This window comes from Dryobates pubescens, chromosome Z, assembly GCF_014839835.1.
Source record: "Dryobates pubescens isolate bDryPub1 chromosome Z, bDryPub1.pri, whole genome shotgun sequence".
In the NCBI taxonomy this organism is placed as follows: domain Eukaryota; kingdom Metazoa; phylum Chordata; class Aves; order Piciformes; family Picidae; genus Dryobates; species Dryobates pubescens.
Window position 1 is genome coordinate 130,855,682 of NC_071657.1, and position 142,757 is coordinate 130,998,438.

Consider the following 142,757-nt stretch of genomic DNA (forward strand, 5'->3'; position numbering starts at 1 on the left):
CATCATACAGCAGAGCCTTAGCAGTCCTCCTGGATTCCTGTGAAAGTGCTTGCACAAAAGCATAGCTAACAATCTGAAGAATCATCCAGTATAAAGCTACAGGTACAGCCAAATCGACTTTTTTATTGTATTTGGAAAGCCTGATTTCCAAAATAAAGCACTTTTAGAGTAATTAGAAAACATATTTTTTTTCCAAACCTGCAGCCTAGAACTAAGTAGTGAAAGAGACATATTAGAATGAGGTAAACATACTGCATAGGCTATATATTTAAATCCAAATTTCAAGTGTTTTGGCTCAGTTGAGAACTTATTTAAAACTGAAAAGAAAAAAATGCTTACAAATATCTAAAGACAAATCCGGGCTGACCCCAACAGCAAATCAGAAAATAACTCATTTGCAAAAGGCATTTCTTACAGCTTTTTTGTTTGGTTGGTTGGTTGGTTTTTAAAGTTAGCCAGACAAAAGTACAATGTGAAAAGAGCTTTCCTGCTTTTTCCCTGGAACTATTCCTTTTAGAATACCTGATCAACCTCAGCTTATCTCCTTCAGTTAATCTGAGCCACGACTGCTACTGGATGCACAATGTCATGATGCTCCAGTGAACAGTGGCCTTCCAGCCCGTGCTGCAGCTTTTCCTGCCCATCCTGCATTCTGGAGCAATGACAAAGCTTTATGACACTGAATGTTCAGAATAGATTCGTGCTTAACAGTGTCAGAGACCTCAATTATCATTTTAGATCATTTGAAAACTAAGTTGCACTCAGCAACAGTGCCTACTGTGATTCTTGCCTCCTTATTTAAAATGTGTCCCTGCAGGTTGAGTTTAATATTCCCTTGTATCAATGTTTAGTTCCCAGAAAATCATTCCTGTCAGAGAACAGTTTCCTGAAGAGATAGCATCTTCCATCCTCACCACATTTTCAATAAACTCTGTAGAAGATAGTGCACAATTAGATAAAGTGCTCATATTCCTTTCTGATACAGGCAACAAAGTTGTGGACTGAAAAATAAATCATAATGGAAATAGAAAACCACACCAAAAATCCTACTGTGGCCATTGATACTCCATAACTCAGTTACCTCAGTAAGTGCTGCCCCAAAATATTTTCCTTCAAGTGTTAGATTTTTAAAAAAAGGAAAAAAGGGGAAAAAAAGAGAACTTAGGACATTAAAAAGAATGGTTCCTTTTTATTTAGACTCTAAGAACCATGAATTTATCATTATGTAATCCTTGAAAGCTATAGATCCCCCAAGGCTGTGATACTGCCTTGACAACCAGTAGTTTGTGTTTTACCCTTTGGATCCAGGCTTCAAGCTTGCAAAAGCTTTGGAGTTCTTAAGGGAATGTGAAATTTCATTGAGAAAAGAAATAAAATGGTAGTCCCTTTCCGACTTCTTGGACTCAAAAATAACTACAATGGTAAAGTGAGGTTCAGGGCGAGTCAAAAAGTACGTGCTTTGGACTTTGTCATCATAGAAGTGAACAACCTTCTCCAGACTGTTGAGGTCAGAGGTTCTATCAGTCATAATCATAATTACATTGGGCCAGTGCATAACGGGCCTGTCACTGGGCAGAGACACCACGGCAGGGTACTGATCCACTCCTTTGGGGGCTTCCCTGTAAGAATGGGGGTGGTGATAGCCATGTCCCTGAAAACTTTCTGATCCACGATTGTCAAAAATTAAGGAAACGTTGACGGCGTCGTACTTCCGGATGAAGCTGGAAATCTTCCCAAAGTAATCAGGATTTGTTTTAGCAGTCAAAGTTTTCATTTCAGATGCTGTTGTTTGTCGACTCAGGGCCTCGTGAAAGTAAAAGCTAAACTTGGCAAGGAGAATGTTTTTGAGCTTCATCAGCCAGAGGAAGAGATGTGGAGGTTGCACAGCTTTCTGAGACTGCCCTCCAAACAGATGTTTCTTGGTCTCTCGCTGTTTCTCAAAAATCTGGCCCCAAGTCTGTAGTTTTGTGTGAGCACTGTGCAGGTTGACCAGGGATGGAAGGAACTTCCACTCTGAGATCTGAGCCTGAGCCTTTAAGAGATGCGCAAGCACATCTACTTCCAGCTGGAAACTGCTTTCAAGAGGACTGAGGATTGGATGATGAAATCTAGAAAACATAATGTTATTTGGGACATGAGAAGTGCTGTAGACCACAGTGAAATAATCAGACAGTATTTGTCAGTTCACAGACAGAAGTTCAAACATTCAAATAGAGTAAGGGGTAAAGCAAAAAATAAATATTGTTAATTTAAAACCCAGTTATTTTAACATAATCAGGGCAAATACTTCAATGAATGTATAGCACCCTGCATTTGACAAATACACCTGTCAGACATTTCTCTATCAAAGCAAGGGAACTGTATTGGGTCAGTTCAAGAACAATTACTGTTTATCTGGATCCATGAACAAATGTAACACCATTTACCTTTAAATTAATGTAATTTATGTTCCACTTTAAAATAATCTCTTTTGGTAGTGAAATATGTTGTGATAGTTGTGAGTTGTAAGAAGGACATTGAGACTATTAAACGTGTCCAGAGAAGGGCAACAAGGCTGGTGAGAGGCCTTGAGCACAAGCCCTAGGAGAAGAGGCTGAGGGAGCTGGGGTTGTTTAGCATGGAGGAGGCTCAGGGGAGACCTTATTGCTGTCTACAACTACTTGAAGGGAGGCTGTAGCCAGGAGGGAGTTGGTCTCTTCTCCCAGGCAACCAGCACCAGAACAAGAGGACATAGTCTCAAGCTGCACCAGGGGAAGTTTAGCCTCGAGGTGAGGAGAAAGTTCTTCACAGAGAGAGTTGTTAGCCATTGGAAAGTGCTGCCCAGGGAGGTGGTGGAGTCACTGTCCCTGGAGGTGTTACAGAACCAATGAACCACATCTCAAACTTCAAACCTTGGTGTACTAGAAGCAGTGAAGGGGAAAAACATTTGATTGTATCCCCAAGAAGACAAATTTGCAACACATCATCTACCAGGTATAAGTGCCACTGCTCATCTTACAAAAGGGATTCTACTATCAGAACAAATCTCAATCAAATGGAATCTTACAGATCCCTTCTTCAGCTTTCCTCGCTTTGTTTCTGAACATCAGGAATAACAGACTGATCCAGCCTAAGTCCCTTCCCCTGATACTCATGGCCTGTAAATTTGTAACATTGTTGATAAAGAATACTTAACTTCATAAAGAATTATTCTTCAGCAAAACCAGGAGTGGCCTTTTTTAGTATGTATGTTCTCTAATAGACATTTAGGCCTTTTTAAGAAGTCTCCAACAAAGAACAACCAATACTTCAAAGACAAGACTTGGTGACTCAACTAAAGATAGATTTATCCTGCTATTTCAGAAAAACATCCTGGATCTTGGTTTTGCTTTATAACAAAAAAAGTTTACTGTATTCTTCCAATTTTTAACACTCCATCTTCAAAGTGAAAGCAACTCCATTATTCCTCCTCAGGTTCCAGGACACAGTATATAGAATCCATTTTGGAAATACTTGGTTCAAAATCAAAACACTTAAGTTTGTTGCAGACCAGAAGACAGTATGAGAACGTTAGGCTTTTCATCCCCTCTCCCTTCACTACTTTTCCTTTGATTTTTCCATAAAGCTCTTGCCAAAACATCAATTCTTAAGCTTGTAAAAGCTGTCTTGACAATTTTATCACTATTAAGCATTTCTTTTTCTGCCAGCCACAATACACATCTTGAAAGGATTTGCTACGAAGATGCAAATCCAAGTTTATTTGAAGGAAATGAAATTATGACTATCATAAACCAGCTGATGCACCACATTCTGCAAACAGGCTAGGTTGGGTGACCAGACACTTTCTGCACACAGTGTGTATCAGCAGTCACCACATCAACCTGTTATAGAAGAGACACAGCAATTTCTGGCTACTTTGGTGGGCTGAGAAGTCCAGAATATATTTACATCCTTTCCTTGAACAAACAAGAGTCAATTAAAAACAATATTCTGCTAACAGTCAGCATTCTGTTTTTCCAATGGTTTTGATATTCAGCAAAAAAGAAAATTCTGTTGCAGTGTATTAGAAGGGAGGGGAAAGCATTATAGAATATTAACTGTTCCAGGTAGTTCCATCAAGTGTGCACTTAGCACAGTGGTATCAACACACTTGTGGTCCGACTAAGAAGGTTATTCTTCATTCTTAAAAGCAATTAAAATATTGACACTAATGCAGTACTACCAAGTCTCCTAGCTCAGCATTATGATATACAGCTTCCCAATTCTACTTTGCTTCATCAGTCACAGCTACTTGCACATTTCACTCTACAGCAGGATTTGCTAAACTGTTTTAATCCAAAAATACACACCTCAGCCATAGCTGAGAAACTTGATATGGTGGCAGAATAAACTAACAGGATACGTGATCACTGTGTTTTATGTATGTATATTAGGGGGTTGGTCTCCTCTCCCAGGCAACCAGCACCAGAACAAGAGGACATAGTCTCAAGCTGCACCAGGGGAAGTTTAGGCTGGAGGTGAGGAGAAAGTTCTTCACAGAGAGAGTTGTTAGCCATTGGAATGGGCTGCCCAGGGAGGTGGTGGAGTCACCATCCCTGGAGGTGTTCAAGAGGGAAATGGACATGGTACTTGGTGCCATGGTTTAGTAGTCATGAGATCTTGGGTGACAGGTTGGACTTGATGATCTTTGAGGTCTCTTCCAACCTTATTGATTCTATGATTCTATTTGCTGTAATTAAGTTTCATAACACAAAAGTATCTGACTGAGCTCACTATCACGTAGAACAGGCAGGTTTTAAAGATACTTCAATAAGCCAGTGTTAAGAACTTAAAAACACACTGGAAAATTGATTTTCCTTCCCTGAGTCATACTCCAAAGCAGAAGGATGCTAGAGTTTTATTTTGCAGACTGAAGAAGCCTCATTTTTCTAGAACTGTTCATTTCCTTTCACAGCTCACACATGTGTGCATATATTTACAAAATGCTGACTAGATGAAAAACATTTAACACTCAAAAATAATAATCAAAACAGGTTTAGCAGTTACTGATTCATTTTCCACTGAGCTTTTAAAGGATCCTGCTTCTGATGATGTTTTAATTATGGCAGTTAAGATCCTCCACAAACCAACAGTTAAATTCAGGAAACATTACTTTATCTCTATCCTTACAAAAACAGCAAGGAAAATGTCTACCATTGTCTGTGTACAAGCCAGCAATAAGCAGTAACAAAATAGCTTTAAACTGCTCATGAGCTAATGAGCTTTCAGATATAGACAATATGACTTGATTGTTGACAGTCAATTAATTTTGTCATTCTTTTACCAGCAAGCAATTACTTGTTCTGCATTATCTGAACAGCTACTTTTAGATGTAAAGGAAAAAAACAAAGCCAGAACCTACCTACAGAACAGATGCCCTGTCTGGCCCTAGCACAGTTGGCTAAAATAATGGCACACATTCTTGACAAGTGAGGACAGAGACTGGGTAAGGAAAAGTTTATTTGACCATTCATCTGACAAGGTCAAAATACTGTAAACCACCTGCTCAGCCGCTTGGATCCCCACAAGTCCATGGGACCAGATGGGATCCATCCTAGGGTGCTGAGAGAGCTGGCAGATGAGCTGGCCAAGCTGCTCTCCCTCATTTTTCAGCAGTCCTGGCTCACTGGAGAGGTCCCAGAAGACTGGAAGCTGGCCAGTGTAATGCCCACTGACAAGAAGGGCCGGAAGGAGGAACTGGGGAATTCCAGACCTGTCAGCCTGATCTCAGTGCCAAGCAAGATTATGGAACAGGTCATCTTAAGTGCAATCATACAGCACTTAAAGGATGGCCAAGGGATCAGGCCCAGCCAGCATGGATTTAGGAAGGGCAGGTCCTGCCTCACCAACCTGATCTCCTTCTATGATCAGGTGACCCGACTGGTGGATGTGGGGAAGACTGTTGATGTAATCTACCTGGACTTCAGCAAGGCCTTTGACACTGTCCCCCACAGCAAACTCCTGGACAGGCTGTCAGCCCATGGCTTGGACAGCAGCACTCTCTGCTGGGTTAGGAACTGGCTGGAGGCCTGAACCCAGAGAGTGGTGGTGAATGGTACCACATCCAGCTGGCAGCCAGTCACTAGTGGTGTCCCCCAGGGATCAGTGCTGGGACCCATCCTGTTCAATATCTTTATTGATGATCTGGAAGAGGGGATTGAGCCCATCATCAGTAAATTTGCTGGGGGCAGGTGTTAATCTGTTAGAGGGTAGGAAGGCTCTGCAGAGGGACCTTGACAGGCTGGACAGACAGGGAGAATCCAAGGGCACGAGATTTAACGCATCCAAGTGCCGGGTTCTACACATTGGCCACAACGACCCCATGCAGCGCTACAGGCTGGGGTCAGTGTGGCTGGAGAGCAGCAGGCAGAAAGGGAACTGGGGATACTGGTTGACAGTAGGCTGACCATGAACCAGCAGTATGCCCAGGTGGCCAAGAAGGCAAATGGCATCCTAGCCTGTATCAGGAATAGTGTGGCCAGCAGGAGCAGGGAAGTCATTGTGCCCCTGTAATCAGCACTGATTAGGCCACACCTTGAGGACTGTGTCCAGTTCTGGGCCACTCAGTTTAGGAAAGATGCTGACTTGCTGGAACGTGTCCAGAGAAGGGCAACAAAGCTGGGGAGGGATTTGGAGCACTGCCCTATGAGGAGAGACTGAGGGTGCTGGGGTTACTTAGCCTGGAGAAGAGGAGGCTCAGGGGAGACCTCCTTGCTGTCTACAACTACCTGAAGGGAGGCTGTAGCCAGGTGGGGGTTGATCTCTTCTTCCAGGCAACCAGCACCAGAACAAGAGGACACAGTCTCAAGCTGTGCTAGGGGAGGTTGAGGCTGGATGTTAGGAAGAAGTTCTTCATAGAAAGAGTGATTGGCCATTGGAATGTGCTGCCCAGGGAGGTGGTAGAGTTACCATCACTGGAAGTGTTTAAGAAGAGACTGGATGGGGCACTTAGTGCCATGGCTTAGTTGATTAGATAGTGTTAGGTGAGAGGTTGGACTCAATGATCTTGAAGGTCTTTTCCAACCTGATTAATTCTATTCTATTCCATTCCATTCTATTCTAAATACCTTCCAGCCACCACACATCAAGATAACAACCCCCAGAAACTGATCTGAGATATGAAGAAACTAAGGGAAAGACTACAGGAAGAGATCATTATCCTTGGGTTTTTTTCAGAAATATTCTGTACATGATTTGAAGAGGATCACACAGCAGCTGTTCAATTAATTCTAACAGCATCTTGAAATGCCTCCATCTCAGAGATTGCTCATTAACCCACAGCAAGATTATCAGTAATTTTACCAGGGAAACACTGCTTATTTTTAAAAACAGATTACAACAATGTCCTAGAAGTACAGATGTGCTACTGAAATTTATTTAAGCAGTGTAGTAAAACATTTCACATATTCAAAATCTTCAGCCACTCTGTCAAAGCATCAGTTTTGTACTTTTGATTTTTAATGGTGCTGTTGACTCAGCAAATGCTCAGAACAGATGGCAATGGTGAGTATACCACAGCAGACAACTTCAAAAAAATTCCACAACCAAACAAATTTTAAAATTACCTCACTTTACTTTTTAACATTTAATCACACCAAGCAAAACAAAAAAGGCAGCTTTCATTTTTCATAGACTAACAGCTCTGATACTGAGAGGCTTCACAAGGCAAAAACTACAAAACTATCACTAGTAAGAACTTACAGACTGGTTCTGATTTTCAAATAGCAAAATCAGGCAGTGATTTGCCTAAGTTATTCCTAATGGGGAAAAAAAATATCAGAAAGAAAGGAGGAGTCAGTTGCAGTGCTCAGACTGGATGTGAGGAGGAAGTTCTTCCCCATGAGAGTGGTGAAGCCCTGGAATGGGTTGTCCAGGGAGATGGTTGGGGCCCTGTCCCTGGAGGCGTTTAAGACCAGGCTGGATGAGGCTCTGACCAGCCTGATCTAGTGTGGGGTGTCCCTGGCCATGGCAGTGGGGTTGGAACTAGATGATCCTTGTGGTCCCTTCCCACCCTGACTGATAATATGATACAGAACGTCAGAAAGCAGCACTGAATTATTCTTCTTTCTCCTAGGTGTACACTTTAAAACCTGTAACTTCAAAAATGTATGACCTCAAAATATTCTGCCCAAGTGTCTTCTTAGACACTATTTTTCTAACAAAGTTGGTTTTTTTTTTTTTTTTTTTTTAAATCAACTGCATTTGAAAGTTACCTTCCTACAATGGCTACCTTGTTTTGCTTTAAGAGCTGGAGTCTGTTGAGTCTGCCATCACTGTCAAGGCTCACATGTGTTAGACCTGAAATACCCACCCTAGAGTAATTTAGAAACAACCAAAGATTCTTGTAACAGGAACTATTAGATCTTAACTTCAAGAAACCATAATGGAAGAGACCAAAGACTCAGAAGTGCTCTTTCTACTGGCTGCAATATCTCCTAAGTGACAACAGAGCACTGTAAAACCCTACTAGGCAGCCCAAATGGTGTGGTGTAGCTTTTAGAATTGAGCAGACATACATTCTAGTCTAAATGTAAAACTGTCACACGAATGTGTTTCATTTACATGCCCATTTTGCTGAAGTCCATATTGAGTTGTCTTGTTTCCCCTCCACTCCTTGTGAAAAGGTGCAAGAAGTCTTAGACATTTTATGAAGAAAATTACTCTTCCCCTGCTAAATATGAAAATGCTCAGTATTTACTATAGAACAGGAAATATGGCTCCTAGAACAAGAGCAGAAACATTCTCCCTTCTTATTTTTCTTTTTCGGCAGTCCTATTTTGAGACTTCACTCATCTGATGCTGCTATTCAACATTCACTTCATGCATGAGTTCATGGAAGGGGCTGTGCTGCTGCTGACAGCAAAGCAGGCTTGCGTTGAACCTTAACATCCTTTATTACAGATCACACATCTAAGGACCTACTGTGAGCAAACAAGCACTGACCTTGAGCTGTATTTCTTTAAGATGGATTCCAAAATGTTTACCAGTTCCTCAGAGTTAATGAACTTTTGGGTGCTGAGCGTGTACATTTTTTCATAGAAGTCAGCAATTTCCATACGAGCCTGAACAAAAAAACAGAGCTGTTCAGACAGGTGAGAAAGCAGCTCTTCCAAGTGAGGAGCTGTTCCTCCTAGTGCATTGCGACCCGTCGCCACCACCTTCTTCAGCTCATTATGCAGAGATGTGTAGATGGTTCGGATGGAGTCCTTTCGGCTGAAGAATGACTGACCACCTGTTCAGATAAATATGGAGGTATTACCAAAATCCAGGGACAGTAAAGATAGACAGCAATACTGCAGGGGGTGGGGGGAAGCATATAACCATGTTACTTTTCCCCTAGGTGTTCCTATGTTGACTGATCACAGGGTTGGGTTTTTTTTTTAAATCAAGAAACAAATTTCAGTGCATTACTTTGCAAAGAAATGACTTACACATAGTGCCTACTCAGAAGCACTTTATGTAATTTCATGCAAGTTATGATTGTCCCAATTCATACTTCAGCAGCCAATGGCTACTGGAAAACCTCAGCTCCCTCACATCTGCCTCTTTTCAGAAAACAAGGGTTCAGTTAAATTTGCTATGATATATGATCTGGAAATACTGTTAACTGTGGAAGTCAGAAGAATCAAGTCATAGTGAACTTTTAATAGTCTCCACTCCTATTAGTAACTCGAGATCTCTTCAAGACAATTTGCTTAACAATACCTCTTCAATCATGAAGCACTCAGATTTGCAAAGCAACCTATAAATGGGAACCACGTGATAATTGTGTGTACAAACGGAACGTTTCCAGTCACTACACAATATAAACCAGAATCCAAAGGCAAAATGACCACAGTTTATTTCTGTGAGACCACAGGGCAAGTTAATTCATAACTAGAACTGAGAGGGGGAAAAAAATAGTCTGTGCCTCCCTCTACCTGCTTAACACTATGCAGAACTTAAGAAAACCCTATAGGGTCAAAGTAAAAGACAGTTAACTCTGACACTACCAAACGACTGTGCAAAGGTACTAACCTTATTTCATAATTTCTATATACAGACAGCCTTATGTGCCATCCTGGCTTTCAACAGCTGCTGCAGAGCAAGGATCACAGGGACTGAATCTGCAGAACTTTTAAAGAGATTCCAAATTTAGGTTTCACTTTGAAACTACTTATGAATTTCATAATAGTGGACAGTCCTTTTCTCATCCATTTGACGTGTATAATGTTCAAAGGTGACCTTAGCAATTTGAGGTAGCAAGCCAGGGAATTGGTCATCACAGTAGAATTGCTACCTTCCTAAGCCAAGAATCGCCCTCAGGTCATGGGCAGGATGCATGACTTATTGGTGTTGTTCATGAAGTAAACAAATAAAACTTTGCCAATTCTGTTGTCAATTTTATCCATTCAACAAGCACCAAATTCACTTTTTAAAGTCAGTCTTATAGATAGTTTTATTTGTAAAAATATTATGACAAAAATAGTTCCAAGCCACCACTTCAACACCAAAGCAGAATTTTCTTGATGCTTTACAACATTACACATCAGACTCACATCCCGTGATCCATTTCCCATACCAGTCTGCAGTTCAAAGAGAAAATAAGCAGCTTTGCTCAGAGGGCAATAGGATGACACCTCATCCAGTGCCAGTTTGGGATTTTTCCGTTCACATGTTGAGAGAGCAAGGAGCTGCCAAGATTGTGGCCAAAGCTTCCTGACATCCTGCAGCCTACATGAGTAACAATTTTTAGGAGGCACATGTACTTATGCATATGTGGCTCTAATATCGGGCCCTAGAAAATCTAACATCGTGCTCCATCGGACACGTGGAAAAGTATTAACCCTTTGGTCACTCTGCTGATATCTCCTTTGCCAGAAGCTCAGCTAGAGCTTCTTGAAAACAGCAAATAGGTGGCCCGCCAGCGAATAAAGACACGTACAGCCCTGTGCCACCTGAGCGGCACCTGCACTCTCATCTATTCTTCAGGAGCAGCCCAAATAGCATAGCCAATTTCTCACTGGGCTCAGGGACGCTTGCTGACCTAGCACTTTTGTTTCAGGGGTACGGACACGCACCTCGCCGAGGACAGCGTCCTCAGGCGCTGCGGAGCTACCGGTTGAGGGATTACCGCACAGGGCTACGGCAGCCGCACGTTGCCTACCGCGCTGCTAAATCCGGGACAGGCCGTGAACAGCGCTCGCGCACTGCACCCCCCCAGAAGCTACCTCACCCGTAAGCGAGGCGCGGCCCGGAGGGAAGCAGGGGATAGGGGGCCCGAGGGACGCGGGGAACGGAACGGGATCCCTCCCCCAGGGCGCGAGAGGAGGCGGCCGGGTGGCCCGGCGATACCTAGCTTCTGGCCCAGGAAGGTCATGCTGTGGTAGGCCTTCTCGGCGGCGGCCAGGTGGGCCAGCCCGGCCAGCAGGGCCAGCCAGCTGGCCCCAGCGCTCTTATTGGCCTCCCGCTCCTTCTCCACATTGTCCTTGGCCTTGTCGTAGGAGAAGATGCCCAGGTGAGAGAAAAAGGTCTCCAGCACAGCCTGCTCCACCGGCACCGGCGCGCCCAGCGGGATCGACTCCCCCATCCCACCCGGCGGTGCCGCCTCCGCCCCCTCCACAGCGGCCACGACTTCCGCGTCCGGCGCCACGGCCGCGAGAGAGCAAGCTCGCCCTGCCCCTCTCCACGCGCCGGCCCTTGTCACGTGACAGACGCACACCCACCCACCCACGCGGCTGTCGGGGTCACGTGACAGGCGCGCTCTGGCCCTGTGCGTTTCAACGGCTGAGCGGCTGTGGCGCGCGGCGCCGGTGGGACTGAGCAGGGAGCAACGCCGTAAGCTGTGGGGGCTTCCAGCGGCACCGTCCCGCGGGGAATCTGGAAACCCGGGCCCTAGACAGCTCCCTCGCGCAGGCTGTTGCTCAGGTTGGCCACGCCGGTACAGATTCCTGCAATGAGCTCTCCTCGACCCTGCCACAGTGCTTGTTGAGAATCTTAAATCTGAAGCCCATTTCCGCGCTACATTTTTCTTTCAATTGAAAGGCTCCCAAGTAAAAAGGTCCGAGTTGACCTTATCCCACCCATTGGCAGGACTCCTACAGGGCCCTCCAGCTTGTCCAAAACATCTTTATAGCCTCCCCTTTGTGACTGGGAGATCATGGATTGCTCAAATCCCCCGTTTTCCACTGTTTTGGACCGATGAGCTCCCTGAACTGAGTCCCCATGGAGGCGGTGAAGAGGGCAAAGGTAAGTCACAGGACCAAAAAGTAGTGGAAGTGGGACAGCTGTGACAGGACTAACTGGTCCAGCTCTTGCCAGACCAGCCACCTGTCCTACAGAGCAATGCTCACTTGAAATCAACAGGTAGTTCCTCCCTGGGCTGAATTCTAGCTCTCCCACTAGTCCAAACAAAAATTCCTGGTTTCCTCTTTGGACTGCATTTACCTGCTCCCTACTTGCACCTGCATGTTTTTAAGCTGACATTAGATAAAACTCAGCATCAGTTCTCTTAACTCTGGGCAAGACCTGCACACTAATTACACAGGCTATCTCTTGTCCAGGAAACACTCAAAACACTGCAATTTAAAATAAGCACCACACGCAAAAGATGGTTCAAAGTGTGAGGCAGCCTTTTTAATTAACCTTCAATGGATGTCATGTGCAACAGAAGGGTTTTTTTTTTTTTGCAGTGGCATCATACTGGAAATAGGGTAGCCTAAGGATTAGGTTTGGGTGTAAAAACTGAATTTCCTCAGAACGGGGCACTATCAGAGACAATGCCAAGCCCTTAATTACTTCTAATTTCTGCGTGTTGGCATCTCTGTACGCATGCACGAGTTGATTCAGAATTGTGGGGAACATCCTTGGAAACATTCAGAACAGAAGTTTTGATTTTAAATGCCTAAAATTTGCAAGTGGCTTCACTGAACTTATACAATTTTTACTTTTATGGCTGATCAGTTTGAGTTGTGCATACAGAGAAAGCTACCTTCTTCCTGAATTCAACTATTTAGCATGCCTAAGGTCTCCCTTAAGCATAAAGACTTTATAGCTGCTTGATAAAAGACTTATCTTGATCTGGAAAGCTGGTTATTACACTTTACTGATGGGATGTTTTGGTAATATAAGCTAGCAGCTGAACATTCACCTGCTTCAAGGCACTCATACCTGTAAATTTTAAGCTGCCAAGAGTTTAGAGAAAATAAAAGAGTAGGAAAGAATACTCCTGGGTATTCAGGATGCTGTTTCCAAAAGACAACTGAGAGTTGAAGGTTCAGATAAGACCTTTAATACAACACAGAGTTGACAGCATGTTTTCATATTTAAAAGAAGGTATTTGGTCTCTTGGTGGTGAAACGTGGTTTGTGCTGGCGACGCAGAACTCTGTGTGGCAGAGGGAACTTGATTTTAGAGTCCTGCAAGAAAAGCATTTCAATGTTTGAGATCCCAGATGAACAACAGAAAATAGTTTGCAATAAACAGATGAGCTACATTCACGTGCAAGTTGTAGCGAATTAATGCATCCAGATTAGGCATACTTCGTAGAAAGCAAGAGATGCCTTAGTTCTGCAATACTTTTTGCAAGAAATGCCTGGTTAAAGGCAAGTTTTTTGCAACATATTTCTATTAGTTTCACTTTCAGCTTCTAGCCTTAAAAGCCTTGAACATAATGTAACTTAACTGTAAGCCTATGGTTCCCTGTTTTTTTCTGCAAACCAAACCTGTACCAGACAAATCCCCACTTCCAGTCCAGGTCAGATTGGCACTCACCAGCCACTGCAACATTACTTCACTTACATGAAACTGCTTGACTGCTGGTCTACGGCACTTGCTCGCAGCTATTTCCTCAACTTTCATGATCTGAATGGAGTGAGCACGGGCACGATGACGGGCTCCCATATCACGATCTGTAACAAGAGAACTCCTTAAAAAGGAAACTTAAAAGACAGTTCAAATATCTTACTACCATATTTTCAGGAAACATTTTAGTACCATCTACAACTTAAAATTTCTGAGCACCCCTACTTAAACCATACTGGTTTTAGTATCTGAAGGGATGGCAGAAATATCATAGAACCAACATGAAGGAAACTCCTCCTGTAGCTCATCATCAAATTCTTCCAACAAAGTGCCATCTTATTCTTCTTGCCTAATTTCAAGAAGATGCATATCTACCGAAGTAATCTATGTGGGACTATGTTTTTTTTTTTTGCATAATAAACCTGTGATTCAGAATCAACACTGAAATAGATATTGAAAAGACCTTCCAAAAAAATTCCCTTCAAAGGGAAGATGCAAGTAAAGGCAAGATCTGAAGTTATCTTTACTTAAAGTTGACAAATGACAGAAATGTGAACTGATATTTAGCTCACATAATTAGGCTTTCTGAATAGGAAGAAGCCATCTGTACATAGGCTACCTGAAAATTCCACCCTGAAGCTGTGAAAAATCACTGCCTTCAAATCACAATGTTCAGTTCCACAGATGCCTGCTGAAATACTCCTGTGCACAAAATGTCTCCCATTAAGACCTAATGTACCTATTAAAAACTTACCTTTCAGAAGTGTTCTTGGAAATACAGTTATCAAAGTCATTATATCATAACAAATTAAGTACTTCAGTATATTAATAGGAATTGCTGTAAATTAATGTAGAACCTTAAATTTCACTTTCAACAGCACCTCAGCTTTTGAAAGGCGACAAGATACATTTAATATTTGCACACACGACAAGAATATAGTTATTGAGAACAATATTCCTTGGGTTTTTGTGTGCATTCTGTAATGTCTGTAACAATCTGGGATTCAATTATCAACAGCATCAGCTATGTGAATGGCCTATCCCTCAAGCACTTTGTGCAGTAGACCACCTTTAATTCTCCCCAAACTGTGATTTTGAAATGTGGAGCAACAGTTTCTTGGGGCTTTGGGGGACTTTTAAACTCAATTTGCCAAAAGAGAGACACTAGTACTTTCCACATAATATCTGAAATATTCTCTCCATTACTTTAAAACAATGAAGTGCAAGAAAGGTCATAAAACTCTCAGTCTGTATAGCAAAACTCCATATGAGAATTGCAGAAAGTCACACCAATATGAAGTGGGAATATTTTCAGATGGAGAAACTGTTTAGAGAATGGTTAACGAGTAAGATACCACATACATCATCCATAAGCAATGAGGTGGGTGTTGGTTTCTTCTCTCAAGTTACTAGCAGTAAGACCAGAAGAAAAGGCCTGAAGTGGCAGCAGGGGAGTTTTAGTCTGGACAATTAGAATTTCTTTACTTAAAGAGTGGTCAGGCATTGGAACAAGCTGCACACACAGGTGGTGGAGTCACTGTCCCTAGAGGTGTTAAAAAATGTGTAGACAAGACACTTTAGGACATGGTTTATTGGTCACGGTAGTGTTGGGTTGACAGCTGGACTTTAAGCTTAGAAATCTATTCTAATCTATGATTTTTATGGACTTCTCTCTCCATATCTCCAGTGTTTCCATTATTTTATCATGGATCATGTCACCATGCCTCATGGATCATGTCACCATGCCTCATGGACAGTTGAAGATTTAATCTTGTGCATATATACTCATCCTACCACTTCATATCTGTTAGTTACATGTACTTACAGCACTGAGTGACAGCACCAGCCGTGGTCAAATCCCTGTACTCCCTGTACATGTTGTGAGTTCCACTACGAGAGTCATAGCGCAACCAAATACCAAAATTTTTTACCCGCAGAGGGGACTTCTCAAACACCTGGAATTACACAAGAGCACAAAAGTTGTTAAGAGACAGTACATCATCAGCATTGCTTTAAAGCTATCATGAAACCACTATGGTACGTTTTGTTGTATAAACCAACTATTTTCTCTCTTTTGCCACACCACTATAGCTATTTTTAATTCCTGGTAATTCAGAGTGACAAGTTTTAGTAATTTAGCATGGAAATAAAAATATACCCGAGATTTCAGCTCTAAAGAAGATCTTTCAAGCATCAAGGTAGAGGAGTGTAAGCATACAAATACCTACTTTCCAATAATTGCAAATGTGCAAATGATTCTTAAAAGGTATATTCCACAACAAAGCAAGCAGACAGCAAGTGCTGATTAGTGGCATAGTTCATCTCTCAAAGTGCTGGGAAATAAGATTCTTTTTCTTTACTAGAAATATACTGCTGTTTTGAAAATATGTATGTCACGCAGCTTCACAGGAACTAAAGGATGAATAACTTTAAACTTTACCCTCAACAGCACTTCACATAAATTCCTTCCACATGTATGAACTGCATTCCTCTACAGATCTCCCCAATTTTTAGGATTTTAATCCCACACCTGGCCGCAGTACACAATTTCTCCAGAAGATTTCTTCATCTTCTTTAGCTGAGAAACGAAGTACCAGAACCGGGACTTGGCAACAACATGGTTCGGCGCGAAGATCCGCATGCGGTAGAGAGGAGGGGTCCTGCATTTCGGCGTGGGCAGGCATCGCCCGACCACCTTGTATTCCCGCAGCTGGAAAGAAATAAAAGAGAGGCCGCCGGCAGCGTGAGCCCCTCCACGCCGCCGCCGTGGACCCACCCCTGGGCTAGACTGACGCATCCCCGCCACGGGCCGACTCCGCGGAAGACATTACGGCTCCACGTGCGATCACTGCGGCAAGAACAGGCTAATCCAGGGAAAAGGGAACAGAGGCCATCGGCCCAGGCAGATCGTCTCGCAGGCCCAGCTGTGCCGGCCGCCAGTCACGGCTTCCCGCACAGAGGGCCGCGGCCTCCTTAAGCGTCTGGCAGGAGCGGCGCCGCCGCCATATTTGCCACTCGCTTCCCTTAAGGGCCGGGCAGGGCCAGCTGGGCGCGCAGGGACCATCCTGAAGCTCCACAAACCCGCACTGCCGCCCTCCTAACGGCCTCCTTAAGCTCAGTCTTAGTCCTGGTCCCGGCCGTGCCCCCCGCCCCCCGGCTTTCACTCACGGTGCCCGACGCCTTCATGGCGCTGCCTTCTCTGCGGCCCGCAGGAAAGGAAAGGAAAGGCCGCGTGCGCCGCCGCCTCCCGTCAGCCGCCCGCCGGAAGCCCTCCCCCCAGCCATCCTCTCCGCCTATTGGGTAGGAGGAGAGCGCGATTGGAGGAAGCAGCCATCAATTTCCACACGCGGCGGCCGACGTTGGGTTCTGGGCTGGCTGGGGCAGCGTGGTCTGGTCTGGGTCTGGCCTGGGTCTGGCCTGTAGTAGGAGCAGCGAGACGTTAGAGCAGGGGGCTTCTCTCCTCGTCATTGTAGCCGCGGATTCGTGTCGTCCCGGGAGCGGTACAGAGAGGTCCGTCTCCCACGGGCAATCCTCGCGTTGCCGCGGAGGACGTGGCAGGGAGGCCCCAGGTGGAGTCGGCTAGCACCACGCTTCCTATTGGGGCGGTAGCTGGACTGCCAGGGGAACCTTTGTCACCCGCGGTGTCATGGGAGACCGAAATTATTTGCTACCGCGAGGTTGCTCCAATGGATCCCACGCTCAGTTGGATAGGGTCCTCTTTTTTACGGCTGGTCCGAGTACTTGAGCTCCCATGAGCAGGGAGCAGCTCTGCGACACGGATGAGTGATGGTCTCGGAAGCTCGGAAGGCTTTTGGAAGCGGCACTGCCATCACCATGAGATGTGAAGGGTTTCGCCTTGAAAGACATTGCGTTGTTAACACCACTGTAATGATTTTGTAAATCACTGTATCGCCGCAGTTATTTGCATGTAGTCTTTTGAGTGTGGTGGTGTGGTTTGTTTGGTTTTGTTTATTTGTTTGTGGGTTTTTTGTGGGTTTTTTTTGTAAGCCTTGTTGTGCAGACACGCATGCGTCTCAACACGCAACCCTCCGTACACATTGCTTCATTGCAGAGCACCTTGTGAAAGAGGCCGATGTCAAATTTGCAGACGTCAGACATACCACTCATCCCAGGCAAGCCTCTGCCAATGCTTTTGCAGCGTAAGAGCTTGGGCCCGCCCCTGTGCGAGTCACCGAGCAAGTCACTCCTGTCGTGACAGGAGCTCTTGCCGTCGGTACGGCCAGGACCCTCACCCCACCCTGCTACTGGTGACACAAAGCACGATGTCTGCAGCCCGGAGGGAGTTTCGGTGGCGGCACGGGTTTATTAAATCGATGCAACTGGTTTTACGGTGTCGCGGAGTGTTGATAGCACAGACTAACCGCACAGGCGGGAGGCTTGGCGCGGGCCGGGGACTACGGTTCCCGGGATGCCGTGAGGCCGGCGAAGTGGCACCTCCCGGCGTCCCGTACGGCCGGCCGCCTCGGCGCAGAAGAGCGTGGCCGGCCGGCGCAGCGGCGGTGTCGTGGGGCACGCTGGGAGCCGTAGTCCTGCTTGCGCGGTGGCCACGCTGAGGGGCGGGGGCAGCTCTCCTCTCGGAGGCGCGGGGGCTGTTTCGCACGCGCGAGAGCCGCGGCACCTCCCCTGGGCGTCTTCCTTCTGCTCCTCCCGCCGCCTGCCGAGGCGGCGCGGCCTGCCCTGGCCCGCTCTCTATGCTCGTGGCGGCTGTGGAGTTGTGATGGAGTGACTTGGAAGGTAATAGTGGGGAGAACGGGGACGGGACACGCCACGCCGTGCGGGGTGACTCAGTCCAACGGTAGCGGAGCGGGGCCTGGGCATCCCCGGCCGTTGGTGGGGGCCGTGGTGTCTCAGCGGCGGGGATGGGGTGCTGTGGGCGCCCGCGGGCGTCGCCGCTGAGGTGGCGGCAGCGCTCTCTCTCGAGTCACCCGGCCGGCTCTAATCAGTCCGGCGCCGCCTCCGCCGCAGTTGTGAGGCTCTTGGGGAAGGGAGGGAAACGCCGCAGCCTCGGCCGCCCGACCCCTCTTCTGGGGAAGCGGCGGGGTGCCGCAGTCAGCCGGTTCTCCGTGACCCGGTGGGGGTATGTGCATGCGGCCGCGATAAACACCGGGATTTTTCTCTTCTCATATACGTTATAGCTTGTGGTGCGGTTACATTCTCATGCTGCGGGACCTGCCTCGACAGCCGTCCTCCGATATGGCTCCAGTGGGGGAAGGAAGTAACCGTAAGCTCTAAGGCAGCAACGTGAGGGGAGGGGCCTCTCCCGCACCTCCATATTCCGCTGCGCTCGGCGTGCTTCAGTACGGCTGCTCTCCGCCGTCCCGTCCTGGGAGAACCGCCGCGGGGCCCCGCAGCAGCCGCACGAGGAACGCTTTGTCACTCCGCAACGGTCACGGCAAGGGGCTAAGTTGCAGCCCCGGTGTCTTCGCCGCAGATCTGGACGCGGCGGGGTGTGAATGCCTAATCTCCGTCCCCGGCTGAGGTGCTGAGCCACGCAGTAGTAGTGTTGGCTCTCGGCGACAGGAGGCTGGGCTCTTTGACCAAGTTTGGGAGGGGGCAAGAAGGCTTTGCTCCTCACAGGGAATTCCTGGCCGGTAAGAACGTGCCTGAAATGAAGACCTAATAGGTCACGTCCAGAAAGAAAAACTTTCTAGTTCAGTTGAAAAGTTCTTGAAGTAGCTATGATTACATAGCTGTTCACTTTAACCACATGCTATGTCAGTGTAAAGGCTCTAGAGCCTCAGAGTCTGTAAATAGCCTCAAGAGTTGCAGCGTGTAAAACAGACATCAAAAAAGAATGTCCAAGACAGTCCTTTACTGTCTTTGTTCAATTAGAAAACTCGAGGGAATTAAAATGAAGCATGTCACAGGTTCCCCTGTGTGCTATCACAGCTTTGTAAATACCTGAAGTGAGAGATGTAAATGAAGTATTCTTTAATTGATAATTGTACCCATGGTTGGCATCTGCAGTTAAAGTGCTCTGAATGCTTTCATTATTAGGGCATAACCAGTATTGTTAAACGGGGCAGTATTCCTCATTTGAAGCGTAACTGTGGGGTTTTTTTTTACTGTTTTCCTGTATGAAAGCAGTCTCTACTATCAAATGCATTTATTTGCAAGTAACTTGTGAAAGGAAGTAAACTAATCTTATGAGAGATACATATAGCTGTATGACTTCATTGTTAAGAAACTGCAGTTCTAGCTATGGTAAACCTTAGACCTCCACGCACCATAGTGTATTGCTTAACAAAACCAAAAAGCATCTTTATATATCAGTACTTTCTACACAGCTGCATATTAACAATGTTACTGACTTTTGCCTGTTTTTAATAAACCTTGCTTTAGTGACATACTCAGTGTTATAGCTGAGTATATCTTGCAATGAATTTTGTAAACTGTAAGTACTATTAAAATTGCAGCTTGATTTTTGAAGTGTAACCGGTTGGTGAAATAGACTGGGGGTGCTTAAACCATATAGCTCGAGAAGCTGTTTTGTTAGCTTTCTCAGAAAGCTCAGATAGTCTATATCACACTAATTGTCCTCTGGCTTTGGCTAATCAAGCTGAAACTCTTAGGAAAGGATGTATAGTATAAGATGAGATCCGTAGAACTGGTTGGCATGCTGTTAAATAAACATGCGGAGAGAATACTTGATTGAATCAGATTGTTTTTAATAGCAAAGCTTGTCACCCGGGTGTAGAAGTTTACTACCTTTGGGGCAGACTGTGTAGTGATAGCAGTAGGAAAATACACCAAAATATACTTCCACTTGTACAAACTCTGGACCAGACTCCAATTGAAAGAACGCTGTAAGGAAAAACGGAAATAATTTTCCTCACAGCATTTTAGCTTTATTTTAATCTGGCTGCTTTGGATGTAGATTATGGGAGAAAAGCTGAGGCTGGGGATGCAGAGGGAGAAGACTCAGCAAAGCAACTTTAATCCCTAAAGGTTTTGACCCTGATCAGGCTTGCTCTGTGTCGTAAGGCAGCGAGTGAAGCTTGTTTTGCCACGAGACATCGCTTTGTTCCAGATTTTCTGGTTTCTGTACTGCCACAACTTGCCTTTTTTCTTTTTTGTATGAACTAAATTTAACTTACTGAAGTGCTTTTCATAATGCATTTTGAAATAGCATGCTCTGTCGTGAGTTTTGTAGAAATGCCTGTCTGTTACTGTGTTAAATTTTGGGCTCTTCTTTTCAGGCATCTTGTTGTCAGATGTCACTCTGCCACCTTTCTAAACAGAAATGTTGGTGGTGGGGGGAGAGAATTTCAACCCACCACACAGTAGAGTGTGCACAACACATGATACTAAGAAATTGGAAGGTCTGCCTCTACCTATAGGCACGTAGGCAGGTTCATGCTACAGTTCTTTTCATCTTTTCCTATCTTCCTTTCCCCTACCTCCCACATACTTGCATAACAAGGCCTTATTTCAGGCTTAATTAACTATATTACCATGGGCGGGCTGGGACTTTGGAGGACAGATGGGGTTTTGTCACCTCTTGCTGTTTAACAGCACTCTAGTATTTGACAGAGCCTTTATTTCCCCCCCCAAATTCTCTGTGTTTTACTAGAGCATTGCAGAACATTTCTATTGCATGCTTCTGGATTTTACACTGAATCTTCTGAATAAAAATCCTTGCTAGTAAATCAACACCCATTAGTAAGAGAAAAGTTTGTTAACAGCTCCATATGATGTATTTTGTGGTTAATTTCTAAGATGCTTGTGTGCTTGCTTTAGAAGAAAGACCTCCTAATGGCTTTGCTCCCCTAGGGGAAGCACTTCATAAATGGGTTTCTAAAGCATCTTAAGGATGTTAGGAGTAGAAATTTTATATTCAGTTGTGAAGTTTGTGGTTGAAAAAATATACAGTGGTCTATCATTTATGTAGCAGGTTTATGCCTATGTAGTATCTTGCTGAAATCTGCATGCTTGAAATTTGAGTTCAGGCTTTTCAGTGGAACAGTACATCATGCCATTTCTCTGTTATTTAGATGATACTAGCTCTTTTCAAGACTTCTGAAATAGAGGGACACTTCAAACTTTCCTCATTCTGTAGGAAGTTTGGTACTACTAAAAGTTGATAAGAGGACTTAGTATTCCGCTGTCTGGCGGAAGTATGCGTGTTCTTGTGGAGTACTTACTATGTGTTTTGAGATTTGTGGGCAAACTTCTGTGGTTATTGCTGTCCTGCTTTTAATTTTTATTGTTCTGCTGAGCAAATAAAGTTTCTCTATTTGCAGATGATCATAGTTGCCCTTCTAGAAGAAGTGGGCAAACCAGTTAGGAGTAGGAAACAAAGAGTATAGCAATAGAGATGGATGAACAAGCCCTTTTAGGGCTAAACCCAAATGCTGATGCGGACTTCAGACAAAGAGTATGTAATTAATTTGCTTTTATCTCTAATAACTGGGGTGTGCTGTTTCAGTACTAAAGTCTCACTGTTTCTTGGGTGGAGGGTTGGGGGGTTAGAGTTTTGGTGTTTTGGTTTTGGAACAAATACTTAGGGTTTGTAGTGGCAAGTGCAAAATCATAATGCAAGCACATAAGCTAAACGTCATGTTTCACCAACTCTGTGAAATTACACTTAAGCTGCATAGAACTTATTTTTCTAGGCTCTGACTTTGTCAGTCCTTTCAGTTCCTTGTGCTTGTTGCTCAGCTCCATACCAAAATTCCACAGAATAAAAAGCAGCCACTGAAAAACAATGTTTCTTGCAATAGCCTTTTTAATTCTTAGATATAGTGGGGTGTTTTTTGTGTTTGAATGGATAACCTACCTTTAGTATCTCTTAACGACATATATGGCGGTTTAACTCTAGTGAAGCTCATATTGGCATAGAGTAGGTTAAAGTAATTGTGATACCTCACAGTTACTTGCTTTGTAGAAGAGAGACAATCCTGATTCAGCTGTTTACAGATAACCTCCAGTAAAATCTTCCAGAAAGGGGATGTTGGTACCTTGGTTTTGTGTTCGTATCGCAAATACTGCAGTGTTAAAAATGTAGTTTGATGCAGCTTGTCAAGCCTGTTGATTCTGAGTATTTGGGGTTCTTTTTGAAACAATGGGTATAGCTGATCTACAGTGTTCTGTTAATAGAATATCCCTGTAAGAATTGAAGCTTGTAGATGTATTGGCTTTTTAACTATGCAGCCTGCCTAATTTTGAAATAGCTTGTAGTGCTAGACTTACCTTTTCACTCTTCGTGTAAGATGTAACATTTAAAGGGGATACCAAAACTATTTTCTACTAAAAGTACTCAATATAAGAACATTACCAGTCCTGTGTACAGGGAGTGAATTCTTGTTGTAAGAACTCATTTCAACTGGCTGTATTAATTATTCTGGAAAGTTACTTTGGTGAAATGAAACAATTATGTACTAATATGAGAAAAACAAAGCCAAAAAACCCCTTGAAATACATGTTTGAATTGCAGTGAAATAATGTTGCCAATCTAATCTCTGTTTAAAATCACTTCATATAGCAGGCCACACTAAACCTTAAAGCTATTTGATCAAGTTAACTGTTTTCTGAAACAGTGTTTGATATTCTGATAACTTCCACCAAGTTTTAGATAATTGAGTTACTTTTTTCCAGTCTCTGTAATAGATTGATTACATGATCAGTGTTGGGTGATCAGCGTTGGAATGTTTCTTGAGCTTGAGTTGTTGAATACAGCCAAAGTGATGCAACAAAAATAATTATTTTCAGTGAAAAATCTAAATCACTTTCGAAGTTGTGGGACTTTCATCTAAATGCAAGGGCCCTATGCAAAAAGTTCTAGTTGCCCATGTCTCCACACACCCCTTCTAACTTCAACATTTCTGATTCTATGACTTCTTTATATAAGTAACAAAGATCTTTGTATGTATATAAAGTGGAAATGAGTACCTGTGGTGTTAGCATGTAATGAAACACTCTTGTCAATTAAGGAGCCATATAAATAATTGGGTGCATCCAAATACTGTTTTTTGAAGGAGAGCTGTTTAATTGTGAATCTATGAAGGAGATGTCTTGAGTGATTTCTTTGGGGGTTTAAAATGAAACACATTTGTATGTTTGCAGGCATTAGCCTACTTTGAGCAGCTGAAGATATCTCAGGATGCTTGGCAAGTCTGCGCAGAAGCGTTAGCTCAGAGTATGTACAGGTAATGTAGATAAGAATCACTGCTGATTTACATTAATAATATGTTTGGCTCTAGTTTTAACTCTGCAGCTTAATAAGCAAAATGTTAATGTGCCCTTCACACTACTGTTAGTATCATGGTTGATCTGTGGCGTCTGTATAATGCCTTTCAAGGAAGAGCAATATAAATTAATTCAGCATCCTAAAGACTGTTGCTTTATGAAATCCAGGGAAAAATAACGAGTTCTAGTGCTGCCTTTTGGGAAGGAGATGATTGATGAAAATTTCCCCTTGTGTAACTGTAGGCTTTATAAACGATCTCAGAGGTAGTTCCTTGCCCCTCTTCTATGCAGTAGGCTGTCCTGTTTCTCAAGGTGCAAAATGTGTGCACTCACCACTGTTTCTGCACAGCTGAGTATTTAGTTGTGGAGGGAAACTGAACAATGAGTATCTCCTGAAAAACAACAGTGATTTATAATGAATGCTTTTTTTGTCAGAGTACTGATGAATTATTTACAGAGTAATTAACAAAACCATACAAAATTTGAACAGTGTTTTATAAGCTTTGTCAAAATACATTAGGATTGCTACAATGATTAGATAAGATACAAAACTTGTATAGATTATATAGCATGTGGAATATCCCTTCCTAATCTATATCTCTGTCTTTAGTTTTGCTCTTTAAGGCACAGTGTACAACTTGCAGGTAGTGTGCTGCTAATGGATGTATTAATTAACCTTGACAGACTTTTACAAAACCAGGGTACAATAGGTATTGTAGTTTTGTGTGTTTGGTATTTAAAGCTTAACAAGTTGTTTGCTGTAGAAAAACAGTGTAATAGTAGTGTCAAACATAAATACTGGTTTAGCAGTTGCTCATTTTTACCAAATGAACTGCTCAGGTATTTGTCATTCTAGCTTTAAAGCAGTAGGAACCTTTTTCCCCCCTGATGCACAGTAATTGTTGATTTTGCAAAGGGGTGACCTGGTTGTAGGATGTAAGGACTTTTTTTTAGTTCCCAGAGAAATGTACCATATTCCTACCTGTAACAGGATTTTATTTTCTTTCCTAGCGATGATCACATCAAGTTCTTTTGCTTTCAAGTCCTGGAACATCAAATTAAGTTCAAGTGAGTAATCTTTCTTGTTGCCAGCCACATACATCCATGTAGTTTTTTCCTTTTTATTCTGCTTGCAAGGAAACTTAAAATGGTATCTGTAATCTCTGTGTGGTTGATGAGGTAGACTTTAATCCAGTTCAGTGAACTTTCTTGTATTTTTCACTTCTTTTCTGGGAAAGGACTAGTTGAGTTTTGAGCAGAATGCTTTACTTAGCTAGCTTAACACCTGTGTGTGGCCCAACACAGACCTGATTACCAAGGATTGCTAAAAATGTAGCTGTTCTATTGTGAAGATTCAAGCCTTGCTCTGTACTCTCACTGATTCTTGCAGAAAAGAGTGTTGCAAGCAGCAGTCTTGCTCAGTACAGAGTCCTGGACTTCAAACAAAGCCTTATTCATTCAATAACCATGGCAGGGATGTTAGAAGAAAGTAGGCTTTTCACTGAGTGGTGTTTTCATAGGACCATACTTTTAGGAAAAAAAACACTTTGAAATAACACATAGTTCTATGCAATTATACTTAATTTTTTTCCATACTTGAACATCATAGCAGAGGTTTCTGCTGGTTGCAATACACTGTACATGTGGGTCGGGCCTAAGATGTATTTTGCATCTGATTATCACAGTTATGTATCAGAGGAAAAATGAAAGTCTTGACTTTCTGTGACTTTTGTTTACCTGATTTTACCTCATTATCCATCTACCTCTGCTTGTTCCACTTCTGTCACCTGCTCCCAGCAGATGATATTTTCTTCTGTTTTCATGCTTATTTTTTGAGCATTTTCAGTAGGGTTGCTTTTTTTCTTCTCCCTAATGAATAGTCACTTGTGACAGGAACACTGTAGTCATCTTCAGCTGTCATTCCTGTTAAGGACCATTCCAAAGCAGTAGCCAGCTCTATTGCAAGGAGAGTGTTCCCAGCTTACCTAGTCCTGGGAAGGAAAATGTGTGGGTAGCATTTGAGGTGAGCTGGGCATGAAGTCAAATTTTGCCAAGACTGTATCTGTGATGTAAAGCAGAACTACTTGTTTGCTTTTTTTGTTTTGACATATGTCTGATAATAAATATACTGTAGGTCAGATCAGTGAAGGACTTCCTTGTGCTCACTATTTACAGTCTTTAAGATGTAGTGAACAACTTTGAGCTTATGCAGATGTCTCTTCCTTCTTACCATGGCTAATGGTCAACAGTGTGTTTTTATCAGGGTCATAAGTCCTGCCCCTGACAGAGCAGCCTTCCTGCCAAAATGTCAAGCTCCTACTCAAATATAGGATGCAGTCATGCCTCAAAATGGAATCCATTATTATGAGCAAAGTGGTTTTTCCTGATTTTTGTATTCAAAACCAAATTGTAATATGCAGATAGCTGCATAATTTCCTGTTTTCTGAACCTTTCATTCAAGTTAATGTGCAGCATTATATGCAATATTAAAAGAGGTTTTGCCTTACTGAGTATTGCATTTGTCATGAAGCAGTTGTATTTTGATCTCATGTTTTGTTTCAGGTACTCTGAACTTACTGAAGTCCAGCAGCAGCTTATTAGGGAAACACTCATAACATGGCTGCAAGCACAGGTGAGTATGTCCCTACACAGCAGTCTTGCATAGCAGTTCATTAGTAGGCTAACATAAGGCGGTGGTTGTGGGCTAAATGATTCATCAGTCATCTAGTTTAAAGATGGCTTCCTGAAGATAGACACTATCTGATGGTGGAAAGCTTTTAATTTGCTAATCTTTATGAGGAATTCTTTAAATCACCTGTTGTAAGGGAGTCTGTGCTTGAACTTATTACTAAATATAAAAGCCTTAGATAATGATTGTGGCATAATCAGTTGTGTGTGAAATAAAGATGATTAAAAATTTCCCTTTAGAAAGATACGGTACAGGTTCCTGATGTTCCTGAGTGTTTGGAGAAGGAGCAGCAATTCTGTTTTTAACATCCTCCTGGCCAAACTCCTGTCTGCCTAGAATACCAGTAGATGTCTACAAATGAACAGCATCACTGCTCTGTTAATACTGAGTAGCAAAGTACAGGCTGCTCTGCCTGGTGGAATTTAGTTACTGTAGCTGAGCGTGTGGGTCAGGCCAGGAGCTGGCAATCAGCATAGCCGTCCAGCATTGTGGTGGTTTGAAAGGAAAGGCTCTGCTTTCCCTCCCCCACTGAGAAAGAAACCACGGCTAAACCCAGTCGGAGAAATGAGATTATATTTTACAAGGAAACAGATTCTATGTAACACAACAAATACAGGTATTTTACAATATATACAGGAATATACAGCAAATAAACTCAACCAGAAACCAGACCCCCCACAAAGGGGGCTTCCCCCTGTGCCCCCTTCACCCCCCTACCTCCCTTCTCCCCCAAAGAGGTAGAAGAAGAGACGAGGACGGTTAACAGGGCAGGAAAAGAATAAAGGCCTTGCACAGGGAGTTAGTATCTTATCTTAGTTGGCCAGAATCCCAGAAGCAGATCCAGCCGAAAGGGACAGCGAAGGAAGGAAGACTGAGAGAAAGTTCCCAGCTCCCCCGGGTCCAATCTGACCTCCCACAATCCTTGGCCAATGAAATTCGTTTAGAATACCAAAATATTTTACAAACATTTAGCCAGTGTGCCCCTTTCTTAAAGGCACAGCGTCAAACGGCCACAAGCATACTGATTGATACAAGTCTGTGCCTATACCTGCTGTTACCTTGTTATCACTCCACTTCTGCATTGGAAACTAATGTAGTTGCTTTGTATGTAGAAAACAGTAGGAAATACAGTATAGTACAATTTGAATAGGTAATTGTGAAGTGGATTAAATTGCTTTTAACTTCTCTTTCCAGCAAGCTTTTCCATTTAGAAGGATTTTATAGAGAAGGGGAAGAACAGAGAGGGAAATTGATAGTGACAGGTTTTTATTCTTTTTTTTGTTTTCAAGTCCCACTTACAATCTTAGATTTAGAATCTTCTGTACTGTTCTTAAAGCTAATATCTAATGTAAACAGAAGCTAACTGCAAGAGGAATGGAATTTGTTTTCTGGATGTTCTCATTTATTCCTTTTACCAAACTGACAAATTAGCTTTTAGATTTTTGAACAGTACACTTGATGTCTTAGTGCTGAGTGAAAGGCTTAGGACTGTATCACCCAGAGAGGATATTTTCTCTGTTTTATTACAGTTTAGCCAAATTTCATTTGAAATCCATGGAAAGATAAGGCTTTTTATTGATCTCAGCCAGGAAGAGAGGTGGTGCATTAATTGCTGTACAGAGATCAACAAGCATATATGATTTCTCTCTGACTCACTAAGAATATACAAACAAAATATCTTGTTTCTACCAGATGCTGAACCCCCAGCCTGAGAAGACTTTTATTCGCAACAAAGCTGCACAGGTCTTTGCATTGCTTTTTGTTACTGAATATCTCACAAAATGGCCCAAGTTCTTTTTTGATATTCTGTCAGTTGTTGACCTTAATCCACGAGGTGTGGATATGTACCTCAGAATCCTGATGGCTGTTGATGCTGAGCTGGTAGACCGGGATGTTGTTCATACATCTGAGGCAAGTTATTATTTTGCATTAAAACATTTTATTCCACTTTCCAAAAAGTTCTCTTTAATTAGAGCAGAAGATTTGCAGAGATGTTGGTGTGTTTTTTCCCCTATGGCAGCTCTCCTTTTGAGACATAAGGTAGTTTAGATCCAAAAGCCATATGTTGTTTAATGCTTTTTGTGATTTCATGCTTTTCAGTAAATCTATTTTTTGCTTGAAGAGCTAGCAAACAAAAACTAAAAGACTGAGTTAGCCAATTTAATGTTAGACTGACTCATTTTAAAATGCTAATTTCTTCTAGCTCCTGTTTTAAGGAGCCCTAACATCAAAAATCCATATAATAATCTATCTAGAGGACTTTTACCTTTGTCTGCCTTTCTTCAGTGTTTGGACATGGTGGTAATTAAAAAAAAAAAAGAAGAAAAAAAGAGAATATTTTGGGTTTATTTTCTACAAGAACAAATTGTGCTCACTTGGGTTTCTGATTTGAGTTACTTACCTTACTGGGGCAAGTGATGTCTGGTAGTATGTACAAAAGTGCTGCCAATTTGATGAGATGCTAATCTATGACAAGACTGATTTATCCTTTTTCTATATGGATAGGAGGCTCGTAGGAACACCTTATTAAAAGATACTATGAGGGAACAGTGCATTCCAAGTTTGGTGGAATCATGGTACCAAATCTTACAAAACTACCAATATAATAACTCAGAGTTGACGTGCCAGTGCCTTGAAGTAGTCGGAGCCTATGTATCCTGGATTGATTTGAGCCTGATAGCCAATGAAAGGTAAAGGATTTTTGTTGGAATGTGTTTGCAGAAATAACCCTGATGGCATGCAGACTGTATTTCTGTGGGGAAAAAAGGGCTATAATTATATATTTAATCATAGAACATTAGAGATTGGAAGGGACCTCCAGAGATCATTGAGTCTAACCCCCCTGCCAAAGCAGTATTGCCTTGGGTGATGCACAGGAAGGCATCCAGGTGGGTTTCGAAAGTCTCCAGAGAAGGAGACGCCACAACCTCTCTGGGCAGTCTGTTACAATGAGGGTGACAGAGCACTGGAAAGAAGTTTCTCCTCATGTTGAGGTGAAACCTTCTCTTTGTATCCATTGTTCTTTGTCTTACTACTGCACACCAACAAAAAGAGATTGGCCCCCTCCACTTGACACCCCCCCCTCAAATTGATCTGATCCCCTCTCGGTCTTCTCCAGACTGAACAGCCCCAGGTCTCTCGGTCTCTCTTTGTAGGGAACATGATAAAGTCCCCTAATCATCCTTGTGGCTCTGTTGGACCCTCTCCAGCAGATGCCTGTCTCTCTTGAACTGGGGAGCCCAAAACTGGACACAGTATTCCAGGTGTAGTCTCACCAGGGCGGAGTAGAGGGGGAGAAGAACCTCCCTAGACCTGCTGGACAGACTTGAGAGCCAACGGTATCTTGGATGCATCTTGGCCAATGCTGTCACATTGCTGTCCCATGGAGAATGTGCTGTCCATCAGAACAGGTTCTCCTTAAAATGTGTAAAATGCTGGGTTTAGTCAGTGCAGTAGAATTTAACAGTGTCTTATATATCAGAAGTTATATAAAGCTTCTATATAATGTTCCTGTGTACACACAAAAATAATCTTTTGGGTGTTTTTTTTTCCTGAAGGTTTATAAATATGCTGCTAGGTCACATGTCTGTTGAAGTTCTCCGGGAAGAAGCCTGTGATTGTTTGTTTGAAATTGTAAATAAGGGAATGGATCCAAATGATAAAACTAAATTGGTTGAATCTTTATGTCAAGTGTTGCAGTCTGCTGGCCTTTTCAGTATTGATCAGGTTTGTATATTGTGGGTTTTGGGTTGTTTTTTTCAGTATTGATCAAGTTTCTATGTTGATTTTAACTGCATTTCAGTACTGCTCAGTTTGGTGTATTGATTTTTACAGCAGAAATCTGTCAGAGATTTCCAAAAGTTGTAAATAAGCAAATTAGCAGAAGACTATGAAATGAAGTGCACAGATGAGGGAGAATTGGTTGTGCTTTTTCATCAAAACCAAACAGGTTTTCATACTTAATAGCTTGCTATTAATATTTCACATTCATTTGAAGTACACTACACTGCATTTTGTTTGTCCTTGGCATGAGTGTTTTGTTTTGGAAGCAAGGTATTGTGTAACTCCTCTGTTCCTCTCCTGAGGCATGTTGTTCTTACTGCTAATGCTGCTTCTGTGTCTCTTGAATCTTCTGACAATTCTGTAAGAGGTAGAGGCCAAGGTAGAGATTTTAGGGTGACATGTTAGATCAGCTGTGAATAATTAAGTAGGGAAAAGAGCTTTCTTAAAGGCATGTATGCTGCTCTGCATGTCTGCACCGTCAGATGTAAGGCTCGATAGTCTTACCCACAAAGCAGAAAAACATACTAACCAAACATGCATTCCCTGGCAGTTGCACCATTTAAGGAACAGCTGGTTGCTACCTGTCATGTAGAAAGAGGAACCCATGCTTATGAAGCTGCAGGCCTTGGATCACAAGGCAGTTACCTCTCCATTCTGAAGCCTTGGTTGAATTCATACTTGTACTAAAATGCAAAAATGGTTTGCATTCATCAGTTCAGAAGGCATTCCTCTAAAAATCTTACCTCTGTCTTTTTCAGGAAGACTTTTGTTATTCCTCTGCTTTTGTACAGCATCAGTATTCTGATTAATGTATTTCTGCAAAAGCAAGCCATAAATATTTAATATTAACTCAGCACTGAAAGTTAACCACTATCAGTGTTACTGAAGTGAACTACAGCTGTTAATTCTTAGAAGTTTTCTCATAAGAAGATTTTTCCTCTAATACTGCCTAAAATTTATGGTAGGTATGTGCTGTGGCTGCTTTTGTTTTGAGCCTGCTTCTTGATATAAAAAGAGAAACATCTGAAGAGATGAAGCAAGCTACTGTTGCACTAATGGAGGACAGCCAAATCTGGCATTGCTATAATTTTTCTCTCTCCATTTCCCAGGGAAAATGAACCAGGCAATTACACTTGCCATCTAGGAGACAAATATTTGTTTTGTTTCTACATAGTAGATATTGTACAGTCTGTAAGATCATGCCATCTAAACATGAGTTCTGCTAGTTATTTTAATCATACATCTTTTCTTGCAGGAAGAGGACGTGGATTTTCTGGCCAGATTTTCTAAACTGGTTAATGGGATGGGGCAAGCATTAATAGCTAGTTGGACTAAACTGATAAAAAGTGGTGATATGAAGAGTGCTCAAGATACTCTGCAAGCTATTGAAGCAAAAGTGGCCCTGATGTTACAGCTGCTAATCCACGAAGACGACGACATTTCATCTAATATCATTGGGTTTTGTTACGACTACCTTCACATCTTGAAACAAGTAAATATGTTTGGCTTCAGTTTAACATCAGTTTTTGACATACTGTCCTACTTTGGAGCCATGAGCTGCCCAGGGCAAAAGGACAGAAAAGGTGTTTTACCCCTTCCCAAGGGGTAAATTAAAAATGCTCCACATTAGGTTGGAAGTTTAAATGGAAATTCTGTTTACAAATCTATACAAAAGGCATTCAGATAAAAGGAATGAATTCACAAATTAGGCTCAGTTCCTCACCTGAGCCTACCAGGCCAAAACCTTCCAGAGCCTTTCAAAAAGCCTCTACCCCACTCAGCCTCAGCAGGCCCAAGAACAGGCAAACTGCCCCCTGCTCTCAGCTAAGCCCAGGGCTACCACAGGCTTCAACAGGCCCCGTGGTATAGCTGGGAATTCGCTGCCAACCAAGGCCAAGAGAAAGTCTCTCCCCCACAAAGAATAAGATAACAGCATGTGCATCCCAAGATGGATAGAGAAGAGAGAGATTTGCCTGTATGATCCCTTAGAGAGATACAGGAAAACAGAAGAGAATAACAGATTACAATATCCTGGGACAAGCTGTCCATCCTCCTGGGACTCTCTAGCCTCTGGGGGACTTTTCTTTTAAGTTATACCAATTAACTCTTGATCTTCCTTAACCTGCAATACATATGATTTAGTTTGTTTTTTATAAGAATACATGAATCTCATACTATGTACAAGGTGATTTGAAAAATGGATGCTTTGATGAATTAGCATTCAGCATCTTTAATGGCTGTGGACATGCAATTTCTGTAGTGTTTAGAAATCCAGAGGAACTGGGTTCAGTCTTTCCTGAAGCAGAAAGAAGGCTTGCAGATTGTGTGGTTTCTTTGAACAAAGCAAACCTCTTTTTCTATCCATAATCAATGTTACCCTACAAAAAAAAAATAACACTTGAAATTTATTTTACAGCTTTCTGCACTTTCAGACCAACAAAAAGCTAATGTAGAAGTAAGTATTTTCTTTTTACTAGAGTGTTTATTGGGTTTGTTTTTTTCCAAGAATGCATTTGGTCAGAATCTTTCATTTTGATGAAACAAAGCATGTTTTATGTGTAAGTATTAAACTGTACATGTGACAACAATTAAAAGGGAAGACTTAAAAGTAAGGGCAGTATGTTCCATGTTCTAACTACAGCTGTGTGTTTTAAATAATAAATCTGTGTTTAATTGTGTATGAAGATGAAAGCTGTTTTAGAGCTGGTCTTTCCAAGCAACCCATAAGTGTACGTTGGTAAGCTGTACAGTCAGTTCTGTTGACAGAACATTCTTGAATCAAGATAGAAGAGGAGGACTTTATCATAAGGGTGAAGTTCTTCACCATAAGGCTGGTGAGACACTGGAACAGGTTGCCCACAGAGGTGGTGGAACCCCTATCCCTGGAAGTTTCTAAGGATAGACTGGATGTGGCTCTGGGCAACCTGATTTGGTGTCTGTGCCCATGGCAGGGAGGTTGGAACTAGATGATCCTTGAGGTCCCTTTGAACCCTGACAATTTTGTGATTCTGTGCCTTTTTTCCCCCTGAAGTTTTGTATTTTTAATAAAACCTACTCTGCTTCCATAGGATTGGAAGAAGTATGGGAAGGGTTGTCATAAAAGTCAACCTTTAATAGTATCGTAAGTTAAACTTACAAAAGAAGCTGCAGTTCACAGAACTGTTGTATTTATAGTGAGCAGTTAAGTATTACATTGAAGTGTACATTAAACTTAAGTTTATGTGCTTAAGTTTATACATAAGCTTGCATTTCATAGTATCATAGTATCAGTCAGCGTTGGAAGGGACCACAAGGATCATCTAGCTCCAACCCCACTGCCATGAGCAGGGACACCTCACACTAGATCAGGCTGGCCAGAGCCTCATCCAGCCTGGTCTTAAACACCTCCAGGGATGGGGCCCCAACCACCTCCCTGGACAACCCATTCCAGGGCTTCACCACTCTCATGGTGAAGAACTTCCTCTTCACATCCAGTCTAAATCTCCCCACCTCCAGCTTCATTCCATTCCATATATAACAGGTTTAATAAAGTGAATTTTATGTCCAGTTTTGGAAGTAGGGAACTCACTTGTGTTTTTCAGCACGGTCCTTAAATTTCTTTTCCCTGTAAGCCTTCTGCATAAATGCAAATTACTAATATAGATGTGGAACTGGTTAGATTGGTGCAGGCATTTTGTAAGTTTGTACAGCTGACAGCTGTGATTCCTTTTCCTTTACAAAGAAAACTAAATTCTGTACCTGTTCTAACATGACAAGTTGAAATTGAATAGCTGATCTGGATTATCTTGATCTAGTTTTGTCTAGTATCTGTTTAAATTAGATGAGGTAACACAAGAGAATTTTTATAACATCACTGAATTTTTTCTTTCTCACTATCTTTTCTTCTTATACCTGTACCAAACCAAATTATTACTGCAGTGCACACCTAGTTTGACTGTGACTGTCCCAATATCTGTTGGTTTGTTAAACTTACTTTCATACTGAAGAACTTGGCATTTATTTCTTAATTTACTGAGGATTTGCATTAAACTGTGAAGTGATCATACCAATCTTATTTCATCCAACTCATCATCAAAAAGTATTTGGAAATAGAAAATGGTAAGATTTGGACTGCTTTAAACCCTAAAGGAATGCTGCTAAACACACAATTTAAAGATTTGTACCTAGGAAGTCCTTGCTTTCTACTTGTTTGTTACTTGAACAGGAAAAAAAAGAGATCTTGTTTATTGGGTCTTCGAGGCCTTAAGTTTTTTCTCATTGGCAGAAGCAGAGTTTTAGTTCTTACAAAGGCAAATGTTTCATAGTATTTCTGACTACAAGCATATCTTATTAATGATTTGCAATTATCTGAATTCTTTGATATTACTTACAGAGAAGCAGAGACTTCTCACAGGTCATGCTGACACTTGGTTTCAATAGAAAGCCTGATCACAAGGGTCCAGGGAGATGTGGTGGTCAACTTCAAGTACCTGAAGGGGGTCTGCAAGAAGGCTGGAAAGGGAATGTTTATGAAGGCCTGCAGTGATAGGACAAGGGGCAATTGTTTGAAATAAGAGAAGATTTAGATTGGATGTTTGGAAAAAGTTCTTTATGATGAGGATGGTTGAGTGCTGGAACAGGTTGCCCAGAGAGGTGGTTGAGGCCCCATCCCTGGAGATACTCAAGGTGAGGCTGGACAGAGCTCTGGGCAACCTTGATCTAGCTGAGGATGTCCCTGCTTACTGCAGAGGGGGTTGGTCTTGATGACCTTCAGAGGTCCCTTCCAACCCAATCCATTCCTATGATTAGTGTTTGACCATGTTCTTCTTCAAAGTATTACAAGTGCCTGTTTCTGCCAGATCCCCAAGAACGTCACCTTAGATTAAGTCATTGGTCCATTTTGGCATTAAAGAACTTCAGTTTTGCACTTAAAATGTGAAACATGTAATCATCATTCATTTGCCAAAAGTGCTGTTAGTTGTTGCTTTTTGACTTTATTCTCTTCTTTATTTGTCTGACTATCCACATTCAGAGCCTCCAGTACTGAAAGAGAATCACAAAATGCTAATCTAGTTCTTGCTGATATGATCAGCTTTTTCATTGGTTATAATAAAAGCAACTGGCTACTGGATTTCACCAATGTAGTAATAAAAAAAGGCATAAGTTTGGTCTTTCATTTGGTAGTAAATAATAGGGATGAGTTGCTCTGTAATACTGATCAAAGACCTGTTACAATTCTACTGAGTCTTCCCCAGTATTCAGTGGACTCATTCCTTGCAGTAGGTACACAGATATGTCCTACCCCATTACTTGTTGCTACTTCATATTTTCTTTGAATTCTAACACTTTATTAGTGTCCTTATAAAAATGATCTGCCTCTGATTTACTTTTAATTACTCAGAATAGCTTTTTGTCTACTTGGAATGTTTGGATTTAACACACACCATTTCATTGGTTTCCCAGAATAAAATTAAAGGGAAAATTAAAATGTAGTAGAATTTTAAGTACTTGTTTTGGCTAACTATCTGTGCCAGTCTAATGCCTATCCCACCGTGGAAGCATGATGGGATTGAGTACTCCATGTATTTTAGACACTAAATCAGAGTCCTAGTAACCTGAACTAGTAAATGCTTGCTAAGATCAAAGTGATACATTTAGAGTTTTGAGACTTCATTAGGCCTTCATAACAGTCCCTGCTAAGGTAAAGTTGCACAGCACTACATTAATTGATCTTAGAATTTGCTGCTGCTGAAAAGGGCAGGTTTTGTTTTTCTTGTTTGCTGCTCATGTCTCTATTCTTGGGGATATTTGCTGAACCAGTTCAGCTTGTTCACCTGTCCCAAAAAATCCCAAACTTTTGAGGATGTTGAGCTATTAGAGAAGTCGATCTTAGGGCTTAGATAACCTGCCCCTTCAAAATAGTATCTTGGACAACTTAAGATTCCTCTGCCTAGTTCAGTCACCTTAATCATTTAATGTGAACCAAACAGCACAGATTACAAGCAGGAAACAAAGCCAGATAATACTGTCAGAGACTGAGAGCTCCAAGTCATTTGTTCTGTGTATCTGGAATGGCATCTGTGTATTCTTTGGCTATAATCCATTTGTTTTAATTTGGACTGCTACTTCTGCTAAACCTCTGAAAAGAATTTGAATTTTATTTTAAATATTTGTAAACACTTAGCATTTGCTTTATCATTTCTTCTGCTGCAGGATTTTAACTGTTGCTTCTGAGCACTTGTCTGCTTCTGCGCTTACAGTTCTGTTTTTGTCTTAGGCAATCATGTTGGCTGTTATGAAGAAGCTGACATATGATGAAGAATATAACTTTGAAAATGAGGTATTGTGTTACATGAATAAATAAACAAATGCAACTTAAATTACATGTAGTAAAACTTGCTCACTTTTAAAATCCTGACTTGCCATAGACTGCATATTTGAGGGTAAGACATAAGGGTCTGTAGGCTAAAATTGTTTCCTATGTGGAACTCTCTTTTGACCTGTAGGCATATCAGCATAGGACAAAGTAACAGAGTGAAGAGATAGCTAGGCCAGTTCAATTAGGAGAATATTTCTGCCTTCATTTGTGCAGGAGTAGGCAAATGCAGCTGTGCTGTTAGCTGGTTTTTCAGTGTGAGTTTGTGTGTTTCTGCACACCATTTCTGTCTTATAAAATGGTTTGAGAAACATTGTACATTGAAACCATTTAAGAAATGGACTTGACCTACTTCAGATGTTCAAACTTCTGCAAAAAAAAACAAGCTAAAAGAGACTGAAGATCCTTGATTTCACTTTCCTCCCATGCTTACATATGTCAGCCAGCAAAATGATTCAATATGTTAGACTTGACTTTTGCTCCAGGCTGTTTGGAGAGCTATGTTCTTTAAAAAGTTAACTTAAAACTGCATCCAGTCCATCATATGTGTTTCACCAGTTTAATTTTAAAACTAAGCTAGATGTTGAGGAAAGAACATCTCTGAGGAGTGAGTCAAGTTTCAAGAATTGGGTCAATAAGGCTTTGCCAAGGGCATTTTCTTTCTTGTGCTTTGGCTAGTTTTCAGTTTGGAAAGCCTTTTCAATATATTCCTGAAGGTAATGCAGTGCATCTCCATATACTACAATCAGCCAAAAAAGGAACCTGCTGTTATGTTGCAAGAGCATAGGGTGAGCTTTGTTGAATTCTCTGCACATGATGTACTTTGCTTGTATGTACATGTTTTTGGTTTAGGTGTAATTGCCTTAGACTGGATTGGAATAAATTTGAACGTGAAAATGTGAGCCTTGCTGACCTGAATGTTTTGTAGGGTGAAGATGAAGCCATGTTTGTGGAGTACAGAAAACAGTTGAAACTGTTGCTGGACAGACTTGCTCAGGTCTCACCAGAGTTGCTCCTGGCGTCTGTTCGCAGAGTTTTTAACACTACACTTCAGTAAGTTGAGTTTTCTTAACTTGTTTATGCGCTGCCCCTAGCTTGTGTGCCTTTTGTAACTGTCACAAGTGTGTCATGAATGTAAATGTTGTGTAGCAATGCAAAACCAATTGATAGAATGAGCTTGTTACAGCTTCATGACAAATATGACTATTGCTTAGAAGGAAAAAAGTTTTCTTTAGCAACCTTAATGGCAGGGGGAGGGTTGTTCGTTTGTGGGGATTTTTTGTTTGTTTAGAGATGGGGGGGTGGTTTACCTACACAGCAACAGCCATTTGGGTAGGTTTTAACTTTACACCTCAATGAAGTGGTTATGAGATGTGGGAAATAAGTTTATGTGTTACTGCTATCAGAATGACCAAGATTGGATAGGGAAAAGGAACAAAGGCCAAGTACTTTTTACAAAAAGAGCAGAAACAGTATCACAGAATCACCAAGGTTGGAAGAGACCTCAAAGATCATTGAGTCCAACCTGTCACCACAGACCTCATGACTAGACCATGGCACCAAGTGCCACGTCCAGTCCCCTCTTGAACACCTCCAGGGACTGTGACTCCACCACCTCCCTGGGCAGCACATTCCAATGGCGAATGACTCTCTCAGTGAAGAACTTTCTCCTCACCTTGAGCCTAAGCATCCCCTGGTGCAGCTTGAGACTGTGTCCTCTTGTGCTGGTTGCTAGAGAGAAGAGACTGACTCCTTCCTGGCTACAACCACCTTTCAGGTAGTTGTAGAGAGCAATGAGGTCTCCCCTGAGCCTCCTCTTCTCCAGGCTAAACAATCCCAGCTCCCTCAGCCCCTCTTCTCATAGCGTTTGTGCTCAAGGCCTCTTACCAGCCTTGTTGCCCTTCTCAGGACATGTTCAAGTGTCTCAATATCCTTTCTAAACTGAGGGGCCCAGAACTGGACACAGTACTCAAGGTGTGGCCTAACCAATGCAGAGTACAGGGGCACGATGACTGACAGTCCTGGAAACCATGCATGTGAATCAAGAAACATTATTACTACTTGCCTCACTAGATGAACAGTTGAATGAATACAAATAGGAATCAATATTGTTGGTGGATTCCTTGTACCTTGCTCTTCAGTGGGCCTTCTTTTTAAGCACAGCTGAATGGCTTGACCACATGTTGCAGATGGTTTTGCACCGTGGTTTTGCACTTAAGGAAATCTGTAACTTCTAAGTTGAAACTGGTAAAAGAAAGTTGATAGCACCCTGATGAAGAGGTGCTGTGTTTGTGGATAGTCTTCCAGAAGCACCCTGAAATACTGTCTAGGTCTTCCAGTGGTTTTCTTTGTTTAAATCTGTTCTTTGTATTCTGTGCATCTGAAGAAGGCTCTAAAGAAAACACTGAGATGATAGAGCTGTGGTTATTTCATAAGCTACTGCACACTCCATATGATCTCCATATTATTTCTCTAGGAATTGGCAGACTACACGATTCATGGAAGTAGAAGTAGCAATAAGGCTGCTGTATATGTTGGCTGAGGCCCTGCCTGTATCTCATGGTGCTCACTTCTCTGGTGATGTTACAAAAGCTACAGCTTTACAGGACATGATGAGAACGGTGAGCATGGGTGTTGTGGGAGCTGTTTAACAATGCTAAGACTAGAGCATTCCAAATGGCTCATCTCAATTACCAGCTCGTCACTGACACTGTAGTTTGGTGTTTGTAAATGGCTGAAGTGCTAACTTGTTAATGCTCTTACTTGTAGCTGGTGACTTCTGGTGTTAGTGCCTATCAACATACATCAGTGACCCTGGAATTCTTTGAAACAGTGGTTAGATATGAAAAATTCTTTGCAGTTGAACCTCAGCACATTCCAACTGTTCTAGTAAGTTCATCTCATTTACATTTTGGACTAGCTAAGTTCTTTAGACTTAGGACATTTTCTTACTTTCTGAAGGTCACTAAAGAAACTGGGTTTCTTAAATTGTTGGATGATTAGCTTCCCCCTTTTTTGTTTAGGGATTCTAAGACTGAGATACTTTCTTGATTGCAGATGGCATTTTTAGATCACCGTGGTCTTCGCCATACGAGTCCCAAAGTACGAAGTCGAACAGCTTACCTCTTCTCCAGATTTGTCAAGTCTCTTAAGTGAGTAAAGCTGTTAACATATCCAAATGGCACTGAATTTACCATAGCCCTTCTGTACATCACAGCTGTCAGTGAGACAGGCTGGTCTTCAAGTGGACTGCAGTGAAGTAATAAGAGCATTCTAGAGCAGGATTTTCCTGTTGTGCAGTGCGAAGGTATCAGTGGAAAAAAATTCACAGGAGAAAGAGAACTGGAATCACAGAATCACAGAATGTTAGGGGCTGGAAGGGACCTCAAAAGATCATCCACTCCATGCCCCCTACCAGAGCAGGTCACCTAGAGCAGATCTCACAGGAACGCATTCAGGCGGGTTTTGAATATCTCCAGAGAGGGAGACTCCACAACCCCCCTGGGCAGCCTGTTCCAGTGCTCTGGCACCCTCACAGGGAAATATTTCCTCATGTTTTCATGGAACTTCCTATGCCTCAGCTTCCACCCATTGCCCCTTGTCCTGTCATTGGGCATCACCAAGCAGAGCCTGACTCCATCCTCTTGGCACTCACCCTTTACATCTATATAAATATTGATGACATCATCCCTTGTGAATCTGTGCTGGACTCTTTCAAGCAGTTGCTTGAGGTCCTTCTTGAACTGAGGGGCCCAGAACTGGACACAGTATTCCAGATGCAGCCTCACCCGCAATATATATATGCGTAGCTTATTTTGATTAGATGTTAAGACATATCAGCCATGAAAATGACTATCCTGCTTTTCTTCAGTGAGCAGAGTTGAGTAAATGGATCTGGAGACTACCCAGAGTAACTCTTCTATGTCCCTGACCAAATTGTGAATATTTGCTACATTGAATATTGTAAAGTTTCCGCAGTGTATTAGAGTCCTATCCTCCTGGGCTTACTTCACAGACACGTAGAGGCAGGAGAAGTTCCACGATGTTTCAGATTTCAGAAGGACCCTGGGTTTCAACTGTTAGTGAAAATATTTATTTCAGATGAGTAAGGCTATTTATGCATATTTTAAAATATGAAGGAAAGAAATTATTTCCCACTATGCTATGTCAGTCTGGCCTACCACAAGCACCATAAGGCAGGTTTTTCTACAGCAGTGCTTTGATATTTGAAGGGGAATTCTGTGTTGAGAATGTAGTTTACTGTCTATCTACAGCTTGAATAAAACACTAGTAAACCTGTAAAAGTGAACATGCTTCCAAATGATGTGATGTACTTGTGTTTTACTTCAGTAAGCAGATGAATCCCTTTATTGAAGATGTTCTGAATAGAATACAAGACCTGCTGGAACTTTCTCCTCCTGTGAGTAATTTACAGCAGGTTTTTGTTTGCACTTACTCATCAGTGTGACTGATTACTTATTGTCAACTCAGTATGCAAACATTTGAACTCCTGCTTTTTTGGTGTGAGATCACTTGGCATACTTACATTTGTACCTAATTTTAATAATCTTACTTATGTGGGTTTCTGAGAGTACAGGCTGGAGATGGGTGTGTATACAGAGGGCTGTCTTTCCTGAGGTTTTTATATAGTTGTTCCTTCAACTCTTTTTTCACCTCTACTTGACAATTCTGCTTAAGTAGGAAGAGAATGAAATTATTCTAAAGATACTATAGAGATTACTTAGATGTGACTAAACAAAGAGTAGTATCTTTATACCTTGAGAAGACAACTTTATAAAGGACATTTAGTGAATTATGCCTGTTATCTTCCATTTTAGGAGAATGGTTACCAGGCTTTGTTAAGCAGTGATGATCAACTTTTCATTTATGAAACAGCTGGAGTATTAATAGTTAACAGCGAATACTCTGCAGAAAGAAAACAGGCTCTGATGAGGAATTTGTTGACTCCATTGATGGAGAAGTTCAAAGTATTGTTAGAAAAACTGATGATGGCACAAGATGAGGACAGACAGATGGCACTGGCTGACTGCCTCAATCATGCCGTTGGGTTTGCTAGGTAGGTACAGCACAATGACTCTGTGTTTTTGGTTTCAGTAAAAGGGAAATATAAAGAATTTATTGGGAGGAGGGGCTGAGCTTCTACCTATTGACCTAGAAAATAAGTGGTTGTGGAATTTCTTATGGTAGCCCAGAAAATTAGTTAGGTTCCCTTAGAAAAGGCTGCTGTGGGTATAGATACAGTGAATACGGAGCAAGTCTGTAAGGAACCAACATCACTTCCCTTCCTCTATATTCTGTATGTGGCTATTCTAATAATATGTTGTTTGTGAATTGTTAAATTCTTGAAAAAGTGCCCAAGTATAGCCACTTTCTAAAAGATAATTCTGCTTGTGACATGAAGTGCTTGGCTCCTGTTTCATGACATACAATGTTCTAGGTTAGTGCATGGGGTTTGAAGTGTCCTCGGTGTTACTTCTGCTCAACGGTATTGAGCGCGAGCGCATGTGAAACCTGGTGTATTGTCTTTACAGCCGAACCAGCAAGGCTTTCAGCAACAAGCAAACTGTAAAACAATGTGGCTGCTCAGAGGTTTATCTGGACTGCTTACAAACGTTTTTGCCAGCTCTCAGTTGTCCATTACAAAAGGAGGTCCTGAGGAGTGGTGTCCGTACTTTCCTTCACCGCATGATTATTTGCCTAGAAGAAGAGGTTCTTCCATTCATTCCTTCCGCCTCTGAACACATGCTTAAAGATTGTGAAGCAAAAGATCTTCAAGAATTCATTCCTCTCATAAACCAAATAACAGCTAAGTTTAAGGTATGATACTGCCTAAGCTTTTCTGGGTCGAACTGTTGCTGGTATCTCCTCATTTCTGGTTCCAGAAGAACAGCTGTGTGTTAGAACCTTATCTCACAATTAATAAGTAGGTGGATTTCTAAGGCTGCTACTTGAAACATAGTTTTCAACCACAGTTGTATCACAGTATCACCAAGGTTGGAAGAGACCTCAAAGATCATTGAGTCCAACCTGTCACCACAGACCTCATGACTAGACCATGGCACCAAGTGCCACATCCAATCCTCTCTTGAGCACCTCCAGGGATGGTGACTCCACCACCTCCCTGGGCAGCCCATTCCAATGGTGAATGACTCTCTCCATGAAGAACTTTCTCCTCACCTCGAGCCCAAACCTCCCGTGACGCAGCTTGAGACTGTGTCCTCGTGTTCTGGTGCTGGTTGCTAGAGAGAAGTGACCAACCCCTTCCTGGCTACAACCACCTTTCAGGTAGTTGTAGAGAGCAATGAGGTCTCCCCTGAGCCGCCTCCACTCCAGGCTAAACAATCCCAGCTCCCTCAGCCTTTCCTCGTAGGGCCTGTGTTCAAGGCCTCCAACCAGCCTTGTTGCCCTTCTCTCACTATGTTGCTGGACATGCAATGATTAAATGAGTATTTAATTGATCTCAGAATTTTATATTGTTTCTAAATTTATGGGGTTAGTATTTTAAAATAAAATACTACTTGCATCACTGAGTTATTTTTTGTATGTCATTAATAAAATTAATTCCCCTCTTCCAAGGTCTTATGCTAGTATTTCAAACTGGGGAAGCTCTGAAGTGAATTTTCTCATTTCTTATAAGGAGATTTCCATAAGATACAGAAATACCAGATGTGTGGATAGGGAAGTATATCAGTTTACAAGATCTTGATGCAGAGGTTTCATGCATTGATATTCAAAACAGGCTGAAAAATGTAGAGTTTTTGAAATAGAGGTATGAGATCTGTATGAAGAAGGAGCAGGACTGTCAGCTGCACAGGTTCATGGAAACAATGCCTTGGAGAGTGCCTATTTCCCCCCCCCCCCTTCAAAACAGTTGACATACAAAGGCAATGAAATAAATGAAGCCACTAACCTGTTAATTGTGGTTCAGTCACTAGACACAAGAATATTGCACTGTTGTGAATGGAATGGGGGGTTCACTGCTGTATGTGAGAATGTTAAGAAATGCTTTAAATAGGGTGAAAGAAATCTTTTAGCAAAATGCAAAATTCAAAAGTACCATAAGTGAGTGAAGTGCATTTAGAGAGTAGTGGAATAGAGACATACCTGTGTGAATCTAGGATGTGGACCTCTGGAATACCCTATCTGCAGAGCAGAAAAAAGGAATTTTGACAAAATAGCTATTTCAGAGATTAGGCAGTTAGACTCATTCTAGTCCTTTTCCCAAGTTATGCTAAAAGCAATTCAAGATAACAGGAGATAATTTAAAGTAGTCTGGATAGGGTGAGGAAGGTGAAAACAGAAGTCACAGTAGCAAGACTGGACACATACCTCATTCAAGTGTAATGTTTCACTCTATGATACTGTATCATTTGTGTTAGAATATGTGAAAATAGAGATCCTAGCTTCCTTAGTCTCAATACTTTAACCTCTTTACTGTACCTTGAAAGGTAAAACTCTTAAAGCAGTCTTTAAGGGCAAGTACTACAAAAGGTGGCCTGCTACCACTTTTAATGTCTTGGGGATGCATTTTATATAACTACAATGGCTTTACAACAGCCTCTCTTGATATTTCAGGGAATTTGAAATAGCATTTGTTTGAAGTAAAGGATAAAACATCCTGAAAAGCTTCTGTTCCTACTCAGAATCTGACACTAGATACAACTGGATATTCTTGTTTAAAATACCTGAAATAGGTAGCATGCAAGTTAAGATGCAGCAGTGTTCACGGTGACTCTGATGTGACTCACTTTGTTCTAAGTAGCTGGTACATGAAAATGCTATCTTCAAAGGTGGACCACAGCTGAGAATTGTCACAAGCCCCTAGGTTTTATATTTGAAATGTTCAGTTTCTCATTTTTCAGAGTTCCACTGTTCTCGTGTTCAGTGTTTGATGCCTCTTTTCATTCTCCACAGACACAGGTTTCACCTTTTCTGCAACAGATGTTTATGCCACTGCTTCATGCTATCTTTGAGGTGTTGCTCCTTCCAGCAGAAGAAAACGACCAGTCTGCTGCTTTAGAAAAACAAATGCTACGGAGGAGTTACTTTGCTTTCCTGCAGACAGTAACTGGCAGTGGAATGAGTGAAGTCATAGCTAATCAAGGTAAGCAGTTCGTTTTCTCAAAGGATGGTGCTATGGTTATTCTCAGTTAGTTTTGTCTACAAAAATCATCACCCTGTCAAGTACTGTTAACTATGTTAAGGTAGAGTGGACTGATCTAATCTAGTATTCAACTTCCCTGTTGCACAAGAATGTGGGTTTGTGGAATCTAGCTATAACAGGCATACTCTTTGTGTGGATCTTTTCAGCTTCTGTGTGCCCACTGTGTCTGTAGGGGCAAGAATGGTGTCTAATACATCCTCGTGCATCATTGTGATTTGGTGAATCAGAGATCATACACTGTACAACAATGTATAGCAGTGTTCAAACTGTTGGGCAAGACCACACACAGTATTTATTGTGGTGTTTGTTTTCTGAAAGACACATCAGTACTAATTGTTGGGTTTTTTAAGTAACTATCACCTGATCTTATCACATCATCGTGTAACTTGTATGCAGTAACAAGTTTTTCCTCACCTTTAACAGCCAACTGCAAGTTAGTGCTTTTCACAGCAGTTCAGCATCCAGTTGCTTGATTCTTTAAGTAATTCTCTCCATTTGTATTCCATCAAACTGGCTAGGGACTTGAGGAGCTTTAAAGTGACTCATCTGGTAGGTGGAGCTCAGAATTCCTTCCCCCTTCCTAAACTGCTGGCAGTAGCTTTGGGTAAGGAAAGCAGTAGCGTTAAGAAGCAGTGAGGGCTCTCTTGAAAGAGGCACTTGGTAGTTGTAATAGGACAAGAAGGTTTTTAAGGAATCAGAGGTAATCACAGAAATTTTAAGTGCAATAATTACTTTCTGTATAGTGGAAGATAAGTGAAGGACTTCTGTGGCACTGGGTTTTAATGAACTCTGCCAGATTTGGGTAGAGAGAAGAAAAGTTGTATTTGTAAGCAGGTCAAAGTACAACCCTCACCTTTGTGTGTATTAAAGACCAGAAGAGCTATTAAAATCTCCAAACTTTAAAAACAAACCAAAAAACACAGAGGAAAAAAAAAACAAAACCAACAAAAACCAACCCAAACCACAACAATTATAACCTAAACAAGAGTTATCTTGCATCGTAGGGGAAACTTCCCAAAAATATTTGAGATTTGTGCAAAAAAGAGCATTTTTGAAGTTGAAGCATGTCTTCCAGGTCAGTATTTATATAAAACAATGACAGAATACAGAAGCATTTTAGGCTGCAAGTTGAAATGACAAGCTCATTTTAATGTGTTTTAAGGTGCAGAGAATGTGGAGCGTGTGTTGTTCACCGTCATTCAAGGAGCAGTGGATTACCCAGATCCTATTGCACAGAAGACTTGTTTCATTATTCTTTCTAAGTTGGTGGAGCTTTGGGGTAAGGCACTCTTTCTGTAATTCCTTTGCAGCTGCTTCTAACAGTGAAGCAATAATAGAACATGGAATATTATTTTTCTTCCCAGGAGGTAAAGATGGACCAGTAGGTTTTGCAGACTTTGTCTACAAGCACATTGTTCCTGCATGTTTCTTAGCACCTTTGAAGCAAACGTTTGACTTAGCAGATGCCCAGACAGTACTGGTGTGTATTATGGACATTTTTTATTCTTTTTTGCTTTCATTCTTGTGGGGCACATTCAAGATCATCAAAAATCTACAGTGGCCATGTAGTATTAAAGATCATTCCCTCAAAAATTAAACCCCTTAATGTTTTTTATTGAGGTACCTCAATGATTAATTACTGACTATGGTGGTGCTGTAGTCTGTGGTTCATGTGCTCAAAAGCTAGAGAATTGTAGATCTCAACATGTCAACATTAACCTTTGTTACTTATTAAACTAATGTTGAGTAAAAGTGAAGAGACACTGGTGGCTGTTCTTCAGTTCATTTTGGGTTCAGCTATGGCAAAAGTTTTCTGGTCAGAGTGGAACAAAAACTGGGAGGTTGAGATGCAGTTACCATCATGAGAGGGGGGAAAATGAGAGAATAATGGTGTGTACTAGTCCTTGGTTTGGGCCTCATTATGTTATTTGGCTTTAGGTACTTAACCAATAGACTAATCCAAGAGTAATACTATGTGTTACATTGCAGGCATTGTCAGAATGTGCAGTGACATTAAAGACAATTCATCTCAAAAGGGTAAGTTTCATTATACTTTGTACAGAGTGGTTCTTCCAGGGTTTTTTTCCTAGTGCTTTGATCAGTTTCTAAAAATTGCTTAAGTAAGGTGAATTTACTACTCTACCCTTAAATAAAAATTATAGATTGACTATAATGCTGTTCAGGGATAGAGGAGTTAGTAATTCCACCTCTTGACAATTACTGCAAGCTATTGACCCTTCATCATGGAGAAAAATCTGCTCACTTGATTGTTAGTGTGCTTAATTGATTAATTGGCATGCTTTCACTTTCCAGTGGAGTGCTTAAACTGACATAAAAGAGCAATTAGAGATACCTCTAGCTTTCACAGAACTACTAGATTGAAAAGTACTTACAGAAAAACATGAATTTTGTATTGCCTAGTGAATAAAACACTAGCATCTATAATTTCCCTTTTAATGGAATGTGAAACTGTATTAGTGTTTCCTGTTACACCATTTAACTTGTTGGTGACTTTTACTTACATTAGACAAAAAAGCTAGCAACTACACAAAAAGTGTAAGTATGTATAAACTAGAACAGAAGAGCTTGTGTTTTAAGTGTTGAGAGGTTCTGAACATGATTCTCCCTCTTCATTACTTTTGTGGAAAAAAGGAACAAGCTTTAGTAAATTAAATAGCTTCCTATTACAAATACTTCTTCTTTTAACACCATTGATACAAATACAGGAAAACTATCTGAAGTCTTTTCCCCCTACATGTGAACTGTATACCATGTTTTATTTCTAGAGTAACTTACATGATTTACTTTCCCCTGGTACATGTATTGGGTTGTGTTTGTATGCTGCCAGTGTACAGTAATCCCTCTTGTCATGAGAGGCATCTGATAAATGCAGATAAAAACTAATGTGTTAACCAAAAGAGACACCACTACCACCACCACCCCCACTTTGTCTGCTTCTTTCAAAGGTTTCAAAGTTCCATTTCATTACTGTTCCAACTGACCACAAATTAAATGTTCAATGTTATAAGTAGACTTAACACTGTGTTTGGGGTACTTGGCTGCTGAATTCTACAATGGTGGTAGTATGGTAAAGCAGTTAGCAGATATTCATTGCCAAATTTTTATTCACTTCTTTTCTTTTGTATCTAAGATAGTGAAATTAGGGCTGCCTTCTTTTTTGACTGATTTTTACAGTTGGCACATCACAAACTGAATGATTTAGTGTCATTCTTATTTCAGTGCAATTTTCAATGCATTCTTTTGCTGTGTTGCAAAATGTATCAAATTACAGTAGTGTCCTTTAATGTCAACTTTGAGAAAGCTTTTATTTGCTAATATTTGAGAATAACATGAGCAGTGTGTGCTTGCAGCCCAGAAGGGCAGTCACATCCTGGGCTGCATCAAAAGATGCATTGCCAGCAGATGCAGAGAGGTGATTCTGCCACTTCCTCTGGTGAGACCTCACCTGGAGTACTGTGTCCAGCTCTGGAGCCCTCAATATAGGAAGGACATGGACCTGATGGAGCAGGTCCAGAGGAGGGCCACAAAAATGATCACAGGGTTGGAACACCTCTGCTGCAAAGACAGGCTGAGGAAGGTGGGGTTATTCAGCCTGGAAAAGGAGCCTCAAGGGAGATGTAATAGCAGCCTTCCAGTACCTGAAGGGGGCTACAAGAAGGATGGAGAGAGTCTGCTTTCAAAGTCCTGCAGTGATAGGGTAAGGGGCAATGGCTTCAAACTAGGGAAGAGCAGATTTAGATTGGATTTTAGGGACAGGCTCTTCACTATGAAGGTGGTGGAACACTGGAACAGGTTGCCCAGGGAAGTGGTTTGGGCCCCATATATTCAAAATGAGGCTCGACAGGGCTCTGGGCAACCTGATCTAGTTGAGGCTGTCCCTACTTACTGCAGAGGTGGTTGTACTAGATGACCATTGGAGGTCCCAGACCATTCTGTGATTCAACTGGCACTTGATATGCATACTTCTCTGTAAAATAGTTGTAGAGCACCTGTTGTCAGACTCTGTGCTATATAATATAGGGCTGTGACTTACCATTGGTACAAAAATATGCTTGAACAAATTGTGTACTGCTTTTCTTTAGGGTCCTGAGTGCATTCAGTATCTTCAGCAAGAGTATTTGCCTTCTTTGCAAGTAGCTCCTGAGATAATTCAGGTAAGAATTCCTAGAAGAATATTGGGACAACTCTTAATCATAAATGTTAAATAAGAACATAAATGAATACTGACAAAGGTAACCTCCTATCATTCCTTGGTAAAACTGCATATCAGAACAGCACTAATTTAGCATACAGAGTAAAACTGAGAAAAGACTACCTTGGGAGAGGGAAAAACCAAACAAACAGGACAGTACATATGATTAAATCATATTCCTACTTCAAGTCAAAGTTTAACATGAGGAAGAAGTATCAGAAAACTTGGAGTAGTAACTTAAAAGTAAAATGAAGAATGTTGAATGCCTAGAAAGTGTTATGATAAAGGCTGTGTTCAACACAACAGAAATTTAAGCCACATAATTGCTTCTACTGTCAAAAAATTATGTACCATGTTAAGTGGGATGGAATTGGGTACTTACTGTACTTATTTGGGAGTACTGAAAGAATTCTCAGAAATGAAACTTTACACCTCCCCATTCTCTCAACATTAAGCATCACCAGCCATGTGGTAAGCATAGCCATGAAGAAATCTAGATGAAAAGTGACAGCTTAATTTTAATTCCAACTAATTTGGATGCTATAGTAATCAGGTTTGCTGCATTAGGAGACAATTATACTCATTATAAGACTTAAACTGTTGATCTTTAAAATGGCATTAAATATATATATATAATTATCAGGTATTAACTGTTGCTGGTGCCCCAAATGTTTTCTGATACAAGATTACAACTTTTTCAAGTGGCAGACATGTTTGGCTATAGTCTAGAGTCAGTTAAACTTGTCTCAAGTATTCATTTCAAAGTCATCAAGTTACTGCAAAAGGTTTATAATAAAAGGGTATGAAGGTTTATAATCTCCTTGATTGTAGTCCTCACAGATAGTCCTGTTTATTTCTACTCAGCTAAAAGTTAATCTCCTGTATTTGAAAATGCAATTCTCTTCACTATAGAATGTATTTGGCCTTGTCACAGCCTTTTACAAGCTTATCTAGAACATTCTTTTCTTTGGTTGCATGTTAGGGAAAATGCAAACTAATATTAATGGCTTTACATACAAGGTATTCTGTATGTTCATATCTCAGCTTGTCTTGTTGCTTCATTTAGTTACTTATCATGTCTTTATTCTCTCTTACAGGAGTTCTGTCAAGCACTTCAGCAGCCCGATGCTAAAGTCTTTAAAAATTACTTAAAGGTAAAAAAAAGGTTTTGGACATTTCTCCTTTAAGTAGCTTTTAATTCCATTTGAATTTTGTCCTACAATTCAGTCTTGGTAGTGGCCTGAAGTAAAACTGAAATACTAAATTACTGAATAGTTTTTAGCTAGATGGGATCTCCAAATAGTAAAAGCAGTTATTTGGCAAGAGCAAGCAAACAACAAAGCTAAATCTGTAGAGTTTCTGCTTATCCTAAGCACCTTCCCATCTGTTATATTCTTGTGGCTTATGTTTAATAGCTGAAATTGCAAAAAAACCCAAATAAGGCTGCAATTGTGGAGAACATGTCAAAACGTTTCATTGTTGAGAGTGAGCGTAGTTGAATAGCCCAAGTCACATCCTTGACCTTACTATGATAAAACTCATTTACTCCTCTAACATACTGGTTATTGACAAACTAGCACCTCAACCATTCCATCTCTTCTATTTCCTTTGTCTTAAAATGGGTTTTTATTCATTTTTAACAGGTCTTCTTCCAGAGAGCAAAGCCCTGAGGACAGTACTGGAATCTCACGCACCTGTTTCCGTAATCCAGAGCTCTGGTTATTAATTTATAAACCTGCTAACTCTTGTGCCATTCAAACTGGTTTTGTTGTTAGGAAATGTTGCTTTGTGCTCACATCAGTACATATTTTAGCCTTTTGGAAAAAAAAAAAAAGAAAAAGAAATGCAAATCCATCACCTTTTTTCTCAGACATGAAGGTATGTGACAACATGAAAAGCTATCTGTATACCTACATAATACTTTCATGTATAGAATGATTTAAGCATATGCTATAACGAGTATGGCAACGAAAGGACACTTATTTTTGAAATTAAATGTAAAAATCCCCCTTCAGACCATAGCAATGTCAATTAAAATGTGTACATTTTTGATACAGAGTAAAATGTTTTCATAAGACCCAAACATCCATTTGCTCATGTATGGTGACATGAAAATAAAACAATCAAAGTCATTCTTGTAGATAGTAATTTCATTGAGGTTGTCTTAATGATAAAAATATATATATATATATATACCTCCTATAAAACAGATTGGTTTAATAAATGATTTCATTGAAGAGTAGCATCTGCTTCTACCTTTTTTTATTAAAAAAATAAATACATTTTTATCCAGTGAAATGTTAAGTGTCTTGGTTGAATCTTTAGAGACTACAGCAAAGCAGATATTTCTAGAGTGAAACTGTAATGTCACTTTCCAATCTGGTGCCTATTTTTCTTATTCTTACAGTCAATGTAACGTTTTCCTGTGATTCATACTGTGAAACATTTAAAGGTTAGAGTGGATCCTCCTCTCACAAGGATCAGTGAATGTTTTCCCCCACCACCACCAAAAAAATGGACAGTTTGAATAATGTGAACCATATGAATCATTGTGGTTGATTTGAGACCTGGGGAAAGCACATGGGTAACTGCTGTGACTGAGGTCAGTGACTCTCCCAAAGTTCTCTTAAAACCTGGAGTATCTCAGTTCCAAAGTCCTGAGGAACCTGGTCTGATGTCAGCACTGGCCCTGCATTAAGCAGATGTTTGAACCAGAGACTATCCAGCCTGAATCAGACTGTGATTTAAAACAGCCACTTCCAGAAAGCATCAAGATAGGGAGCTGACAGCTTGGATTTACTCAGAAGTATCTTCAGTAGGAGGGTGGTGAGACTCTGGAATAGGCTGTCTGGGGAGGTTGTGGATGTCTCCTCCCTGGGGGTGTCCAAGGCCAGGTTGGATGAGGCCTTGAGCAGCTGAAGCATCCCTGCCCATGGTGTGGAGGTAGGAGTAGATGAGCTGTAAGGTTCCTTCCAACTTAAGCCATTTGATGTTTTTATGATTCAAGATACAAAGAAATGTTCAGTGGCATTTTCCTCATTGAGAAGGATTTTGCTAAAATCCATATGAATGATCTGATGTATCATCCACCTGATGGGGGGGGGGAATGTAGTTTGCAAACTTATGTAAAGAGGAGAGAGTGGCAAAAAAAGAGCAGCACTGCAGCAAATATTCCCCCTATAATGCAGAAGTACACCAAAATAAAGTCCAGATGCCAGCAAATACTGGGGTTTTATGAACAGCATGAACTACGTAAAGCAGAATGTTGGAAGAAGCTTGGCACCCTTTAACAAGAGAGCAACCAAGGTTTGGACTTCTGTGTAAGAAAGGTAAGATAAAAAACAAAGCCTGTAAGGTTTTGTGTGTCAGTTATTTAGAAGTTGAGAAGCTGTCAATTCCAAATGGGAAATGCAAAGGATCAATAAAAAGTCTTGGGGAGGGAAATGAAATAAACAATCAAACATTTGTTTTTATTATTTTGACTCTATAGTTCTGTTCTAAGTTATGCATAAACTATTGTTACTAATAATATTCCCTGTGTAAGCTATACAGGCCCTTTGTTGGAGCTGCAACACTACTGGACAGACCAAACAAACAAAAAAAGATCATCATATAAAATTATTTTTCACTTGCATGTTTTAAAGCAAGAAAAAAATGCCACTACTTCGTGGGGTTTTAAAAGGGTGACACAGAAAATCCGGGATGTTTCCCCACCCCCTGTAAATTCCTTGGAATGGAGGTGATGGTCGCACAGCTAAGGGTAAGTGTTAATGGTCACCGGGCACATCCCGGCAGCCCTGCCCCGAGAGGGATGCGTGGACCGACCTCATCGCTGTGGTTACGCAGCAAAAATTAAAACCACCACAGAAATCCTCGCCAGAACCGGCATGAGCTCACTGTGGACATCTTGCCAGCTAAAAGAGCCAGAGCGAGCATTTTTGGGGGGAACATACTATTTCTACTTTCGACGTTTCCCAGATGATTCCCTGTTTCACTGTTCACTCGCCTCGGCGGCCGCCGTTCCTTCACCCCCTCACAGAGTGGACGGCGGCGGCACCTGCTCCCCTCTGCCGGCCCCCGGCATCCGACCCCTGTCGCCCCGCACCTCAACCGTGCCGGCCGCCTCTGGGTGGAGAACGGCTGGCATCGGCCGGGAGGTGCCGGCCGCCGAGGCGGTGCTTCTGCCGCCCCGCCTCCCCAGCGCCGCTGCAGGAAGCCGGAAGCGGTCGGGGCGCTGGGCAGGCAGGGCGAGAGGCGGCTCGGTGCGTGGGGCTGGGGCCGGTGGGCAGGGCAGGGTGGGGGGCGGCCGCGTCGAGCTGAGGTGGGCGGCGGCGCGTAGGAAGCCGCTGTCCTTTCCTGCGGCGGTCTCGGTGAGGGGTAGCGGCTACCTCTGCGCCGCCGCCGGGGAGTGGTTGTATCGGTTTCCCGGGGCGGTGGCAGGGCCTTTCTGGCAGCTACAGACTCCCGAGGAGGGTCGCCGCCGCTGCCGGGGTGTCCCTGAGGCAGCAGCGGGCCCGGCTGCGCAGGGCGCCCTGCGGAGCGGCCCCCGCCCGGGAAAGGCGAGGCGGTGGCCGACCTGCGGCCTCGGCGACATGGCTGGCCGGGGCTCGTCCCTTGCCCCGCTATCGATGACTTCTGTTTCCCTGAATGTCGGCAGGTCGCAGTTGATGCAGCCCGTCAAAATTACTTTTGTAATTGGAAAGGAAAAAAAACCAAACAACGAAACCAAAACGCCAAGCAAGCCCTGTGTTTGCCGGTGGCTCGTATAACGCTTTCCTCAGGTAGCGTTATCGCTTTCGCTGTTGTAGAACTTACTAAACTTGCGTCTCAGGAAGGATGTCCTGTTGTGGAGATGAGCTCCGGTACTGTGCCCTCAATACCCCATGTTGGTGGCTGTAGGGTGGCTGAGCGTCTGAGGTGAGCCTGTGGCCCTCCATACCTTTCCAGGAGCTGCCGTCCCCGGCAGAGGCCAAGCCATCTCCCCCGCTGAGAGCAGTGCTGATGAGCAGCCCTGGAGCCAGGCTGGAATATTGTTTTGCGGGCCTTTGAGAGTGTCTGCTCCTTTTTACGGGTTCAGGCAGCACCTTGTGGCCTGAGGGAAGGTATTTCGGTAACTCAGCTGCTGGAATGGAAACTCCCAGAAAGAGGTTAGGTGAAGGAATCAGAGGTAAGAAGCAGGAGCTTCAGGGGGAGAAACTTCTTTTCTAGGCATTGAGAGAGAATATCTAGGAAAGTATAAAACTTTGTTACCAAACTGTGTGGTGCTAACATAACGTTTATGCAGACCCTCATCATCTTGTCTGTTGGCTTTGGTGGAATATAGGAATCTTGCCCGTAGATAGAGCATTCACATTTTCATTGTCTGCCCCTACTTGACTGGTGAACTTTCCAGTTGCAGCTGTTACCGGGGGAAGTACCTACTTTGCGTGCTTACCCGAGCGCCTGAGGAAACAGCAAACTTCTTCCTTTGAACTGGAAGCAGTCAGTGCTCCTGCTGCAAGGCACTGGGAGTTTAAAAAGATCAAAACCCACATTAGCAGTGCATTCTTGTTCTAGTGCAGTACCCCCTGCTGACAAATAAAGAAGTATCACCAGAAGCAGAAAAATATTTAAAACAAACAAACAAACAAAACAAAAGCAGCCCCCAGACCCCTGAAATACTGTTGAGTCATGGGGGACAATAAGTCAAACTGCTGGTAGGCAGGACACCTTCAGATGCGTATAAGGAACTTAAGACTTCTGTGCTGTCGGACTTCATGGCCACAAGTGAGATGAAGAAGTAGAAAGTTCAGCATTAAGTCTGGTGACAGGACAAATTGTGCAGTTAGGGATACAAATCAGTTTGGTTTTTTTAATGTTAAATAGTTAATTGATTTAGGAAGATAGTGGAAGATATAAGAAGAAAACTTGACGTGCTGAATGCATAGCAAAGATTAGTTCCAAATCAGTCTAAGAAAGGAAAGGTAATAAAGGAGGTCTAACATGTTATTTAAGTTACTGAATCAAAGTGTTATCGTTTGAAGGTTAAAATTAAAGCTGGATGAGACTTTATGCCTTAAAAGTGAAGACTCTGAAAAAGGCTGTCGACTTTGTTATTACAAAAATAATGTTTTGACCAAAAAGGGATAATATTGCAACGCTGACTTTGGTTTGGCACTGGATGCATACCCCGGGATTAATGCTGGCATAATGGTATCTGCAGTATAAGTGGAAAAAACCTAAACTTGGAAAATGCTTTAGTGACTTGCTGGGCATTATTTTTTCTTTTTAATCCACTGAATAATATTTAAGCTTATCTATGGCAGACTTTTCCTTTTGTTTTCACCCATTAACCTTCATGCAAATTTAATTAGAAAGAGGGGAAAAGAAGAGAGCTGATCTCATACATTATCTACCTCATTTTTAATCACTCTGGGTGATGTAGTTCAGCCTGTAATAGGCTGCTGAGTTTTTAAATATTTGAATAGGCAGTGAAGAAACCTTGTGTTTGCTTGGTACTTCTGCACACTTTCTGTCAGCTTAGAGAGGATTTGTTAGGTTTCTGCATGTGGGTATGAGTCTGATGAATATTGCTTTGGAATAAATGACAAAATGCATGTTTACTGGTAAAGTGCCAGCTGGCTTCTTGTAAGCAGGGCTTTATTTATGAGGAATTTTAACTTAAACTTCCTCATAGTTAAGCTTCCTCTAACTTAGAGATTTTATAGATGGCCTACAGAACGGGCTATACATTATTTCTTTGCATACCTCTTCCTTACCTTCTGTGACTGTGTCATGGGTAGCTGTTTGGTGTCTGTCACGATTGCCAGCTGGGAGAAGTTACCTTATTCTACTACTACAAATTGTCTGGTTGGAGTTAACTGAAAATTATAATGGTTTGGGGTGTGGTATTGAGAGGTTTGTTTCATATTTGATACAAAACCTTTCTTTCCTTCTCTGGACATTAAGAAATGTATCTAGACTTTAAAAATGGTTTTGTTGCATGACTATGAATTAATTTAATGTCAGGTCTTTGCATTGCATTCTGTATGCTACATGTCATTGCCTGAGTGTTTTGGGCCAGCTTTGCAAGAAACTCTACATCTTACATGAAAGAAGAGCTAAATTCACATTTTCTGTGCATAGAGAACTGTGTTCAAAGTCAAGAGAAAATTTCTGTCTCTTGGCAGTGTGGCATGGGTGCAAAAGCAAGTGCTTCAGCTGGTTGCTGGAGTGGGATGGCAGAACAGTGCTGCAGTGACTGGTGTGCAGCTTCCTTGCTCTCCTGGAGTGCACAGTGAGGCCTCTGGTGGTGTCATCTTGTGCACCAGGGAGCTCTCAAAAAGTACCAGCCACCTTCTTGTAATAAACATGCACAGGAAATTCTGTCATACCTCATCTTCTAGTAGTTACAGGAAAAGCATATTTTGATTCTTTTCAGTATCAGTGAGCTTCCTGTAAATTAACACAGCCATATGTAGGGTTCCCTGCCTGGCTGCGAGGGAAAAGGCTGTTGCTGAAGGACTTTTCCCTGTGCCAGTGGCCATTTTGCTCTTAAGATTCTCTAGATGCAGAAGCCTCTTTGATCTTGGAGCCTTTTGCTAGATTTAATGGTAAAATCAGTGCTTTAATTAAAGCAAAAAGGTGAAGTTACTCACCCGCAGTTCCTGCTACTTGGGCAAGGGGGAAAGTCTGACAGTTTACATTTAAGGAAGCCAGGCTGTCTTGAAAGGATGTGATGTACCAGATGTGAAATTTGAGAAATAAGAGAAACATCCCTTAGTTTCTTCCAGTAGTATTTGGTCATTCTAGCAAGTAGCTGAAAATATTTGTGTTATTTGTGACTTTTATCTAGCTCATGTAAAAATAGCTTTCTGTGTACACAGAGAGATGTGCCTGTAGTATTAGATTTGTGGAGCTTGGGTTTGTTTCGTTGCTTCTACTTCTTCCTCCACTTGATTGTTCTAATTCTCTGTGTGTTTGAAGTTGTGGTTGGTTGTGGGTTTTTTGACCCTCTAATAAAAACAGTTGTGTATTTTGCTAAATTCAACATACTTAACCTTTTGTTTTTAAGGTGAAAAAGAAAACTGTCTAATCAAAGAGCGAAGATGCAGAGCACTTCAAATTACCTCTGGCTATTGTCAGACATTCTAGGACAGGGAGCTACTGCAAATGTTTTCCGAGGACGACATAAGGTTTGTGAGGAATTAACTAATCTGACTAACATGTAAAACTGAAATATTTTCATAGGTGAAAAGTGTTATGAAATTAAACCAAAAATATTAAATTCAAGATTTAAGCCTAGAGCAAATATATCTTTGTAACTATTCATTCTTAGTTTTCTGTTTTTAACATTCCTCCCCTGAATTGGAGTTCTGTGCAGTGATTTCTGAGTATTTGTTTTTAATCTTGTATTGTTTGTCCTTATAAAACATCAACTTGCTGTTCATTCCTTTATTCATTTTGTTTTATGGAAAAAAATCCTCTTTGCTTAAGAATTTAAAGAGAACAAAAAAAAAAAATCTTCTCAGTTTTTACTACATGGTGTGCTCTTTTTCTTTGTTAAATTCTCTTTTCTTAGTTTTCCCCTGTTCTTTTAAAACTCCTTTTTTGGAGTGATTTTTATGATTTTGTACCATAAGTGAAATATTCTTAACCTACTGTATGGGAGGAAGTGGCTGTTTGTCTGTAAGTCAATGCTTTGTGCATGTCTACACCATCTTCTTGGTGACATGCCTTGAGTAACCAGTACAAAATAATCCACCTTTGATCAGTTTTGCCATGTAAATGATACAGTGATGTGTATGCTACAACCTGAGTGAAGGGCTGAAATGGCCCTTACTTGCATAGGTCATTCTCTTCCTCACAGTATGTCTCACAAAATCAAATAAATAGCCTGGTTGTGAAAGTAATGTTCCCTTGTAATGTAATGACAGCCTGTGTGGAATCAGTAGGAAGTTACATATAAGCTACAGTGTTTTCAGTGTTCCACATTTGACCATGAAACAACTCTAAGCATTAATTCAGCAGTTAATATGCTTTCCTGGGTAAGTGAATTTCAGCATAGAGTTATTCCCTTCAAAAGCTTATGGTTTTGTGGTAGCACCTCTCATTAGCCTCACTAGTCTGAGCTCATGACCTGACAACTTCTACCTGGTAATCAGTAGTGCAGGTACAAGTGCTGTACAACACACCTAGCTTAAGCACAGAAAGGCTTTGTCCTTAGAAAGAATCTGTTGCACACAATACTGCTAATCTAAGCTTATTTTTAGAGTGGGCACAGGGAGATACTTCACCCTAAGGGGGACAGGAGTTGTGCTCTCAGCTGGTGCTGTGGGTGTCTGAGCCATGTTGGGGTTTAGTTCCACTGGGAGAACTCAACTCTCAAATTAAATTTATGACTGTGCTCCTGTTGCTTACTGATTTTGAATTGCTTCAGGACTTTGCACAAGTGGTATATGGTGCTCCACACTGCCTTCTTTGAAAAAAACAAAATACTGCTTTATTAGTATAAGAAGGACAATAAAGGAAGAGCAACATTCAGCTTCTAAAAGTTGTCTCTTAACTGAAGGGAGCCAAGGTTGTCAACTGGAGTATGTGTGTCTCATACTGATTTTCAGCAAGTGGCTTAACTCTTGCTGAAAAATGACTTTTCAGACAACTTTTTGGGTCATTCTTAAATGTGTAGCCTTTCCTAACTATTCTTATTTAATAAGAGTACTTAAATTTTGTGGGTTAATGTTGAGTTTCCAGTTAGCTAGTTTGTTTGCTTCTAGTCTGTATTAAACTAAACCAATATATACACAATTTCTTCTTTTTTAGTAGAATCTTAGTTTCCACCTTTACACAAAATGCTGTTTTGAACTATTTCTAATCTGGGTGTGCTTGTATCCACAACAGAAGATCTCAGAATGCTTGGATAGTAGGTGTGTGTACATTTACAGTCTTATGCTGCTGTTTGATTAGTTCTTTCTTTCTTTCAAACAGAAAACTGGGGATTTATATGCTGTGAAAGTATTTAACAGTATAAGTTTCCTTCGTCCTGTGGATGTTCAGATGCGAGAGTTTGAAGTACTGAAGAAGCTAAATCATAAGAATATTGTCAAATTGTTTGCCATTGAAGAAGAGGTAATGAATCATAGTTGTGATCTGATATGCGTGGCACTAACCACGCTGTCATTTTTGTTTTATCCTTAACTATTTTTAAAACTAGATTTTAACTAAACTTCTAAAGAATGGTAGAATAGAGTTAACCAGGTTGGAAAAGACCTTCGAGATCATCAAGTCCAACCCATCACCTAAATCAACTAAACCATGCCACCAAGTGCCCCATCCAGTCTCTTCCTAAACACCTCCAGTGATGGTGACTCCCCCACCTCCCTGGGCAGCCCATTCCAGTGGCCAATCTCTCTTTCTGTGAAGAATTTCTTCCTAACATGCAGCCTAAACCTCCCCTGGTACAGCTTGAGACTCTGTTGTCTTGTTCTGGTGCTGGTTGCCTGGGAGAAGAGACCAACCCCCACCTGTCTACAACCTCCCTTCAGGTAGTTGTAGACAGCAATAAGGTCTCCTCTGAGCCTCCTCTTCTCCAGACTAAGCAACCCCAGCTCCCTCAGCCTCTCCTCATAGGGCTTGTGCTCCAGACCCCTTACTTACATGATGATATAAATATTCTGACCAAACCACCACCATTTTTTTGTTCTGTTTCTTTTTGTTATTGTTGAAAGAATATGCTTGCTCTTAGTGTTCAGGCACGGGTTATGATTCTTCAGTCCTAAGCTTTTATCTTGAATTAGGATTTTTAAGATATCTAAATGTATGAATATTTAATACATATTGATGGTGGGAGGTGCTTCAGCAATCCTGACAATTTTATGCTTTTGCACCACCACCAACTAAAATAATGGCATAGGACATGTAGAACTTTGTTAGTAAGAACTGCAGTAGTTATGCTGAGACTAATCAGTTGGAATGACCCAGAGGCTGAGGTCAGTAAAGAAGAAGGAAGGACAGTTGCTGCTCTCTGCTCTTCTTTGCTGTAGTTTCTCATTTGTCTGCCTGTCAGTACTGCTCTCAGCCCTCTAAGTGCCTAGTGCTTGAGGCTTTCTTAATTTTCCCCACCATTTCCAAGTCAGAATATGTGAAGCAATGCAAAATTTCACCTGTGCTTTTTCTGAAGAAGATCACCAGAATGGGATTTATGATCTGGCTACAGATTTTATTTCTCCCTTGAGGTGAGATCCTGTAGTTACAAACAATTTCTGACATTGTTTTCACAGTAGTCGAGAATTAACCTTTTTTCATTATTTTTTTTTTTCCCTAGACAACAACCAGACACAAAGTACTAGTTATGGAATTTTGTCCATGTGGGAGTTTATATACAGTTCTGGAGGAGCCATCCAATGCCTTTGGTTTGCCAGAGTCTGAGTTCTTAATTGTGTTGAGAGATGTGGGTATGTGGACTTTGCTCTGTGGTCTCATTTGTCGACCAAAGCAAACACTTGTTTTGTTTGTCTTGAAACGGCAAGAGATGGGGAGTTTGAATGACCATCAGCTAATTGAACAAATTAATGTGGTCATGTGGATCCCCATCTTTAATTTATGCCTGTATTGGTCTTGATAGCTGCATTAGGAAGCCATTTCTGTTTAAGTCAGTGCTGGAAGTGTTTGTTTAAAGATTATTTGTCATGTGTTGGACTGATTCCTAGTGATAATTAGTTTCAGAAAAGTAAATAAGAAAAATAATGACATACACCTGTTTCTGCTTGCTGTAAAATTTTCCTCCATTATTTTAGGGGAAAGATGTTGCTGAGAGCAGGAAATACTGTAACTAAGCTGGTTGAAACAAACAAACAGAGAAGAAAGTCAAAAATGCTTAGGATATTCTTTGATCCTGGTGTTTTTGCTAATTGGGTGTTCCTTCTCATCCCAGTTTCCCAATGAGAAAGTAAATGCATGTGTCTTCCTAGCCTCAGTGGCAATTCAGTGCTTTCACAGTCTGTGTCAAGATGTATACCTAAATGCAGTATTTTATTGTTTTTATTGAAGTGGCTGGGATGAATCATCTCCGGGAGAACGGCATAGTGCACCGTGACATCAAACCAGGCAACATAATGCGTGTTATAGGTGAAGATGGTCAGTCTGTTTACAAACTCACAGACTTTGGTGCTGCAAGGGAGCTGGAAGATGATGAACAATTTGTTTCTCTCTATGGCACAGAAGAGTATTTAGTAAGCCTATATGATTTTACTTTCTGTTGAAGAACTGCTTGAAGCCCAGGGTCCTTTGTGATCAGAGTTGAATAGGTGAAGGTCAGACTGTTGGGAATTAGTATTTAAACCTTTGTGTTATAACTGATTTTGGAACTTTACACCTTTTTCACCTTGAGTCATGCCAGTTCTGCTGATCTGAGCACAGTAGCCTTGAAATAATTTCCAAGCCTAACTTTCACTCTTGCCTTTTGGGAAAGGAAGAACAACGGTATTTTAGTTATGAATAGCATTGCCTCTATATCTCTAGGTATTTTTGAGTTTGTGTTTTAGCTATTGTATGATGTTAGGTGTAGTTAAGATTCACTGGATATCTTAGTTAACTAAAGGGACACAGGCTGGGCGGTTGGATGTGGTGATCTCTGGAGGTCCCTTCCAACTGCTAGCATTCTGTGATTCTGTGATCAGTACACAAGCGTCTTAGGCATAATTTCTTCCTGCCATGTTTTCCATATGCAGTGTGGTAACTGATACTCTCCTCTGCTATGGGTCTTTTTTCCAGTTTGCTTCCAGTTGTTTCAAAACCATCCAGAGGAATACTGACTTTCTAGTGATGTTTTATTCTAATAGTCAATGTCTAGCTAAATTTTACAGTACTTTTTGCACACCTTTTAACCAAAGTGGCTCTGCTACCTAGGAATGCTTTGGGTACTCAGTCAGAATAACTGAAGCAAATTCTGTGATACAAACTAACTACCTTTTGAGTAAAGAGCTGAACGTTTAGAATTACAAATTACCTTGCTGTGAAACAGTAGTTTGTGATTTTGTTCTTCATATTGTTCATAAAGTGATCTAACTTCTTTTTTTTTCCCTCTTTGTTTCTCTTTAGCATCCTGATATGTATGAACGAGCAGTTTTGAGGAAGGAGCATCAGAAAAAGTATGGAGCCACAGTTGATCTGTGGAGCATAGGGGTGACCTTTTACCATGCTGCAACAGGGAGTTTGCCTTTTCGACCTTTTGAAGGACCTCGTAGAAACAAGGAAGTGATGTAGGTAATTTTGAAGGAGAATTTTACCTGTTTGCAAATTAAGTCAATCCTTTAAATGCTTTTAGTCCTACCCACAGAGTAAACATTATAATAGTAAGAATACTTTTATTTAACTCTGTTGTGGTTTAACCTCAGCTGAGCACCACACAGCTGCTTGCTCTCTCCCCGACAGTGGTGAGAACTGGAAGGGTAGAAGTGCAAAAACTTTAGGCTTGAGATAAAGGCAGTTTAATGCATTTTTAAAAACCAAACACCAAAACAACAAAAAACCCCACCCTGTCAGTTCTTGGCCAGCTGCCACCCTGGGAAATTCCCCACCCCATGCGGCTTTTATTACTGAGCGTGGTGTCATACGGTATGGAATATCCCTTGGGGTCAGCTGTCCCTTCCAACTGCGTACTTGCCCTGTCGGGGCACTGTGAGAAGGAGAAAAAGGCCTTGGTGTTGTATAAGCTTTGTGTGAACAATGGCTAAAACATCCCTGTCACCAACACTCTTTTGGTCACAAATCCAAAACACAGCACCATATGAGCTTGTGTGAATAAAATTAATCCTATCCCAGCCAAAACCAGTACAAGCATTCTGCTTTAGCAAGGATCTTACTGCATGGCACCTAAAGACCTGAACAGAGCTCCCCCAAAATACCAGTATTTATCCACACATCTTTTCTTCACCTTGGCGCTGGGCTGTTGTGGCATACATAGCTTGGCAAAATTACCTTGTTCTGAAATGGTTTTCCAGTGCTGTAAATTTTTGCTGTTCTTTAAATTGTCTTTCCAGCCAGTCTTGAAATGCATGCACTCCCCAAGAGTGCAGTAGTAGCATAGCATTGTTTGAATAGCATAGTTGTGGACTGTGGCAGAAGATAACAGGGGTAGCTCCTGAATGGGAAATAGAAGTTGCATCTGTGAGGTGCTGGTTGGAATTGATCCTGTTTCATGTTAGGCTAGTTTTGTCTTTCTTTTTTTTCCCCTATGTGTTGCATTTAAAATAAAGCAAAGTGGTACTTGGAAACTCTAGTAGGCCAATAACATCTCTGGTTCTGGTACTCCTTACAAAGCTGAATCCCACTTTCTCATTTTAAGGAAGTGCCCAGGCTGTGCAGGCAGTTGTGTTTGCTTGAGAGATAAGCAAGGCTTATGCTTTCTATGTATCACAGTATCACCAAGGTTGGAAGAGACCTCAAAGATCATCAAGTCCAACCTGTCACCACAGACCTCATGACTAAACCATGGCACCAAGTGCCACGTCCACTCCCCTCTTGAACACCTCCAGGGACGGTGACTCCACTGTACCTCATCCTCCAAAAAGAGAAAGCAGAACTGAAATTTTCTGTTGCAAAAAGCCTATTGATCCTGATGTGTTTCAGGAGAAATCTAAGAAATATTAGATGCTTCAGTGCAAAGTTAGTGCCAAATTTCATCCAAATTGGTAGATGTTTCCAGGTCAAAGTGATTTCTCAAAGCTCACCTCCTGTTCTTTCCTTATCCCCAAGTGAGTTTTTGGTGGCTCTATGCCATCTCTTGCCATACAACATGCTGGAAGTTAAGCATGTAAATACCTAAGTTGGACTCCTTTGATTAATCAACGCATAGGAAAAAACTTCAACTTCCTTCAGTGACACCTGAAATCTTTCCTATTTTCTTCCCAGACATGAGGTAGATAAAGTTGCTTCTCCAGCTAAGCCTAAAAATTTTCCTTTTCATTGTTTACTGCTTTAGCCACTGTCACCTCCTGAGTGAAGCTTTCTAATTATTACAAATAATTAGGCCTACAACTTCAGGCCAGTCTGTTGTTTAGATTTATATTATTGACACCCCTTTGAGGGTGGGTTACTAGACCTATGTATGTATAAGAGCTGAAGTCTCTTCTTACTTTCATATTGTCTCACAGGTACAAAATAATCACTGGAAAGCCTTCTGGTGCTATTTCTGGAATACAGAAAGCAGAAAATGGACCAATCGAATGGAGCTGGGAGATGCCTGTTTCTTGTAGTCTTTCAAAGTAAGTTTGAACTTCTCCCAAAATGTTTTGTTGCTACTTGATTGGGCTTTTCCTAGTTATTCTTTCAGGATTTGGGTCTTTGGAACAGAGATCTGTCTGTTGCAGTTGTTTTCTTTGAACTTTCCAGGGGATTGGTACAGTCAGTTTATCACATAAATTCCCATCTGTCCAAATAGTTTTATGATTGCTAATTTACAGATGAGCACCTGAGAATTTGAAGTGGTGTGAGCAGAAGAGAGATTGTTACTGTGTTTTCTCCAACCTCAGGAAAGAGTAGGAAGATTTAATAAACTTTGAACTGATGGCCCTCTTTTCTTGCAAGATTGTGATTTCAGACACTACAAAGATTAGGCAGTGGGAAGAAAATGGTAAGAAAAGATAGCTCAGAGACTTGCATTTTAGCCAGGGGGGGGGAAAATCACATTAGCATATTTTATCATATTTTCATAGTACCTTTTAATTATTTTTTTATCATCATATTTTTGCTTTATGTGTCATAATACTTAGTAGGAAGAGCCATGGAAGATCTAACCTCCATATGATCTTAAAAACACCTCCCATAACCCATTTACCTATTTGTATTCCTGAGACTTCTTCAGCACTTTGAAGTTACTACACTTTCAGGTAAAGGGAGAAAGAAACTGTTCTGTGAAGAAACAAACTTTTTTGAAAGCCAGTTAAATAGATCCATAAGGGGTGTAGAGTGAAAGTCTGATTTATGTAAAATTCTGTAGTTTGTGGTATGCAGAAATTGCAATATTTATAGTTTCCTCAGTTGTTTCCTCTGCTTATTCCATATAGTTTAAATGCTTGAAATAATGAAGCAGATTTTTTTTCATTAAACACCTGTTTACAGTAATATTTTCAAGTAGCATTTGAACAGTACTTACTCTCACAAATTTAGTACTAAAGTGAGTTTGAGCACAGCAGGCACTGACCTCCAATAGGGCCATCATCGTGCTTGCAAGCCACTGGAGCTTGCTTCAGAACATTACCAGTTTTACTGTTGGATTCAGCTTTTGATGTGCACATAATGTTAAAACTTCAAAGTTGTTCGTGCTAACACAGGAGTAGGATCCATGAAGTCCTGTGCAATTCTTCTCCCAGGCAGCCAGCACCAGAAAAGAGGACACAGTCTCAGGCTGTGCCAGGGGAGGTTTAGGCTGGATGTTAGGAAGTTCTATACAGAGAGAGTGATTGCCCATTGGAATGGGCTGCCCAGGGAGGTGGTGGAGTCACCATCATTGGAGGTGTTCAGGAGGAGACTTGATGAGGTGCTTGGTGCCATGGGTTAGTTGTTTAGGTGGGTTGGATTGGTTGATGGGTTGGGCACGATGATCTTGAAGGTCTTTTCCAACCTGGTTTATTCTATTCTATTCAGATTATCAAAGTAGAAATACAAGAACTTTAAGCTGGCCTTTTCCCTGGAGAAGTAATGATTGCAAGTCAATAGTTGTGTGATTTTTGTTGCAGCAGTTGAGCTGCATGCACGGAGTACTTATTTAGACACATCTCAGTCAGGATGAATTCTGTTAGTGTCAGCAATTTAAATAGCAATTTTCTGCTAACCCAGCTGATTTTGATTGAAAGCAACACAGTGTGCTCACACAAGCTGCTCAGCCTGCAAACCGTACGTGGCAGTAGCTTCCTCCAAAGTGATAAACTATGGTTAGTGTGTGGGGTGAGCTGGGTAAAAGTAGGAGCTGACCTTAGCTCTACCATGTAGACTGTTTTAATTGCATGCCGCTTTTCCAGTGTCCATGGAATTGGTCAAATACAACAGGAAAAGTATTTGATAGCTGAGCCTAAAAAGGAAAGAGATGGAACTATGTGTATTGATAAAAAAACAATGGACATTAAACATTTTGTTTCATAAAGGGGAAAAAATAAAAGGCACTGGAGTGTTCTTCAAGGGATAATAGATTTGCATTTATGAGACGAGTCAAAGTATTGCAATCGGTTGCAAGGCGAAAAGACCCAAGTAGATCCAGGTTCTCTTGTCTCTTCCTGGTGTCCTCTAGGGGTCTGCAAGTACTGCTCACACCTGTCCTTGCCAATATTCTTGAAGCAGATCAGGAAAAATGCTGGGGATTTGACCAGTTCTTTGCCGAGACAAGTGACGTACTGCACCGAATAATAATCCACATCTTTTCACTGCAGCAGATGACCTTGCACAAAGTTTATATTCACAGCTATAACACGTAAGTCTGCTCTCTCTTTTCATCACTTTGGTCTTGTTTAGGGAAAGAGTACTGTGACCTCAGATCAGTAACCTTTCTTTGGCAACTTATCTGAGGAAGTGAAAGCTTGTAATTCTCTGTGTAGTCACAGTCTTAGGAGCGCATTGACTAAGGTCAAATCAACTGGTCTTGAACTTGGTTAATGGAGAGAACAGCGACTTCATCCTTGGTGTTTTACAATGTGTCTGTGTTCTTCACCGATAACAACTCATTCCCGTTCGTGTATGTTACTTATTTGCAAAGTATTTTTCCAGAGACAGTTCAGCTCTCACATTTCTTACCTTACCCTCAAGAATACCAAATGTAAACGTCATCTGTATCTCACATAAAACTCTCAGTGAGGTTCTGAAGTTGTAATAGGTGCAATTTAGGATCTCGAGTTACATGGAATTCCCTCAATGGTCATTAAGTGCTCATCTTAAAATCTGTAAAGTCTGGTTTACAGTTTGATACAGAAGTGCCTTTTCTCTGCCTTGTTACAGATAATACAGAGTGTGTGTTATTCTCTAATATGCCAGCAGATAGAGTTATTCCATCGAATGTGTAACTACAGGGCTGTCTTCTCCCTTTTTTTTTCCTGTCATTTGTATTTTGAGAGAGCCCAAATACTATTTTTGAAGAGAAGCAGCTCAAACTGCTATATACATTCTAGGGTTTTTAATTGATTTTTCTTCATGATTATTTGTACCAAATGTTGTATTGGCAGTGCACTAATGCTTCACAGGAGGCAAACTGATTCTTCTTCTTAGTGTGCTTAAGCTTTTTCTTCTTCATGGGAGGTACTGTTCGGTGGTTGTTTTTTGAGGGAGATTTGTTATGAATTCATATCCATTGGTCACTGGCAATAAAATACTAAAGTGTCTTTAGTCTTCCTTGGCACTGCTGGTTTAGGAGATAATCTGTCTGTTAATTTACAGGCTGCATTTAAAGCATGTACTTGCTAATATGTAAAATACCAGATTTTTCTCTTGGAGAGAAGACAGTGTAGAGAAGAGAAGACTGAGAGGGAATCTGATCAATGTCTATAAATAGCTGAGGGGTGGGTGTCAAGTGGAGGGGGCCAATCTCTTTTCAGTGGTGTGCAATAATAAGACAAAGAACAATGGATACAAACTTGAACACAGAAGGTTTCAGCTCAACATGAGGAGAAACTTCTTTACAGTGAGGAGGACAGAGCACTGGAACAGTCTGCCCAGAGAGGTTTTGGAGTCTCCTTCTCTGGAGACTTTCAAAACCCACCTGGATACATTCCTGTGTGGATTACTCTAGGTGATCCTCCTTTTGGCAGGGGGGTTGAACTTGATGATCTCTGGAGGTCCCTAACATTCTGTGATTCTGTGAGAGATCATCCATCTGCTTTGAAGAAGTAAGAGTGCCCAAGAAAATTAAAGTGTGCTTTCTTCCTTCTCATCTGGTGTTGTCTGTTTTTGCTGAACTTCCAACTTCAGGCCAAAGCAAATTTGTTTACACAGACATGCTTTGGTGGAAGATCAGAGGTAGAAAGGGAAGTTTGATATTTTGCAGGAAATAGTATTTATTTTTGTAACAGAGTGAGCTGGAGCCTTAGGCAGCCTGCTGCCTTTTGTTCCATTTATAAGTGAAATGCTTTATGTGTAAAACCATTTCTTAACTGATAAGAAGTAATGCAAAATCTGACTTGTTGAACTATTGTAGTGAGTCTACTGAATGTATTGTTTGTATTATAGAGCTGCTATATTTCATGAGTTGGTCTACAAACAGACAAAAATCCCATCTCAGAATCAAGAACTGATATATGAAGGTCGTCGTTTAATACTGGAGCCTGGCAGATTGGCACAGCACTTCCCCAGGACAACTGAGGAGAATCCTATCTTTGTAGTGAGCAGGGAGGCTGTGAACATTGTTGGATTGATCTATGAAGAAGGTATATGAAGATCATTTCCACTTTCCTGTGGCTATTTTTTGTAAAGTGTTTGGGTTATTTAGTTACCACTCTTATGTCTTTTATGTCTTAGAAATAGTGTTTGACAACTTCTGCTGTTGATACTCAGAGTTCTAAGTATGCAGTTGAGTTTCTTTTTCAAAAATGCAAAGCACTGAGCATATTTTTCAGAAACAGCAGCTGCTGGTAATGCTCCTAAGTGCTGTGAACCTCAGCATTTGTGTGTTAAGAAGTTGGGGTGCACATGGAATTCTGAAATATTTTGAAGCATGGTACTTTCAACAAATAGAAAGGAACATCATAGAATTTGTCCAGAGAAGGGCAACAAAGCTGGGGAGGGGTCTGGAGCACAGCCCTGTGAGGAGAGGCTGAGGGAGCTGGGGTTGCTTAGCCTGGAGAAGAGGAGGCTCAGGGGAGACCTTATCGCTGTCTACAACTCCCTGAAGGGAGGTTGTAGCCAGGTGGGGGTTGGTCTCTTCTCCCAGGCACCCAGCACCAGAACAAGAGGACACAGTCTCAAGCTGCACCAGGGGAGGTTTAGGCTGCATGTTAGGAAGAAGTTCTTCACAGAAAGAGTGATTGCCCATTGGAATGTGCTGCCCAGGGAGGTGGTGGAGTCACCATCACTGGAGGTGTTTAAGAAGAGACTGGATGAAGCACTTGGTGCCATGGTTTAGTTGATTAGATGGTGTTGGATGATAGGTTGGACTTGATGATCTCTAAGGTCTTTTCCAACCTGGTCTGGTCTGGTCTATTCTATTCTGTGTTGAAGCTGGTTCTTTTGTTCCATTATTAAGTGGGAATTAAAGGTTTGCCTGTATTTTTTTTAAATATGCAATGAATGTGGCTAGCCTTTCAGTTAACAAAGGAGGTCTTAACAACTTACCTTTGCTTAGAAAGTAAGGTAATGTCATAATAGAAAAAAAACAATTAAGTTTTCATCATTGAGAGACTTACAGAGGGCCCTGTGCCAGAGCCCTGTTCTGGAAGAGATGAGCTGGAGAACATGCCACCATGGAGACATCAGTGTAGCTTTTGTCAGTATGTCCCACAAAGCGATTGCTCAGGCCAGCTGGCACTCACACTGAGGTGCCAAAGAGTGTGGGAAGGTGAGCTACTTGTAGAAGGATCAGCAGGGCCTTTCTGTTGTATCAGAGCTTTCTGAAGGAGTCAGTGAGCATGAGAACAAAGGAGATTTAACTGAGAGAGGCTGCACTCTAGGTTTGTAAAAGCTGTTTGGTGAAATCCTGCCCTTAAGAATCTCAGTGAAACTAAGCAGCCACGAGATAAGTGAGAATGATCTCTCATGAAGAAGAGCAATAAAGGGTTGGCTTTCTCAATTGAGAGAGATGGCTAGTGGAGACCTGCATGAAACCTGTGCTGTACAGCATGTTCAGAAGTGAGTCTGGAAAAGGAAATGAAGGGCAGATTGCTGAAGATACAAAGCTCTTTAAAGCATTTCAGACAGAGGCTGGTTTTGAAGGTTTGCACGTGTACCACGTGATATTAAAAACCTTGGCAGATTAGATGAAAATCCATGTAGAGACACATAGAAACAGTGTACAGGGTGGAGAGGGGAAACAGGCTGAACTTCAAAGTCTTTTATGGAGAACAAGGAAATACAGACTATTTTATTCTTTTTATGTTTCAGTTCTGCTTCCTAAGGTACATCAACGTTATGATTTGGATGGTGATGCCAGTATGGCTAAAGTGAGTAATTATGATTTTAATTTATATACCTATCTCAAATAATGATGCTGAAATGGAAGCTGTTTGATTTTCAGACTGATGATGTTAGTGAAACTCTTTTTACTTGCTAGTGAGGATTCTGATTGATAGAACTGTATTTATTAATAAGGACTCCAAAATTATGTTAAAGCCATACCTGATATACAAAATATGTCTGTAGATATATATTTTTTTTGCAAAAGAGGAAATGCTCAGAACAGCCATCTTAAGTCCAGGTGCTTTGTTGCCACATAATTCAGTGATGGGAGAAAAGAAGCCTGCCACTTTGGAGTCCTGAAGTTCGCTAGCAGATTCATCACACTCCTTGCGCTGGTGCAAAACGTAGCATAAGAGAAATAACTTTAATCTTTCAATAGAAAGGAGTCTCTAGGATTCTGCAGGAGAGTGGAATTTCTGTTGGCTGGCTTGCAAGTTTTCAGAATCTGTGGGAGACAAGTAGAAGATGTTTCATTCTTTTGGCCATTTTTCTGAAAGTGCTGAATGTATGCATCGCCCTGCTTTGCCTGTGTGACCACCGCTTACACTGTGCATTTAACATACTGGCTGGAGGAGCCTTGTATTCAGGCACAGCGGTCTTGAAAGCACATGTCTCTTTGAAAACAAGTCTTTAAAATTAACAAACAGAAAGCCATCAGTTTCAATGAACTATGTAAAACATTGTGAATTATCATTTCTGAAACTTTGTGCACAATTCTAAGTCATGCAGCAAACTTTTTAATGCAATTAGGTGAATGAGGAGAGCCTTAGAATATACAAACGTGTTGTTTTTACTAAGCTTCTTTTAATGCCATGTGTTTCATGCCTATACTACTGAAGAAATGTGCTTGTGACTTTCCAGAAATGTGAAGTAAATCCTGAGTGGTGTCATGTTTGTAAGAGATTTGGTTTTATGCTTGACATATTTCAGCACCACTGAAACAAACCTCAACACCACATTTACTCCTCTCCCCTTCAGGAGCTTTTGTTTATCTCCTGACTAAAGTTTGGGCAAAGTTAAGCAGTAAACTCCTATTCTTCATGTTGCTCTTTCTTCTCTGTGTTGCTTTGTTGTGATTAATTGACTTGAAACAATGGTTAAGAGAAGGTGGTGTGGTGTTTGTTTTTTCCACTAGGCAGTAACAGGCATCATCTGCTACGCCTGTAGAGTTGCCGGTTTGCTGCTACTTTACCAGGAGCTGATGCGAAAAGGAGTTCGGTGGCTGATGTAAGCAACTGGTTTGGATTTCATTGTGCCTTTTTTTCCTTCTTCTTTATTTGAGATGTGTCATGATTATTGATACATAACACTGAGAGCTCACAGTACCTGAGGAGGTTTTCTTCACTCCTTGAATATGAATAGGCTGTCTGATTTTGGTTTTCCTTCTTTCTGTCTTTCAGGAAAAAAGTAATCTTTTTTTTCCCTGACAGTAAGGTCTTGGTATTTGCAATTCACTTTCTTCTGTGAATTTAACTCTAGCCTCTGGTGGTAACATGCAGCTACAATGGAGCAGCTTGGATAAGATAATTTTAGATGGGGAGTATACTAATGCATCTCTAACTGAAAGCAATTCTTACCAGCAGTTATTGTTGTAGATGTATTACTGTATTTCTGTTGCTGGTAGGATATCAGTGGTAGGATATCAGTTGAATACTTTTGTTGTAAACTAATGCTTCACTTTTTTAGTGAAATAATCAAGGATGACTACAATGAAATGGTGCATAAAAAGACAGAGGTTGTCATCAGGCTGGATTTCTGCAGCAAAAACATTGAGAAAGCCGAGAAAATGTGAGTAGAAGTACTACACTGAATGCATTGATTTTTCATTATCATCTTTATTGACAGTGGTATTTTAAGTTATGTTTATTTATAAGGCTTTTGCATATCAAATATCAATTAGCATTAATTTACTGATGGCATTTACTTAAGCAGATTTAGTAATATGCTTTACTTAGAGTGTTCATTTTGCTGTGTAACCTAGCAGGAACAAGTAGTTACTCCTAGGTAGTGATTGTATGTGTTCTTTTTCACCTTCCTTCTCTGCCTCACCTTGTTGACTTTAGAAACTATAGCCAAGCTTGGACAAAGAATGAAGTAGCTTTCCTTTCATTAGTGCTTTAGTGCTTTTGCCACTGAGTTTGCTTTTGTGTGTTTATTAAGGGTGCCTTTAAATACTGCCCCATTCACAGGTTTAAGACTAACATTTTCAGCATGGAAGGAATTTCAATGTTGAAATACAACATAGAACAGATGCAAAAAACCTAAACCAACCCACTCCTAAATAACAAAGCTGCATGAGGCTGTGACTAGATCACAGTGCATGTACATAAGGATGCCAAAAGTAAACTGCCCAGGAAATTCTACTTCTTTCTCTTTTTTTTTTTTTTAAATGCCTGATTATTATGTTATTTTTGTCTATTTTGCTTAATTCAAGTGGCAGAGGTCTGTAGCACAGAGTCTCACTGTTGCCCATATGGACCCCCTACGTAGAAGAAAGTTTTTCAGAGCACTTTCTTTAAAAGTGACAAAATTTATATTAAGTAGCAGCTACAGAATTTTGTGCTTTCAGCACAGGAGATTTCCAAGTTTCAGAGTCCACAGAAGACACTTGCTTCTCTTGGCTTCCATTCTGAGAAAGCAAATGTTTTCCAGTGGTCAGACTCTTCTGCCCTACCTCTTTCAGTCAAGTACTGTCTGTAGGCGGTGGGATTGCACCATTGAATTCTCCCTCCAAGTTTCATTCTTTTTCTCTCTCGATCTTTGTTTCATCTTTGAGTCCTACTCAATGTCCAATTCTCAGTCAGATGTCCTTGCAGTGTTTTGTGTGGTCTTTCCACAAACTAGCATTGGCTTAGTTTCTAAGATGTGCCCCCCGCCCCAAGCCTCTCTACCCCTCATGCCAAACCAATGTGACGCAGCACAGAATTCAGCTAGGGAACTCCAGGCCTAGCTGGCAGCATTGCCAAGGCCAACACCAAGCCTCACTTCTCTGCAAGAGATAACAGTCTCCTGGGATGAGAGAGGGAGGGTAAAGGGAAGAAAACTGACTTTGCAGCCAGTTTTATAGGGATGAAGGACTTATGGGAATGAAATACCTTCCAGTCCACCTCCTGGACCCTCTGGACCTTCTGGAGGTTTGCAGCTTCGTGGTTCCTTAAAGGCACCTAGCTTCTGAACTATTGCATTCGCGAACTGGAGTAGTTCACACAGGAACAGAAATGTGCTATATGTTTGCACATGGCCTTTCAGCCTCTTTCACAGGGGCAGGGTTTTCAGTTTATTTGCCTTCTGAAGACTGTTACAGAGTTAGCAAAGGACCTGTCCTCTTGTTTGTTCTCCTTTTCAAGGCTACGCTTCAAAGCGTGACAATGTGAAGCTTTTATTTGAAAAGGTAGGGTATTGAATTTGAGCAGAAGTGTTGTATTTGAGCAAAGCAGCTGAGCTGGTTTTGATGGTATTTTTTAAAATAAAACATGTCTGAAACTCAGCAGGTGAAAAATACCACGATTTATTTGGCACTTGAGCTGTGGTTACAGGGAAAGTATCAATAGTAACAATATGAAACAGTTCTTTAGGTTTTGGTACCTAAACCGACCCAAGGTTTTGGTAGCTCCATCATTCCAATAAGTTACCCTAGGAAAGCACACTCATGCACTGCAGTAATATTTTGTTGTATGTCACTGAGTACTTTAAATAACTGGTTTGGTAACCTTTTAAAAATTATTTTATGAGAGGAAATAGTTTTACACTGCCTGTTGAGTACAAGTAATGAAAATAGAATTAAGAAGTCAGAAATTGAAGCTTCAAACTTCTATGTAACAGTCTATCCTATCCCCTTTCCCTTTCCCTTTCCCTTTCCCTTTCCCTTTCCCTTTCCCTTTCCCTTTCCCTTTCCCTTTCCCTTTCCCTTTCCCTTTCCCTTTCCCTTTCCCTTTCCCTTTCCCTTTCCCTTTCCCTTTCCCTTTCCCTTTCCCTTTCCCTTTCCCTTTCCCTTTCCCTTTCCCTTTTTATGTAGGGGAAAAAATCAAGACTTTTTTCCATTGCCAAAATGTTTGCAGTATTATTTGCCACTTAAGGTTGTCAGCATTTTGTGGTTGCTGCTAGACAAATACTTTATTCCATATACTATTACACTTGAGATTCAGGTAATATTTTGAGTGTATTCATTGCTTTTTTTAACTGCTGCTTTTTGGTGGTCAGATACGAGAATTTGATGCAGGTCAACTTGGAATCATCAGAAGTGGATGAAATTTCAGAGATACACACAAAACTCTTGCGTGTAAGTATGTTACAAAGCCTCTGTCATTCTCAAAATAATACAGGGGTGTTTTTTTTGGTGAATAACAACTCTGAATTTTCAGAGTCATTTATAGACTGACAAAATCCGTCACACTGCCCATGCTGAGATGTGGATATCTTCCTGAAAACAGGGCAAATGCTTGTATTAGCTCAGTGTAATCAAAATAAGTTCCTGAAAACACATTCCAGTTCTCAGTAAAAAAACATTTTTACAGTAAAAAATGATAACCATGAAATATTTGTTGCCTCACAGTCCTTTTTTATTCCATTTCCTTAAAGTATTTTGAACTGCTTCATTTGCTTTCTAAAGTGATACCTACACAAACAAACCTCAGAATGACCTGCTTTGAAATTTGCATTATGTTTCCAGACAAGTAAGGAAGGATTGAAAATAACTTTACAAACTGGCATCCTGGGACCATGTATAAAGTTCTCCATTCTCAAAGCAAAAGCGGATTAGTGCATTTTTATTTTGAAGGTTGTATGAAAGCCAGGGAAAGAAAGATACAAACTGTGTGAATAGTCATTATACAAAGTCTTAACAAAAGAGTAGTGTAGAAGTAAATAGGAAGTAAAATATGAAGTACTTGAAAGGTGGAAGCTTATGGTTGAAAGCAAAATACTAACTAATAGAAATGCCAGCTTCAAAGGTGATTCTTTCTTTGATAATACCATTATTTACCTGCTTTTAGCAAAGCCTAGGCAGATAATTGGGTGTATTTCTTTAAGGAAGGGTCAGCAAATCAAATGGGTCTGTAGTATTAATGTGCTCAGTCTGTTTTCAGCCTCAAGTAATTTTGCACTTCACCCAGTGGTAAGATGGAACTTTCTTGCTCTTAAATAGCTCTCCAGCTCTCAGGGCACAATAGAAACGAGCCTTCAAGATATCAAATCCAAACTCTCTCCTGGTGGTTTACTGGCTGACACCTGGGCAAATCAGGAAGGCATGCATCCAAAAGACAGAAAGTGAGTAACTATTACTAGTTATTTTAATAAGTATTTAATTTTACATTCAGTCACAATTCATAGAACTCATTAATAGGTACTTAAATTTCTATGTAAGATATCTAATTTTCTTCCTTTTGTCACTCTAGTCCAGAAAGGCTGCAAGCGCTGCTAAGTTCCATCACAGATATTTATTATCAATTCAAAAAAGACAAAGCAGAACGAAGTAAGTAACTTACTTGGTCCCCTTTTAACATGAACTGTAATGCAAAGGACAGATCAGTCCTCGTTCTACTAGGATATTTGTGATAGGAATGGAGAGTTAGTCAGCAGCAGTGAATATGTCTGCAGGTCTTTCTAAGTGAGATGCTGTCTTATAGCCTGTGTGACTCACACACCGTCACTGATCTCATTCGAATTGCAAGACTGGAGAGGAGACAAAAAAAAGTTATTCAGCACTTTTACCATCATGATGGGACACATAAGCCATATAGGAAATGGGTGAACTTATTGGAGTTTTACATAAATATAACTTACAAAATTAAACTGGTAATGTCTGTCATCTGCTCTGATCCTAGGGCTTTCTTATAATGAAGAACAAATTCACAAGTTTGACAAGTAAGTTTTGAAGTTGTCTTTGGGAAATACCATGATTGCTTTCAGATGCTCCTGCCAATAACCTCTTCTGTTGATTTTTATTGTGAATTATAACCTCTTTAGGATTGCTTTGTTAAAAAAAAACCTGCTTTAAATATCTTAAGTGCATAGAGCTATGATACAGGGGTACATGATAATGATGTGCTTTCTGGCACTGTAATATCTTCGTGATTAGAACTTCTAAGTGTAGACATGGACTACCTGTTCATTACCTGGGGATAACTGTCATATAGAAAGTACATTTTTTTTCCTGTGGGGTGTTCTGGGTTCTTTTTAGGGACAAAAGAGCCCTCAGTAAGAATAAAGTGACTTTAAGATGGACATAATTTCCTACATCATTATCTGGGGATAACTGTCATATAGGAAGCACGTTTTTTTTCCTGTGGGGTGTTTTGGGTTTCTTTTTTAGGGACAAAAAAGCCCTCAGTAAGAATAAAGTGACTTTAAGATGGAGATAATTTCCTACAAATGAATAAAATATGGGCTAGCTGAATGAAATTCTAGAATGATCTCATCTTCTGGGAAGTAGAGCACGTAAAGTAAGTTTTAATGCAGTTCTCTGTAGCTGTTTAAAATTGTCACTTAGGAGAGGTGCCTATATGAGTGTCTTTATGTCACCTGGATGTCTAGACTCCCACTAGGCTCCACTGACTGCTATTTCTTAAGCAGCTGTAAACAGCTGCTTTGCTCATGCTGCAGGATCAGTTCAGTGCCTCATATGCAGTTGCCTTATAATGTATAAGTTACCCTTAGGCATCTGAGGCAATGCTCTGTGACTGGGAGGCATCCCATTCTATCTTTCTGGATAGACTGCCCAGAGCAGGGCACAGGGCAGGCTATCCTCGTGCATCTCAAATAACGCTAGGTGTTTATGTTGAAGTAAATTATTATCTTGATGGCTGATCAGTTGAGTGGCTCCCTGGACTTTGCTGAGTGCTGTCTTAATTTAGATGCTGCTGCTGTAATTTTCTAAAACTTCTTACAGTTGCTGTAAGTGGTGGGGCTTAACTGACAGTTACAGGTAGAAAGGTAATATTCAGATGGTAATATTCAGATGGTAATATTCAGACTGGTGTTCTCACTGCTATGACTCTCAGTTTCCCCACAGTGAAAGCTAAATAGGGTAACTACCAAGTGGAAGGGAGGTTACCTTCAGATAAAGGACAGTAGGGGCAGGAAATCTCTTAAGATACACTGACAGAGTGGACACATCATTGCCTCACAACAGCAAGGGACTGAACCTCACATGAGAGGTCATGTAAGCAGTAATTTTGTCATCTGTTCTTAAGGGTGTGGTTGGAAAACAATGAAACACTGGGACGCAATCAATGGCTCATTTTGAAAGCTGCATTCCCAGACCATTCTATGATTCTGTAAACAGGCTTCACAGAATCACAAACTGGTAAAGTTTGGAAGGGATGTCTGGAGATCTAGTCAACCCCCCCTGCTAAAGCAGGTTCATGTAAGGCAGGTTGCACAGGATGGCAACCAGGTGGGTTCTGAAAGTCTCCAGGGAAGGAGATTCCACAGCATTTACCGGTAAATAGACCAGGGAGCAGTACTCAGGATTATTTTAGTTGAATTATAGGTATGCATCTTTGAGGACAATCTTAGCTACACTCTAGTTAATTTGGATTAACCAATAGCTATCATGCAAGACTTATTGAAACACAGGTGTCCCAGTACTCCTCCATTTCACTACTGGTGCAATGCATAGCATGGTATTACACTGGGATTACTATCTGCAGCACTAAGCAGAATTGGGTTTTGTTTTGCTTTCCTGTTCTTATTTGTTTGCTTTTTTTCTCTTGTCATAAATGTAAACTGACACAAAAATTCTCTGTTGTTGTTGGTTTTTTTCTTGCATGTGTGTGCATTAACTCAGCACAAAGGATTATTCATACATGCTGGAATAAGGCTTTCTGCCCTTTGCATTTACAATCCCTTTTCCTTCAATATACCTGCTCAGATAAATGCTGACTTGGAGAAGGTTTTTGACCTATTGTTCCTATACAAATAATTGCAACTAAATCCTTCAACTATTTGTTTTCCTCCCTGCTAAAGAATATTTTTGAAACATAAACTGGCAATTCATGCAGCGTATTGAATTCTTACACATTACAACAGCAGGAGTAGAGGTGGATAAAGTAAATCCACATACCTCTTCTCCACCTTTTGGAAAGTTAGAGGAACATCAGGGTTTTGAAACAGTATAACACTGTCCTGGTTGTTTCTCTGTTGCAGGCAGAAGCTGTATTTGCACGCTACAAAAGCCATAGCTCTCTTCAAAGATGAATGTGTCAGCAAGTATGATACATTTTTGGACAAGGCAGAGGACTGGTCAAGGCAAGCTATTGAATTATTTAATATTTGGTGATGTTCACTGCACTGCTTTCATAAAGGAAGCACTTAAAGGAAAACTTTATTTTTTTCCTTCTAGGAAAATGCTTCACACAAGGAAGCAGTTACTGGCTCTTACCAACCAGTGTTTTGATATTGAAGAAGAGGTATCCAAATACCAGGATTATATAAATGAGGTAGAATACTTCAAAATTATGTAAAGCATTTCTATAGATAAAAGACTACTCCACAGTGTTTAATGTCAGTAGTGCTGTTTATAGTGAGTCTAACATGAATGCATTCTTACTAAAATATAGGGCTGCAGGGATGTAGGATTTGGTCTATAGTAGCTTCATTGCACCTGAAGGATGGCCAAGGGATCAGGTCCAGCCAACATGGATTTAGGTTGGTGGGGCAGGACCTGCCCTTCCTGATCTCCTTCTATGATCAGGTGACCCGCCTGGTGGATGTGGGGCAGGCTGTGGATGTAGTCTACCTGGACATCAACAAGGCCTTTGACACCGTCCCCATAGCAAACTCTTGGCCAAGCTGTCAGCTCGTGGCTTGGACAGCAGCACTCTGAGCTGGGTTAGGAACTGGCTGGAGGGCCGAGCCCAGAGAGTGGTGGTGAATGGTGCCACATCCAGCTGGCAGCCAGTCACTAGTGCTGTCCCCCAGGGATCAGTTCTGGGCCTCATCCTGTTCAATATCTTTATTGATGGTCTGGATGAGGGGGCTGAGTCAGTCATCAGTAAATTTGCAGATGACACCAAGTTGGGGGCAGATGTTGATATGGGTAGAAGGGCTCTGCAAAAGGACTTTGAGAGGCTGGACAGATGGGCAGAGTCCAACACGATGGCATTCAACAAGTCCAAGTGCTGGGTGCTGCACTTTGGCCATAACAACCCCATGCAGTGCTGCAGGCTGGGGTCGGAGTGGCTGGAGAGCAGCCAAACAGAAAGGGACCTGGGGGTGCTAATTGACAGCTGTGTGAACATGAGCCAGCAGTGTGCCCAGGTGGACAAGAAGGCAAATGGCATCCTGGCCTGCATCAAGAATAGTGTGGCCAGCAGGAGCAGGGAAGTCATTGTGCCCCTGTACTCAGCACTGGTTAGGCCACACCTTGAGTACTGTGTCCAGTTCTGGGCCTCTCAGTTTAGGAAAGATGTTGACTTGCTGGAACATGTCCAGAGAAGGGCAACAAAGCTGGGGAGAGGCCTCAAGCACAAGCCCTATGAGGAGAGGCTGAGGGGGCTGGGTAGCCTGGAGAAGAGGAGGCTCAGGGGAGACCTTATTGCTGTCTACAACGACCTGAAGGGAGGTTGTAGCTGGGAGGGGGTTGGTCTCTTCTCCCAGGCAACCAGCACCAGAACAAGAGGACACAGTCTCAAGCTGTGCCAGGGGATGTTTAGGCTCAAGGTGAAGAGAAAGTTCTTCACAGAGAGAGTTAGGCATTGGAATGTGCTGCCCAGGGAGCAATGGACTCCAATGTGGAGTCACCATCCCTGGAGGTGTTCAGGAGGGGATTGGATGTGGCACTTGGTGCCATGGTTTAGTAGTCATAAAGTCTTGGGTGAGAGGTTGGACTTGGTGATCTTTGAGGTCTTTTCCAACCTTATTGATTCTACGATTCTATGTCAGTGGCATAGAGACTGCTGCCATTTTTTGAATCCTGACTTGAATTTGCAGTGTGGTGACATTTTGGGGGTTTTGTTCCCTTTTTTTGTTGTGGTTTTTTTTGTGTGTGTATGGGTTTTGGTGGTTTGGGTTGGGTTTTTTGAGTTTTGTTTCATTTGTTTGGGTTTGGGTTTTCTGGGTTTTGTTGTTGTTATTGGGGTTTTTTATTTTCTTATGGGACTGTTTTTGAGGTTTGCTTTTGGTTTGTTGGGGTTTTTTTGGGTAGCAGTTGCACTTTCTTCACAAAATCTGTGTGAGTGGATCCATGTTCATTAAGAAGTGTTCTGTGTAACTGTTAGGCTATAACCTATCTATTCCAGGTACAAGATGCTCTGCCTCAGAAAATGTTTGCAGCTTCCAGTGGGCTGAAGCATAAAATGAATACAGTCTATCCAAGCTCAAACACGTTGGTGGAAATGACTCTTGGGTGAGTTCTTCTTAGCTGGGTTGATGTAATGTTCTATATCTGTTATGTATTTTTTTCATTCATCTCTATATGGTTCACATAATCACAGGATGTTAGGAGTTGGAAGGGACCTCTGGAGATCTTTGAGTCAGCTCCCCTGCCAGATCAGGACCATAGAATCTAGCACAGGTCGCACAGGAATGCATCCAGATGGGCCTTAAAAGGAGACTTCACAACCTCTCTGGGGAACCTGTTCCAGTGCTCTGTGACCCTTACAGTAAAGAAGTTCTTCCTCATGTTGAGGTGGAACTTCCTGTGCTGTAGCTGACATCCATTGCTCCTTGTCCTATCACAGGGCACAAGTGAGAATAGGCTGTCCCTTTCTTCAGGACACCCAGCCCTCAGATATTTACATACCTTTATTAGATCCCCTCTCAGTCTTCTCCTTTGCAGAGTAAACAGCCCCAGGTCTCTCAGTCTTTCCACATAAGGCAGTGCTCCAGTCCCTTCATCATTCTTATAGCCCTCTGTTGGACTCTCTAGAGTAGACTTAGTAATTGCTTTATCAAGAGCAATAATTTTATGTTGCAAAAAAGCCTTAATATTGCTAAAGTGGTGCAGACTTGCAAGTGAGTAGGGGACAACAATAATGTATCATCCATCATTTGTAGGAAATAACGAACTTGTTTTCTGTCCCTTATTTTGCATGCAATGACAAGTTGCTGTATCATAGGAGATAACTGTCCCTGTACAAACCTGTAACCTTCCTTTCACATCTTGTTCCTACAGTATGAAGAAACTAAAGGAGGAAATGGAAGGGGTTGTTAAGGAGCTGGCTGAGAACAATCACATTTTGGAAAGGCAAGCAATTATTTTCCCTTTCTGGGCAGATACTAGGAGGGCACTTAATTTGGTCTATTTTGTAGATCCAGAGCTTGAACTGAGGGATGATCCTATAATCTCTTTAACTGTAATTATACTGTTGAAGTGCTGATCTGAGGTGTAACCAAAAAACTTATTGAAAGCTTTGAAACATGACTGTAAAATCATTCCAACACAGCAAACGTGGCATTCTTGTTTAGCCAATAAAAACATCTGCTGCACAGATTACTTCTGCATTTAAACACAATACTGTGGTGCAGCAAGCCAGTGGTGTCTTTTAGCTCCTCAGTTTTAGACATAGTGTTTAACAACTGTGGAATGGTACCAATCTGAAGGAAAGATTTTGCAGTTTTCATATTGGTTAAAGAAAGTGAAGAGAGAGAAGCTGATGTATTTACTAAAATCCCTAGCAGGTGTTGTCATGCAGACTGACTTTGCTTTATTTTCACCCATGAGGATGATAAAATAGATTAAAAAAAATTAATCTCCTGAAAGCTTATGGGTAAATTGCTGGCAGAGCTCAGTTTGTCTTCAAGCTGAACTGATTTTGTGGTTTTTTCCCCACCCCTAGTCCCATACTTGGAGCATAGTATTTATCATAGTAGTATCAGTCAGGGTTGGAAGGGACCACAAGGATCATTTAGTTCTAACCCCCCTGCCATGGGCAGGGACACCCCACACTAGATCAGGCTGGCCAGAGCCTCAGCCACCCTGGGCTTAAACACTTCCAGGAATGGGGCCTCAACCACCTCCCCTGGACAACCCATTCCAGGGCTTCACCACTCTCATGGGGAAGAACTTCCTCCTCACGTCCAGCCTGAATCTTCCCACCTCCAGCTTCATTCCATTCCCCCTAGTCCTATCACTACCTGGTATCCTGAGAAGTCCCTCCCCAGCCTTCTTGTAGGCCCCCTTCAGATACTGGAAGGCCACAATTAGGTCACCTCTGAGCCTTTTCTCCAGACTGAACAGCCCCAACTCCTTCAGTCTGTCCTCATAGGAGAGGAGCTCCAGCCCTCTGATCGTGGCCCTTCTCTGGACACCTTCCAGCACCTCCATATCCCTCCTGTAATAGGGACTCCAGAACTGGAGGCAGTACTCCGAGTGGGGTCTCACCAGAGCCGAGTATCTTCTTTTCACATACAAAAGTTAGATACAAATGCACCTGTTGGCATGTGGCAAGGGAAAGGAGAAACCCTTTAAATAATGGAATGAATTGAGGATTGATTCTGTAATGTAGTCAATCACTTCAAGGTGTGCTGTGTTTTTTCTTTTTCAGATTTGGTGCTTTGACTAGGGATGGTGTCCTGCGGAACGTGGACTGTATGTAGCTTTCAAAGGACCTGAAGAGGACTTGTAAATTATTTTCAAAAGGGGGAAAAAAAGAGCTACTGTTGGGACATTTAAAGGCAGATAACGAATCTGTATTCAGTGGGGGTTTTTCCCCTCTACAGCTGTAGTATTAAAAAAAACCCAAAAGGTGTAAATATGTATGATATGTAAATATAAAAGAAATATATATCTCTTTTTGGGGGGGGTCAGTGTTAGGATAGAATTACTCCTGGCAGGGAATTTAGCCCCTTGGAGGCTTTTTGATAAAGTCCTAAAGGAAAAAAAGTGTTGTTGATGCAAATGACTTTTGTTGGATTGGAAGAGTGCCCTTTTTTCCAGAATTCAGTCAGGTATTTATTGCAAGAGGGCTTGCAGAACTTAACTATTATGAATAGTCTTTAAAGGGTGTTTGGGATTTCAGCTTAATGACCGAGCTGAATCATCACAGAGCATGATGGTTTTTTTCAGTTGAGATCTTTTAAAATGGGGACAAAGAGCACAGATAGTGCAGAGTAGGAACACATTTCTCTTTCCTTCACATCCAAACTGTTTGTTTGCTTTTACTTGAGAAAACAAATGCACAATGTTGGTTTGTTTTAAGTTCCTCTCCATATTTGGTGCCATCTCTGTAACCACTTGACTGCTTTGTATATGGGAGTTTTGCACTTCAGGTTGTCAGACTGCATGTAAAAATTCCTCTTTGAGAGTACACAAGAGAAGTGGGGTTCTTACAACAAGGGAGCTTTTTCAGAGTCCTGTTTGTAGGCATAATTTTTATAAAAGGTTAAAAATCAGTATTAGGAGAGTTTGTGGGTAGTCAGTAGACTAGAGAGCATCATGATTCCTTCGTTGTCAAAAGAAAAGGAAATTCACTGCCTTGGTGTCTGAGACCTGCTTTCTGCTGTTCTTGGTGAGAACCAAATATCAAAAGGGAATTCAGCTATTTTTATACCCAAGTGAACAGCTTCTTTCTTTGCAAGCTTTGTCCCCCCCCCCCCCCCCCCCCCAAAATCCAGCTATGCAAAAGGAGTGCAACAGATTGTTAGGTGTTTTTCCTTGGTAAGCTGTGGCATTCTTAACTTTTTGTTTTAAAATACCAGAAGCATGCCTAACTGGAATGTTTTTATGCCTGCTTGTACATTGGTTCATTCCTGCACACACTGTCATTAGAACACATGCAGAAGTGTTAAAAATGTTTCATTCCTGGAAGCTTTTCAGGCCAGGCTGGATGGGGCTCTGAGCAACTTGGTCTAGTGTGAGGTGTCCCTACCTGTGGCAGGGGCATGGGAACTGGATGGTCTTTGAGGTTCCTTCCAACCCTGACATTTCTGTGATTCTGTGAAAAGAATTGGTCTCTCAAACTGTGCCTAAATTGTTATTTTTTACAATATTTTGCCTGTAAGTTCAAAGATTCTTAATTCTGAAGGAAATCAAGTGTTAGTTGGAATATATCTTTTTCAATTTCTTCATATGGAAGCAGTCTGAAAAACAAAGTTAGTGTAGTAACTAACTTTGTATATTCTTAGTATAGTCTGTATGTGTAGGTGCCATATACTTTTACATGGCTGAAAACATTTTCTTATGTTTGCTTTAAACATTGCTGGGTTTAGTATTGCTAAACACATCAGGAATCTTAATCTCGTTAAAATTTTCTTTACCTATAGCAATTTTAACTAAGCAGCAGCTGAGGAACTTGAAGTAATCAGTTGATGGTCTACTGATTACATTCTTAGGAGGCAAATATATCAAAGTGTAGCATACAGTATCACCAAATCAGGATACTGGAAGACCACAATAAGGTCTGCTTGGAGAAGGGAAGGTTCCAAGGAGACCTTATTGTGGCCTTCCAGTATCTGAAGAGGGCCTATAAGAAAGGCGGTGAGGGACTTTTTAGGGTGTCATGTAGTGATAGGACTAGGGGGAATGGAGCATAACCAGAAGTGGGTAGATTCAGATTGGGTTAGAAAGAAGTTCTTCATCATGAAGGTGATGAGACACTGGAACAGGTTGCCCAGGGACGTGGTGGAAGCCCTCTCCCTGGAGGTTTTTAAGGCCAGGCTGGATGTGGCTCTGAGCAACCTGATCTAGTGTGAGGTGTCCCTGCCCATGGCAGGGGGGTTGGAACTAGATGATCCTTAAGGTCCCTTCCAACCCTGACAATTCTGTGATTCAATTTTTGGCTCAATCCAAGCATCCTGATACTGTCTGTCATGCAACTGATTTGCCAAAAGAAGTAATAGAAAATAATACATGGTTCTTCCTCCTGAAGCTGGCTTACTGTTTTGGAGGGGTTAGCCTTCTATATTAATTATCTGTTACTTGAACAAACCTGTCTTCATATGGATTGTAAAAATGCATGAGTGAATGACTTAATGACATAAATACATCATCAACCACTTCTTGCACGGGGTGTGCTTACTTCTGTGTCCTTCCATGATTTCATTTTCTATTGCCTTACAATTTTTGGTTTAAGTACAATACAAAGCCTGAAATCTGATGTAGCAAATTCCAGCTTAGCATGCATTAGCCAGCTGTCCAGAAAGCAACAGAGCAGTACAGCACAATCACCAGCACAGGCTCTGTGGTAGAGCCACTAATCCTTGGGGTCTTTTTCTATTTTTTTAAACACTCTACTGACAATTCCACTGGTGCAGCTCAATCAGTACCAGTTTAGAAGTGTAACATGAATAATTTTTGCTGAATGGAAAAGATTACTCATGGGGGTTTTTTAAGCTTGAAGCCTAGAAAAAGAGATGTGGAATAAACTGCAGTTGTATGAAGTTGTTTGGGTAAAATTAAACAATTAGTTGCATGCCTTGCTGTTACTGTGAAATCCTTTCCAGGGAAGGCACAGTACTTGGTTTGGCAAGCCACATTTGGCTGGCTAAACCAGGGATGGCTTCTAGCTAGGGACCTGAAAATCACTTGGTCTGTGTAGAGGAAAACTTGGTTTACCAGCCCAATGATGAACACTTTTAAACTGGCTTATGAACATTTTAAAATAACCTGGCCACCTAAAGGTAAGTTAAAGGAGAGGAAAAAGAAAAAAACCAATGGCTAGGGTCTGGAAAATTAATCTGAGGGAGACTGGGTCAGGATGGGGAGTTGGCTGAAAGAGAAGACTGGAGGAAGAGGAGAGCAGAAGTCTCCAGGCTTCTAAAGGCTGTTGCAGAAGACTGGTGTTCATCACCACTTCTGTGGCAAAAAAAGGTTTAGAAATTGGGAATATAAATTGTAGTACATGAAACCAGAAAATTTGGACTATGAGCTTGAAAAAATCTTGCAAAATAGTAAAGAGAGTCAAGCGCCAGAATAGGTTGTTCTGAAAACAGGGCAAGACTGACTGAAGAGGGGTTTCAGGAACAGGTTAACTGTTGAGAACTCTTAAGGCCGATTCAGCCATTGGCAAGGCTGACCTCTGAATGGGTTTTTTGTTGTTTGGGGTTGGTTGGTTTGTTTGTTTTGTTTTTCAATGTATTTATTCCATTAATAATTTTTTTAAAGGGGTGGTGGTGTAGGGGGAGTATCCCTCAGTGGAGTTTGTCATTTTGCCATTGATACAAGCATTGCCAGCAGTAGATGTACTTAAAGGCACGTCTTTTGGAGAACTTCACTTCCTGTGGAGAAGGAAGACTGACAGCAACAGGTAAAGCTGCTGGTGTGATCTAAACATGGGTGTACTGCAGTTTGAAGCTGTACTCTGCTCCTGAAAACTGAGTGTCCAGTGTGATCTGCAACTACCCAGGCTTCCATGGCCTTCCCACCAAGGTCATGTCACCATTCCCTTGCTGCAGGAAGCATTTCCTGGACCAGCTGCTTTAAGCAACGGGGGCAGATAGTTTTAATCAGAAGGTACTGAAGTGTATCAGCAGTTCTTGCCAGCACCCCTTGGGCCAGTGTGAGGGTTCCTTTGGCATTCTTGAGTATGATTACACCACATGATACAGGGCTTGTCAGCAGTGGTGGAGCTGGTGGTGAGCCTATGAGTCTGTCTGTGTGGCCCTGCGCAGGGCTAGAGAGAGCTGAGCTTGGCCCCTCCTTACACCAGCCACTGGCTTTGCTTGGCAGGCACATTTGCTAACTCATGGTGAAGGAAGATGACGCTGGCACAATCAGTCGTACTGCTGCTCCCTTGGTGACAGCTGTGGGAGCCCCGCATCAGTTTCCGTTCCAGCAGACAGGGGCTGTTTACAATCTTTAAAGAAATCGGGTGCATTGGCAGTGTCATTCCTTGGAACGCTCTGTGTAAATTTTTCATAAACCCTGCATCTCCACATCTCAAAAACATGATACAGCTGGGCTACAATCCCATTTTATACCACTTTAAAATCTGTGCAAAGTCTCTATTAAATTAGACGATGTTTCCAACACCCAAGAGATGTGACAGCTAAACGTACCAGTAAGCTCACCGACTGTTTTCTGAAGCTTTCGGTTTGACAGATCCGGGCCTTACTTTTCCCACGGTGCTGTGACCTGCTGCCAGCTCGCCACAGAGAAGGGAGGCTGGGCGGGGGGAGCAACCGGCGGGATCGGGGCAGCCCGTAGTTCCCAGTTCACTCCCTTCGGGGGCCGGGCGCCGGCATCAGGCGACCGCTGGTAGGGGCGGTGGAGTTCACGGTTCCCACCAGCCGCCAGAGAGACTCCCTAAAACGCTTCCCGTGGAAACCTCAGCTTGGAAAGCGAAAAACCAAAGTCGCTACAAGCAGTGTATTATTAAGTTTTAATCGTTTTAACTACGGTAATAAAACGTACCTCCTGGAAAGGCTTCACGACTTCCGTTGGCAGTACGCGTTCCTAGTGCATGCCTTGAGAACCCCGGTGAAAGTGGTGGCTACAGCAACTGCTTTCTGCAGCTGCGGGCCAGGGGAATGGGACTGGCAGACTGGCAGCGTTTCACAGCCGCCGGCTGTGGCTGTTCCTCCCCGAGACGTTTCGTGATGAGCGGACTCGGGGTGGCTGAGGGGAGTCGGCGGCCGCCGCCAGGTCTGAGGAGCACGCGGGCGTGGTGCGGCTCGCCCCCTCCACCGCCGCCGCCGCTCCCCTGCTCCCCTCGCCCGCGGGTGTCATGTGCGTGAGGCGTCAACGCCGCTCGCCTCGGCCGCTCCGCGGGGAGAGGAGGCAGCGGCCGGCGCGACCCGCTCCGCATGGCGGCGGCGCCGGGTGACGGGCGCGGGAAGCCGCCGCGCGGTCGGGCGGTGTGGGCGACGATCCCGCAGCCCGACGTGCCCGCCGGCATCCCGGGCCCCGCGTACGGCGGCCGCCGCCACCCGGCGCCGCAGCGGCCCCGCCACGTCCGCACCATCTTCGAAGCGCCGCCGCCGGAGCCGCCGCACCGCTTCGAGCCGGCGGCAGCGGGAACGTGGTGCGACCTCTGCTGCCGCTTCGTCCTCTTGCAGGGCCTGCGCTGCGCGGGTGAGTGCCCCGAAGGGCCCGCCCGTGGCCTCTGGCGGGAAACGGGCGTCGGCGGTGGGGAACGGCGGGTTTCGGGGCTGCTGGGAGATCCTGGGTCATACAAAATTGAGAGTTGGGAGGCTTGTGGGGCTAGATCGGATGTCTCCCGATCCGTGGCCGTGGCACCTGATATGGCGCGAACGGGAGCCTGGGTGTCCCCACACGAAGCGTTTGAGCGGGAGGGCTGCTGGGCACTGTGCTGTGCGTTGTGCCCTTAGTGGCAGGGTCGTGGTGCAGCGTAGGTGATGGTGTGGCATAGGGTGATGGCATCACATGGGACAACAGCACAGTATGGTGGAAGTCCCATCCAGGTGACAAGAGCTCTGTCTCCACCCAACAGGAAGGCAATACATGTCGGAGAGAGGTACACCCTGCTGTAGTAGTGCTGGGGGTAGTGCCGCTTTGAAGGGTTCTTGGGTGCTCCCACCCCTGGCAAAAACCACGCGATCTTCTCTCTGGTCCTTCAGGTCGGAGGAGGTGGCTGTGTCTTGGAGTAATCGCATGTCCTTTCGTTACCACTGCTGTACTTTTAAAGCACAGTGATTTCATTCGTCTGCTAGCTCCCATTCTTTTTGTTTGGAGAACATACATAATACTCTAGTGCTGGTGAAAAGTCGTCTTTTGCCATGCCTTGGTTTGGAAAACATTTGGCTACATCGTTGCATTTCGAGGTGGCCCAAGAGTAGTTTCAGCATGGAACCGCGGGGGTTTGCTTGCTTCTCTGGCTGCTCCTCGCCCACAGCTGTGGTGCTGCTGCGCTTTTTGGGACAATCCAGTGCTGTTCCTATTGGAGTGATGTGTTAAGGTGTGTGGTTTGCTTTTGAGGTATGTCTCTGAACCTTTGTTTAACAAATGATGTTTGCAACCCAAGGTGGGACAGAAAGGTCAATCTTTTCCTATATTTTTGTTACAGTTTAAGGAGATGTAATAACCTCATGCTGTCCTCTGCTGAGAGACAAAATGTCTGTTTGTGTGCCTTATGAGGAAAAGCTGAGAAACATGGGACTGTTCAGTCTGGAGAGGAGGAGACTGAAAGGGAATCTAATAAATGTATATAAATATCTGAGGGCTGGGTGTCCTGAAGGAAGGGACAGCCTTTTACTTATGCCCTGTGATAGGAGAAGGGGCAATGGATGTAAACTACAGCACAGGAAGTTCCACCTCAACATGAGGAAGAACTTTACTGTAAGGGTCACAGAGCACTGGAACAGGCTCCCCAGAGAGGTTGTGGAGTCTCCTTCTCTGGAGACTTTTCAAGATCTGTCTGGAGGTGTTCCTGTGTGACCTGCACTAGATTCTATGGTCCTGCTCTGGCAGGGAGGTTGAACTTGAAGATCTCCAGAGGTTCCTTCCAACCCCTAACATCCTGTGATCCTGTATTCTCACAGTTACACTGGCTTTCAGTAGCTCTGTTTTTACTCTTTGAACTTAAATATTTTGACTGCAAAAATAAGATATTTTTATTTATCATTTAAGTTAGTGCACTGTTTGTTCTGACAGTTCTCTATAGTGCACTGAGGTGAAAACAGACCTTGAAAATCATATTTTTTCTTTTATGATCAAATGCTTTGTGGCAAGAGCTTCAAGTGTCATGTTGGATTACATATCTTCCAACAACGTTTTCTCAGAATGATTGCAGCTTACTGTATTTTTCCTTCTCCTCCATGGCAAGCTCCATTTTCATGAGGCATAGTACTTCAAGCTGCTCTATTAAATTGCTGTTTAAGTAGCAGAAGAAGCATTCAACATTTATAACCTGGCTTGAATGCAATATTTAAAAGCTGTAAAGTGCTATGGAGATGAAACAATAGCTAGAGTGCACTGGGATTGCTACACGAGCCTCTGTTTTCCCCCAGTTCATAGGCATGCCAGTGAGCCAGACTGATGAAGAGATCTGTCTGAGAAATTGGCTGAAGGCAACGACAGCAGTGGCTGTGTCAGGACACCTCAGAGGCGTGAAGGAACATGTGGCCAGCTGCCCTTATGGCTCAGAGCTGCTAAATCCACTCTGTGGTCAGATGTCTGTGTTCTTTACTGTGAGGGAACACTGGAACAGGTTGCCCAAGGAGGTGGTTGAGGCCCCTTTCCTGGATATATTCAAGGTGAAGCTTGATGAGGCCCTGGGCAACCTGATCTAGTTGAGGATGTCCCTGCTGACAACAGAGGGGTTGGACTGTACGTCCAGCCCAGACCATTCTATATCAGTCTGCAGCCATAGTGATGGGCCCTTCTCTAAGTGAATTCAGAAGAAAAAGATGTCTCCTGCTTTGGGAAGCCAGTAGACACAGCTGCACTCAATGTCTAAAGTGTGTCTAAACTGGGCTTAAAAGCTGCATCAGATACACCCAGGACTATAGCTGAATTTGTGGCCTCTGTGGTTCCCTCTGCGAAAATGCCATAGTCTCATTTGTGTATTTCTTGTAAAGCAGAGTTTACAACTGAGGTTAAAATTACAACTGCTTTTCAGAGATTTTAATCTGCTTGGCAAGGTGTCACAGTGCAGGAAGGTTCCCAAGTAATTCCATGTTTTCCAAAGGCCACAAGTGGTAAGGACTTTCCTTTTATGTCATCCAAAAAAAGCAAAACACAACAGCATCCCCAGATGGTCCACTGCTGATAAAGAGGGAGCTGTGTATTAAATTGTCTTGATTCTGAGTCACAAAGTCATAGATATTGGGTTCATTTAAATTACTCTGAGTATTGGTTGAAGTCAGTTCTCACTTAAATTGTTGCCCTCAGACAAGATCAGAATCAGAGGTGCTGGGTTTGCCGATCAGAGTTCAAGGGCATGAGAAATTCTCTCTGGGATGGAGTAGTCAAAGGGCACATCAAAGGAGTAATTTTAAAGTATTTAGGTGAAGATTTTTTTTTCCTAAGAGAAAAGATCTGTGATGTCTTTATGAGAGTCAGGCTCTTGAGTGTCTCTGTCCAGCCTTGCCAACAGTGACTGGGAAGGTGCTCAAGCTGAGCTTCAGTAGAGGCTAAACTTCGCTGTCACATCTCAGAGTCAAGCCATGGTTGTCTTTGGGCTTTTGTATGCTCCTTGGTACACATCACAAAGTGAGGCAGTATCCCTGCAGTGAATAAAGGACTAATGAACAGAAAAGGTCTTCCAGGCTTCTGCAAAATAATGAAAAAAAAGTCTTTCATATAACTCAGGGAAGAAAGATCAGAGTGGAAAAAAATCCAGGGAGGTGACTGATCATCTGTTTCACTGTAGTGCACAAGGTGCGTATTATTTAGGCAACTTATTTGGGGGGAAAAAAATAAGGCAGTGCTGATATTTCTGGACCCCAGCCCAGGAGGAAAGCCAAATGTAATGAAAAACCTCTGAAAAGGATGCTTTGTAGTATCTGAGCTCTTGCTGCTGTTGTTTTGGATTCCTTTCCAAGAGAGACTTAATTGGTTTGACTTGCTCCACTCTTCACCTTTTCACCTCTGTTATTTGGGGTGAAATCCTGGTGATACTGTGCAGATGCAGAGTGCCATTGCCTGGCCTGACTTCTCTGCACAAAGTTGTTTGAAAGAGAAGCAATCAGGATAATTCCAGTGTACACCAATGAAATGGCATACAGCACAGAGTGGGGCTTCATTTCTAGCATTCAGGTTTTTCTTTTGATCTGGGTGTGCCCTGGAGTGAAAGTTCTCTGTTTCTTACAGCATGCTGGTGGTTTCATGTTTAACATTATGTAGTGCACGACCCCTGGCGTTGTTGCATTGTTCTCCCATATTGTTTGGCATTTGAAAAATGAGGCATTTCTCGTGGTTTGAGATGAAGGTCTGTGTTGTCAGGCTTTGGGATACAATTTCTGAGCAGTTGTACTTGCCCTGCAGTGTGGTCCATGGACTGGGTGTATATGGGTGGTGGAGGTGTGACAGGAATTGTCTCGTGGACTACTTACCCTGTGCTTCCTAGTTCATTTCTATCGGCGGCAGAGATTGGAATCAATACAGCTGATCAGTATGATCTAGTATCGTTCCTTTATTGTTCCAGTATTGCAGGCCTATGGTACAGGCTTATGGTGAGAGTATAGCACAGTAAAGTAAAGCAAGAAGAAGAAGGGACAGGAAAGGCAGAAGTGCCTAGAAAGGGAACTGCTACAACTTATATAAACTTGGAGTGCCTTGTTGGCATGGACTGATTGGTTCCCTATGAGTGACCACACATCACACTATTATAGATTATTGGTCCAACTGCTGATGACACGCGAGGTTTGTTGATGCAGGTGCATGTCCTGTTGTCCCAAGATAACTTGCTGTGTTTATAGCTACCAGTGCCTTGCTTTAGTTACGTGCTGCAGGACAGCGCTGTTTTGGTACACTGCTAGCTGGCTCTGCACTTACGCTGAGCATGGCCTAGCACCGTGTCAGGCTCTAGGCCTGCACTGCCAGATTGCTCACACTGCTCGTCGCTGGCATTGCCACATATTTCTGTAACTTTTCTTTTAGGTTGCATTTTGTCATTTGCATGTCTGATGCCCATTTTCATTGCACCAAACAAAAATGTTGTTAGACCTTTCCAGAAGTTGTATTCTTCATTTGAGAAGAACCTGCAGCTTCTACTAAACTTTGGGTTCAAACCTTCCACAGATATTTAAGGAAATGGTATTTAGAGGCACCATGAAAACCAAGTTGTTCCTTTCTGCTGTTTCATGATTGGGCATGGTTGGGAATTCGTGGATGCTTTTCTTGAAAGCATAATTTTGATGAACTGATACTTGTTGGTCTTACTAACTCTGTGTTTCCTGTTGGGGCTGCAGGAGTAAAGAAGTGCTGTAGAGATCATGCAAAGCAATCAGGGACTCACAAGTATTTGTTAAGTTGCCTGCAAAACATTGCCTACTAAGGGAACAAATGGAATATTTCTGTCAGATTTCTGGTGGCTGGAGTCCCTTATAAAGGCACAGTCAATGAGCATCAAGTCATCAGGCATCCCTGATGTCCATCAGCCTCTTTCCTCCTTGCCTGCAGCGTTACTTTCTATACCTGTGGCATTGCACCTGTAATGTTAACTGGATGTAATGTGATCTGAGCACAGGCAGACACCTCTCTCCCAGCAACAGAAACCACTCTAGTTCCAAAGTGTTCTCCAGAGGTGCTCAAGCCCTTGGGAGCAGATAAGACTGCAAATGTCCTCTTCCACACAAATCTCCTGGGCAGTAGGTTCAGCTTTGCTCACTGAATCTTCTCTGTATCTTTTTCACCCATGTTTTGGACTTTGTCTTTTGAGTGACCCTCCCTTGTGAAGCGTATAGCACAGCTTCAGGGCCTGTCAGGGAATTCTGTTCTTTTTTTCTCTGCTGAAATGTTTCAGGTTGTTTTTTGTTTGTTTGATTGTTTATGAGGGCCTTGTTCAATTTACACAGACTCTTCAAACTTTTTTTTTTTTAAATTCTTGGAGGTCTCTTCTAACCTGGCTTATTCTATTTTATGTATATATATATATACTCTGAATAGAATAGAATAGAATAGAATAAACCAGGTTGGAAGAGACCTCCAAGATCATCGCGTCCAACCCATCAACCAATCCAACACCACCTAAACAACTAACCCACGGCACCAAGCACTCCATCAAGTCTCCTCCTGAACACCTCCAATGATGGTGACTCCACCACCTCCCCAGGCAGCCCATTCCAATGGGCAATCACTCTCTCTGTATAGAACTTCTTCCTAACATCCAGCCTAAACCTCCCCTGGCGCAGCCTGAGACTGTGTCCTCTTGTTCTGGTGCTGGCTGCCTGGGAGAAGAGACCAACCTCCGCCTGTCTACAACCTGCCTTCAGGTAGTTGTAGAGAGCAATAAGGTCACCCCTGAGTCTCCTTCTCTCCAGGCTAAGCAACCCCAGCTCCCTCAGTCTCTCCTCATAGGGCTTGTGTTCCAAACCCCTCAGGTCCCTTCCAGCCCCTAAGATTCTGTGACTCTGTGATTTGTCTTGGGTCAGGCTCAAGGTGAGGAGATAGTTCTTCACAGAGAGAGTTGTTTGCCATTGGAATGTGCTGCCCAGGGAGGTGGTGGAGTCACCATCCCTGGAGGTGTTCAAGAGGGGATTGGATGTGGCACTTGGAGCTGTGGTTTATTAGTCATGAGGTGCTGGATGACAGGTTGGACTTGATGATTTAACAACTCCAAGTGCTGGGTTCTGCACATTGGCCACAACAACCCCATGCAGAGCTACAAGCTGGGGTCAGAGTGGCTGGAGAGCAGTCAGGTGGAAAGGGACCTGGGGGTGCTGGTTGATGGTAGGCTGAACATGAGCCTGCAGTGTGCCCAGGCAGCCAAGAGGGCCAATGGCATCCTGGCCTGCATCAGGAACAGTGTGGCCAGCAGGAGCAGGGAGGTCATTCTGCCCCTGTACACTGCACTGGTTAGGCCGCACCTCGAGTACTGTGTCCAGTTCTGGGCCCCTCAGTTTAGGAAGGAGGTTGACTTGCTGGAACGAGTCCAGAGAAGAGCAACAAAGTTGGTGAGGGGTTTGGAACACAAGCCCTATGAGGAGAGGCTGAGGGAGCTGGGGTTGCTTAGCCTGGAGAAGAGGAGACTCAGGGGTGACCTTATTGCTCTCTACTACTACCTGAAGGGAGGTTGTAGACAGACAGATGTTGGTCTCTTCTCCCAGGCAGCCAGTACCAGAACAAGAGGACACAGTCTCAGGCTGTGCCAGGGGAGGCCTCCAATCAGCTTTCCATGATGGAATCCTGGTTTCTCCAGAAACTGTGCAAGGCACAATTAATCTCATGGATTTTACAGCATTACAGCAGCAGGGGAATAAATATGCCGCTGCTGACTGTAAATGCAGCCATGACAACAAGCTTAGCTGCAGACCTCTGTATCCAACTGGACAAAGCCCAGCTGCCTGCTTCTATGGAGAGGCTTCCATATATCCATCAAAAAGGGTTGAAACTACTCGTGCTTGTTAATGTTCATTTGCTTCCCCTCCATTTTGGATGACTTTTGCCCAAATTCCATACTGTTTTACTTTAAAAGTCCTTGTAATCAGAAATGTATCTGGACTAGAGGCTTTTTCCTTTTTTCCCCCCCTTTAAATATTTATTTATTCCCCCCCAGCCTCCAAAAAAAGTGTTGGATGGGAATTCTTAGGATATAGGTCTGGTACTGTTTCATTTTGATGTGCAGCAAGGTTTGGGTTGTGTGATCTTTTTATGGCATAGCTGTCATCTATAGCATAGAATCATACAGCTTTAGAGGTTGGAAGGGATCTCCAGAGATCATCCAGTCCAAACCCCCTGCCAAAGCAGGGTAGTCCTCACAGGAATGCATCCAGGTGGGTTTTGATAGTCTCCAGAGATAGAGACTCCACAACCTCTCTGGGCAGCCTGTTCCAGTGCTCTGTCCCCCTCACTGTAAAGAAGTTTCAAAGCAGATGGATGATCTCTCACAGAGTCACAGAATGTTAGAGGCTGGAAGGGACCTCCAGAGATCATCAAGTTCAACCCCCCTGCCAAAAGCAGGATCACCTAGGGTAATCCACACAGGAATGCATCCAGAAGGGTTTTGAAAGTCTTCAGAGAAGAAGTCTTCACAACCTCTCTGGGCAGCCTGTTCCAGTGCTCTGTCCCCCTCACTGTAAAGAAGTTTCTCCTCATGTTGAGCTGAAACCTTCTGTGTTCAAGTTTGTATCCATTGTTCCTTGTCTTATTACTGCACACCACCAAAAAGAGATTGGCCCCCTCCACTTGACACCCCCCCCTCAGATATATATAGACATTGATCAGATCCCCTCTCAGTCTTCTCAAGACTAAACATTGTGTGAGGTTTCTCAACATTTTTCTCCTTTTGTCAGTTTTCTTTACTTTCATGTCATGTTATTACCTAACCTCACATAAATTGCTGGGAGCCTTGGTAAGAGGGGATTGAACATTTTAAATACTTCTGATGTCACAGCTGAAAAGCTGTCTATTCAATTCTATTTTAACCTTATTTATATGCAGTTTCTCAGATCATTAAATCTGGTAACAAATGCATTTTCCATCAGTTTGAGTACTACAGTTCTTCAGTTTCCATCTTTCAAATGGAGGCAGAGTTTTAGAAGCTGCAGATTGCCCTTCACTGGTTAATGTTTAATCCCTTCTTTTTGTGTTTGCAGCTGCTGAGAATCAAGAGGTTTTTTAGAAAGCTCACAAATATAGCTACTTATTTGGATTAAGGAGGGATGAACAGCTGAGCTGGAAATCAGAAACATTACACTAGTTTTGCTGAACTAAGCTCAAATGCAGCAGTTTTTTGTTTCCTTACTTTTAGTACTTGTCTTGCATCTTTTACAAGCTTCCTAGCAACTGCATAGCTTTGTCATACATGGTGATGTTATAAACAGTCTGAGGGAGCTGGGGCTGTTCAGCCTGCAATAGGGGAGGCTCTGGGGAGAAGTTCTATACAGAGAGAGTGATTGCCCATTGGAATGGGCTGCCCGAGGAGGTGGTGGAGTCACCATCATTGGAGGTGTTCAGGAGACTTGATGGGGTGCCTGGTGCCATGGGTTAGTTGATTAGGTGGGTTGGATTGGATGATGGGTTGGACGTGATGATCTTGAAGGTCTCTTCCAACCTGGTCTATTCTATTCTATTCTATTCTATTCTATTCTATTCTATTCTATTCTATTCTATTCTAATAGCAGCCTTCCAGTGCCTGAAGGGGGCCTACAAGAAGGATGGAGGGAGACTGTTTACAAAGGCCTGCGGTGATAGGACGAGGGGCAATGGCTTCAAACTAGAGAGGAGCAGATTTAGATGGGAGGTTAGGAGCAGGTTCTTTTAGTTTATTCAGTTTATCATTTCTTGGTAAATACATTTCACACATTCAGTTTTGGTTTGTGCCCAGATACAATGCTTCTCTGCATAACCCAGTGCTGGATTGCTAAAATCCTTTGGTCCATTTCAGATCTCTGTCAGGCAAAAAGCAAATGGTCTGTGAAGATCCAGAAGTCTCATCCTCCCTCTCTGGAAGTTCAAGTGCTGTCAATATGGAAACTGTCCTTGTGAAGACTGGCTTGTGAATACCTCTCCACGCTGATCTCTGCCTGTCAGTGTGTCACTTAGTATAGTGCCACATACCCACACTGTGACAGGTAGGAAAGGCACTGCCTTATTTTCCAGGTACACTGTTTTCTACAAAGAAAGCAGAAACTCATTCTCAGCCCACCTACTAGGGACATTTGCTAATGCAGGCAAGCAGATATTCCTGAATATGTTTAGCTTTTCCTACACACAGCTCCCACTGTGAATAGGTGTGTGAGGATCTCTGTTCATGAAACCAGACTAAATGGAGAATTGCCACTAGAGTCAAAGCAAATGAAATCCTCCACTCAGTGCAGTGTTTTGCTACCTAAGAGCTGGGAGGAGTGGAAATGGCAGTAACTCCTCACTGAGGAAGAATGCTCTTCTGCCCCAGAGCAGAGGAAATTCTGCATCTGCCCCCCACCTGCTGCCACTGTCCACGCTCCTCCTCATTAATAGACTTCATTTTAATGGTATCTAATCACTGTTGCCTTGCTTCAACAAATGCTTGCCAGCGACGAATCTGCTTTAAAACTATGTAAGCTCAGCACACTCCAAGAGAATATTCCCGGTTGGACCCTGTTGGTTGTTCACTGTTTGTCATTTAAGAATATTTTATGTAACAGTGAAGGTTACTTTGGGCCTTTTTAGTTTTCTCAGCTCCAGCAGTGAGCATGGGAGGGCTACAGTAAGGCAGCCACTTAGTGGTTGTGTAGCTCTCTTCAGAGCTGATCTCCCTGCCTCTGTAGGTTGGGGTAGATGGTGATGTGTAAATCACTGGATGTGTCATGAGTGCCCTTTGCTTTCCAACTGCTGTGCACAGGTTTCCATGTGGAAAGCAGGTTGTGAGGCAGATGCTGAGAGCAGTCAAGTGCCAAGCTCTCCTGCCAAGGTGGTGACTTGCCACACATCCCAACCATGGCTTGAGAGCTCGTGGGATGAGCAGCACACATGTGGAGTCTGCATGTGTTGTTTCTGCCCTTTGCAGAGGCCTGCTGAGATATGACCTTTGCACCTTCGCAGAGAAGTAGGAGGTCAGAGGCTGCCTGCATAGCAGAGGAGACAGCTGCTCACCTCCCTTCCCAGGCAGGTGGGACAGCAGCACAGGCAGCAATCATTCCTTCCCCTCCTCCAGCACACTGCTTAGATGAGCAGAGGATGACCTGAGGGCTGAAATCTGCTGCAGGAAAAAGCCTTACATGGTTTTTATCCTTAAAGGGAGACAAGGAACAAGAGTGAGGTCTGCCCACATTTCAGGTTCTTCTGTCCTCCTTGGAAAGCATCTCCAAGCACTGTCTCTTTGTTAGGGCAGATTACAGGGACAGATGTAGCCCTGTGTAGTACCTTCTTACAGTGAATTTTTAACTTCAGTAATGCTTCAGTGTACTTTAAGCCATCAGAGTTCTCTTAGGAGGAGCTACATGAACTCTCCTTAGCCCAGCTGATGCAACTGATGCAGGCTGACAGCGGTTTGTTGCTGTGCAGAGCACAGTAGCTCATATTCTAAAGCTGCCAGCTCAGGTTGAGAGGACCCCCCCACATCATCATAATCACAAACCCCTCATCCAGGAGCTGTAGGGGACAGGCTGTCATCCATTAGCTCTAGATTTTAACCTAACTAGAGCCTAGAAATGTAAAGTGGTGGAGGAATCATGAAATTATTGCAAGGCTCACTACCACTGCTGTTCAGTTCAGCTTGAGTTCAGGCTCTAATCTGCATTAGCTGGTTTGCTGCATAGCATAATTGTCAGATTCATCCAACTGACTTCCTTTTTATCTTTTTTTAATCTTTTTTTCCATAGAATGATTTCTCTTTGGCTCAAACTAATATGCAACACTTTATGCTCTTGACTGATTTCTGTTCCAGTAAGGCACTGAACACTGTAAGGTGTAAACCTTCCCAGGTTTGTTGTTGTCATCAGGAAAGCCACTTCACCCCTTTATAGTGTTTTATTTTATCATGATGTGTTTTACCAAGTATTTTTTAAGCCTCATAAAATACCAGGATAACAAACATAATGTATTGGTGTTTCTTCTTAAGTGAAAAAAATATTCCTGTGCCTGTCACATCCTGCTAAAGATTATTATATGTAGCTCTACGGATTCTGTATCACATTATAAAACTAATCAACATACTGAAGAAGAAGAGGCTCTAGGGAGACCTAATAGTAGCCTTCCAGTACCTGAAGGAGGCTACAAGAAGGATTGGGAGAGACTGTACAAAGGCCTGCAGTGTTAGGACAAGGGGCAGTGCCTGCAAACTAGAGAAGAGCAGATTTAGATTGGATGTTAGGAGCAGGTTCTTCACTATGAGGGTGGTGGAACACTGGAACAGGTTGCCCATGGAGGTGGTTGGGGCCCCATCCCTGGAGATATTCAAAATGGGGCTCAACAGGGCTCTGGTCAGCCTGATCTAGTTGAGGCTGTCCCTGCTTACTGCAGGGGGGGTTGGACTAGATGACCTTCGGTGATCCCTTCCAACCCAGACCATTCTATGATTCTGTGATAGATGCACTTATGGTCTGAAATAGTATAGGGGGTGGGTGGTATGGAGTGAGGGGTGTTATGCTATGATGTTTTTCATTAGGTTTTAATGTGTATAAATTTCAGGGGGGAAAAAAAGATTTGATTTGGAATTTGGCAGATGCTCTTAAACACTCAAACCCATGCTGTTTCCTGAAAGAAGGAAGTTAGTTGCTGGGCCTTTAACTCTGCCCCTCACATGTGCTGAACTGGGTGGCAGAGCTCCTGCTGTGCTAAAACGGTCACTTTGCTGCTAAAATGGTCACTTTGCTACTATATTCCTGATGGTACGACAGGGTGGAGCTTGAACAGGAGACAAATCTGGCTGCCCTAGTCCTGCCCTCTGCTGTTTCGTTGACACTGGCTAAAGAATTGTGGCAGATACAGTATAAAGGAAATGTTTATTTGTTTTCAGAGACATATTGACCAGAGGAAATGCAATCTGTCCAGCACGGTGCTGAGAAGTAGCAATATGTTAAAAATGCTGGATGCATAAAAGGGGGTTAAATACTTCACATATTTTAGTGCAGAAAAAGACATTGTCAGTTCTAGAAGAGTTATTAACTGTGTGCTGTGAGCATAGCCAGTGCAACAAAGCCCTTACTTTCTCTAGTTTAAAGGTTGGTATAAAAGGATCTTTGTTTTGTAACAACATTAGTCTTGGTTTTCAGTATTTTTCTACCATCCAGATCTATCAGAAGGGGGGGAAAAAAGAAAGTAACATATGAGATGCTGAAGAAAAACATGTGACATGGTCAAGGAAATGTTATTAGCCTGGGAAATGGTTGAACAGTGTTGTTAAAATAACATATGCTAAAATTCGTGATAAATATTTGAATGGGGCTTGCATCATTCATTCCTAACATCTCTGGGTTTACAATTTAATGTGGATCATGCTTGAAACATGAGTGGTCTAAGTACTGGTAATTAACTGTGAATTTCTTTGGTCAACAATACGTTGATAGAAGCTTGATTCTGAAGTGAAGTGTGGCAGTGAATGATTTGACTTTTATTGGCCTTAAAATCCATTAAAAGTCAGATTTTTAACCTTCAGTGGATCTGTAAAAAGCTTTGTTAAATCTACTGCCACAGACCCCCATAAGCAGGTCTTTGAGAAACACCTTCTCAAGAGTAAATGCTGTTAATGTAAGAGCTTTTCAGAGGGCGTTTATTTGTAACAGCCTAGAGAAGGCAGCCGGAGATGAATGAATGAGCCCTTCAAAGCCTTTTTGTGGAAAACATGTCTTGTTTTAACATCACTGGAAACACAGCACCAGGTTAGCACTCTGAAGCACTGCTCTTTCTTTAGCCAAAGCATCTATTAATATAGCTGCTGCTTGTAATGAAGAGGGAGGTCTGAAGGGCTCAAAGCAGAGTGACGGAGAGGGAGGGGATTTAGGACTAACAGGTGGTCCTGAGACGTGCTGGCTGACGCTGAGCTCAGAGCGAGCTCACTCCGTGGGCATTCATGGGCTTTCCTCTGCCCGCCTGGATACATGGCTGTGTTGTTCCTGATGTAGCTGTGGAGCCCTTTCAGCGATGGCAATAAGAAATGACTTGAGCAAAACCATCAGGAGGATAGCACGTTTTTTTTACTGGTTTCCTAAATCACTGAGCAGTTCAAGGAGGAGGAGGACAGTAAAACTTCTTTGGAAGTCTGCTGGTAAGTCTGCTGCTGTGTTTCTTAAGACATTTTTCCTTCTAAAAAGAAATTCAAAGGGAAAAATATAATTTATGTTGGTTCAGCTGGTTAACTTTTCCAGGCCAGCATTGTTTGTATTTTCCCATTCTCTGAGGCTCATTATGCAAAACTGCAAAAATATTCTGGAAATGAATGGAATAGAGTTCTGGAAATGGAATAGAAGCTTCATTAGGCTTGCTCAGAGGGAGAATTCTCTTGCAGCAATATATTCTATTCTTATTGATACTCATGTTGGTGATATTTTGTATCTTGTTTCTGTAGACCTTGTTTATCCCTTAGGTATGTATATAAGAGCTCTAACATGACACAAATACCTGTCAGAAAACTATCTGGAATTGCCTTAAGATGTTAATTGGTCTAGAAGGCTATGTGAAGATTGAACTGGCTTGGCTCATTGTACCACTGTTCCCACAAAGCAGTGAGCAGCTTAGGGAGGGCTTGTGTTCAGCAGTGATGCACTGTCCTTCATTTCTGTTTTATCAGCTGAAATGCAGCACCGCTCAGCTCATCAGTTAGTAAAAGCCATTGCTCCTAACAACAACAAAGTGCTTTGATCCTTGTCCAGTCTTGGAGAAGAAGCATTTGCATTACTTAGATTAATATTCTCATAAGCACCCTGAAAGCCCAAGATTGTTGTGTCCCTCTAGAGTGGTCCATTACAGCTGGGGCTGAGGTATATTCTTGAGGTGGGTAGAGGAACATGCACTGCCATAGCTGAGGAAGTTGAGATTATTCTGTTCTTCTTAAAGGACTGATTATACAAGATGGATTTTCATTTAATGAAGACTGTTCTGATTGAAAGGGGAACTTGCCAATTCTGCAAGTATTGCAACATCAATAGCAATTTTCTGTTTTTATGGGATGGGATTTGGGTCAGTTCTGCAGCTGATCAATTTACTATTGTACTTCAGATGACAGATTTGTGACTCTGAGAAGGGAAGGCTAAGTTGTACCACCTGAAAGCTGTTGCACAAATGTTGTTGGGCCACATGTCTAAATGGCATGTCAGCACCAGAACAAGAGGACACAGTCTCAAGCTGTGCCAGGGGAGGTTTAGGCTGGATATTAGGAAGGAATTCTACACACAGAGAGAGATTGCCCATTGTAATGGGCTGCCCGGGGAGGTGGTGGAGTCACCATCATTGGAGGTGTTTAGAAGGAGACTTGATAGGGTGCTTGGTTGCATGGTTTAGTTGATTAGGTGGTGTTGGATGATAGGTTGGATGTGATGATCTCAAAGGTCTCTTCCAACCTGGTCTGGTCTATTCTATTCTATTCTATTCTATTCTATTCTGTTCTGTTCTGTTCTGTTCTACTCTATTCCCATGTGAAGGACTCCACAGATTTCAAGTATCAAGAGGGAAATCCCAAACCAACTGAAGTCTGTGGCACAACTTGCCTTGACTAAAACTACAGCTGCAATGAACCTCTCTTTGAATATTGGTAATCTCAAATACTCCTGATACGTCAAGTCAACATGAGTCCTCATAACACATCAGATCATTTGTGCATCTCTTTTGTTAGTGTGAAAGCATAAATGGCTAAAAAGTATCAGTAAATGCTATTGAGAGCTTTAATTGCTAGCTGAGTTTACACACATGAAAATATTTACATGCCAGTTACCTTTCCCTCCACTACAGAAGAACAATTGCATCCATAACTTCTAACAAGAAATAACATAAACTTTGAGTACTATAAAACCCATCCTTTTAGTGGGTTTTCTCCCATCTCCCTCTACATCTGTGGTTTGGGTAAGATTTGTCCTTTTACCATAACCATTTTAATGCATGTATTGGCATCTCTTTTGAAATGAACTTGTAAATAGTATCAGAAGTGCCCTGCATGTCCTCTTCTACCTGCGCAATGAGATGCACAGTGGGTTTGGTGGAAATGTGACATGTTAACAGAAAATGGCTTCTAAGCAGGAAAAAGCTCACTGTGAAAATCAACTCAGACTTCTCATAACTTAGCAGAAGCCAATCTCATTGAGTACCTCTGTCATAAACTGGAAGTTGGAGAGCTGGTTCTCCTTTCACAACAGCAAGGGGACACAGCTCCTCCTTTAAGTGGCAATTATAGAATCACAGAAACATTCAGGATGGGAAAGACCCTCAGGATCACCAAGTCCAACCAATAACCCTACTCTACAAGGTTCACCCCTAAACCATATCCCCAAACACCACATCCAGACCACCTTTAAACACATCCAGACTTGGTGACTCAACCACCTCCCTGGGCAGCACATTCCAATGCCTGACCACTCTTGCCCTGAAAAAAAAAGTTTCCTAATGTCCAGGCTAAACCTACCCAGTTGCAGCTTGAAGCCATTTCCTCTTGTTCTATCACTAATTACCTGTGAGAAGAGACCAGCACCAGCCTCTCCACAATGTCCTTTCAGGTAGCTGTAGAGAGTGATGAGGTCTCCCCTCAGCCACCTCTTTTTCAAACTAAACTGCCCCAGCTCCTTCAGTTGCTCTTCATAAGATTTATTCTCCAGGCCCTTCACCAGCTTCACTGGTTTAGTCTTTACAAAGACAGCAAGTGGCATGAAACTTAGCTGCACTGAAGCCTGTCAACATTTCTGCCTTTTCTTTGAGTGAACAGAATTTTCCTTGAGTTCTTGAGGAAGTATCAAATTACTCACAAGCTTCCTTAACTCAGACACACCATGTTTTGTTTACTCTTAACCAATCTGCCCTTCTCTCCTTCTGAGGGGGTTCTGTAATGCATAAACCTAGTCTTGGCAGTACTGACCATCTAACTACCTTGGTACACAAAGGGATTGGCCCTTGCCTCCAGCATACTAGAGTTTTCATATTAGTGTTCTGTCAGGTTTTGCTCCAGTATTGGCACTAACAGATTTTTGTGGGGTTGGATCAGCTAGGATGGGCCAGCAGAACAATTCTGCATCACTAGGCTTGTTCCACAGATGAATAACCCAGCTGATAATTAAAGCTTTCAATAATACTGACAGCTTTTAGCCATTTATGCTTTAATAAATAAATGAATGTTTTAGCAACAACAAAAGAGGATCTTTCATGATTTGGGCATTTCAGGAGGAGCAGAGCTTACATTCTATAATATGCCTTGTTATAGGTTTTCTGTAATGTCATGCATCATTTGAACCATGAGATGTGCACTGTACCTCTGCATAGTATCCTCAGACTTGTTGCTTTCCGCCTGCTTCTGTCACTCCGTGTCTCAGGATGCCTTGTCCTCTCTGTCTGACCCAGATACAAAATCTGCTGAAGCACAAAATCAGTTTTTAACTATAACAATAAATTTAGTACTGTTGCAGGTCACTGTGTTCAGAAAGTTGCATTTGATGCCATTTTAGAAATCTATCAAAGCATAATTAGATTGCTATTCCTAAACCCCCTTCATTTTCTAGCCTGTCCTTAGATGGATACTTTCATAAAATCTTAGAATGGTAGGGGTTGGAATGTACTTCTGGAGGTACATTCCAACATGCTAAAGCAGGTATGCCTGGATCAGGTTGCACAGGAACATATCCAGGTGGATTTTGAAAGTCCCTAGGGAGGGTGAATCCACAGCCTCTGTGGGCAGCCTGTCATGCTCAAAGGAAAGAAGTTTCTCCTTAAGTTCAAGTGATGCCTCATGTTCTACTTTCTACCTGTTCCACATTGTCCTATCACTAGCCACCACTGAGAAGAGTCCAGCCCCATCCTCATAATCTCTACCCTTTAGATATTTCTATGCATTTATGAAGTCCCTTCTATCTTCTCTTTTCCAGGCTAGAGAGCCAAGGTTCCTCAGCCTCTCTTCATAAAAGAGATGCTCCCATCCCCTAATCATCTTTGTGGCTTTCTGTTGGACTCTCCAGTACTTTCGTGTCCTTCTGGAACTGGAGAGCCCAGAACTGGACACAGTGCTCCAAATGTGGCCTCACTAAGGCCAAGTAGAGAGGGAGTAGAACCCTCCTTGATCTGCTGGCCACACTCTTCATAATGCACCCCAGAATACCAGTGGCTTTGTTTGCCATGAGGGCACATTGCTGGCTCATGGTGAACTATTTGTTCTCTCTCTCAGGTCCTTCTCTGCAGAGCTGCTTTCCAGCAGGTCAACCTCTAACCTGTACTGCTGCATGAGGTTATTTCTCCTTATGTGCAGGAATCTACACCTGCCCTTCCTGAACTTCATGTAGGTCACCTCTGCCCTGCTCTCCAGCCTGTCCAGATTTTTGGGGGATTTTTTTTGTGGGGGAGTATTGGCTATGGGATGTGGCCTAAAATTTTTATGTTCCTTTCTAAGCTCTGAAAGAAGAAAATTCAAGGGTGCTCTTTGGTATTTGATTTTTGTTAAAGTGCTCACTGAAGGACTTAAAAATTATCTCAGACACAGTTCAGAATATAATAAATGTACCTGATAATGTTTTAAGTGCACTTAGTTTAATTGAGGGCCTTCAGCAAGGCCTTTGACACCGTCCCCCACAGCAAACTGCTGGCTAAGATGTCAGCTCATGGCTTGGACAGCAACACTCTGTGCTGGGTTAGGAACTGGCTGGAGGGCCAAGCCCAGAGAGTGGTGGTGAATGGTGCCACATCCAGCTGGTGGCCAGTCACTAGTGGTGTGCCCCAGGGATCAGTGCTGGGCCCCATCCTCTTTAATATCTTCATTGATGGTCTGGATGAGGGGGTTGAGTCAGTCATCAGCAAATTTGCAGATGACATCAAATTGGGAGCAGATGTTGGTCAGTTAGAGGGTAGAAAGGCTCTGCAGAGGGACCTCAACCGACTGGACAGATGGACAGAGTCCAATGGGATGGCATTCAACAAACCCAAGTGCCGGGTGCTGCACTTTGGCCACGGCAACCCCATGCAGAGCTACAGGCTGGGGGCAGAGTGGCTGGAGAGCTGCCAAACAGAGAGGGACCTGGGGGTGATGATTGACACCTGCCTAAACATGAGCCAGCAGTGTGCCCAGGTGGCCAAGAAGGCCAATGGCATCCTGGCCTGCATTAGGAATAGTGTGGCCAGCAGGAGCAGGGAGGTCATTGTGCCCCTGTACTCTGCATTGGTTAGGCCACACCTTGAGTCCTGTGTCCAGTTCTGGGCCCCTCAGTTTAGGAGGACATTGAGACACTTGAACATGTGCAGAGAAGGGCAACAAGGCTGGGGAGAGGCCTTGAGCACAAGCCCTATGAGGAGAGGCTGAGGGAGCTGGGATTGTTAAGCCTGGAGAAGAGGAGGCTCAGGGGTGACCTCATTGCCCTCTACAACTACCTGAAAGGTGGTTGTAGCCAGGAGGGGTTTGGTCTCTTCTCCCAGGCAACCAGCACCAGAACAAGAGGACACAGTCTCAAGCTGCACCAGGGGAAGTTTAGGCTCAAGGTGAGTTCTTCACTGAGAGAGTCATTCGTCATTGGAATGTGCTGCCCAGGGAGGTGGTGGAGTCACCATCCCTGGAGGTGTTCAAGAGGGGATTGGACGTGGCCCTTGGTGCCATGGTCTAGTCATGAGGTCTGTGGTGACAGGTTGGACTTGATCTTTGAGGTCTCTTCCAACCTTGGTGATACTGTGATACTGCTGTGAACATTTCACAAGGGGCTTACTCTGAGGGATATAGTGCTCAGGGTTCTGGAACCTTTATTTTTTTAAATATGTTTGGGTTTTTTCCTACAACATCTTCACACATTTTGTGCTGACAGATCATGTAACTAGAAATTTTGTCATGATAAAGGACATAGATGCAGGGAGGCACATTGGGACAGAAAGGAATAAGAAAAAATCACCGTAGAGGACCATGGGAAGACTGTAGAAAGCAGTATTCAAAAAAACCAAAATCACCCAGAAGCTTCTATTTTCTCTGTCTTCTAGCAGAGGAGTAAGGTGAGGAGTGACAAATGTAAAGCAGATAAAGGATTATTATTTTATTTTTTTTTAATTTGGCATATAATTAAATTGTGAGGCTCATTACCAGAGGATGCTGCTGAGGTCAGGAATGTAACAAGATTTAAAGAGGGTCTGGAAGAATAAGAATATTAAATATTATGACAATTGAAGCTACAAGAAAAGCTTTGAAAGAGACATAAATCTTCCTTCTTCATGGTTTAAGCCAGTTTTTAACAATTAAGGATTAGTTTGAGATAATTTTGTGGCTCAGATCCCATGGCTGTTACGGTTTCTTGCAGTTTCTTCTGAAGCAACTAATCACAGAACCACAGAATGTTAGAGGTTGGAAGGGACCTCCAGAGATCATTGAGTCCTGCCAAAAGCAGGACCACCTAGGGTAGTCCTCACAGAATGCATCCAGGCAGGTTTTGAAAGTCTCCAGAGAAGGAGATTCCAAAACCTCTCTGGGCAGCCTGTTCCTGTGCTCTGTCACCTTCACTGTAAAGAAGTTTCTCCTCATGTTGAGCTGAAACCTTCTCTGTTCAAGTTTGTATCCATTGTTCCTTGTCTTATTACTGTGCACCACCAAAAAGAGATTGGGTCCTTCCACTTGACAACCACCCCTCAGCTATTTATAGACACTGATCAGATCCCCTTTCAGTCTTCTCCAGACTAAACAGACCCAGGTTCTCAGTCTCTCTTCATAGAGAAGATGCTCAAGTCCCTAATCATTCTTACAGCTGTCTGTTGAACTCTTTCTAGCAGATCCCTGTCTCTCTTGAATTGGGGAGCCCAAAACTGGACACAATATTCCAGGTGTGGCCTCACCAGGGCAGAGTAGAGAGGTAGAAGAACCTCCCTAGACGTGCTGGACACACTTTTCTTGCTGCACCCCAGGACACAATTTGCTCCCTTGGCCACAAGGGCACATTGTTGTCCCATGGAGAACTTGCTGTCCCCTAAGACTCCAAGATCCTTCTCCGTGGAGCTGCTCTCCAGCAGGGCAACCCTTAACCTGTATTGGTGCCTGCTGTTATTCCTCCCCAGCTGCAGGACCCTGCATTTGTCCTTGTTGGACTTCATGTGGTTTGCCTTCACCCATCTCTCTAGCCCATTTGCTTCAAAAGTTCTTAATCATCATTTAACAGCCTGTATGCAATATTCATTTAAGAATGCACAGATTTTTAATGGAAGTGTGCCATTTAAAGATCCCTTGTGCTGTGAAAGCATGATTTCAGTTTCTAGTCTTCATTTCAAAAACACCTCTGCATGCAATTTTGCTATCTCTTTTCACTTTAAATATATGTATATTGTATATAATCTTTTGTTCCTTGTGTGATTTGCTTAAAAGTGCACTTCCCTAGTTTTAGAGGAAGCTGGAATAAGAAAAGCTTTTATTAGCAAAATTAAAAAGAAGGTGGGTATGGGATGTCAATGTTAACAAGTCATCAGTGTAGTTTCAAGTTAGTGGTAGAGGAAACATGTCATACTGAGCAGCTGTTAGGAAATTCATGGATGAGACCAAGTTGTAGGGGAGTGTTGATCTGCTGGAAGGTAGGAAGACACTTCAGAGAGACCTGGACAGGCTGGGTCAAGGGGCCGAGGCCAGTGGGATGAGGTTTAACAAGGCCAAGTGCAGGGTCCTACACTTTGGCCACAATAACCCCATGCAGCGCTACAGACTGGGGGATGAGTGGCTGGAGAGCAGCCTGGCACAGAGGGACCTGGGAGTGTGGCCACAATAACCCCATGCAGTGCTACAGACTGGGGGATGAATGGCTGGAGAGCAGCCTGGCAGAGAGGGACCTGGGAGTGCTGGGTGACAGTCAGCTGGACACGAGCCAGCAGTGTGCCCAGCTGGTATGGAAGGCCAATGGCATCTTGGCTTGCATCAGGAATAGTGTGGCCAGCAGGACTAGGGATGGAATTCTGCCCTTGTACTCAGCACTGGTGAGGGCTTACTTCGAGTGCTGTGTGCAGTTCTGGGCCTCTCACTTCCAAGAAGTTATTGAGGTGCTGGAGTGTGTCCAGAAGAGAGAGAGGAGACTGGTGAAGGGACTGGAGGGAAGGTCATGTGAGGAGAGGCTGAGGGAGCTGAGGGTGTTTAGCCTGGAGAAGAGGAGAGTCAGGGGGGACCTTATCACACTCTACAAGTACCTGAAGGGAGGTTGTAGTTAAGGTGGGGGTCAGGCTCTTCTGCCAGGCAACTTGTAACAAGACAAGAGGGCATGGCCTAAAGCTGTGCCAGGGGAGGTTTAGGTTAGCTGTTAGGAAGGACTTCCTCATGGAAAAGGTAATTGGAGACTGGAATGGACTGCCCAGGGAGGTGGTGGAGTTGCCATCCCTGGAGGTGTTTAAGGAAGGTTTGGATGTGGCACTTAGGGCCATGGTGTGGTTGATGTGGTGATGTTAGGTCATAGGTTGGACTTGATGATCTCAGAGGTCTATTCCAGCTTCAGTAATTCTGTAATTCTATGATGCTGTGATTCTTTAACTGGGCAGTAAAACATAATTCAGTGTGGATAAATATGAGCTAAGCTATATGCAGAAAATTATGACTGCACATCTAGAACAGTGGCTTCTAATCTAGCTTTTATCACTTGGAAAACAGAATTAATCTTGTGCCTGGTTCTCCCAAGAGGCTCTTCCCACTGTTTGAGGTGAAAGGGAAATGAATATATGGAAGTTTTAGGAAATATAGAAAGTGAAATCCCAGAAAACCATGCAGAGGACACAAATCATATGAAGTAATTTTGTCACCTAACCCTAATATTTGAAGATACAAGGGAAGGCTTTGGATTATCAGACACTACTAAACTCCAACAGACCAGGGCTTTTCTGCTTGGTAAGAGGCAGCTGCAAGAGGATATGCTTCTGTACTAATAAGAGCAGTGTGGAGAATTGAAAACAGCACAGTTATTTTCCATTTGTCATAGCATAAAAGTCAGGGCTGTTGCCATGAAATGGCCAAACAAGAGGCTTAAAGCAAACTACTCTTTTGCAGGCATATGCGTGCATGTAATTCAGTTGTGGAGCTGCCTGACACAGGATGTTTAGGAGACTAGGAACTTAAATGCTTTTGAGAAGGGATTAGATAAATTCATGAAGGAAAGAGACATCAGTGGATATTAAATAAAAAGGTACAGATACAGCCTCTGGCTTATTTGTTTTAAGTTGCAGAGTAGAAGGCCTTAAGGGGGAAATATCACTCAAAAGTCAGGTTTTTTTTTCTCCCCTCGTGCATGTTTCCTAAGCATATGCTGGCAGGCTCTTCCCAAGGCAGGATACTGGCCTGGACAGTTCTTTGATCTAACCTGGTCCATATGTTACTCTGTTTTCCAAGTGCAATTCTGGCAAAGGCCAGGGAATGTGTAAATTCTTCCTGTGATTGTTGATTTCTGTGTAATTCTCCATCCACAAAATAACTGTTTGGTTTTCCCCTTATTTGTGAATCTGTGCTTTTCCAAGTGAGGGGCATCCTGTTTGTGCTCAGATAATTCATGGTGTATTTTTCTCCATAGTGGTTATCATGCTCAGGTCTTCCTAGTCACATGGCTTTTACAAATGGCATCATGTGTTTGGTTTATTCCATTTCTCATATAATTAGATGAGACTAATGTGGCATCCCACTAAATTCCTTTTTCCTTGGGTCTGCCAGTTTTAAATGAGACAAGACAAATCTCTTTGCCTTCTCTGCCTCCCTTCCAAAGGAAAATCTTGATTTGTACCTGGAGAGTTATTAAGGTTTCCATAAGCCTGTGATAAATAAATTTAAAATATAAATAAGTAAGTCAAATCTGTTCAGACACTGAACTTCATCTCATGGGACCAGTGACTGGTTGGATGAGGAACATCCATAACATGAGAGAGATGTCAGTGTCACTGGGAATTGCTGATACACTGTGCTTTCTTGTTCTCTGGAGTACTTTGGAAGATTTAGTTTTACTTTCTCTTTTCCTGCTGCCACATTTCTTATTTCCTTTGCCAACATCAAGCAACACCAACTGGAAGATGCTGTTTCTCTTCGCTGCCTCCCTTTGCTGTGTGGGAGCCTGTAGGAAGACAAGAGGAAGCAAAACAGGATGACCAACTGTATGCATTAAACTAAGCACCACTCACAGTACATCAGCTTCAGGGTTCATTATGAGGGTGCAAATGCTGACCTGAAACATCTGAAATAAAAGCTGTGGATTGGTCATTTATGAAGAGGACCATTAATAAATTAGTAGTGTGGAATTACATGTTTTAAAGGGATAATGTTGCATGAGAGCCTGCTAGGTAAATGTAGACTGAGCTTGGACGTAGCGTGCAAAAGCACGTTCAGAGCTGAGCTGTGCTCAGGCTTAAAGCTGATCTGCACAAGCACAACTATTTTCATATTAAGCTTCATTTGATTTGATGGGTTTGATTCAGCTTTTCCTCATCTTGCATTTAAACATAACAAACTGCAGGTTTTGTTTGGCAGAAAGTTCAAGTTTTGCAGCGGCATGGGAATTCAGCACATGCCCTGGGCTGCTGCGTTTTGTGGTTTCCATATGGGAACTTAATGTAATTTAAAGACAGCCTGGGCTGCTTTTAAGTGATTGGTAGAATGTGCTGTGTCCCATGGATTACCTTGGTAGGTAGGATCCAAATGCAGATCTGTCAGAGGAAATCAGCTGTAGATTCTCTTTTACCATTGTAGCCACTGCTGTCGCCTTGCTGCTGCAAACGTAGCTCAGTGCAATGCTATGGTTCCTCTCCTTCTGCTTGGCCTTATGAAGCAAGTGGGAAAAGGCAGAGAGAAGCACCTGGTAATGACTGGGCACCCACTGGGTGCCCTCTGCTCTCATCCAGTCAGGCTCTGGGGGCTGAGAGTGGCTCTGTGAGGGGCCACCAGCCAGGGGTTCAGCTCCATGTGCTTCCCCTGTGCCGCTGAGTGATTTGTATAGGTACTTAATGACTACTGCAGCCTTACACAAATCAGAGAAAAGGAAGAGTTACTAGTTCTGTGGGAAACCAGATGTAAATAAATTACTGTAAGTGGCTTTCCAGGGCAGGTTGTACCTAGGATTTTACCTACAGGGCACTTTTTTTTCTGTTTGTGGCATAACTTCACTGCAATTTGTTAACATCAGAAACAGACAATAAGGTTTGTTTTCTGTTCCAGAAATGTAGTCCTCTTACTCTTGAACTGAAAAACAGCTGCTTTGTTGTGCCTTGGTTTTGTCACTGCACCATGTGGTCAGTAAAGCCTAACACTCTAACTCCATCAGGTTTTTGCTGACGTTTTCTCCCATAAGCATGTATGTGATGGGTGCATGGCTGACTGTGCCAGCAGTACAAAAGTTGTCTCTGGAGTCTGTCAGGAAAGGACAGACAAGGTGATATATATCAAAGTATCTACCAAGTTCTCTCTCTAATCCCTTGTTTGAAGTTACTGCACAGAGAAATTTGGTCTTCTCACTGATATCTGGCATGGAGAGATAGGAGCTGCAGGCTCAGTCTGCTATCTGGAATGAGTAGTTTTCTCTCTGAGTTCTTGTCTCTGCAAAGGTGCTAATGATAGCTGAGCTTGCTGCAAAGGGTGGATATGATTTCCTAGTCTTTGCATTTATTACTAGGTTGACTATCATTTTCATGTGTGGAGCTTTGGAAGACACTAGGAACCCAAATGCTACAGAGTTTTTTAAAATTCTACTGAAATCTTAAAATTATGTTAAGGTTTTTGGCAGAGTGTGATAGCATCCCTAGAAGAGAACCTCAAAAAAACTAGTCACATACATGGGGAGGAGAAGCTTGCTTGATTGAAACCCCTCTGTCCCAGTTTCATAATTTCATGTTTGGTTTCAAAGCAAGCTCAGGGCAGCAGGAATGTTATCAGACCAAGGAGCTCATTTCTCAAGGTGCACATTGCAATTCAGACTATGTTTGGTTAAAAGTCTTCATAAGCAGAGTCAGTTTAAAGCCAAAACCTGGAACTTTAACTAAAGAATGCCATAGATGTGCCAAGAGGGCCTAGGGAGGAGGAAGAAATGAGGTATCTCCTCTCCTTCACACACTGGAATGACTGTGTGGTGTTCACATACCAAGTTAACACCAGGGAAGCCCTCACTGGGAAGAGAAGGAGGAGAAGCTCAGCCCTGTACCTCTCAGTCTGCCTCCCAGAAACAGGCAGATCTGAGAGCTCCCAAAAGTACAATCACCCTGGGTAGCCTCAGGTGGGATAGCTCTCCACCTATCTGTGATGCTGAAAGAGATGAAAGAAATTGTTAGTGGTAAATATAATCTAAATTTGTATTTTCTTGTCTTCTCCTTTTCTTTTTAAAGTGTTTCTACTATTGAGAATCAATGTTTCAGTCCTGAATGAAGTAAATGTTCTCAGCCTTGTTTGCAAACAGATACTCTGATTATTTCAGGGTGGTCTGGCAAACACTGGGTGTTCTGTTTCTGTTGGAGCAGTGACTGTAAACAGGACTGCACACACAGTCTTATCTGCCCAAAAAAGGTGTAGTAGTTCTCTGGAACATCCATCTGTTTATAGGCTGGTTATATAGGATCCCAGGTTTGTGCAAGAGTCTCCTGTGACAAGTCTTGCCTGTTGGCAAGTACTGGAAGGAGGGAGAAGACATGAGACTGTTGTCATGTTCATGAAGATGCAGACAAGCTTTACAGATTACATTTAATAGCCCCAGAGTAAAGCAATGGGATTTATGTTCCTACATCACTTAAGACCAGGTGCTCAGAGATGTTTAAGCATCTGAGAAGCTTGGTAGCATTTAGTAGCTGAAAATAGGCATTAACCCTTCCTCACATATGGTTTTTACAGTGGACAGTCCTCCCCCAGTGGCTGGGCACCCTTCCTATGGTGGCTGCCATCAAGATTACCTGGCTAATTCAAGTGGTTTCTCAAAGAAGTGAACTCCTATATCCCAGTTCTTCAACGTGCAGCTAGATGGCAATGTCTCCTTCCAGTCTTTGGGCAGGCTGGGGAGCTGCCCTGGCATCCTGCTGAACCTGGCTCACCACCCACTTGCTAAGGATGACCATGTCCACAGAATCACAGACTTGTCAGGGTCAGAAGGGACATCAAGGACTGTTTAGTTCCAACCCCTCTGACATGGGCAGGGACACCCCACAGTAGATCAGGCTGGCCAGAGCCTCGTCCAGCCTGGGCTTAAACACCTCCAGGGACGGGGCCTCAACCACCTCCCTGGACAACCCATTCCAGGGCTTCACCACTCTCATGGGGAAGAACTTCCTCCTCACTTCCAGCCTGAATCTCCCCACCTCCAGCCTGAATCTCCCCACCTCCAGCTTCATTCCATTCCCCCTAGTCCTATCACTACCTGAGATCCTGAGAAGTCCCTCCCCAGCCTTCTTGTAGCCCCCCTTCAGATACTGGAAGGCCACAATTAGGTCACCTCAGAGCCTTCTCTTCTCCAGACTGAACAGCCCCAACTCTTTCAGTCTGTCCCCATAGGAGAGGAGCTCCAGCCCTCTGATCATCTTCGTGGCCCTTCTCTGGACACGTTCCAGCACCTCCATATCTCTCTTGTAATAGTAATTAATTAATAATTAATTAATTAACAAGTCATCAGAAATAAAGGGACTCATATAGAGGTAAAATGGCTGTTAGACCACATCTTCACCTCCTGGCAGCTATTCTTAACACGTTCTGAAGCCTGTTTATCCAAGTAGGTTTCTTATTCTGTTACAGGTTCTAGTAAAAATGCTAAAAAAAATGTCTTGGTAGCACTTTAGCATCAGCCTAGAATGTAGACATTTGAGCATCAGCCAAAAGGAGAACAACATGACATGTACTAAGTACAACCCAAAATGTGAGATACTGGTATCAAAGTACTTAAGAAATACACTGCAATTCTGCCTTGCAGGAGAAACATTGCTGAACTTCATTCTCCTTCCTTTTGTGACTTGCTGGTTGAAAATGGGTTAAGAACTAACACATTAAGCAATGTGGAGTTTGAATATTTTTCCAAGAAGCTTTACAGGGATAGTTTCTGTAGAGCAAGCACAGCAATCATCTCTCTTCTGATTGCTGGGAACACAACCATGGGCTCCTGAGTAAAGATGATTTTATTTGCTGACTCCTTAACACACAGTAGCAGGACCGAGTTGTATACTCTTCTCACGCTTTCTAGTACAGACTTCTTCAGTCCTCCTGCAGTTGATGAATAATGCAAACATAATACAAATTTGGCTTTGAACTTTCTGCCTGCTTCAGTTGCTGAGGCACAGCATACATTTTGCATTTCCATTTGGAAGTTAAATTTATCTGGGCCATCATGGAAATGAACACTCGCATTTCCTAGGCAAGGAAGCCCACAGAAGGCTAGAGAGACTTGGCTGTTGAGCCTCTGCCTGCCTTTGCCTGATAGGGCAATCCTCAGTTACTAGGGGCTGATGTTGAAGCATCTATCAGGTTTCCTGCCTGTTTACTTGCTTGCTTTCTGCTGTGCTGCCCTGGAGCAAATCAGTTGTGGGAGCAGCTATTTACAGGCTATCACGCAGAATCAAGTTTCGGGTGCAGAAAAGCCAAACATCAGCTAGGGACTATTTGTGTAAAATAAATGTGCTGAGGTCTTACAGTTCACCCTTGTGAAGGCAGGAGAGGAGTAGTCTCAATTTCATGTAATTCTAAGTTTTGCTAAGTTATTTTTCTATGTATGACTGCAGTGAAGCCATTGTTGCAGCAGAACAAGAAATGTTACATCGTGTCTCAGCAGCTGACAGTGAAACTTTTAAAGGATAGGATTTTTATGTTTAATAAATACAAACTTTGGATTTCCTAATGATGCAGGACAATTATGCATATTCAATGTGAATTAGAATAGAATAGACCAGGTTGGAAGAGACCTTCAAGATCATGGCATCCAACCTATCATCCAACACCACCTAATCAACTAAACCATGCAACCAAGCATCCTATCAAGTCTCCTCCTGAACACCTCCAATGATGGTGACTCCACCACCTCCCTGGGAATTGATACATCACTTCCACAAATAACTTCAGAGGGCAGTCCAAGCAGTAATAAAATAAACCTGTTAGCTTTTCTAGGTGTCAGTGAATGCTTTTATCAACTATGGCAAATCAAAGCCTCCTGATCTTTGAATTCAAAGGACAGCATTCATTTCAGACCACATCAGGAAAGCACACCTGGTTCTGATTGCCTTCCAAGCAGAAACAACAAGGCAATCCACAATCTCATGACCAAAACAGTCTGTCCAGAGTACCAGCTAATTCTTTATCTCATGGCAATTTTGGCAGTGCTCCAGTAAAGGATCACCAGGAAAAAAATTAGAATTTGAGGCTATTTGGACCTTTGTGAAACACTGTATGCCATGAATGGAATTTGTGTGCCATGAATGGAATAAAAGGACGTATTTGGAGACAAAACACATAGAATAAAAAGGTTAAATATCACTGTTCTTTGCTCATTAAATCTATAATCAATATATAAAAATCTAGTTTATGACTGAAAGAGTTCAGAGATGAGTCTTTTACATTGTTCTGCAATTATGTCTGTAACAGGCAGGCAGAAATGATGGGCTTGTCTGAAAAATGACATTATGGACTTGCAAATGAAAATGAGTATAAATGGCAAACAAAATAGCATTGAGAGATAATGTTTCCTAACTTAATTAGTGATCCTGGTTTTGAACACTGTTTAGCCAACAGTTCTTTTCCCTAATGTTGTTTGTGAAAGTGTGTCTTTAGAATTGGTGCATGCTCAGCATAGATGTTTGTGTAACCATAGAAAGTTGGGGAATTAGTGAAGCCTGGTTTTCTACAGATTTATGTCCCGTTCCCTCACCAAGGAGATTGAATGGAATGGAATGGAATGGAATGGAATGGAATGGAATGGAATGGAATGGAATGGAATGGAATAGAATAGAATAGAATAGAATAGAATAGAATAGAATAGAATAGAATAGAATAGAATAGAATAGAATAGAATAGAATGGAATGGAATGGAATGGAATGGAATGGAATGGAATGGAATGGAATGGAATGGAATGGAATGGAATGGAATGGAATGGAATGGAATGGAATAGAATGGAATGGAATAGAATGGAATAGAATAGAATTAACCAGGTTGGAAGAGACCTTTGAGATCATCAAGTCCAACCTATCATCCAACACTATCTAATCAACTAAACCATGGCACCAAGCACCCCATCCAGTCTCTTCCTAAACACCTCCAGTGATTGTGACTCCACCACCTCCGTGGGCAGCCCATTCCAATGGCCAATCTCTCTTTCTATGAAGAACTTCTTCCTAACATCCTAACATCCTTCCTCTCAACCTACCACATTCCTAAACCTCCCCTGGCAGAGCTTGAGACTGTGTCCTCTTATTCTGGTGCTGGTTGCCTGGGAGAAGAGACCAACCCCCACCTGGCTACAACCTCCCATCAGGTAGTTGTAGACAGCAATAAGGTCTGCTCTGAGCCTCCTCTTCTCCAGGCTAAGCAACCCCAGCTCCCTCAGCCTCTCTTCATAGGGCTTGTGCTCCAAACCCCTCACCATTTTTGTTGCCCTTGTCTGGACACATTCCAGCAAGTCAACATCTTTCCTAAACTGAGGGGCCCAGAACTGGACACAGGACTCAAGGTGTGGCCTAACCAGTGCTCTTCTCTGCAGACTTTCTAGACCCATCTGGATGTGTTCCTGGTGACCTTTGCTAGATTCTATGGTCCTGCTCTGGCAGGGGTCTTGGACTCCAGAAGTCCCTTCCAACTACTAACATCCTGTGATCCTGTGATGTGTTTAGTAACTGATTGTCCAGACATTGCCAGACAATAGCTTAATGGCTGGGTTTTGCCTGCCTTGCCCTGAGCATGGATACTGGGTTGGGTCTCTCTCCTTTAGCCAAGAGATAATTTACATAAAACTCATATGAACTTAATTAGCTTTTAGATTATTTGTGGTTGAAATTGGTCAGCTCTCTGGGAATTACAGGGGGAGGCTGGGAAGGCAGACATACAGTACAATCTCATGAACAATTTTTTCTTAATAAGATAACTCAACCTGCAAATTAAAGAACTCAGAAATTAAGAAAAATATTAAATCCAAGTATTATTTTCATTGTGCTTCCTTCTGCATATGTATTACAATGCCATTTTTAATTAAATGCTCCCGTGCTGTTTTTTCCCATGGAGCTACCCTGCTCCCTCACATAATGAACAATGGCTCCAAATTTTACTAATTCGAGGGGATTGAGTCTACTGCTAGTAAATTTGTGGATGAGACCAAGTTGTAGGGGAGTGTTGATCTGCTGGAAGGTAGGAAGACACTTCAGAGAGACCTGGACAGGCTGGGTCAAGGGGCCGAGGCCAGTGGGATGAGGTTTAACAAGGCCAAGTGCAGGGTCCTACACTTTGGCCACAATAACCCCATGCAGCGCTACAGACTGGGGGATGAGTGGCTGGAGAGCAGCCTGGCACAGAGGGACCTGGGAGTGTGGCCACAATAACCCCATGCAGCGCTACAGACTGGGGGATGAGTGGCTGGAGAGCAGCCTGGCAGAGGGACCTGGGAGTGTGGCCACAATAACCCCATGCAGCGCTACAGACTGGGGGATGAGTGGCTGGAGAGCAGCCTGGCAGAGAGGGACCTGGGAGTGTGGCCACAATAACCCCATGCAGTGCTACAGACTGGGGGATGAGTGGCTGGAGAGCAGCCTGGCACAGAGGGACCTGGGAGTGCTGGGTGACAGTCAGCTGGACACGAGCCAGCAGTGTGCCCAGCTGGTATGGAAGGCCAATGGCATCTTGGCTTGCATCAGGAATAGTGTGGCCAGCAGGACTAGGGATGGAATTCTGCCCGTGTACTCAGCACTGGTGAGGCTGTGTGCAGTTCTTCAAGTGCTGTGTTCAGTTCTGGGCCTCTCACTGCAAGAAGTTATTGAGGTGCTGGAGTGGGTCCAGAAGAGAGCGAGGAGACTGGTGAAGGGACTGGAGGGAAGGTCATGTGAGGAGAGGCTGAGGGAGCTGAGGGTGTTTAGCCTGGAGAAGAGGAGAGTCAGGGGGGACCTTATCACACGCTACAAGTACCTAAAGGGAAGTTGTAGTTAAGGTGGGGGTCAGGCTCTTCTGCCAGGCAGCTTGTGACAAGACAAAGAGGGCATGGCCTAAAGCTGTGCCAGGGGAGGTTTAGGTTAGCTGTTAGGAAGGACTTCCTCATGGAAAGGGTAATTGGAGACTGGAATGGACTGCCCAGGGAGATGGTGGAGTTGCCATCCCTGGAGGTGTTTAAGGAAGGTTTGGATGTGGCACTTAGGGCCATGGTGTGGTCGATGTGGTGATGTTAGGTCATAGGTTGGACTTGATGATCTCAGAGGTCTATTCTAGCCTCACGGATTCTGTGATTCTGTGATCCTGTCAGGAATGGGCGAGGCTTTTCAACTGCATCTTGTGGGGTCCTTTACCAAATACAAAATTATTCTCTTCTCAAGGGCTCATCAAACATAAGTGTCCTTTCTTTTCCAGTATTCCTCTGTGAGGCACTTGAGTTGTCTCAAAAACATTCCCAGCTGCATAAGCATAAAGCAGGGACCTGGAAAAGCCTCATATGGGTTAAAAGCACAGTTCTCCCCGACTTCAGCTTTGGTTGTGCTCCATGTCTCCTGGAAGACATGAAGAAGGGGGGTTGTAACTAGATGATCCTTGGGGTCCCTTCCAACCCTGACAATTCTATGATTCTAAAACCATGTAGCAGTGGTTGTAGGTGGGTAGAATTTTGTATCTGTAAACCAGGGTCTTTTCTGAGAACAACTCCTTTCATACTTGCATTGAAACAGCTAATACCTAGTTTGTGGCATGGACCTTTTGCCAAAATATCTCACTGAGGCAGCCCTGACCTAGCTAGCAAACTGCATTGCTGCAGCCATGCCACTGTGACAGTGGGATGTATGTGCTGCACTGTCACCTTCACTCCAGTGAATTTACATCTCCAATACTATGTAACTATTATTATCTTTATGGACGGATAGGGAGATTCAGTTGAGAGGTGGTAGTTTCTGAGGCCACACAGCAAATGAGGATGTGTCTCACTCCTAGGTTCTGCCTGCAGCAACTTCATTTCTAAACACTGCTCCTGTTTCTGGTTTCTCTTTTTGTGTGTGTGTGTCTGTGTGTGTTTTTCAGATTGCAAGTACACCTGCCATGCTCACTGCCGAGATCTGGTGCACCTGGGCTGCCGGCAGAATGGAAAATTAATGGACTGCCTCACTCCACACGACACCTTAGATTCACCTTGCAGCAATGGTCAGGTAATAGATCTCATGTTCATGTAATTGCTACATTCTCTTGTCAGCTCTGTAATGAAGTGTGGTCCGCTTGCCTCACCTGGCTGCTTGGGAAGAATGTGTCACTTAGGCATGGCGAGCAAAGCTGAATTTCCCACCCAGAGCTGTGATTTTACACTACCGCTGGATTGAGCTGCAACTGGCTCCTGCCAGCTATGTCTCTCCTGCTCCAATTAAATTTCAGCTAAACTGGCTGAAAAGTACTTCCACAAGATGGTATTTTTCCTGTTGTTTTGGGTCAATGTGATGTCAGAGCATGCATGATCAATAAGACCAAGTGCAGGGTCCTGCGTCTGGGTTGGGGCAATCCCAGGCACCAATGTAGTCTGGGCAATGAGTGGCTTGAGAGCAGCCCTGAGGAAAAGCACTTGGGGGTGCTGGTGGATGGGAAGCTCAATATGAGCCATCAGTGTACACTTGCAGTGCAGACAGTCAACCTTATCCTGGCTTGCATCAAGAGAAATTCTAAAATGTGGCCAGCAGGTGGAGGGAGGTGATTCTGTCCCTCTACACTGCTCTCAGACTCCACCTGGAGTACTGTGTCCAGTTCTGGAGCCCCTTTTACAAGGAAGATGTGCACATTCTGGAATGTGTCTAGAGAAGGGCCATGAGGATGCTCAGAGGGCTGAAGCATCTCTCCTATAAGGACAGGGTGAGAGAGTTGGGGTTGTTCAGTTTGGAGAAGAGACGGCTCTAAGGAGACCTTACTGTGCCCTTCCGGTATCTGAAGGGGGCCTACAAGAAAGCTGGGGAGGGACTTTTTAGGATATCAGGTAGTGATAGGACTAGGGGGAACTGTTCCAAGCTAGAGGAGAGAAAATTTAGATTAGATGTTAGGAAGAAGTTCTTCACCGTGAGGGTGGTGAGACAATGGAACAGGTTGCCCAGGGAGGTGGTGGAAGCCCCGTCCCCAGATGTTTTTAAGGCCAGGCTGGATGTGGCTCTGGACAACCTGATCTAGTTGTGTATATTGCTCAGGCTACTTTTAGGGAAATCTACTTGGCAAAAAGAAAAGCTTTGATAGATTATATAAGCTAAAAATTAGTCCTAAGCTTTCAAATAATAATTTGAGAATTTCACTAACAGTTCTTGGGGCACTGCCAACCGCAGCCTTCCTTCACAGGCAAGGGATGTTTGCAGGGGTATTATTCAAATGAGCTTTGCACAGTAATGACTTTAAGATGTACAAATTATAAATTAATTGCAACTTTTTAAAGAAGTCTAATTTACTATACCAGATACTTGTACTTCTTTAATACTCCCTGGCATAGTTGTCATGGAATAGTCTGGTTTGCTAGACCAAATAAATTCTTGGGCTAGTGGTGACTGAGGTGGTAGTAGTTGGATATTACAAAGAGGGCGATTTCGAAAGATGTATGCAAACAAGGAAGTGTGTGGGGTTTTTTGGGGGGTTTTGTTTGGTTGTTGTTGTTGGTTTGTTTGTTTGTTTGTTTGTTAATTAAAAGTGGATCTTAAAGCCCACTAAGTAAAGACTGGATGAGGCACACGGTGAAGTGACCTGTACCATTGTACCACCAAGTAATGTAATACCAGAACTAATACTTTTAACATTGTGGACTTCAGCTTGTTGGCACCTGGGGGGAATTCTCAGCCTGCAGAAGCAATCAGTGCCATGTTGTTATACCTCTGTGGTTTTGAAAGGGAATTTAAAAATCGTGCTGGTTAGGCCACACCTTGAGTACTGTGCTCAGTTCTGGGCCTCTCAGTTTAAGAAGGACATTGAGACTCTTGAACGTGTACGGAGAAGGGCAACGAGGCTGGGGAGAGGCCTTGAGCACAGCCCTATGAGGAGAGGCTGAGGGAGCTGGGGTTGTTTAGCCTGGAGAAGAGGAGGCTCAGGGGAGACCTTATTGGTGTCTACAACTACCTGAAGGGTGGTTGCAGCCAGGAGGGCGTTGGACTTTTCTCCAAGGCAAACTGCACCAGAACAAGAGGACACAGTCTCAAGCTGCACCAGGGGAAGTTTAGGCTTGAGGTGAGGAGAAAGTTCTTCACAGAGAGAGTTGTTAGCCATTGGAATGTGCTGCCCAGGGAGGTGGTGGACTCCCCATCCCTGGAAGTGTTCAAGAGGGGACTGGACGTGGCACTTGGTGCCATGGTCTAGTAGGCATGAGGTCTGTGGTGACAGGTTGGACTTGGTGATCTTTGAGGTCTTTTCCAACCTTATTGGTTCTATGATTCTATGATCACTAAATCTATCTTTTAAGCATTTTTTTCTTATGTTGGAATTGTTCAGGTTTGGGTGGCTTTGTGTGTTGTGGTTTTTTGTTTTCCATTTAAAGTACTTAGATAATACAGAGGTCTGACCTTTCAAACAGAAAGGAAGCAAGCTCACTGCCTACAGAACACATTTCTGAAACCCAGAGAAGAGCAATTAGCAGTTGTTTAGCAACCAGAGCAACTACAGTCAAACCACTCGGACTTTCTAGTTACACAGAGGATGCAGACAGGGTTTCAAATTGTGGGAAAACATTGCTATTAGGTGAGGGGAACATTTAAAATGCACTTTTGATTTTTGCAGTTTGTAGAGAGGTTTCTACAGTCTCCCTGGAAAACTGTATGTATTTCCCTAGTAATGTGGCCACATTCAACCTGTCATTGTAAGATCAATGTTCTTCCACCATTCACTACTAATAGACTAGACTAGACTAGAATAAACCAGGTTTTGCCATGCGCATTTATTCCACAATTCTTTCCAGTTTTTGCTGTGTTGTGCCAGGCATAGTATGTAAAATGCCTACTGCATTTTTGTGTTGTGGCTATTTTCTTCCTAATTCAAAGTTCACAGAGTTGTCAGGGTTGGAAGACACCTCAAAGATAGCTAGTTCCAACCCCCCTGCATGGGCAGGGACTAGATCACGTTGCCCAGAGCCACAGCCAGTCTGGCCTTAAAAACTTCCAGGGATGGGGCTCCCACCACCTCCCTGGGCAACCTGTTCCAGTGTCTCACCACCCTCATGGGGAAGAACTTCTTCCTAATGTCTAATCTAAATCTCCCCTCCTCTAGATTGGAACAATTTCCCCTAGCTCTATCACTACCTGACACCCTAAAAAGTCCCTCACTAGCTTTCTTGCAGGCCCCCTTTCAGATACTGGAAGACCACTATAAGGTCTCCTTGGAGCCTTCTCTTTTCCAAGCTGAACAACCCCAACTCTCTCAGCCTGTCCTCATAGGAAAGGAGCTCCAGCCCTCTCATCCTCCTCATGGCTGTTCTCTGGACATGTTCTAGCACATCCAGCTATTTCCTATAACAGGAGTTCCAGAACTGGACACAGTACTTCAGGTGGGGTCTCATGAAAGCAGTGTAGAGGAAGAGAATCACCTCTCTCAACCTGCTGGTCACACTTCTCTTGATGCAGCCCAGTATATAATTGGCTTATCTGGGCTGCAAGTGTGCACTGGTGGCTCATACTGAGCTTCTCATCCACCAGCATCCTGAAGTCCTTTTCTTCAGGGCTGCTCTCAAGCCAGTCGCTTCCCAGCCTATATTCAGTGCTTGGGATTGCCCCAGTCCAGATGCAGGAGCCTGCACTTGGTCTGGTTGAACTTCATGAGTTGGCTTGGGCCTACCTCTCCATCCTGTTACGGTCCCTCTGGATGGATCCCTTCCCTCCAGCTTGTCAGCTGCACCACACAGCTTGGTGTCATCAGCAAACTTGCCGAGGGTGCCTCAATGCCATTGTCCATGTCGCCAACAAAGGTGTTAAACAAGACTGGTCCCAGACTGAGGGACTCCACTTGTCACTGGCCTCCACTTGGACATGGACCCATTGACAGCCACTCTTTGGATGCGGCCATCAAGCCAGTTCTTTATCCACCAAGTGGTCCATCCATGAAACCCATATTTTGCCAGCTTGGAGATCAGGGTGTCATGTGGGACAGTGTTGAAGTTACTAATATCTTGCCAGTATCTCCGCGGGCTCAGCAGAGCACAGATGATCACCCTGCAGGTTTAATACAAGTAACGCAGGCTTGCGCGTCCTGTGCACGCCAGGTGGTTCTCCAATATTCAGACAGCATTGCCTGGTCGTGTTGGAGAAAAAGTTCATGGAGAACTGATCCTCTGAAACGTGAAGTTTAATGTATTGTGGAGGTTACAGAGTGTTGATATAGCTGCACACGGATGTGAGGGGCGGCAGGCTCTGCCTGAGCAAGCAGAGGTGGAGTTGGCAGCCGGCCAGGATCCTGAGGGTTGGGCTTGTGATAGTTTGCAGTGAAGAGATCAGAGCCTGGTTGCTTTCTTATCTTCAGGGTGGATTTTCAACACGCAGATCAGAACAATGATCGCTCGAAGGATTGGTTTGGATGGAGTGTGTGCAGGCAAAGGGATGTTGGCTGCCTGCATCAAAACTGACATGCTTACAGAGGGGTCTTTTACTGTTCTGTGTTGTGGATGATGAATTCTACATGGATGTTGCCCAGTTGCTGGGTGCTAAATCACTAGCTATGGTAACCTCTTGAGTGCCTTACTCAACCCTCTAAACATGCAAAGAAAATGAACACTAGCTTGCAAACTGGTAAGGGGGGGGCTGAAGTCTGGCCCCTGCAGACCTGCTCCAGAGTGATCCTAACAGTGATTTCTCTCAAAAAGCCATGTCCTGTAGTTGACAGATGGGCAACTAAAATTTACCTCTCTGCTAGAGATAGGCTGATAAACAGGGTGACAGTGTTTTTTACTTCTTCCCTTCATAGGCTGCCTGATTCTTTACTTTATATCCATAAACCACTTTGACCTAAATGGAGTTACCAGCAGCCACATCTGGTCTGTCCTAATCTATTAATCCACAGGGGTGGCTGGTTTCCAAGCGGTATGAGGGTCCAAAGAAATATGTAATATCACACGCTTATGCACCAGGCTGATCTTACTTTGCATTTGAATGTTGAGGAGGGTAGCTGGGATGGTGACATGACTGCAGACTACTTAATTCACTTCACGTAGACCTGCCCTAAGCAAATAACAAGATGGCAGTGAGAGCCGATTAGGAAAGAAAGTCAGAACTGTTGTGAGACTTGCATCCTATTTTCTAATCCAGGTTGCCTAAAATATTCTCTGCTGCGACTTTTATGTTTGCCTGTTTGTTTGGGGGTTGGAGGCAACTTCTTTACAATATCAGGCTTCTTTTCTTGGCTTATGGCATTAGCAGCTGTTGGAAATGTGCAGAGAAGGGATTGCCGCTGCCATTTGACTCCGTGCAGGAAGGGCATGATGCAAAACCTTCCCTGGTGGGGAAGGAAGGTGGGGAGTGGCTTTTGATTATTTTTAATGATAACATTGCTGGGTGAAGATATGAAAATATTTGTTCCCACTCTTTGATCCAAGTAACTTGCCAACTAGCAGCTCCACAGATAGCTGTTAGGAAAACAGGTAGAGAACAGAGCCCTGTTTTGTTCTGATGCAGTCCTGTTTGTCTTTTAGGAACGTAAAGCTTTATTTCCCAGAGAAGAGGAATCAAACAACAGGAGGTAGTGGTTTTCCTTACTGATTCATGGCTTCCTCTAACTGGGAATGCTGCCTAAAAGCTGCCCTCCAGACTCTTCCTCAGTGCAGAGGTGCCTGCCCGTTTACTTGAGCTCAGTTTCTCCCCAGCTCCACATGTGCTGTGTGGTGGTGGTTCCTTTTCTCCCAGGGATCTTGTTCTACAGTGAAGCTCCATTCTTGTATGTGTTGTCTCGAGTCAGTCTGCTCTACAGGAAGTGTGGATAAGAACTTACATGTTCCCCATTTACTCTGCAAATTGTGTGTGTAAGCATGTAAAAATGCAGCTATGTAGTGTTAATGCTGCAATACACTTACTGTAAAGGAGGAGACTCTCACCAGTTATATGTCATTTAAAAGCAGTAGCAACGAAGTCACACTAGCTAAACTTCTGGGGAGTAGTGCTCTTGTTTCTGCTCAAAGCTTAAAGAAGTCTCTAACTCACCCAGGATCAAAACTTACTGGATTCTCGTGACACTTGTGAGAGATCTCAAGCAATAGGCACTTTGTTGTGTTTTCTTCTCCCTTCCTTTAAGCTGTTGTAAGCCTTCTTTCCTGCAGCACAGCGCCCAGTGGGGATCCTGCTCCTCTGGTTCCTGTGACCTTCTGATCCTTTACTGCCAAGCAAAAGAAGCTGCCCAGATTCAAAAGTCTGTCATGTTGTTTCTTCTGAATGCAGAGTCAGAGCTACAAAATGTAGACTCCTACAAGGTTTTAGATCTGGTATGTTCTACAGAGAATATGCTGGTGATCAGTTGGGTGTTTCTTTTTATTTACATGCATTTTAATTTCACAAATGATATAACAACAATTTCAAACATCAGATAAAATCCCTTCATCACTTCATTCAAGATACACACCTTATATTATGGTTGAGATATTCCAGATAAGATTTTTGATCCAGAGGTAGTTTGGCATCTTGATCACCTTTTACCTGTGACCTTTAGATTTCTTATGGTGTGGTTCTTGATCCAGAGGCCTCTCCTAAGGAGGAGTTTTGGATCAGCTTCTGGCCCCGATGATCTGTGAGCCATGCTGCTGGGAAGCTGGGCAGTGCCCTGAGACCACAGAATCACAGAATTGTTTTGGTTGGAGGAGACCTTTCAAACCATCATGCCCATCCATCAACTGAGCACTAAACCCAGCTGCTCGTCTGCATTCCCGCCCTGTGTGGATAATCCCTGGAAAAAATTTACTTTCCAGAAGAAAACTTTTATCATGGGACTCCAAGAGATCTTCAAACACATGCTAGTCTCATGAACCAACAGGGAGCTGCAGGATGTCCATTTCAAGTATTTTGCATGCTGATGTGCTGCAGTCAGCTGGATAACTGGGTACAATTATTTGCTTTGCCTAAATCATATCCTATACTTCTCCATCTTTTTCTCTGCCAGGGCTTGCAAGTGTGTACGTAGCCATGGTCAATCCCCTTTTAAGGCTTTGTCTCCTCTGACAGAGTGTTTGTTTATAGCAAGATAAATACCATCATTGATTATTTTGCTTTACAATCCTAAGTGGGAACAAAGCAGTGGTGATAGTTACCATGGGGCAGCAGGATGAGGTCAGCACTGTGCATCCTGCCTGGGGCTGACCTCACCTGGCTGACTCCAGCATAGAATTATGTTGTCTTGATTTCACGAAGTTTTTCTGCCACAATGACCTGAATAGAATAGAATAGAATAGAATAGAATAGAATAGACCAGGTTGGAAGAGACCTTCAAGATCATCGCATCCAACCTTTCAACCAATCCAACCCACCTAATCAACTAAACCATGCAACCAAGCACCCTATCAAGTCTCCTCCTGAACACCTCCAATGATGGTGACTCCACCACCTCCTTGGGCAGCCCATTCCAATGGCTAATCACTCTCTCTGTATAGAACTTCTTCCTAACCTCCAGTCTAAACCTCCCCTGGTGCAGCCTGAGACTGTGTCCTCTTGTTCTGGTGCTGGCTGCCTGGGAGAAGAGACCAACATCCACCTGTCTACAACTTCCCTTCAGGTAGTTGTAGAGAGCAATAAGGTCACCCCTGAGTCTCCTCTTCTCCAGGCTAAGCAGCTCCAGCTCCCTCAGCCTCTCGTCATAGGGCTTGTGTTCCAAACCCCTCACCAACTTCGTTGCCCTTCTCTGGACATGCTCCAGCAAGTCAACATCAGTCAGCATTAGAGGATTCTGCAACATTATTCTCTGTGGAAAGAAGACCAGCATATAGCAGGGCCTTAGCACTGCTTTTAGATTTCCCAATGCTCATAAAATTTAGAGGAGTGCTGCTCAGTCCACACTATCCTCCATTTGCACTCTCCTCTCCCAACCTTCCTTTTTTGCCATCCTGAGTAACATTTTCCTTTACAGTAACCTTGAAGAGAGGTTTCCTTATCTGCATATATGACTAATCAGCAAGGTCTTACAGTTATTATAAAGCAATTTGTTGGAGGTAGGAATTAGAGCGTGAAACTGGGACTGAGGAAGCCAGATTTGCAGCCCTTGCTCTACTAATGACTGATTAGATATGGCCTTCAGCAAGTCAGTTTGGCCTTGGTTTTCAGATGTGCTGATTTAATTTTTAGTCTTTTGCCTCCAGCTTTCTTTTCTTCCTTCTTCTATGGAGAGGGAGGTACCTACAGCATGCAAACCTGCTATTTCACCTCAAATTTGTCTGGGGAGTCAGAAGCAGAAGTTTTTCAAACTGGCAATGTCCTGAATAATGTTTGCCTATCTGCTGCTCATTGTCACATGGAGGATGAGTTCTTTCTTCCAAATTATTGCAGGCAAATAAATGCACTGTGTGGCACAGAGTTACATTGTGAGAACTTAATATCACAGAATAATTTTAGTTGGAAAAGACCTTTAAGATCATTGACTCCAACCATCATCTAACTCAGTGAAGTCTCATGCTAAACCATTCCCTTACCACCATCAATGCATCTTTTGAACACCTCTGGGGGTGGTGATTCAACCACCTCCTTGGGGAGCCTATTCCAGTATTTGACAACCCTTTCAGTGAAGAATTTTCTTCTAATATCCAATCTAAACCTCCCCTGGTGCAACTTAAGGCCATTTCCTCTCATCCTATCACTTGATACTAGGGAGAAGAAACCAACACCCTCCTCACCACAGCCTTCTTTCAGGTAGTTGTAGAAAGCAATAAGGTCTCCCCTGAGCCTCCTCTTCTCTAGACTAAATAACCTTAGTTTCCTCAGCCACTCCTCATTGGACTTGATCTTCAGACCCTTCACCAGCTTTTTTGTGCTTCTCTGGACTCACTCCAGGACCTCAAGGCCTTTCTTGTATTGACAGCCCCAAAACTGAACTTAGCACTCAGGGTGTGACCTTACCAGTGCTGAGTACAGGGGGACTGCCTTGGTCGCGTTTGTCATACCATTCCTGATGCAGGGCAGGATGCTGTTTGCCTTCTTGGCCACCTGAGCACACTGCTGGCTTATGTTTAGTTGACTGTCAATCAACACCCTCAGGTCTTCAGCTGCTGGGAGGCTTTCCAGCCACTTTCCCCCAAGCCTGTAGCATTGCATGGGGTTGTTGTGACCCAGGTGCAGGACCCAGCACTTGGACTTTCTGAATCAAAACCAATTGACCACAGTCCATTGATCCAGCCTGCCTAGGTCCCTCTGTAGAGCCTTCCTACTTTTGAGCAGATCAACACTCCCTCCCAGCTTAGCATCATCTGCAGACTTCCTGGGGATGCACTCAATTCCCTTGTCCATATCATTGATAAAGATCTTAAAGACAAGTGGCTCCAAAACTAAGCCCTGTGGAACACCACTTGTGACTGGCCATCAGGTGGATTTACCTCCATTCACCACCACTCTTTGGGCCTGGCCATCCAGATAGTTTTTAACCCAGTGTAGTATCCACCTACCCAAGCCATGAGCAGCCAGTTTCTCCAGAAGGGTGCTGTGGGAGACAGTGTCAAGTGCTGTACTAACATCCAGGTAAACAACATCCACAGCCAAACTTCATTGTTTCTTCCTGCATTTGTTTAAAGATCTGTAATCCAGGGACAGAAAGCAAGGGTGAATTCTTAAAACTGAGGACTACAGATAGGGTAAATTCAGAAGTAACTCAATATTAGAGTGGAAGGAATAAAATCTCTTGACAGCTCCATTTGATTTCACTGAGTTCTTTATAGTCTTTTCCCCACAATTAGATGATACAACCAGAGACAGGAATGATTTATTGGATTGAATGAATACAAGAAACAAGAGCTTTGGAAATACCTAAGATCCATGTTTCCAGTTGTAATTAGGCAGCTGCTCTCTGCCTGAGAAGTGTCCCTAACATTTTTTGAGGGTAGGTCAGGAGCCCTCTTCTTTGACTGAACCATCTCTCTGAGATCCTGTGCTCTGTCTCCTGGGAGGAACCTCCCAAGCTGTGCCAGGCTGCACAGCTGCACAGCTCCCACAGCTTCTCCCACATGAACCTGCACCCCTTGAGCTGCTGGGATTCACCCCCTTGCTGCCAGCTCCGTCTGCCCTTTGCAGGAGTTCCTTGTCACACGTCCATCTCCCCCCATGGTAAAGCTAGAGTGAGGAGAGACTTTTACTGAGAGGAAGAAAGAAACAGAAAAGGGACAAGAAGGGCTGACTTGAGCCATCTGAATTTGTTTATTCTTGTCTTCCTCTGTCTTCTGCCATGCAGTCTTGACTTCCCAGAGTAGCCCAACTCTTGTGTTTGAGAATCATTGCATGAGGTCAGACTGCAAAAAAGCAGAGTTTTGGTGCAGCAGATCCAGTTTCACTAACAGTTTGTAAACATCTATTAACCATCTTCTTTTTTATTTAAAGTGTCCTCATCTTGCAGTTTTGAGCCTTCTTTGAACTGAGATTGCCTACTGGGGACTTAGTACAGCAGGTCCCAGAGCTGGTGGCAGGAACTGTCCCACATTGTGATTCAGAGAGAGACTTTAGCTGACAGGCCTTGGATGGGAGGGAAGTGTTCATGCCTCCATCTCACCCACCCCTAGGCTGCCCGAATTTTAAGATGAGTTGGCCATGGTACAACTGTTGGCAGCATTTCACAGGCAAGTCCTCTAGACTGTGCTAAAGCGCTGTGCGTAAGAGCAGTCTTTCCTGGTCATTCCACAGCCTTCCCCACACTTTCTTTTAAGTCACCTGTGGTTTTTGGCTGCAAGTAAAGGAAAAAATTTCTGGCAGTTCTGCTGTAGTTGGATTTGGCAGTTTCACCAGTTACTTCCAGTAATTATCTCCATGTCACTGATATGCCCTTGGTGCCAGTTTCAGGAAAACCTTCCACCTTTCTGCTGTTCAAGTAAGGAAATTGCTTTCCTCTGAGAACAGCCCCTCCTTTACAAGTGCTCTTGCTGTGGTCTTTTGGAAAAGGCTGCATTTGAAATTTGAAATATGCTGATGTGCAAATCATTTCAATAGCTGACCTGCAGAATCTCTTGGCAGGGCTGATGGAGGCAGTTTGCTCTGCTTCCAGCCGCCTGCTTCATTTTGGCAGCTGCATGCCTTCTGGCCCAGATGCCTGCAGCCTCTTGCCCAAGTTAGGAGCTAGATGAATTTTACACGCTGTCCTGTAAATTCACCTCAGCTTATTATCTATGCAAAGAATTAGAACTAAAGCTTAGGCTGCCTTTTGCCTCCTAAAGTTATTTTAAATGGACCCAGTGAGAGGTGGATGATGGATTTAGAGTGGTGGACGTGCCAGCCTGAGTCCCACCGAGCAGGGGAGCAAATCAGTGTGTTTCCTTGTAAGGGTATCTGCCTGAATGCAGAACGATGGTGAATACTGCCAGCCAGCCAGAGCAATAGCAGGCAGGCCTTTGAGAGCAGCAAAGCACATAGAGATAGATTCTCCTGAAAGAGCAGATGCTAAAGCAGATGTTAAGGCAACACTGAAGACTGCTGAGTGCAGCGTGGTGGAGTTGTAGCAGGAGATTGATTCCAGGATGCAGATGTGAAATTCCTAGGTACAGCTCACAGCGTTGGTGTCCTCTGTCTCAAATCCTCACAGCCCTGCCACAAACCTCCTTTAAAACGTTTTGCAGAGTTTTTCTAAGTCAACTTAAAAACAGGTCTTTGAAACAGGTAGTTTTAAAAAGACTTTCAGACTGAAACAAAATGCAGGTGGATGTCCTAATGCATACAGCAGTAAGGGTGAGCTCTTCTGCATTGCTCTGTTGTGATGTTACCTTCAGTGATGTTTCTGACACATTTTGATGTCTGCAAATAGACTGCAAGTTCACTGATTGTTTTCTGACCTTGAGATGCAACCCATCCTTCAATTACCCTGTGGCTCTGCTCATTTGGGTGCATGTCAGGGCAGGGGAGGAGCGCCCGCAGTGTTAAATTACCTGCACATATGGACACATCTGTACATCTGTTGAGTCAGACATAACCTTTCTTTGTCAGTGCACTACTGCGGTTTCTTTCCAGGCCTGGCATGCCAGATACTGAGTGCAGGCAGGAAGACATGGTGCTGACACACAGTTATGTGGGAGCTCTGGTACTGCCCCTATGGGCACGGAGGTAGAGAGTAAAGGAGACAGCATACGACTGATGAAGATAAGCACTGATAAGAACAACTTGAAAAGAAGATGTGAGGAACAAAGACCATCTCTTTTAAAATAAAAGTTGTGCACTGGTTTTGGCAGATGCAGCTTTTTAAAAGTGAGAGTTGGTAGGATTGCTTTTGTGATAGCAGCTTCCCAGACAGATCTGAGACCCGGTGTGTACACGGCACAAAAGAACGTGCTTGTGCGCAGGCTGGTGCTGTGTGTTCCTCTCCTGTGTGGAGCTTTCTAACCTCTGATCAGTGACATCTTACCTTGCTATTACTACAGTAGTCCCCGTCTGCCCTGGTGCCCTATTTCCCTCTTGGGGAGCTCCGTTTCGCCTGGAGGGATGGCTCAGCTAATGAAGCAGCTGCTGTAGTGTGGCAGATTTCAGCTTAGTGCTACTGGAAAAAAAAAAAGAGAGAGAGAGAAAAGAAAGGAAGGGAGAAAGGAAGAGAGAAAGGAAGAGAGAAAGAAAGGAAGAAAGGAAGAAAGAAAGGAAGGAAGAAAGGAAGAAAGGAAGGAAGAAAGAAAGGAAGGAAGGAAGAAAGGAAGGAAGAAAGAAAGGAAGGAAGAAAGAAAGAAAGGAAGGAAGGAAGAAAGGAAGGAAGGAAGAAAAGAAGAAAGAAAGAAAGGAAGAAAGAAAGAAAGAAAGAAAGAAAGAAAGGAAGAAAGAAAGAAAGGAAGGAAGGAAGGAAGGAAGGAAGAAAGGAAGGAAGAAAGGAAGAAAGAAAGATTGGTTCCAGTTCATCCTAACCATCTAAGACCTAAATTGAGGCAGTTCAGCAGCTGTTTCACGAACAGCTGATCCACCTGTGCAGAGGGACAAGGAACCTCTGGGAGAGGTGCAGCTTAGTCTGATAGCTAAAGGCAAGAGTAACTACTTGTGTCCAACCTAGGTGCAGTGCCTGTGTGGCACATCTCCACTCAGCAAAGAAAAAGAGAGTTGTGAGAGATGTTTTCCTGAGTCTGTAATAGAGTGGTTTTATGACAGTGACAGAAAAGAGAACATGTTGAAACAAAGTGTTCAAATGTTGTAGGAAATCAGCTATATTTAGCTGCTCTAAAAATTGCTTAGTGGGAAACGTGAGGGACATGGCTGTGGCAGCCTACACTCCTCCAGTTTCACCTGTTGAAGTGTTTCTTAAACCTAGAAATATGTATAAAATAAGGAAGAAAGCAGTTAAAACTTCCCCAGAAGGGGCATAAACAAAGTAAATTCACTTGCTGTAGCAGCTATTGCTGAACTGTGAATTGACCTTGAGCTGTGTCGATTTGCTGTAATGCAAACCATCTGCACGCTGAAACAATTAAAGCCTTCAGATCTCCTGGAAGTTTCCTTCCTCTGATTATAACTTATGTGCTGTGGTAAAAGCAGAGAGGTAAACAGCTAGTTAGCATGGAACTCTGTGTCTGTGTAATTTTATGTTGCAGCACATACAAAACTATTTTTCATTTGAAGTGGCTGTTGGCTTTCAAGTAGAAAATAGAGCATATGCTTGGTACGAAACATTGGAGTCATAGCTTGTAAACCAGCCTGAGTTAGACACATCTGCTTCACCTCCTCTGCTTCCTTCCCCTATCTTCTCCTTCCATTTACTCTGATTTTTAACCAGGTTTCTGTAGAGCACAGGGCTTGCTGGAGAAGCAGGACTCAAACACAGACCTTTCTTGTGCAATGCCCCTGTGCATGTGCCTAGCTTAAAAGCTAACTTAAAGCTGCCCACCTGCTCAAACAGCAGTATGTAAATAGTGCTGCTGTGCAGAGTGTCTTGAAGACAGGCTGAGAGAGTTGGGGATGTTCAGTCTGGAGAAGAGAAGGCTCTGAGGAGACCTTATTGTGGCCTTCCAATATCTGAAGGGGGCCTACAAGAAAGCTGGTGAGGGACTTTTTAGGGTATCAGGTAGTGATAGGACTGGGGGGAATGAAACAAAACTAGAAATGGGTAGATTCAGATTGGATGTTAGGAAGAAGTTCTTCCCCATGAGGGTGGTGAGACACTTGAACAGGTTGCCCAGGGAGGTGGTGAGAGCCCCATCCCTGGAATTTTTTAAGGCCAGGCTGGATGTGGCTCTGAGCAACCTGATCTAGTGGAAAGTGTTCCTTCCCATGTCAGGGGGGTTGGAACTAGATGATCCTTGAGGTCCCTTCCAGCCCTGACAATTCTGTGATTCTGTCTGATTCTGTCTGATGAGAAAGGATTGGATAACAATTGCAGGCAGTTTTATAAAAGTCTTGCTTGACAATGAATTTGGTTTCCAGAAGCTCAGAGTTTGCACTTCCTTAAAGCCTTAAAAAATCAATCTACAGCCATGGCATCAGAGTTTGGCCATTGCGGCGGTGGGAAAATACCAAACATTGTTTGTGTACAATTTAGTATATCCCACAACTGGCAAAATTTCGTAACAAAAGCTCTTCAGTGTAAAACATCTTTTTACATATTCTTCCACCATTTCTGTCCATCCAGATGATAACAGCATTCAAGTCTCAGATCATTCCTTCGCAAATCACAGGGAAGAGCAATCATGCAATCTTAACTGAAGTAAGAAATGAACAGGAGTGTGTGTTTGTTTTGGGGTTTTTCCTCATTTTAGAAACAAGTTTTAGAAACTTGTTTATAGAAAGCAAGCTTAGCATTATAAACAATGTGAACATAAGCAATTGCTGTAAAATTAAATCAAGTATTTTGCTTTTAAAGTTCAGACTGAAAAGTAATGAGTAGATGCAGCACAGCTTTGGAGCCAGTCATGACTACTTGTCTCTGGGGCTAAAAGTCTCCCTCCTGGGGAGTTACCCTTGGGCCTCAGGATGGGTAGTGCAAAGCAGCTCAGGTCAACATTTCTCAGAGCAGGCTGTCCCCTACACCCCCACACCCATTGATTCAAGACAGGGACTCGTTCTTTGCTATTTTTGGTGTGTTTTATTGGTTCAATTGGCCTGGAAATCGTGAGGAGAGGCTGAGGAGTGTGACATCGGCTGCTGTAGTGTAAGAAGTTTGTGAAGAGCAGAGGAAGTCGGGGGGGGTGGGGTCCATGCTGGCCAGATGGTGTGATTTCTGGTGCTAACTAGTCCTGGAATCACCTCTGAGGTTTGTTTTAAGGGAAATGCACTGACTTGCTGTAGAAGAGAGCCCGCAAATGAACTAACATGTAAAGTAAGACTATTGCAGCAGCAGACCCTGGGACTGAGATGAGAAGATGAATTATTTGTCAGTGTATGTCCAAGTCCTGTAAATTCTAGGTCACAAAAAAAAAGGCTATCTATAACAAATAGAGAAAAGTATACCAAATACCAGATTTACAATTTCCTGACCTGAATAGTGACCCATGTGTGACCTGTGCTGCAGGCTAGAGAAGTAACAAGGGTCTTGGTCATGCCCAGCACGCAGGGCTGGGGGGAGTCATGTTAAGCTCGAGGCAGTCAGTCATATAAAAGAGGCATTTCCCAGCTTACAAGTACATGCCTTTGAGACCCATATATATCCCCATTGTGGTGTGGTGAGAGTTTTTTGTTTGTTTTGTTTTGTTTTGAATAAAATCAGGGGGGTTTCATTAATGATACAGATAAAAATAAGTAACATCAACTTCCTTGCATCACATCATCCCCGGGGCACAGGCTCTGACCTCCTCACCCAGCACAGGACCAGACAAGGCAGCAGGCAGACGCATAAATAGCTTCTTTCCCTCAGGGTGTGATGGGGCTCATACCACATCTAAGTGCAAATGTTGCTTTTTTTATCTCTGGTCGTCTCTGTTTTTTTCCCCCCAAAGTGCTGTTGCTACATCTGATTGATAAAACATAGGCAGAGGAGAGCAAAAGTCATATGGAAGCAGGACGCCAATGAAAGGCTGCAGCCCCATGGGGCGTGGAGCTCTGCTGGACTTCCCATTGATGTAAGGCATCTGCTCCTTCCCTTACTCATCCCTCCATATGTGAAGCCAGGAGGCCAACTTTAAATCTCCTAAATGGAGAATTTGAGATGCTGTGTGTACATCATTCCACAATCTGGAAAGGAAAAAAAAAAGTAGCACCATATTTTCTCATTTTTTGGTTTTGTTTTGTTTTGTTTTCTCTTTTCTAGTTCTCCAGTACCTTCTCAGCCTGGACACATAGGCTTTCTTTAGCTTTTCTTTCACACACAATACTTTTCCCATGATTTTTCTGTTCTAATTTTTCAGTGTATTTCTTCTCTACATCTTCCTTCCAAATCAGGAACATGCATCTCAGCTTTCCTAGACATGCAACCTTTTTCCACTCAGAAATCTCCCTTGTCATTCATTTGGACATTTTTTCAGGAATTCTGGAGAGAAAAATCTTAATTCTTATTTCAAAATATTACTTTTTGTCTTTGATTCTTACTTTGCCAGTTTGCCTGTTTCTCACTTCTGTTTTTTCCTGCTCCTTGCACTCCTGTCTCCTTGAAACTGTCCTCTACAACTACCTGAAAGGTGGTTGTAGCCAGGAAGGGGTTGGTCTCTTCTCCCAGGCAACCAGCACCAGAACAAGGGGACACAGTCTCAAGCTGCACCAGGGGAAGTTTAGGCTTGAGGTGAGGAGAAAGTTCTTCATGGAGAGAGTCATTCGTTATTGGAATGTGCTGCCCAGGGAGGTGGTGGAGTCATCATCCCTGGAGGGGTTCAAGAGGGGATTGGACGTGGCACTTGATGCCATGGTCCAGTCATGAGGTCTGTGGTGACAGGTTGGACTCGATGATCTTTGAGGTCTTTTCCAACCTTAGTGATACTGTGATACTTTACCCCCACCCTGCATCAGTGGTCTCACATCAGGGAAGGAAGAGCATGGCAGGGAAAGTGGGAATCGGGAAGCTCTTGGGCCAGGGAATGGGACAAAGAGCAAATGTGAAAGGAATTAGTGACATTTAGCTGAAAGAAAGACTGATTCAGAGCAAAATTTTTAAAGGTGGTCACATCCTTCTTAAAACGTGGGAAATATTCATCTGGAGCAGCACTGCAGAAAGGACACAGAGGACACAGTCTCAGGCTGTGCCAGGGGAGGTTTAGGCTGGATGTTAGGAAGAAATTCTATACAGAGAGAGTGATTGCCCATTGGAATGGGCTGCCTGGGGAGGTGGTGGAGTCACCATCACTGGAGGTGTTCAGGAGAAGACTTGATGGGGTGCTTGGTGCCATGGTTTAGTTGTTTAGGTGGGTTGGATTAGTTGATGGGTTGGACGCGATGATCTTGGAGGTCTCTTCCAACCTGGTCTATTCTATTCTATTCTATTCTATTCTATTCTATTCTAAATACAGGGGGTAAGAGAATAACCTTTGCATTAGTAACTGACATCCCCTCTGTTGCCTGCTGGACCTACATGTGGGCAGGCATGAACGTGCAGGAAAGGTTGTCCTGCTGCAACCCCCAGTATTTCAGCTGGCAGGGCTGCCTCAGCAGACATAGGGCACTGCATTTCAAGGCCAATTTTTTTTCAGATTTTTCCAGCTAAGGGTGGACTGGAAGGATTAGACAGGCATTTCAGCAACAAGTTGTGAGATCTGTTGTCCTGCCAAGCAGCACTGACTTCCTGGGACACTTGTCTTCATAGACTCTTGTAAAGATGATTTACTAAGAAGCCCAAAGCTTGTGCAGACAGTTTTCTAGGGAGTTTCTACTATCTGTCACAATCGGACTTATGAAACAGATCAAAATGTCACCTCATACACAGTGTGACAGGACAGTTTTTTGTTCTTTGTCAAGGAAATTACAACATGCATGTGATTCCCTGCCCAAAAGGCCCCTTCCCCCACCAACTCATTCGTTTGAGGACAGATGCTGGGAATCAGATTGCAGCTACAGTGTATTAGGGCTCACAGTTTCATGTTATCCACAAAGCATGCTGAGCTTCCACAGTTGTGGTTTCTATACTTAAACCAGAAGGTCCTAGTTAATTTTACTGCCCCAAGTATTTTTACATACTGTTAGCAATTAGGAACAGAACTGGAAGTAGGAGAATGTCTGTTTTCTGTACACTTTATTATAGAATATTTCCTCAAGATTATGTTTTCTTGTATAATCGCTCTCCTGCTTACCCTGGCAAGGCGTGGAAGCTTACAGAGCATTACATGACAGCACTCCCAAGCCTCTGAGCTTCCCATATGCCAACCTCAGCTTATGCTTATGTCCAGCTATTCACATCAATGGGTCTGTGTGAGTAAGGATGAATTCCTCACCTGTTTATTGAGTCAGGGTTTTGGGACAACATCTGGGTGCTGGCAGACTTGTGATCTGACATTGTTAGGGCTAGCTACAGCATAAGGTTAAAAGGCCATTGCTGCAGGGAAGGGATTGCCAGATGTAACATGGCTCTCAGCTTTCCACTCTTGCCACTACTGGCACACCCACTGATGTGTGCCATGGAAATCCAGTCTTTGAAACAAGAGTGAGGGGCAGGGCAAGACTCTCTTGGTTCAGTACATTTGCACAGCTCTCTGAAACCTTCTGATTAAATCTGTGACAGACATACAAAATATTTGTTCATCATTGGTGTTATAAAATATACCTTTTATATGTATGACAAGAAAGTACCTGTTTAATAATACTGTTTACAGTCAACAGGAGAGGCAGAAAGGAAGATTATTAGCATGGGTGTCTATTATCCCTAACAGGGATGCAAATAACCAGAAGGAAAAATGCACACAAACACAGTAGAGGGTTGCTTTTTGAGCTTTACCAAAATCCTTTCAAAGGCAATGGGAGTCTTTCAGTTGGTCCTGGTGGATTTTGGGGTAGGGCAGTAGGTAAGAAGGTTCATGCTTGCATCACATGATGAGTCCAGTGCCCTCAAACCACAGAAATACTCCCTTAGTGAAGGTTGTACTTGCAGTCTCACACTGGCAAATCTCGAGTCATCTTGCTAAACTGGATTGACAACACATCTTTTTGAGGTGAAAAGGAGCATTTCTTCAATATTCTGAGACACTGTCAAACTCTAGCACAAGGGTGATGGACATTCCAAAACTGTCAGGAAGGTGTAGTTTTATCTTTATAGCTTTAGGTGGCAATCAAAATAAAGTCCCCACTCCTCCAAATTATGTGCATGTTTTAAAACTATGAGTAGCCCTTACTGTGGCCTTGCAATATCTGGTGGTATCTGGCTGTTGGCTTTCAAGTAGAAAATAGAGCATATGCTTGGTACTAAACGTTGGAGTCATAGCTTGTAAACCAGCCTGAGTTAGACACATCTGCTTCACCTCCTCTGCTTCCTTCCCCTATCTTCTCCTTCCATTTACTCTGATTTTTAACCAGGTTTCTGTAGAGCACAGGGCTTGCTGGAGAAGCAGGACTCAAACACAGACCTTTCTTGTGCAATGCCCCTGTGCATGTGCCTAGCTTAAAAGCAAACTTAAAGCTGCCTACCTGCTCAAACAGCAGTATGTAAATAGTGCTGCTGTGCAGTGTCTTGAGGACAGGCTGAGAGAGTTGGGGATGTTCAGTCTGGAGAAGAGAAGGCTCTGAGGAGACCTTATTGTGGGCTTCCAATATCTGAAGGGGGCCTACAAGAAAGCTGGTGAGGGACTTTTTAGGGTATCAGGTAGTGATAGGACTGGGGGGAATGAAACAAAACTAGAAATGGGTAGATTCAGATTGGATGTTAGGAAGAAGTTCTTCCCCATGAGGGTGGTGAGACACTTGAACAGGTTGCCCAGGGAGGTGGTGGGAGCCCCATCCCTGGAATTTTTTAAGGCCAGGCTGGATGTGGCTCTGAGCAACCTGATCTAGTGGAAAGTGCCCCTTCCAATGTCAGGGGGGTTGGAACTAGATGATCTTTGAGGTCCCTTCCAACCCTGACAATTCTGTGATTTCAGTAAGACTTTGCATATGGGCAGATGGACACAGGTATGCAGCACTGTAAAAATGGAGACAAGTGCAATCTCCTCATTCCATCCCCTTTCTGTCCCTCTTCAAAATAATGGACATCTGACTGCTACAAGCACAACAGCTAGATGGCACAGGGGAGGTGAACTTGCTCTGAGTTCTCTTTTCTTTTGACCAGGCCACGTGTGGTATATGAAGACCACAGGTCTGGTGTGTGACTGCAACTGTGAGAACACATGAGTACGAAAGCAGTTCCATGGGTTATTTCTTGTTTCCAAACATCTTTTTTGTTTTGAGGACTTTGGACCAAAGACTCACACCAGGGGGGCTTAAGAGTTGGGCAGACCTAAGAATTTTAGAAGCTGGAAAAGGATTCCTGACAATGCTGTCTAAGGTTGGCATTTCTTCATCAGGAGTTGGAAAGAGGCTGTCTAGTTGGCTCCTGTTTGTTTTCAGTCTGCACTCATGTGCCTGTGTGGCTGGAATGACTGAATTAACAAGTCACTGAGTATGAATCAAAGGATAATTGTCATTGCTGCCAGTGGTACTAAACAGACCTGAGCTATTAATTCCAGACAAACAGGAGAAATGAGTAAACAGAAAGTTTACTGGTGTAGGGAAACTAGAGGCTTGAGTGGATGTTCTGTGTTGGTTGTACTTCAACTTCATTGCTTTGATCATTTTAATTGCTACTGTTTTCAGCTAGAATGTAGAAAAAAATAAGACCACATAATTTTGGAATAATTTATTCTGCTTTTAAGGGACAGACTGTTACAAACTGTCTTTCCTCCCTTGCAACTTGTTTTTGGGTAGTCTTTGCCGTAACAGCTATAATTTACATAATGAATATAATGGAGTCATTGTATTTCCCTGTAAATATGTTACAAAGAAACCAAATCAAACCTGTTATTAGCTAGGAACCCTTTTGGATTTGAGTCCTAAGCACATCTTAAGATTTAGTAGGTACCAATGGGACCAATCATCAATAAAGCTACGTCTGTGGCCAAGCCTTTACAGGATCAGGGCCAGAGCTTGCAAAGACACATGAAGGCAAAGAATGAGAGGGAGATAGAGACCTGCAGGACTCCAGAAGTTACCAAAAGGGTTCCTGAAGCAGCTAGGGGCTGGGGGCATCTTGCAAATCCGTAGCAATTATAATTATAAATAATGCCAGGGTCATTCATGAAACTTCCTGCAAATCACTGGTGAATACAGGGGAATGCTAATGCAAGTTTAGAGAGGTGTCAGGAAGTTTAGTTCCTGAACTGACCATTCCTCTCCCACAGGACTGCTCCTGCTTCCCTTCACTGTTCCTGCCTTGCTGGAGGCTGCAGCTTGTGACTGCAGGTGCACTATAGGTCCTGCTTGCTGGAGCATATAGGAATTCTTGAAGGGTTTCACCAGGGGGTGTGTGTGTCTCTGAAGTAAAGGAGGAATCTGTAGACTCTTTTCTTGAGATCTCCACACTACTGCTTTTGTTTTAATAGAAATATAGTCTTAAATGCTACAGGGCTCTCCAAGCCCATGCCCTGTCTTCCTTTTAGCTTTCCTGTTCCTTTGACCCAGTGTTTGTTGATGTAGCCTGATTAAACAAATCTGGAGAAAAGACCTAGGCTTGTGTGCAGCATCTTGGTCCTGGAGCTCAAAGCAGCATTACTAACCTAGTGAATGCTTAGTAATTTTCCCATTTTAATGAGTCCTCCCAGTTTCTCTGTCAGAGGGCTGAGGGGATGTTTTAGAAACATATAAACAACATGCAGTTGCTGATGGACTTAATGTAAACTCTATAGGATGTTTTATCAGTTGTCCCTTTGTTTAGTCTGGGAAGCAGAAGAACGGGGGGAACAAAAAGAGTCCTCAAATACCCAAAAAGTTGCTGTAAAACCCAGCAGTGGACTATTCTCTCTTTCTTCTGAACCTAGCAGTTGACTGTTCTCCCTTTCTTTCTTTTGCTAGGAAGCAAATGAGCAAGATGAAGGATTTAAAATGAGATACTAAGAAAAACTTTCTAACTCCAATAGCCTAAACATTGGAAAGGGGAAGTGCTACACTACTGTACTATGGTTCAAGAAAGGGTTAGTTAAAAGTCTGTAGGAAGGGGGTAAAGCCCTTGAATCTTCTTCAGAGAAAGAGATGAA

General features: G+C 42.9%; 4 protein-coding genes and 1 non-coding gene across 5 annotated transcripts; 2 read left to right on the plus strand and 3 right to left on the minus strand.

Annotated features, from left to right (window-relative positions):
- Positions 1 to 1,135: 1,135 nt before the first annotated feature.
- On the minus strand, positions 1,136 to 11,676 carry KICS2 (KICSTOR subunit 2). The gene is made up of 3 exons (XM_009906034.2): positions 11,353 to 11,676; positions 8,962 to 9,250; positions 1,136 to 2,108 (listed from the first exon to the last, which is right to left on the minus strand). The coding sequence occupies exons 1-3, from the start codon at positions 11,585 to 11,587 to the stop codon at positions 1,292 to 1,294; spliced, it is 1,341 nt and encodes a 446-aa protein (XP_009904336.1). The 5' UTR covers positions 11,588 to 11,676; the 3' UTR covers positions 1,136 to 1,291.
- A 1,589-nt stretch (positions 11,677 to 13,265) lies between these two features.
- RPL18A (ribosomal protein L18a) lies at positions 13,266 to 17,082 on the minus strand. Its single transcript, XM_009906036.2, has 5 exons — positions 16,969 to 17,082; positions 16,331 to 16,510; positions 15,626 to 15,755; positions 13,798 to 13,907; positions 13,266 to 13,415 (listed from the first exon to the last, which is right to left on the minus strand). The coding sequence occupies exons 1-5, from the start codon at positions 16,984 to 16,986 to the stop codon at positions 13,323 to 13,325; spliced, it is 531 nt and encodes a 176-aa protein (XP_009904338.1). The 5' UTR covers positions 16,987 to 17,082; the 3' UTR covers positions 13,266 to 13,322.
- LOC128899547 (small nucleolar RNA SNORA68) lies at positions 14,647 to 14,778 on the minus strand. The gene has a single exon (XR_008463139.1). It is a non-coding gene; the product is annotated as a small nucleolar RNA SNORA68 (small nucleolar RNA).
- A 2,212-nt stretch (positions 17,083 to 19,294) lies between the features above and the next one.
- Positions 19,295 to 51,065, plus strand: XPOT (exportin for tRNA). Its single transcript, XM_054178987.1, has 25 exons — positions 19,295 to 19,412; positions 22,065 to 22,198; positions 23,887 to 23,969; positions 25,021 to 25,077; positions 26,572 to 26,641; positions 28,391 to 28,609; positions 29,204 to 29,388; positions 30,256 to 30,424; positions 31,737 to 31,973; positions 32,898 to 32,936; positions 36,738 to 36,800; positions 37,765 to 37,889; positions 39,313 to 39,457; positions 39,606 to 39,725; positions 39,894 to 39,988; positions 41,187 to 41,256; positions 41,675 to 41,913; positions 42,389 to 42,674; positions 44,772 to 44,961; positions 46,184 to 46,300; positions 46,386 to 46,501; positions 47,011 to 47,058; positions 49,125 to 49,196; positions 50,332 to 50,388; positions 50,878 to 51,065. The coding sequence occupies exons 2-25, from the start codon at positions 22,139 to 22,141 to the stop codon at positions 50,902 to 50,904; spliced, it is 2,889 nt and encodes a 962-aa protein (XP_054034962.1). The 5' UTR covers positions 19,295 to 19,412; positions 22,065 to 22,138; the 3' UTR covers positions 50,905 to 51,065.
- A 2,386-nt stretch (positions 51,066 to 53,451) lies between these two features.
- On the plus strand, positions 53,452 to 83,893 carry TBK1 (TANK binding kinase 1). The gene is made up of 21 exons (XM_054178988.1): positions 53,452 to 53,496; positions 57,288 to 57,408; positions 59,201 to 59,341; positions 60,537 to 60,666; positions 61,262 to 61,443; positions 62,312 to 62,472; positions 64,366 to 64,476; positions 66,498 to 66,677; positions 68,423 to 68,619; positions 70,289 to 70,347; positions 71,499 to 71,590; positions 72,050 to 72,151; positions 74,564 to 74,642; positions 75,507 to 75,628; positions 75,757 to 75,833; positions 76,186 to 76,225; positions 78,509 to 78,610; positions 78,705 to 78,801; positions 80,602 to 80,708; positions 81,477 to 81,548; positions 82,849 to 83,893. Exons 2-21 carry the CDS (start codon positions 57,322 to 57,324, stop codon positions 82,898 to 82,900), a joined length of 2,190 nt encoding a protein of 729 aa, XP_054034963.1. The 5' UTR covers positions 53,452 to 53,496; positions 57,288 to 57,321; the 3' UTR covers positions 82,901 to 83,893.
- The last annotated feature ends 58,864 nt before the right edge of the window (positions 83,894 to 142,757 follow it).

Bases quoted from the DNA above. Each gene is read 5' to 3' on its own strand.
- KICS2 (XM_009906034.2), bottom strand. From the start codon at position 11,587: ATGGGGGAGTCGATCCCGCTGGGCGCGCCGGTGCCGGTGGAGCAGGCT. The intron at 9,251-11,352 runs GTATCGCCGGGC...TTATCTGAACAG, and splicing joins CTTCCTGGGCCAGAAGCTAG to GTGGTCAGTCATTCTTCAGC. The intron at 2,109-8,961 runs GTCAGTGCTTGT...TATGTTTTCTAG, and splicing joins TTAAAGAAATACAGCTCAAG to ATTTCATCATCCAATCCTCA.
- RPL18A (XM_009906036.2), bottom strand. The intron at 13,908-15,625 runs GTAAGTACATGT...CTCTTGTTACAG, and splicing joins TGGTGCTGTCACTCAGTGCT to ATCGTGATATGGGAGCCCGT. The intron at 13,416-13,797 runs GTAAGTGAAGTA...CTTTTCTTGCAG, and splicing joins CAGCAGTCAAGCAGTTTCAT to GACTCTAAAATCAAGTTCCC.
- XPOT (XM_054178987.1), top strand. From the start codon at position 22,139: ATGGATGAACAAGCCCTTTTAGGGCTAAACCCAAATGCTGATGCGGAC. The intron at 30,425-31,736 runs GTTTGTATATTG...CTTTTCTTGCAG, and splicing joins GCCTTTTCAGTATTGATCAG to GAAGAGGACGTGGATTTTCT. The intron at 39,726-39,893 runs GTAAGTTCATCT...TCTTGATTGCAG, and splicing joins AGCACATTCCAACTGTTCTA to ATGGCATTTTTAGATCACCG.
- TBK1 (XM_054178988.1), top strand. From the start codon at position 57,322: ATGCAGAGCACTTCAAATTACCTCTGGCTATTGTCAGACATTCTAGGA. The intron at 62,473-64,365 runs GTAGGTAATTTT...ATTGTCTCACAG, and splicing joins CGTAGAAACAAGGAAGTGAT to GTACAAAATAATCACTGGAA. The intron at 75,834-76,185 runs GTAAGTAACTTA...CTCTGATCCTAG, and splicing joins AAAAGACAAAGCAGAACGAA to GGCTTTCTTATAATGAAGAA.